The 124596-nt window shown below is 33.8% G+C and overlaps 1 protein-coding gene across 1 annotated transcript; it reads left to right on the top strand.

Moving 5' to 3' along the window:
• Positions 1 to 25733: 25733 nt before the first annotated feature.
• On the top strand, positions 25734 to 106577 carry LOC118183857 (putative ammonium transporter 3). The gene is made up of 8 exons (XM_035353463.2): positions 25734 to 26010; positions 31723 to 31841; positions 41452 to 42001; positions 42140 to 42211; positions 59805 to 59864; positions 66477 to 66550; positions 92610 to 92926; positions 102935 to 106577. Exons 2-8 carry the CDS (start codon positions 31736 to 31738, stop codon positions 103280 to 103282), a joined length of 1527 nt encoding a protein of 508 aa, XP_035209354.1. The 5' UTR covers positions 25734 to 26010; positions 31723 to 31735; the 3' UTR covers positions 103283 to 106577.
• The last annotated feature ends 18019 nt before the right edge of the window (positions 106578 to 124596 follow it).

The raw sequence follows: 124596 nt of genomic DNA, 5'->3' as shown, positions 1-124596 counted from the left end.
CGCTATTTGACAACAAATATTTCAAAAGTCGCCTAGTTCATCAGTTCACACAATGAGTAAATGAAGGAATAAAAAGTGAAAGACACATATATTGGCTATCAAATACACAGTAGCTTAAAAATAAAAGGTTAAACAGAACTCACGGAAATTGAATCTTTGAAAAATTAGGCCAGAATAAAAGGAATTCCGAATATCATCTTATTGTAGATAGAAGTTGCCTAATGTAGTCATTTTAAAGCAGTACAAATAGTATATTTAACGGCGCAGTTAAAAAAAATCAAAGAAGCAGTTTGCTTTACACTGTTTGCATTTTAGAGACATAAAAATAGTATACATTTTACGCGAGTGTAAATATGTTGACTGTGGATTTAATGTGCAGCAGAGATGTAAAAAAAGTGATAATTTGTTTTAACAAACTGCTGCTTTAATCACTTGTTGCATTTTTCGAATTGCAAGTTTTACAACTGCAAATTACTGCAGTTAATTTACGAAACAAATTCAAGATTTTCTAACTGATCTAGCTTAATATGAACATGTAGCTGTACCTCTACAGGTTTATGCAGCGAAGCGATGACTGATTCTAATAACTTGTAAATTAAAAGTTTTGTTCTGTTGAAATGGATCACATGAAAATTACACAATTATTACATTATCGGAAAATTTCTGAATTAATTTTTTCCAAATTTGAAATTTATATTAGTCGAGAGATGGATAGGTTTGGTTAGATTATTTGAATATTGGCAAAGTACACAATGGCTATCTGCCTAAGGGAAAGTGTGTGTGTGTGTGTGTGATTATGGCAAAGCCTCGAGGGCTATCTGCCTAAGAGAAGGGATGCCTTCGTGGAGGACTTTCTAAGGGAAACTGGCTCGTATACACGTTACACATGGGGAAAACCACGAAAACACCCATGCAGCCAGCCCGTTCGCGGGATTCGGACCGAACTACCAGTGTTCAGCGACTTTACCGCTCGGCCGCTGGTGGGCCACCTAAGGGAAAGAAAGGGATGTCTTCCGGGAAAACTTTCCAGGGCAAACTGGCTTGTATTCATGTTACACATACATAAAACCATGAAAACAAATTATGCTGAGAACCCGTACGACTTGAATTTGAGCCTAGGACTACTTGGTTTTTTTGATTACGGCAAAAGCACTCGAGGGTAGCTGCCTAAGAGGAGAGAGGTCGAGTTACTAGTTATCAGCGACTTAACCATTCAGCCACTGGGGGCTCGATCTTAGAACGAACTACTAGTGTTCAGTAGTTCTTAACTATTTGGTCACATGCGGGGCCATCAAGAATTAGAGGAAGCAGGAGAGTTTTAAGGAGGAATATTGAAACGCTGGAATTTTTTTTTTTTTTTTTTTTTCCAAGAGGTGTGACACTTTGAATAAAATTTGTATACGTGAAAAGAGACTAGGAGTCGACAAAAAGCAACATTGCTTTTATAGCGCTGTATCTTATAACACTGTTTCGCTCTTGCACGATAAGAAAATTGCAAAAACCCTCTTATAACACGACAACAGAATTTCATTCTAGTACGTTAATGAATAAGCATAAATCCTCTTATAACACTTTATTTCACTTCGATAACACGATTTTCATTCTAAACATTTACAAGTATATAGTTTAGTACACAGTAACAACCTACTTATTTATATATCCAAAAATAAAATAAATTCCGGGAATACCCGCTATCAAGGTCTTCATTTATCTTGGGCTTATTTTATACCAGCCATACTGCACCAAATGGGTTTTTCTTATTCGTTCCTTAGTAGCCATTCACAATGACTACGACACCTGCATTTTCTCACACAAATTCTTTTGAAATTGAAGTAGTGCCCATAATTTATGAAGTGTTTAGTTGGTAGAGTGCAAAAATTCTGTAATTGTGATTTTGGAAGAAACTTAAAAAGGTTGTGTTACTAATTAGCTTTGTCGTTTTTGCGAGTAATTATTGCGAAATTATATTTCAATCCCAAACTCAAAACAACTTTTAAAAGAAAATTATTTTTTTGGAAATGAAAATACAAATTCTGAATCGTTTGTTAAAAGAACGTTGCGTAAAATCTAAATTTAAGTGAGCTGATAGCAGAACCATTAGAAAATGAAAAAGAAATTGGAAATGGAGTTACCGCAGGACGTTCCATATTCGCTAAATATGCTGCTACACTGACTACCAATAAGTATTTGGACACCTGTGATAGAAAAGAAAAACTAACTTTATTCAAAATCAGTAGTTGGTAGAGCCTCCACGAGAGGTAATTACAGCGTGGACCCTCCGGGGCATACTTTCCACAAGTCTTTGTATGACAGCTATTGGTATTTTCTTCCACTCTTCTTGGAGAAGACATAGAAGTTCCTTCACCGATTTTGCACAGGTAGTGCACCCCTGAATTCGGGGATGCAACTCGTCCCAGAGGTTCTCGATAGGGTTCAGGTCTGGACTCTGGGTAGGCCAGTCCATTCGATGAACTCCATTGGCTAACGTCGAAACATGACAACTGGCATTGTCGTCCTGAAAGTAACAGGGGTCCAACCCGTAAAACTGCCACAACGTAGGAAGCACATTGTCATCCAAAATAGTGCAGTAGGTATCGGAGTTGAGCTTACCATGAATGGGGACCAAGGGTCCCAGCCCATACCAGGAGAAACACCCCAGACCATAATTCCACCTCCGCCGAACTTGACTGGCACAATGCATTTTGGCAGGAGACGTTCTCCAAGTAGACGCCAGACCCAGACCCTGCCATCCGAACGGTAAAGGGTGAACCTTGATTCGTCACTCCAAAGAACTCGTTTCCACTGATCTACGGTCCAATTTCGATATGCTTTGCACCACATTAACCGAGCAGCGCGGTTGGACTTTGTGATCAAAGGCTTATGGGCAGCAGCACGACTATGAAAACCAAGCAGATGTGTTTCCTTACGGATGGGTATTCATTGAAACAATACTCCCGGATGCCTGTTGAAACTCCTCGCGGATGAGGGCTATCGGTTGGGTGCAGTTCTTCCGAATTTCTCTGGACAGCACTCGTCGATCTCTATCTCCCAGTTTCGTTGGTCTGCCGATTCGGGGCACATTCCGCTCACCTTCCACTTCTTAATCACATAGGCCACTGCCAATTTTGGGTACTTCAGATCGCTAGATATGTCCCTTAAGGATCGGCCACATTTATGATACCCTATAATTATACCTTTCTCGAAATCAGAGAGCTCCGAACTGCGAGGCATCTTGCATGCGACTAAAGCCGATGCTGTTTCCTACACGATATATACCGGCGGAGTCCGTGAAATACCTTAGGACCGCAGATATCGTCATTTGCATAGGTGTCCAAATACTTATTAATAGTCAGTGTAGTTCTCGTACGCCATTTATTGAAAAAATGGAAGACACTCAGCATTTGAACACTTGTGCAAGGAGGATTCCACTGGACAGTAATTCATTAGAGAAAAGGCTCTCAAAATTCACAAACATTTGTGTGGGCCTCGAGAATCATCTTTTTAAATCCAGACGTTTGGAGAAGTTAAGGGTTAGTTCGAGAAATTAAAAAAAAAGTTATGCAATTCATAATATACGAATTCAAGGAAAATCCGCGTTAGCTGATCATTAAGCTGCCAGAACAAAGGGTGATTGAAAATCGAAGATATAAAACACATCAACAAACAATGCCGATTAGACTGGGTTTCAGTGGGAAAAAAATGCCCAAGAGGACCTTTGTATGAAAAATAAAAAGCATCCAGTTTTAAGGCATCTAAAAATCGCATAACGTTATTTTTGTGCAGCACTGTGTCGTGAGAATGAATGACAAAACCCATGCGCTTAAAAGCGGGAATAAAAATACCTTACCAGCACATTGGAAAGCAAACCCAAAGGTTTGAGTGACAGGAAATTTGTTTAAAGACTGTTTAGTCGTTTAATATATATACATGTATGTATAAGCTTCAAGGTGCTACTTCTAATAGATAACGTACCAGACGCTCTTTGAATTTGACACATCCTAAAGTCACCAGTAGAGTTTTTGCCAACGAACTTTACTTCGTTTATCCAATCTTTAGATCAAATCATAATTTTTACCTTTAAAATGTACTACACACAAGACGATCATTTCGATGGATTTAGACAGAATTGGTTCAAAATCAAGTGATGTTATGAAAGCTTGGAAAGAGTTTTGGATTAAAATTGTATCGAATTGATATCGCTTTCTGTAAAAGAAGTATTAAATAAATCAACTTTAAATGTGTATTGAAAGAAGATATAGCCAATGTCAGTAGAAACTTTGCTTGAATCCCCAGAAAACGGGATTCGGGGGATATTAGAATGTGTTTAATTGTTCGGATGCGAAGGTTTTGTGGCTGCGGCTATTGAGAATGTCGCTGCGGCTATTGAGAATGTCCAAGATTTATTAGTGGAAGAAGAAATCGGCGAGTAGGAATGGCGTCCGAAATTGTTAATCAAATCAATTCTGATGAAAGATTTGAAGTTACTAATTTTATTGTAAAAAGTTAAGGGAAGGGCTTACTTAAGCGAGAAACTTGAATCATTTTTCTTGACTGACGACCGTTGTGTCTAAGGAAGCCGAAAATTCAAAAGGGAGCTGGAAAATTGTCTTTCTGCATAAAACGAAATTTACTATGTACTTGAAATGACCAGCAAACAGACTAAAATAACAGTTTTTTTTTAAGAGAATGGACGATATAAAAATTCCTTACAAAAAATTGTGTTCAGAAATCGATGATATTGTTGGACCTGAAAAATGCTTTCGCCTCACTGTGATGAATTTAATAAAATGAGCTTGAATTAACTAAGAACAGAAATTTTTGTTTTACTTACATTTTTTGCTTCACATATGTTTTATATTTTTAGTAAAAATTATTCAATTAAAAAATATTTTGTTTTTAAAAGTTTTTCCTTTTATTTTATATTGGATTTTAACCTCGTATAACACGCTTACACAAACCACTGTTTTCTAGCAACCTGTCTACCGTGCTGTTGGAAAGAGTCCTGTATTTTTAAAATACATGTCTGATAGCCATGTTTTCAATTTTTCAGGATTTAGAAGTAACAATATAAACATTATCTGGAGAAAACGCTAAAAAATGTCCCTTTTCCCGAAGAAATAAAACAAACAAGAGAGCTAACAATTTGCTATTTTTGTTGACAGTAGGCATAATCATATACAAGTGTGTTACTGAAATAGCACATTTTCTAGTGCTTACAATTTGTTTTGTTCTTAATAAATAAATAAATAAATGTTCATCGTGAATGAGTTTTCACATTAAAGCTGGACCCATCTGTCTTAAATAACTGATCATCAGTTAGCTGTAAGTCGTTCATGAAAGCTAACAAAAGCAAGTGCAGTCTGCTGAATCTTGGTATCTTTAGTGATATAACGACGTGAAAATTCCTCTTTTTCCTGCTCGTAATGTGAAATTTATATTTAAGTTCCCTCAACCAGGTTCGGGATGCATGAAACAATATCCCATCTGTACAGATTTAAAGCATACTCAGCATTTCAAATCGGAATCATGTACATTGATTCGATATTTTCTGACATTGTTACCTTTTTTAAATAAAAGATAGAAATAGTGGCAAAAAAAGGAATCTTACTTTCCATTTAAGTGAATATGTAAGGTAGCTTAAAAAATTTGTTTATGATTAATTTCGAAGAACAGACTTACGGTTTGCTAGGAGAAAACCTTATGCGATTATTTTCTTGACCTACGGCTATAGAAAGGAAAAAAAAAAAAAAAATCTTAAAAAGCGGCGAATTCTAAGAGAATTCCGCCTTTGATAATTAACGTTTTTTTCTCCTCCCTCCTTTCTTTCGTTTCATTTACAAGAATTTAACTGTTAGTTTAAACTTAATATAGCTTTCATTTTGAGTGGGCATTCCTCCTCCCCCAGAACGAGTTTAAAGTTCAAGTGAGGCAGACTGAAGTTTTGTTGAAAAATTGAGGAAGCTCTTTTTTTATTTTATTTTTTTTTATTTTAATATTACGGTTGAAATTATTGGAAATAAAAGCAACACATAGAAAACTTCAAATTCTTTTGCTCATTTAAAAATGCATAATGTTGAAAATTATTAATTGCTTAATCAATATAAGTAGTATTTTCACATCGGCAGGTGTCGCGTTCCAGCATTTACCGCATATAATATGGAACTCTTTATAAGTAATGCATAATGTTCAACTTGTTTAATGTACGTTCAACTCTTTCTGATTTTTATGAAAGTACGGGATTCTAAGATTTTAAATGATGAAGTGCTTCTTATAGTATACAGCATAAAATACAATTTCGAAGGATAGTAGAAATAAAAATTATCAGTTTAATTAATACTAATGGATTAATAGCACACTAATAAATTTCTATCGTTAGTAGCATCACTATTCCTTCCTGTTTGGGTCCTTATTGTGGCAAATAGGAACATTAACTCTAGGACAGCTATGATAACATATTATTAGGGTGAATGCTTCGAGCAAGCGAGAAAGCAAATTTAAGTAGTATGGATACGGAAACAATGAAATGTAAAATGCTTTCTGACCAGTGCTGTTGGTGCTCCACCATTAGGCACATCACGGGAAGGGGGAATGCCCCGTGGAAGACTTTTTAAGGGAAACAAGCTCGTATCCACGTTACAGACAGGGAAATCCACGAAAACGCCCGTTCACCGATAATAGAGTCCCGGACGAAACTACCAGTGTTCAACGGCTTTTACCGCTCGGCCGATGGTGGGTCTTTCTGACCAGTGGCAACGCTGATGGAACGAGACGGCTTCCATCCTAATGCGGCCTAATAGTCGCCCACGCCCTTGATCAATCCACAATGTTGCGACCCCACAGAGCAAGGGCAGACAAGGCAGTACCAGTACGGTCCCTGCCGAGCCTTACTCAGTCTCGAGAGTCCTCAGGCCTTCTGTGAAGTCTGTTATTATACCCCCGTGGTTGAGACTGCCTAGGTACATATCCTAACCAGTACTTCCCAGGCGTTCGCCTGAGTCAACCCCCGTGGGGGGGATCTGACCAGTGGCAGTCAAAAATTCAGCACCATCATAATTATTACTATCAAAATGTAGCTAAAACTCAAGTTTAAGATGGTTATTTCTGTTTAATGCTGTTTTTCCAGGCATATTGGTTTCGGACCAAAGTTATTAAATGCAAGAAATGGAAATATTCATTGTGCATTTTCAAGTTACAGAAATCCGCTTGATGGTAGTAAATATGTTGGTAGCTAAACTAGGCTGCCAATGGTCAGAAAGGCCCGTACCACTGTTACTGCTGAACACTGGTAATTCGGTCTACTGTTCGAGTCCCGGCAAACTGTTGGCTGCATGGGCGTTTTTGAGAGTTTCCCGTGTGTAACGTGGATATGAGCTAATTTCTCTTAAAAAGTAATGGCCCACCAGCGGCCGAGCGGTAAAGTCGCTGAACAGTGGTAGTTCGGTCCGAGGTTCGAATCTCGCGGACGGGCTGGCTGCATGGGCGTTTTCGTGGTTTTCCCCATGTGTAACGTGTATACGAGCCAGTTTCCCTTAGAAAGTCCTCCACGGAGGCATCCCTCCCCTTAGGGCAGATAGCCCTCGAGGCTTTGCCATAATCCCAAACACACACTTAAAAAGTACTCCACGGGGCATCCCTCTCTTTCCGTGTTGTGCCTAATGGCGGAGCACGTAATAAATAACAACATTGGTCAGAAAGCATTTTTACTTTTCTTTGTCTCCGTAGCCATACTACTTCTTAAATTTGCTTTCTCGCAGCATTCACTCTATTCGCATTAGTAATGTGTTAAGCGAATCGAACGGAATATTTTGAAACAGAGTGTGTCTCAGCAAGAGCAAAAATTTCAAGTTTAGCTTACTGTTGCGTTTTCACAGGAAAATCATTATCAGGGCTGGCTCTAGAGCTTTTGTCGCCGTAGGCAACCTGAAAAGTGCCGGCCCCCAAGCTTCAAAAACTTTAAAAGAAAACATAGTTATGAAAAAACAGGATAACCAGGAAAATACGATGTAATCTAATTCAATTAAGACAATAACACTCATACAATATTTAGGATTTTTTTAAAATTAAAAAGACAGAAACTTTGGAGCTAAAACTAGTACAAACAATACTCTTAAAACAACAAAGATAAAAGAATCCTAAAACAATATATAAAGTTTAAACCTAAATTAAAATAATTTCTTCCAAGCCTTTTTTTTTTTTTTTTTTCTACAAAATCGCGAATAACTTCTTTCAAATTTAATTTATTACTCCATTCATGTTCAATAGCCAACATTGCTAACCCTTCAAGACGATTTTGTGAACACATGGTTCTTAAGTAATTTTTTATTATTTTTAGTTTACGAAAAGAGGGGCTGCAACAGTTATGGGTCTCTTAAAGAAATGCTTAAATTTGGTCCAATGTTAAGAGAGGTAATGAATTTTAGAACGTCAATTAGATCTTTCTTTTTTAAAAGGGAAGAAACAAGGTCTATTTCGTCAGTTAATTCTAAAGCGTTAAGATCAGAGGATTCACCATCTGTTAAGATATTCAGACCTTTACAATGTGAGATTAATTCATTTTTACAAGTTTTCAAATTTGTGGACATCGTACAGAAACTCAAAAGAGTCGTTATGACTATTCAATAGGCTGCATCTCAGCTCCAGTGCACTGATCACCTGATCTATAGTAAAGAAAAAAAAAAATACTATTTTATATTTCTTTTTGAATCATGTGTAGGTTCGTCTACACTTGTGAAAAATTTTCCTTTTTTTAGATAGAACACTATGACGTGATGTAGTCAATTCAAAATTTTTTCTACGTCAATTTTGTTAGCTAATTTTTCAGCTTCTAAGATAATGTTGTCGAAGGATTCATCCGATCTTAATTCTTTAAACAAAGTTAATGAGTTATTTGATAAATCAGTGGCTTGGAATGGGATAAATCAAAATCTTTCGATTGAAGTATCTTACTTATCGGATTAATATGATTCACAATTTTATATCGAATGACGAAAGAACATACAAATTTAAATTGTGTTATTGCGATCAACAAACCACTGGCCTCATCTCAAATCACATTATCTATATCTACATTTTCATAAATACTTAATAAAGTATCGTGAATGTTTTTTTATTTTAAAACGTGAAGGTTTAAAGGAATCTAGTTTACTGTAGGAACAACCGAAACTTAATGAATGCTTGGACATACATGGTCTTATATAATTTAATAATTACACATTTAAATAAACAAAATGCTGAGTAATATGTATTAATTATGCAAGCTCTCTTAATTATTCAACTAACTATTAATCATCATTCATAAACTTGCATCTTGGATTTTGTTTCAACAAAAATTTCTTTTATTTGTTGAAGCTATATCCAGAATGGGACCAGTGTTGGCATCTCGCTAAGCCAGCGAGCATAACTGACAGTATATCGCCATCAAATAGTCTTAGTTCTCTTTGAAAACTCTGAATATTTTATGATTAAGAACACAGAACATTATTAAATTGATTGCAGAAATAATCTCTTAAATTACATACTGTACAATCGTCCTAATAAACTGATAAAAAGTGTCAATCTGATTGTACTTCTATTGATTTATTTTTGCAGTTGCTACATTGTAAAAGCTTACGTATTGGAAGGTAACGACACGGCCTTCTTTATTAGCTTGAACATTTTTTAAATCTGAGAACCATAACCGTTGAAAAACTTCTATTCACCATAAGAAACTTTATAAAATTTTAACTAAAATAATATCACAATCTACATGTAGTGAAGAGTTTAGGATAAGCATCATTCCCCTTCTGAAGTAGTGATTGCGCAGTAAGTTTGAAACTTTATTTCATTTTCATAATGGCGTAATTTTTTTTTTTTTTTTTTTTTTTGTAATCCTTTCAGTTTTTATTTAAATTCCCAATTTTGAGTTAACCCCCTCTTTTTTATGCAAGAAATGCATCACTTCTAGCTGAATAGTTACATCAACAAACAGAAATGGAGCTTTGGATTTCACAGTCTGCATCTTAATATTATAGCGCCCCTGCCTGCGCTCATTGAATGTTACGCTTTGTATTAATGATTTTTAAATGAATAATTGGTTTAATTTTCATGAACTATCACTGGCCATGCTTTTCGACAGTGGCTGGAACCATAATTTGTTCACAAAGCTCATTATTACAATGAGATTTACTATTATTTCGTATAAGGCGTTACAGCCCAAGATCGCAAAGATGCCTGAAATTCACTTTAATTAAAACTAGCATTTGCTCATGTAATTAAAGATATAAATTGATATATTATCCCTATCTTGTGCTAAATATTATGTTTAACTACAAAACCTTGAAAACTTTCCACATAAAAATTAATTTTAATTACCTAAAATTTATTTCATCTACTCATAATTATTTTTAATATTCTTTACAAGTAGGGGGGCTAAAAACTTAGTTTGGTTTAGGTTTTGAATAAAGCTCTATCGGTTTCAAGAGCTGTTAGAATCAGATCTCTCTTCTTCAGGAGAGGGAGAAAAGCTAATATTGTTCTTTATAGAAATGTTGCTTACTTTCATATTTTTGGATCAATCCTGTGCAGGTATCAAGTCTTTGCTCACAGTTGTTTTTGATAAATGACGCAAAAGTATGCATTGACATCATTAGATAGCATTAGATTTGCTAATTCATTTGTATAAAGATTTTATTTCATCTGTTGCAGTTCGACAATTCTCCACCAAAAGATTGAATTTGAGTATGTCATTCAAAAATGCTATCCTTTCACTTAAAACAAAACATATTTTCGAGCTTTTGTTCCTTTCAATTGACTAAGTCTGATGTTCTTCAGCGATATATAATAATGAGGTGTTTTCTCTTACAAGTTTCTCTCTGTCTCTTTCGTCCAAGTTGTAAAATGGCAGGATTTTCATCTTTTAAGTTTCAATCTTAACTGCTAAACCGCCTTTTCTTACCGCAGCTGTCTGGTGTTATTTTCTGTACTGTCGATTTTTTATCAAGACATGCTTAAGCAGTCTGTAAAAACATTTTTCATTGGATAACTGTTTACTTTTCTTGGCTATTTCATAGGCTGCGAAATAACTGATCTGCGTAGCCGAGAACTTTGGTTGGCAGCATTACAAAAATATTGTGTCCAGTAATTCCGTCTTTAACGAGTTCATTAGATGATTTGTTCGGTCTTATGAAGTAGTTATATTTACTGTCATATTACTGTAGCATGATGTTCTTGACATTATATTATTTCCAAACAGGAATGCTGTCTTGGCATATGAAACACAATATCCCCTCATTATAATCAGTAACAAATTATTCTTTTATTCAGTCAATTCTAAAAGCTCAGTATTCAAAATCAGTTTTCTTTTTTTTTTTTTTTTTTTTTTTTCTGTGTGTCTAATAGAGCTGCCCTATTTGATGTGATGTACTTAAAATAATCCTTCGCTGGGAATTTAATATGAATCCATTGACGTTTAATCAACACAAATATGTAGAAGAAAAATTCATACTGAAAAATATGAATTTCTAATGTATATCTGAGGATAGAGCCTACTATATCTACAGTAGGTAGAACAGGTAAATACAGTTGATACATAAATGGCTATAGAAAATAACGCTACGTGATTGTCGGATTCTTAACTCATCTATCGATTATTTTAAGTTCACATTAAATTACATGTATCAATTAGATATAAATTTTTAAAATTAAATGCATTTTTAGAGATAAGGCAAGTAAAATTCTGAAAAAACGTCTGAGATCTCTCACTGTGTCATTCCTACTTTAGATCTTGTATTCTATTGTTTTTAACTTAGTTTAAACATCTCTTCATGGTCACAAACACTATAATGTGTATTCTGATCTAAAAGGTGACATTTATAAATACTATACTCTCTCTTTAGTTAAATATGTAACAGATACTGGTCAAATTGAGCATTAAAATTAAATCAAACGTTCAATCTTATATTTGCGTTTATTTTAGGGAAAAGCTGCATGCGTTTGAAAAGAAAAAAGTTTCCCTCTTCAAGCAGCAGTCTGCTGTTTGAAATTTAGTTGCTTGTTTATTATGTAATATTAATTATGTATGAATTTTTCTTTATGAGACTGTGGGGAAATGTGTTTATATGCATATCTGTGATATTCATGTTTAATCAAATTCTGCTTAGCCGCAAATGACTAAATGGTAACAACCGTAGAACACTGGTTATTCGCCTCGGGTTTAAATCCCGGTGAAGGAGCTTGCTACATAGGGTTTTTTTCTCTAAAGCAAATATGAGCCAGTTCCTTTTAAAATGTCCTCCGCGAAAATATTTTTTTTCATGCTTTGATGTATTCAATTAAACAAATTGACAACTTAACGTATCTTCGTCAGTGCCACAACCTTTAGGTACTCAAGTATGCTCGCCTTTTTTTTTTTTTTTTTTCCAATTTTGGAGGGTGAAAATATATATTATTTTTATTTGTATGGAATGTGTTTAATCAAATTTTTTCCTTTAGTGTTAGTTTCAGATTTTTAGAGGTATAATTTGACATGGTCACTCAAAGCTTTCTCTTGTATAAATTAATGGTACTTTTTTTTTTAAATTTAGCACCATTTTGGCTTATGAATCAACCCAGGAACATTATAATTTCGTAAAACAGGGGAAATTAGTATTGGCTTAATTGATTTGAGTACGGCAATGTACACGAGGACTATCTGTCTAAAGGAAGGGATGCCTTCAAGGAGGACTTTCTAAGAAAATCTGGCTCATATCCCTACTATACGTGGAAAAAACTACGAAAACGCCGGTGCAACCAGTCCGCTGGCCTGGAATAGACCCCAGGTCGAACTATCAGTATTCAGAGCCACTTTACCGCTCGGCCGCTGGTGGGTACGGGAAACTTGTATACTCATACATTACATTACAGAGAGTCAAAGAAGTATTTAGGCTTAAAAAACTTTCAAACATTTTTTGGTTTGTTTTATTTGTTATGTCAAAACACACGAGGGCTGTCTGCCTTTCGTGGAGGACTTTCTAATGGAAGTTGGATTATATGCACGTTACACTTGACAAACGTTTTTTGAAAGAATAATTAAACATTTAACTTAAGGTACTTTTCTTATAACCATATGTTAGGGTTAAACAAAATCGAAACATTTTAAAATTAATTAAAAATAATGTTAAACAACTAACAAATTGTACACATCTTGTGCACAAATGAGGAATTAATGATCCAAAAATATTGGGGCATACAAATATACTTTTTTTTTCAGTAAATACTAAAAATAATAATAATAATGTGTTGGAATTCCATTCCTTTTTTACGACTTCACTGAGTCTTCTAAGCATGGGTTTCGTAAGATTTTGATAAAAATTTGCTTTTTTGCCGGCTTTTCCCTCCACAGTTTTCAAATAAAAGAATTATGTTTGGGATCATTCTGCTGATGAAGTTTTAATGGGGTGGTTTTGAGCGTTCTGTTTCGTATTTTATTCATAAATATTCAAATACATCAATTTATTTATTTTTCCATCAATAACCGCAAAAGCACTCATGCTGCCTCAGGCCGTTTGACTCTCTTCCTTATGTTTTATTGAAAAAGTAAGGCCCTTCATTTGGAAGTTCGGTATTGGGTTTTCGTTGCAAAGTTTGCTTTCTATTACTTTCAAAAACGGCCCACCAGCGGCCGAGCGGTAAAGTCGCTGAACACTGGTAGTTCGGTCCGAGGTTCGAATCCCGCGAACGAGCTGACTGCATGGGCGTTTTCGTGGTTTTCCCCATGTGTAACGTGTATACGAGCCAGTTTCCCTTAGAAAGTCCTCCACGAAGGCATCCCTCCCGTTAGGCAGATAGCTCTCGAGGCTTTGCCATAATCACACACATACTCTCAGAAACACTGAATCTATTATTCATTTACAAATATAACCGAATTCTAAAAATCTTTGAAGCATTTTAATATGGTGCTTTAGCGAACAGTAATCGTGCTCTTCATTTCGCTTTGCTGGTTTTCTTTTAGTGGGCTATTGGAAACATTATTTTCTTAAAATATTTCTAACAATTTTTGCCTCAACAGACTTGCTAATAGCATTCGCCGGGCTTCAGTCTGACTGCATTGATTTTAGGATTACAAATAATATTAATCTGACTGACACCAGCGGCCGAGTAGCAAAGTTGTTGAACGCTGGTTGTTCGGTCCAAGGTTCGAATCCCGCGAATGGGCTGGCTGGATGGGCGCTTTTGTGGTTTTCCTCATGTGTAACGTGTATACGAGCCAGTCATCCCTCCCCTTAGACAGATAGCCCTCGAGGCTTTGCCGTAATTATGTAAACCAAACCGACTGCATTGATTTTAGGATTGTATACAATATTAAATTCAATCTGACTGCATTTATTTTCGTCATATAATATTTCTAACGCTCCACCTTTCTTCGGGTTTAGGGAAATATCTTAGGCGCCGTGTTCGAGGTTTGCTTTCAACTAGATTTGTTTTATGGCATTTCGAGATTTTATTATGAGCAATAGATTTACTTACATTCAAGAATTCACCAGTTTTTCTCACAAATCTTCCGCGATCCATTCAGTTCTATAAGGTTCCTAATGCCAAAAACTCGTAAGATCTACCATCCATGTCGACTGAATGCCAATTGCGCTGCAAGATATCGAACGGAAGTCCCTTTGTCTGTCATCTAGGCTCTTGTCCTGGAAATGGAGATAATCGCTTGTTTCAATAACTCCTCGCATTACAATCGCATTCATTACTACAAAAAGAGCGGGGAACCAGTATATTTGGGGTCTGTTGATCACTGGAGGAGACAAGAGAAGTATAGAGATTTTTATAACTAAGCAGCTACTACTGCGCATATTTTGTATTGCCAGGAGGCTTGTAGTCATTCAAAATTTTTATATTCAGCCTATTCGTATTAGCGATGAATTTGGGCTCTTTTAAGGGAAACAAGACTCATATTCGTTTATGTTCGCATATGAGGTAAAACCACGGGAACCCATTGCAGCTAACCTGTTCGGCGGAAACCAAACTTGAGTGAACTATCAATGTTCAGGGGTCTGATGGGCACCGACTATTGGAGAAAAAATTCGTCTTTAACTTACATGGAAGCGGAAGACAAAACACTCCATATAGCTCTTTTTTTTTTTTTTTTCCTTCCACTATGAGAAGCAAATTTAAGAGATTAGAATTAAATGTTCATTTTCATCCGCCTCTACCCAAACAAAGATATTCATGTAGTATCCGTGAGATAATTGCTTCAGCTTTTACATATAAGACAAGAAATCCGTTAAATGTGTCATCGGATGAGAAATAAACTATATTGTTTGTATTTTTAATAGAATATTAATTTTTGAAGTTATAAACCCAAACATAAAGTAAATTTACAGCGGGGAGAAGGCTGAATTATAAGGTATTTTCTCTCTTCTTTCTGCATGCCTTCGTGTTGTAACGGTAGCACACTCGACACGTATTCGACACGTATTCGAGGTCCAGGTTCGAGTCCCGGTGAGAGCATTGCTCATATTTCACGTCTTCAGCGTTAAAATAACCTAATGACTACAGAATAAAACTGCGAACCTTATATCTCTCACAGAACACGCAATCAGTGGTATATAAGAAGACCAGAGTAAATGAATGCAATCTAATATATTGCGTTCTCAGAACGTCATGTAATTTGCCAGAATGATTTCAATTTCTTTAAAGGAATTCATCATAAATCATCATTATAGAACTTTTGGCGATAATTTGCGCTAAGCGTGTCATGTAATACAAACACAGGCTTATGAAAGATTTAAACATACAGCCGCATGATCCAATATGTGCATCATATGCTTAAAATATATGGCTATCATGATTGATTAAAAATGGCTTTTTCGCTCAGGCTGTCGTTCATCAATATCCCCTAACAGAAGGGAGTTAGAATACGGCCGCAGTCCGGCCCGAATAGTGAATATGAATTCACTTCATAGTCAAAACTATAATCAAAACTGGGCAGCACCCGAGAGAGCAAGCAACAAGAGGAAAAAAGACTTTAGAAAACAAACACAAAAAACGAATATTAGGAAACAAAGCAAAGGAAAAGGAAAACGTATAATCGCAAAACTCGGACAAATTACACCCACATAATACACACACATCAAAAAAAAAAAAAAAAAAAAAAAAAAAAAAAGGTGATAGGAAGAGTCTCCTACTTTGGAATTCTGATCCTCTCCTTATTATTGTTTATAATTTATCCTGTGCAATTTTTATACTTTTCTTAGAATAATAATCACGTTCACTAGGCAATTTTAAAAATCTTCTCTGAGACCAGTTAGTTCACATAATTCGCTAGTTAGTTCACATGATTCCAGAAAATGTATATTATCACCTACTACAGTGGTTCTCAAACTTCGCGCAGCTTTCTACAATACAACCGAGTCGCGGCACCTTTCTACAATTAAAATTTTTCCATGGCGCCCTACTAAAGGTAAGTAAAAGTATGACTAATCGCATGTAAAAGATACAAAAAATAAAACTTATGTATCTTCATTATTTAATATATATATATATATATTTTACTTTATTAACATTAAATTGATAATCATTATAATATATGAGCCTGCAAATCACTGCACATTTTTTTTTTCAAATCGTGGAGCTAAACTGGATACGACCACCCTCATTTCCTTGTTAATTTTTGCTGTATACTTGCTTTCTACTACAGCAACTGCCGAAAACCAAGCTTCGCACAAATACGACGTTGAAAATGGAATTCAAAATCCTCTGAGAAGAAGGGGATATCCATCTTTTATTGAAATAAAAAATTCTGTCAATTCCATCCTGCCAAATTTTGCTCTCAAATTGTTGTCGCAAGTTAACTCGATCAGATTCGCTTCTTCCTCAGAAATAAATTCAGGTGGAGCACTAGTGTTAAATGGATCTTGAATCCATGCAAACCTATCGAAATTCTCATTTGAAAGTATTTCTCAAACCAGATAATTAGCTGTGATAAATGCCTTTCAAGAATGGTTTTTATATCTTGAGAAAGATCAAGTTCATTTGACATCAAAACTCGCTGCAGTATTAAAAAACAATCTTTGTCTGCATCTTTAATTCAATTTTCTTCTCCATATTTTGAGTTCTTTTATAAAAGCGGATATTTTTTCCCGTAGGCTTCAAAAGGTACATGTTTTTTTCCCTGCAGAGGGAGATTAAGGAAATTTAGCCTTTCAAAAATGTCACATAAATATGCCATTTTTATTAAAAAATCGACATCAGCAAAATCTCATGCATCTCGGTATCCTTCCCCTTTAAGGAAAATGAAAGTAACTCTCTAGCCGCAATTCAAAGGTACGTGATAAAACATTTCGACGAGAGAGTCATCGTGCACAATACAGCAAAGGCGAGTTTCGGCTCACATATCCTCACACAGTTTTTTTAGAAAAGCTTATTTTCCATTAGACGAGATATTACAAATTTTACTACTTTCACCATACATTTCAACATCTGATTCAATTCAAAACTAAGATGCTTTGAAGCAAGTGCTTTTCAAAGCTTTGAAAAACAAGCTCTTTGCTTTTGCCTTGAAAGGAAAATATGAGATAAGTAATCAAATTTAACTCGTAAATAATACTTCAATCTATATTCAGTAGGATAATATTTCCAGTATTTTATTTTATTTGGTTAATCTTTGATTGCTAATGTTGTTGGCGATATTCATAGTCTGCGAAAAGTTCGAAAGATAAAGATTTCAGCAAAGGAACTTTTTATTTGTGCAGATATGATTAGATGCAAATAGAGAAAATATTAATGTAACATCAATTGGCTATAGTAATTTATGAACAGCAAAAACACAGTCCAAAAATCGCTCACTATATTCCAACTTTAACAAACGACGGCAGTTTTGGGAAGTTCTGTATTTTCTCAAAAGCTACAGTATACTGTCGTAGGCATAAGCATAATTCGAAAAGATTTGCTTCAGTGTCAATTAAACATTCATAAGATAGCTCTGAATTTTGTTTTTCCTTTTGCATTTTAAAATGCATTATATAAGTTTAAATACGGTTTGAATGAAAGAGGATATTAATATTTCATCGGCAAAAATATTCATAGAGATCGGTTTTGGCTCAGTACTGCAATGCATGTACTGTTCGTAACAACGCGCGTCTGTCATTTACAGATGAATAGAAAGGCCGCAGTTGCGGTCTGCTCTGCGAAAAATGTTATTATGTAGTGTTAGATAGTTTCGAAAATAATTAAATAAGTTTTCAGGTCAAACATATTCATTTTTTACGTTTATTTTGGAAAGTAATACTACTCGAATGTTTTGATATCTCGATATTTTTTGTTCATCGAATTTTACCACGTTTGGCTACAGAACTCAAAACGTTTTTTACTTCGAAATGAAACTAGATTTTCTAAAAACTTACTTTTCGCCTAGGCTTCTCATATTATCTACCTTTGTAACGTAAGACAAATATTTTCTTTTTTGATAGTTAATTTAAACCAGTTCGCAGTTTTCGAATGCTAAAATAAGAGAAAATTACAGTCACTTAACTCTTCGTCACCAGATTTCGATTTGTTACTAGTATTAAAATTCCATGTCTTGGGTTTAGAATTAATTAAATATTTCTAAGGCTGACATTAACTGTAGTTTTTTAACTAAAATTTAGGAGTTCTGAAGATCAATATTATCGAAACTAAGCAACAGCTTTCTGCTTTGGCTGCATACATATGATAAGTAATTAGCTCAGATGGTAATTTCGTCAAAATCTATGAAATAACTTCGGAGAAGGAACTTATTTTCAAACAAAAGTGCTATATCTGAAACACATTAGTAGTAATACGATATATTTCAGATGATGATAGTACTTTGACTAGGAAATTCTTTTGTAAATACATTTTTCTATTGAAATTACAGAAGTCTTGCTGTTCAACTTTTCAAATAGTATATATTGATAAGTCATTCGTTAAAAATATAAACAATCCGGCCAATACATAAAAAAGTTAGTTAAGACCAGATTTTATTTATTATCTAAAAATCTATCATAGCATTCATTTCTAAGAAAATATCAATAACGTGTATTATTCTGCGCTTACCCGTTGATTTCTTTCCATGCGAATGTTTGGCTCTCCGTTTCCCAATGAAGCATGAAACAACAGTATGCTCAAAAGACTGTGATAAAAAAATATTTTAAATTAATGGATTTCCATTTATATAAGATCTGAATTTAAGTGTACGTGTTTTCAATAGTCTCAGGTATAAAATACTAAATAAACAGAATTAGGGAGATTAATTATTAAACATGACAAAGAAAACTGGAACCGAAGTACATTCCTTACCTTAGTTTGGCAACGAAGTAATAGTTGTACAAAAATTCGGATCATAAAACTGTATTAACTGAAAAGGCGTTTTCTCTGCGCATGCGCTTTTTGACTGTGTAATAAGACTGAGTACACAGGCGCAAAGCATTGCATTCATTTTTGGCATAAATTTTCCGTATATTCTCCATGCTATTAATTTGAAACTGATGCAATCTGAAATGCAAAGTAGACGGAAAATCTTTGTTAACCGACGAAAGAAATTAATTTTGTTCGAAGAGAATTTGCTCATGAACTCAGAACATAATTTGGTAATAGCATTAATAAAATAAATGGCAGTTTACTTTCAAACAAAGCTGTTTGATATTCATCAAATAAAGTGATCTACGAAAATTTGGGCAAATGGATTATGCAGTAGTGACGCAAGAACTTCAGTAATCTAAGGACAGGTGACACAGAAAAATTTTAAGCATAGATTGCTGTTATTTTCAAGAAAAAATAAAAATAATAATAAAAAAAAATCTGTAGTTCAATACTAAAATAGTTCAGAAATACTGCCATTCTTCAAAGTGCATAAATTTTTCTCATATATACTAGATTTTATGATGTTCTTCAAGAATAAAGCAAATAGAAGCTTAGGATAAAATGAAAGGGAATTTTTTAGCACCTCTAAGAATGTATTATTAATTTTCATGTGAATTACGTGTCCTGAATACAAATTATTGCTACTTCTTGCAAACCTCTAAGAAAGTCATCCAGTGAAAAAAGTGCGCAATAACATCTTGAATAATTAATCATTTTTTAATCAAATAAGTACTTAAGTCTCTACATGGTGTACATTCACGATGTAACCTCCCCTACCATTTAGCATTACTCTTTTGAGCAGTTTGTTTGAAACATTGTTCCATATCTTGAATTTCTAAGGATTAATTCTTAAGTTACTGAGCCTGTCATAAAATGGAATCTGATTAAGGTGTTCAGATTGCAGTTTTTAAAAATTTTATGATTTTTGTTACTTATTATTCTAATTCTACTTTACTTATTCTTTTGCTGTTTTTAAAATTTTAATAATAAACACTTTTCGACGCAAATTTTTCAGGCATCACTCTTTTCTTTTGTGTGTGTTGTAACTTAGAAATCTCTGGTTTAATGCAATACGGAACTAAAATTATGTTGACTTACTTACTATAATAATATTTACCCAAAGAAAATTCCACGTATCAATTCGAATATGAGAAAAAATTTTCCTCTTCAAAATGAACTTTTGAAAACTATACCGATCTTATATTTGTAACTCGTTATTTAGTAAGCATATTAAGATAATTTATTACTCATCCTTTAACAAACAAACAAACAAAAAAGACCCACCAGCAGCCGAGCGGTAAAAGCCACTGAACAGTGGTAGCTCGGTCCGGGGTTCGAGTCTCGGCGAGTGGGCTGTCTGGATGAGAGTTCACGTGGCTTTCCCTGTGTGTAATATGGATACGATCCAATTTTCCTTAAAAAGAATAAGAAAGCGGAACCTCGTGAACTGACTTTCCTCAATCGTAGGTTTCATTCTCTCATTTTCTACTCAGTCTAGGAATTCATTCAGTACTTCAACACATAGAGTGTAATCCTGTTATACGTACTGTAATTTTGTGATCAAATGTTCCGGATTCGTCACTCCTCCTCACGTGACTAGCAGACTGCTTTCTGGAGCTCTCCTTTCCTGGCACTCCAGTCAGGCATCTTCTCTAAAAGAAGTGCTTCACACTCTTTGCTCCATCTATTTCTGCCCCTTCCCTGGAGAAAGCTTTGCTGATGTTTTTCACCTTCGCCAGGCCCGTTTGGAACTCATTAAGGAACTGGTAAGAGCAGGATAAGAAATAAATGTTGGGACCAGTATGACACAATAGTACCAAAGTATCCTTAAAAAGTCCTCCTTTTCCATGTAATTGCCAGATGGCGAAGCACGTAATAAATAAATAAAATCCCTTAACAGAAAAACAGATTTCTCTAGGTTAAATGGGAAAAACCACGAAAATGCCCATGCAGCTAACCCGTTCGCCGGATTCGAACCCGAAGCCGGACTGCCAGTGTTTAGCGGCTTTACCGCTCTGCCGCTGGTTGGCACTGGTCAGTAACGGAGACAACTGTCTGATGTAGAATTGTTATGCAGAATCTTTGAAAGGCTGTTATTGGGTTCTGTAAACCAAATAAAGTCATAAGAGCAGCCGTTATGATCAAGAGACTGGCGTTTGCTCTAAAAGCAATATCACGCTGATCCGAGTATTCTAGAATCATGCCAGTTTCACTAGTTAGAGTAAATTTCTTATTTTTCGAAGGTATAGTTGTTACTGTATTTGGGAGAAGTGTAATGTTGAGCTGAATACAAAAACTTTATACCAGCAGAGATATTTCTATGCTTGTTTGGAGTGATATATCAGAACAGAACAGTGAAACTTGGGTTTATCAAACACATAATGAGATACGAGAAACACTTTGATATACTGTGAGAGCAGTGCTTGAAGAATGTACCTCGAAGTCAGATTTAGGGTCAGATTTTCTTTTCCGACAAGATAATGAGCTCAAACATATAGAAGCAATAATAAAACTGTTTTACCATTGTAAAAACAACTTGGGACCCCACCACAGTCTCTAGAAACTGATGCCATTGAAAATTAAAAGTACTAAAAAGGCGTTCCAGTACTAGAAAAGTACTTAAAAAAAACATCTTACTAATGAACAATGATGTTTCGAAGAAAATATTCAAATAAGAAGGGGTTAAATTATAAAAGAACATCACGAAAATCTTTTTGAATACATGCAAAAGGCTATTGAAAGCTGTTATTAATACCAAAGGACAAGATCAAAGTATTCAACCTGTAAGATAGTTTTTAAATGGAGAAAGTTATACAAGGTGTTTCAGTTTGGCGAGTCTACGTTTTCAGTCTTTTGAATCAAATTATCTTTGTAGATAGACTTGACTGATCTGGAACTTGAACTGTTGATCTTTTTATTTCTTTACTAAATGAAATTTGCATGCATAAATGAAGTTAAAGATACAAGAAAACTCTAATCCTCGATTTAAACTGGTGGACGTACTGCAGTTTTATTCATATTACAAAGAAATGAAAATTTGAAACTCAGTAATATTTAAAAATAATATTATGAAAATTACTTTCATTATACGTTACACATGCGGAAAACTAAGAAAACGCCTGTGAAACCAACCTGTTCACTGGGACTCGAACCTCGGACTACTCTTTGTTGGACTTTTTGTTTCATAGTCATGGTTTTGCAAGGAATAGATTTTGGAAAACTTGTACTTTCAAATACTCTCAAAGAAGGTAATCATACTCGAAATGTGGAGTTATCTTGCGCATGATGGAATATCCCATTCCCATTCTATGTTTAATATCATTAGGGAAGACATTCTAAAAGAACTTTGATGGTCGCTTTCGAAGTATGGCTCGTTTTAACCTTTTGCGAAATCTCCCGATTCGTCATAAAACCACGTGGAAACGCCGCATTAAATTATAGATGAAGCTGTTAAGACCTATTACAACTGTCACTGTTATTTTCTACCTTATATTTGTAAATCTTTTGCTGATTGCTTTAGTCATTAATAATATTATAACTTTTAAATGTAATTAATATATAAAAGATATATTTATGGTATCTAAAATATTTCATAAATATTCTGATATATCGTATCAATACCACTCCAAAAAATTTTCATTTGTAGCTAAGTTTAGAGTTCTTTTATTTATTTATTTATTTATTTAGCTTTAAGGTTTGATTTTTGTTTCATTTGGTTACGGCAAAGCACGTGAGGGCTATCTGCCTGAGAGGAGGAATACCTTCGTGGAACTAAGGAATTTCGTGATTCTAAAGGGCCATTTACACTGCTGTTTATCTGAGCTAACGGAGTCAGTTCCATGTGTCGACTTGCTCTGCTATACGTGAAGTTCAGATTCTTCAGCTCATTTCGGTATGAGGAAAAACTGGTTTCGGAGCTGCATTGGCTATGTCAGATGCCTCCGTTAGCTCAGATGAACCCCAGTGTGAACGACCCTTTACACATGGGAAAAGCCACCCAAAACCTATCCATGCAGCCAGCCCATTAAGTTTTCAGTGCTTCAAAGAGAATATATATGTATAGTTGTTTTTCAACATAAAAGTCCTAGTTAGTAGATTGCTTAATTATATTTTATTATCGTAAAACAAGCCAGTGTACTTATTTGAGGGAGTAAAACGATGGACTCGTAAATTTATTTTATTTTTTTTTTTTTTTGTGTCTTCTTTTACTTTTTGGCTCGTTTCTAAAGGAGAATTTATGGTTATTTAACTACATATCAGCCGTACTCTGAAAAACATTTTCTGCTCATTTCATGCGATTGCATTAAACATAATTCTCATTACTTTAATATATAAAGTATAACTCTGGGAAATCTTGAAGAAAATAGCAGTAATTCTTCATGGTGTTTGACTAATTCTCCAGGAAAACCCATTGTGCACTGATTTAACGGCCCTAAATAAAAAAAACGTTTATACAGCCACTTATACTAACGTAAGTAGCTGTAGAAGATAGTATTTGTTTAATCCATTAATGGTAAAGCACACCAGGACTATTTGCCTTTATGTAGGACTTTCTAACAGAGAATAGCTCGTATTTACGTTAGACGTAGAAAAATTTTTTTTTGACAGAATTCCATGTGCTGACTAAAGACAAATTCTTGTAGTTAGAAATTAATGTTGTGCAAGTTTTAGCTAATTCAGATTAAAAAGAAAGAAAGAAAGAAATAGTGGAGGCAGAATTTGTTCGTGTAATAGTTGTTTTCTTTCCTCGCAAGACAGAAAGTTAATGAAACAAATTTCAGAATACCTATTTCTAGTATTAATCTCGAAACTTACTTCTGATCTCCGTAGAAGATTCGAGATAATCTTTCTAAATATTTTAATTTCAAATACTTCTCTTCTCAGTGCAATCACGATTTAGAGAATTTTCGAAAAGAAGGTTCTGATATAATTTGTGAGTTTGATTATTCTTTTATCATTTCAAGTATACATTAATTATATAATTTTTCAAAATAAAAGATGCATTTAAGTAATTATCCACGCAATAAATTAATATATTAATATCGTTCATTCAAATGTTAGCAGATTTAAAATAACAAAGAAAAATATTTTACGCAAAAAGAAAGAACTTAGCAATGAATGCGAATATAAACAGAGAAGCCGTAAAAGCTCTTATTATATGAAAACATTTCACTGTAATTATTAGCTAAAATGGATTAAATAAAATACTTAATTATAGCTTCTTCATTTAATCAATTTTTCCATATTCATTTAATTAAAATAAAAAAATATTTTCTTACCTTTAACAAAAGCATATGAAATATATTGCATATACAAATATTTAACTCTCAAATCCGTCCTCTAAAAATACACTTCTATTACATTTTTGTTATAACTAAAAAATCGGATTCTGTGTAAATTCTATATAACTTCTTGATCGTTTTTGTCAGTTGTGGCTCCGTTTACCAGGTTTCAATTAAAAAATTCGTCAATTTAAACTTAATCGTTTTAACCATGTTATGCGTCATAAACAGTGTGAGAAATACATTTTTGTCTTTCCTCTTCGATGGTAGCTTTTGGATTTTATTACCAGTTAATTTCTATTTTGCATCACAGGAAATTTTACGCAAATGTGTAAAACATTCGAAGCACAAATATTAGTATTCTAGATGCAGAACAGTTATATTCATCTGTGATTTGGCCGAAACTTTAAAACTTTTTATTAAGTACTTTAAGATGGCATGTAGTAACATATTTATATCTTTAAACGATAAATTGTAAGGTGCTATAATATATGATGAACTCTCAAATTTCGTGCAGTCTTATATCTGAAATTTATACTGCCTACACACCTGTCTTCCAGTTCACATGATCTATTGATCTCGCTAAGTGATTTGCTGGTTTTGGAAAAAGGCCAGTTAGAAAATATACAAAATACATATTATTGTTATGCTATGAAACAGAAGAAGAATACGTACAAATCCGTTAACATATATCAGAACAGTTAAAGTAATTTTAAACAACACTTAAACAATGTCTTACGTGTTACTAACACAATGTCAATAATTTATTCCTATTTTCTGTCTAGGAAATTGATTATGTTTTTCATTTTCCATTGCACTCCTAATATTTAAATAGCTATCATATACTTAACTAGATAAATATTTAAATAGCTCGAACAACTGCCTCCGACACACTCTAGAAGAATATGAATATCTCCCAACTCCTTCCAAAAAAGGATCAGAATTACTCTTCGTTTTCCGGTGATTTTATTTCCCGACTACAGCAATATAAACAATTTCTCCCTGAAAGAAAGGATGTCGCGATGACGTTAGACATGATGTCACTAAGCTCCGAAGTCTCTCCCATCTTAGTGATCACAAAGCTTGCGCAGCCAACAGGTTTCCCGGATTTGCGCTACTACGCAGGGTTACAACCCCCTATCGCTTGAAACATATTGCTTATGAAAGGAAAGGTTAACTTGCCATTGTTCAGCAGTTAACGCATTCTTTGGCTCATTAAATTCATCATGTGTTTATTTCTAGCCGCGATTTTTATAAGTTCTGTTTTTAAAACCGCGTGTAAATGAGGCGACGTTGATTCGAAACCCTTCAATTGAAAGTATTCTGTTTATTTCAAATTTATCAGTAAAAAATATAACTCTTGGTGGATTTCATCATTCCTGTTAAACAGGTAAATCTGTTCGAAAGTTTTAATTAGCTTAGTAAGAATCCTACGTACTCTTTTGACCGTTTGATTTATTACTACGTTTTTCATAAAACCATTAATTCGCGCATTGTGTCAGTCACACATATCAGTGTTTCTTACGTAACTGAATAGTAAGAAAGTCATACTTTTAACACCTAGTTAAAAATACATTCCTTAAATTACTTTACTTATATTTTATGAATGGATGAACTTTATGTAATATTGTGTTTAATTTTTTTCAAGTAATTTTTTTCAGAAGATTGTTATAATTTGTTTATATCTGCATTTTTTTCTGTCCTTTTCCTATGATTTAAAATTCCGGCTGAAATGTTTCTTTTGATTTCATCATGAAGATTTTGCTATATAAATTTTTTGTCATAAAGCCGCATAAAAATCATAAAATAAATCTTTGCAAGTTATGTTTTGCTGAGTAAATACGTCTATGTAAAACGAATTGCGAAACATCTCTGATAAAACTGAGGGGGGGGGAACTTAGTGTGTTTACATTTAAGAACAGTTTCAGCTGTTTGTTAGAGATTTAATGTGTTATTAAAATTATTGAATTGGTACACTGAATTAGAATTGAATCTCCTGTTAAATATGTAGATGAGTTATTCCAGTGCAAATAGTTCTTGTCAAGAAAATCCGAAAGACTTTATGTATCGGGAAAGGAGGAAATCTGGGTTTAGATAGGCACATGGGATTTTACTGTTCTTGTTTTGTTTATGAATAAGTCTTATAATTGGATTCTATTCTGTACCACACTGCAAAATTTGGAATAAGATGACTGCGTTTAACTAGCCGTCTAAAAATGTATGCTGCGAATTTCCCCATCCCCAGAGAAGTTTGTGAAACTCTTAAACTGGGAATGAAGCACCGAGTGATTGAAGAAAGCTTTTCACATTAATGCGTGAGCTTTTGCTGATATAACCATATATAAATTAAAAATAGATAGCAATCATGTATTGATTTATTATTTGCTTTGATATTCATAATTTAGTGAGAGTTAAGATTTTCTGTCCTTTCCAGATTTTCGAACTCCTTCGCCCCACAGAAAATTGTAAGAAAAGACTTCAATTAGGGGAAAAAAAAAAAAAAAAAAAAAAAAAAAAAAACATAGATTTTTTGAAAAAAAAAAATATTTGGTACTTTTCTGTTATCGGGACCGGATTCAGAAATGTATGTATGTACGTATGTACGAGTACACATACACACATAGGTACATACATACACACGTGTATACAAACGTACTTCTCTCAATCCGGCCCTGATAATATAAGAGTACCTAAAATTCTATCGATTTCGAGGGTGATAAAACACAGGTCCCTCTTCTTTAAAAATAAAATATTTTTGAAGACTGTCTAGAATGTTTCCTGGACCTTTCCACTGTGTTTCAAAAGATCAGGAGGAGGAATAACTGAGCAGCAAGGGGAAAAAAATGTTTCCTTCTCACTTGTCCTCTTTTCCATTTGGGCAAGCTTGTGAAGAACGAGCTGATTACACTTGTTGTTAGTTAAGACTTATGGATAACTGCGGTGACCTTATTTTGCCTATAACCATGATATTTTTGATCGAGAGTATACTGGAGGATGATATCCAAGGTCTCATTCTGTGATTAGCCATTGAAAAAATTATGAACAGATAGATTTTATGTGCCCGAATTTCGAGTAGAAACGATTATGAGAAACATTCTAATCTTACCTAGGATTCGAATTTATTCTTATCAATGTGTAGCTATCTCTAATGACCATCACATCGAACGGATGAGAAACGACAAACTGTGCTTGCTTGTATAATTCACTTTGTACTGAAATGCACGATGAAAAATCTGATCCACTACTTCGAGATTATCTAAATTCGCCTTTCGCATTGTTCCGCTTTCGAACTAGAACTGTGAGGAATAATGAATCATAAATTATTGAAATTTAGGTAGTTAGCTGATGAGAAAGCCTGCAAAAGTTTTAGTCCCTTAAACCTACGATCTATATAAGGCGTGTGCTCGTACTTTTGATTGTCATGTACTTTTTTTATGTGCGTCAAAACGTTAGGAAAATAAGCCATGAAAATTTAAGATATACAAATTTTGCTTACTTCTGAAAATGTAAATTTTTGAGATGCTTTCTCTGAGATTCACGGCTGTTCTTTTATTTTGTAATCTTTGTTAGTTTAGTAACTTTTGTTTAATTATTGCAGGAAGACCAAACTTCCTAAGATATAGAAATAGTAGTTTAAGGATATTTTTTGTGAAGAAAGTTGTATTGGTTTAATCATTAAGTCTACAAAAATTATTAAACACCTCTCTTTACCAAAATGATCAAAACGTTTTTATACACTGTCATTTGAAGGAAAATAATACAGAATGTATAAGTATATAGATGAATTTAATTTTGCTTGTATCGCAAATGTATTTTATAACTCTTTTACCAAAAACTGATTCATCACTTGTTTATGTTAGGCATGTATAAAATACTATTTATCATGTATAAAATACTATTTATGTATGTCTAGAAATTTATGTTTAATTATTTCGAAAACACGTAGTAAGAATACTGAGATCATTACACAATAACTAAAAACCTGAACTTAGTTTCACAAAGTAAATTTTTTTCTAATTGAATAAAATATGGGAGAACAAAGTTCAGTCATATAAAAATCTATTCCATCAGAAATATCAAGATTTTTAATCTTCGTTCATGCTCAGCTTTGTATTACTTATCTACTTTGGGGATTCATGTCTAAAGACTTCATAATCGTGATCAAGAAAGTAATATTCATTAATTAAAAGTAATATTCATTAATTAAAAGTAATATTCATCATAATTAAAAATAATATTCATCATAATAAAAAGGTGTATACACAGTTTAAGAATAATTCATATTTAATAAGATTTACTTTTGATTGTAATAATACACTTTAAGAATCGAAATTTTTTTATAGCATTAAACAAAATGTAGTAACATAGCAAAAACAAATTACTTACTGTAACTTATGGGTTATATTTTAGAGAAAACTCTTGGGCACTCAACGTTTAAAGTTTTAAAGAATTCACGCGATTCTATTATCCTGTAATGAATATCATAAAAATTTGTTTCGTGAAAGCAAAAATGTCATGTATCTAATTCTGAATTATTTTGAATTTTTATCAACAGCAGTAGAGCGCAGTAACAATTGTTTGAATTTTCAGTGATATTAAGTGTGTTTATCTTCAAACATTGAGACTTATAGTAAGGCATAAATAAGAGATATAATATTTGGATGTTTAAAAAAAGGACAAACTAGTTTACACACGTCTGACTGGCGTATCTCTTATCAAGACACCAGTTTTTTTTTTCAACGTTAACTGTACTACAAATTTGTTTTTCTCGACCAAAATCAACCAGAGTGATGATGTCGGCGTTCTTAACTTGTAAGTCTGAGCAAATAGATAAGATACGTCACTGTCTCAAGCGTCGGAAAGAGAACGATTTATTCTTGAAAAAGCATGAGCTTGTCTGTCGACTGACCTTGGTCTCTTTACTGTATAGAGTGTCACATGTCATGTTGATATACCTAGAAAAGCGAACTTCAGTAGGAATAATTGTTGAAATAAGATAAAGGCATCTGAAAAGGATATTATAAAAATTGTAGCCTCCACCCCCTCAAAAAAAAAAAAAAAAAAAAAAAAAAAAAAAACTTAAATTATGGCTGAACTGAGCATTTTCCTAAATTAGTTTTTTTCTATGAAAACTGTCTCTCGGAAGCTTCATATAATTAATAATTGCAGTCGGACAGCTATAGCAAAGATTCTGATAACTAGCGTCTTAATAACATAAATGCTGCTTTCAGTATTGTCATGAGAGCAAAATTCAGAGAGTACACAATACGAAATATGCCTTATTCATCGAAGATACACCGCGGCAGAGCAGTAAAGTAGCCGTACACTGATAATTCGACATGGATACGAGCCAATTAGAAAATTATCCACGAAGGCATCCCTTCCTTTAGGCAGATAACCCTAGCATGTTTTGCCTTAATCGAATAAATCAAACCAATTGTTCATCAAAGAGTCTGACTTTACTATCTTTTCTCATTTCTTGGAGAGCTTCTCCTTCAGAGGTTGTATGATCGGAATTGTCTTGTGCCCACAGTGACGCATGGAGGTGAATTTGTGACGGTCTGGGCCACGGTATGTTGTCTGGGAACGTCGATTGTTCTTGATTGTTACATCATTGCCGAAGCCTCTTTTATTCTAGAAGACTAGTTTCAACCAGGGCTCACCAGCAGCCGAGCGTTAAAATCGCTGAACACTGGTACTTCCAATTTGCGTTTGGTCACAAAATCTAAACGCAGATTCCAGGCGAACGGGCTGGGTGCATTTTCGTTGTTTTCTTCATATGTAATATGTATAAGAGACATTTTCCCCCTAGAAAGCCCTGCACAAAGGCATCCCTTTCCTTAGGCAAATAGCCCTAGTGTGCTTACCGTAATCAACTAAACTAAACCGACCAATTTCATCCAGCCTTTAAACACTGTATCTGAAAAAAAAAAGAAAAAAAAAAAAAAAAAATGTCGTATATCAGGATAATAGTACACCAACCAATTCACACCTCAAGAAGTGGTAACAAAGGGGTTTGATGAATATGAAAGTAAATTACATCTTCCATGTTCTGTATATTATCCCGATCTCAGTAATGAAGTGAAATAGACATTGTTTTGAAAAAATGACGAAATTACCTTTGATGAATACAATATTTACATCAGCCATTTTTAAGAACAGTCACTGTAGAGTTATCTTTGGTAGAAGGCATACACCCTATGAATAAACTATTACACTCCAAATGCTGATGATTTCTCATTTGTTTTCTAACTTCTATAAATGAAACTTGCTGCAGAATGCCTTGAAGAAAGAAGCTATTTCATTACAGAAAGCTGTTATAGTATTTTATATGAAACTTGTTTAAAATGTTTTTATATGGAATTTTTTTTATAAAATGTGAGATGGAGAGATAGTATAAAACACTCAAACTTAAGCTACCTATGACTTTTCATCTTTATCTTTCACTGCTATTACTCACAAATTTATTTTTAAAATTCTATTTAAAATGAATGTAATTTCATTTTGAACATAACGACAAACGAGTGCGTCTAATTTACATATTCATTTTGTATAGTTTCTGTGGCATATACCTTATATTAAAAACAGGCTCATTATCAATAATTTTAAATTGAAATGTTTCTTTGAGTTATTTTATGTATAAATTATAAACTCGGATTGCATAATTGTTTATGTAAGAGATTTAAACTAAAATTATTGTTAATAAATTTGATTAAGTAATTTAATTTGATAAAAAGTACGTACTTATATGCGTTACGGTAATAAACTGATATCAAAGATAAATCATTTTGATGTTTAAAAAGAGTCTAACATGTACATTAAAGTTCTGATTTTAATTTAGTTAATTTTCCATACTGATAAAGTAGTTTAAACTTGAATTTATGGCTTTTGAACCATCTATCTATTATTAAAACATACATCTTAAAATAAGATGCAATGTTTTTGTTGACTGCTCAAAATCAACGACTTTTCATCAACTTATAAATCAGTCAAATCAACTTCAAAATTTTTGCATTAAATATACTTTTTTTGCAGTTATTACTTATAAATAAGTCAAATCAACTTCTAAATTTTTGCATTAAATATACTTTTTTTTTGGCAGCATTATTGTACAGATGAACAGCTCAGATACAAATATTGGGCTTGGTTTAGAAATAGTAACGCCAGATGACGCTACATGGATTTTGACATCATCGTTTGTTATATTTACTATGCAAACAGGTAAAGCTTTTTATTATCACATATTTATTTTTTTAAAAAAAATATGTACCTTGAAAAGGAAAACACTGGCATATGAAAATGAGCATTTCTGCACAATAATATTCTTACTACGTTTAATGGGTAGGTTCTGTGGGAAAATTTAATACCGCATTTTTTTCGCACTAAAATGCTAAAAATCATTGCAAAGTTTAGACACAAAATAAAAACGGAATTGCATATTTTTCGGTAGTTTCTGAAATAATGAAGGCTATAAACAGCTACAGACAGAATGCGACAGAATTTTGGAATAACTGGAACCCACCGAATTAATTTTCGAAAAAAAAAAAAAATATTAGATACCAAAGCTAATGAAAACAGGCTAATTAACTGTTTAAGACATTTGAAGTGAAAAAGGTACGAATAAACAAGTTTGGTTTGTTAGTTAGGTAACTACACATTTCATTAATAATAGTTTGTTTTAAAGACTATCAAAATATAAATTTACGAAAAGCTCCAAAGATGAAATTGGCCAACCAGCGGCCGAGCGGTAAAGTCGTTGAACATTGGTAGTTCAGTTCGTTGTTCGAATCCCGGCTAACGGCCCGGCTACGTCCTGGTTTTTTCCATGTTTAACGTTAATACGAGCCAGTTTCCCTTAGAAAGTCCTCCACGAAGGCATCCGTTCCGTTAGTTAGATAGCCTTCGAGTGATTTATCATAATTAAATAAGTAAAATAAAAGAAAATAAATAAATCAAAGATGAAATTCATTCAAAGATCTTTATCCAAACTATTTCGGAACTGTGCATGCGTGCGCAGAAAACAGAAATTGGAACAGAAGAAAACTTAATTCAGAATCCCACAAAAATATGCATGAATATGCAACGGTGGAAATAAAACAAAACAGTTTTTTAGTTTTTTTAAAATTCATTTCATTTTTTGAAGAAATTTCATATTTGATGAAACACACAAAATATCTATCGATGTAGCACACTTATCCATTATAAAGTGGCCAAGGCATGTATTTGAACACTTCCTTCGAAGTTTCTATAAATTGTAAGCTACAATGCAGATTTTCAAGTTTACTTCCCGTAACTTTTCTGTTCAAATGTTGACCACATTTGGCTACCTCACCCGCTAACAGCAAAATGTTTCTCAGGAGGTACCAGTAATACGTTTATTAATTAGTAGAAGAATCTCACATTAATCTTTTATTGAGTCTTAACATTGTCACATGCTAAGAATTGCTTTGATCAATTGAAAAACTTAAATGAAATAATTATTTTCGGTTACTAGTACTAGGAATATCAGTTACTAGAAACTTAACTTGCTCCTATTTTAAATTATTATTATTCCTAACGGGGGAAAATTAGACAACCACTAGTAGCACAGTTGTTAAAATCACGAATTGCTGAAAGTTTACGCTCAAGTTTTATTCCTGGCGGTTGAACGGACTGACTGCATGAGGTTTTCGTGATTCTATCGATTAAATCAGCGACTTTCTGGGAAACTTAAGTCTAACTGTTTATCATGTGATTTAAATAATTCAGTCGCTTTCTAGTGTCAATGCCGATTTTCCACATGGAATTTTCATATGAAAACGACCTTAGTAATAATGGCGTTTGCCAAAATAAAGAGAGCGGAAATATCTATCTTTTATTACCAAGGAAGTTTTAATTTTCGTATCGATCTTCAAAACTTAACGTATGTAAATATTACTAAATTTTGAAATTAAGGGGGAAATTATCGATATTATTTCGAAAATAATAGAAAAAAGTATGGCCATTGATCCATTCTGACAGCTCAGAAATTTAAAAAAGTGGTGGTGGTGGGGAATAAGGAGCATATATTCTTGTGAAAATACAATTTCCCGAAAATTAACGGAAAACTCAGCTGTCATACATTTCATTATATCCAGTTGGCAATTATATAAATCACTTTATCTTGAAAGCAAGATTTATGCGAATTTTCAAAATGGCATGTATCTTCTTTCTGCATGCGATAAAATCAAGATACGAAGGAATCCTCAATTTGCTGGATCATGATACAACGCTTAAATGGCTGAAGGTTCTCTTCCATTGACAGTGGGTAGTACTTATTATTCGAGCCTTTACATGCGTTTTGGAATTATCCATCCCAGAAATTGTAGCTATTTTATATGCTACTTCATCTGGAAAATGTTCAATTACATTTCAGTGCTTGGGGAAAATTAAGTGTTATCTAGACAAAATGCTTCTTTTCCAATCACGATAGCGTGCTTTTAGACATCTGATGCAGGTTTTTGAAGCTTAATTTACACCAGGACTTCTTGAACTTTTCTACTCGCGATACGTTTTCGTATTAGACAATTTTACACGATTCTGGATATGCACATACATAAGAACATAAAATAAGTATCCAACTAAAGCGTTCATTCATAAAATGTCAAAAATATTAATTCAGAACAATTCTTTGGTATAGTTTGTTAAGGCTAAAGCAAATTTGAATCCTAGTGAAAGGGATATTCCCGTTTTATTTTTGCAGAAATATTTTCATCTTGGTTGAATATTTGATATCGCAGGATGAAGAACATCTTCGACGTATTTCAGAGTTGATCCTTATTTTGAATTTATACTCCTCAATGATGAATACACCTTTTCGCATAAATCTATAGTAAAAAATGGAAGAAATACGTTAAGGGCATCTAGAGTAAAAAATGGAAGAAATACGTCAAAAAAATTAATTCAGAACAATTCTTTGGTATAGTTTGTTAAGACTAAAGCAAATTTGAATCCTAGTGAAAGGGATATTCCCGTTTTATTTTTGCAGAAATATTTTCATCTTGGTTGAATATTTGATATCGCAGGATGAAGAACATCTTCGACGTGTTTCAGAGTTGATCCTTATTTTGAATTTATACTCCTCAATAATGAATACACCTTTTCGCATAAATCTATAGTAAAAAATGGAAGAAATACGTTCGGAATTTTTTTGAAAAATCTGTTATAATACAGAGCCAGAAATCCCTTAAACGATTATTTAAGAAATTTTCGTTTTAAAACAGTATCTGTTGATAACTCGACGAATTCTCCTGAGGTTTTAATGGCAGATACTAATAAATGTCATTCCAATGGTGTATAATTTTTTAACTTCGATTTTAAAAATCAAAATTTAAAGCTAATTATTTTTGCACCTGCACTTCCAAGCAATTCAAATGATGAATTATATCTTTTATAATCAAATCCTTTGAAAGATTCTTTCACATTACAAAATGATTTCTGCCTCACCTACCAGCGACTGAGAGATAAAATTTTTGAACACTGGTAGTTCGACTCAGGATTAAATCCTGGACGAGCGGGCTTGCCACATGGAAGTTTTGGTGTTTTCTCCGTGTGTAACGTAAATACAAGTTTGTTTTCCTTAAAACGTCATCCACGAAGACATCGCTTTCCTTAGACAGACAGCGTTTGTGTGCTTTGCCATAACCTCTGTGACCAATAAAATCATTTCTAGCTTTACACATTCCTAAATAATCTTTTACCTGCATTTTTCTATAGGTTTAAACCGAATATATTACAATATTTTACTTATGACATATTTAAATCACTAAGTTTTTCCAAAAATTCTAATGAACCGTCGTGGGACGGGCTGCCTGCTTAAGTGTGTTCGTGATTTTCCCCGTGAGTAACACAAATACGGGCCAGTTTCCAAAAGAAATCCTCCATTAAGATATTCCTATCAGACAACCCTAGGGTGCTTTTCCACGATCGATTATAGCAGCAAATAAACTGGTTTTCTTCATGAAGCAAAGAACTTTTAGAAATTTTTTCGCCCTGAGAGAGAATTAAGAGCTATTATTTTCTACCTTTCTGCTATTAGTCAAGAATTTCAATAGAAATTCCTTAGGCAAACAGCCCTCGTGTGCCTTGTTGTAGTCAAACAAATACGTGATCCAGGCTCAAACACTAGCTAATGGGCTGGCTAGAATGTTTTCATTGTCTTTTTCGGTGGATAATGAAAATACAAGGAAGTTTCATTTAGAATGTCTTCTACAAAGATCTCCCTCACTAGTGCCGTAATATGTTTTGCATATTCAGTTAAGCAAATAAACTTGTGTTCTTTAACTACACTGATACTCAAGGATCACGAAGTGAATAGAAGTGATTTATCATTGCCGCGAACTTTAATTTTTACTACAAATCCATCAGTCTTGCCCATCATTGCTCAAATACAAATTCCATTGAAATGTTTTCATTACAAAGCTTAATTTTTGAAAAGTTCATTGATTTTACGATATATTTGTTCTTCCTTTGTGACCTGGAGGCAACAAAACAATAAATCTTCGGGTATATTTCCTTCATATAAATATTTTATATAAAGTAACAACTGTGCCTTATTAGAAACATTAGTTTTTTCATTTGCTGACTTTGCGATTTCCTTAAATCTGCTAACAAGCTGTTCGAATTTCAGAAATTCTTTTACAAACAACACTATTATACAGAAATTTTACTAACTTTATCTCCATTTTTTTCCTCATAAATACTTTAAATAACAGCAGGTAAATACTTGATCTTCTCTGTCGAGAAGAGAAGTCTAGTTTTTACTTAAAAGTAAGAAATTGCGCAAGATGCGAGTAAATACTTTTCATTGACAATAATAAATGCCTTTATCGTTTTTCTTTACTGTAATATTTTAAAAGTTTTCCGAAATTTTTCTTTCGTTTATCAGAATATATGGTATGCTTGGTATCAAGGTGTCATTTTTGTTTGGATAATTTTTTTATTCTACAAAAAATTTTCATTAAATTATAGTAGAAAAAGGATGTTCTTCTTTATTATCATGATTGATATAAAAAATTTAATATTCCAAAAATGATTCGACATATTTTATTTACTTTATAGATTTAGGTGTCATTTTTTGTGTTTAGCCATCTTGGTCATGATGGCTTTGAGACGAAGTCATTTCCATTTTTATCTCTTCTGCCTAAATTTAGCCATTTGTCCATGATTCAAAAACATTTTTTCCCTGAAATGTAAACAAATAAAATATTTTTCTTCAAAATTACTCAAATAAATTATAGTTTCATTTATGAAATTATATTTGTTCATACTTGGTTAAAAAAGTGCTGTTCACACTTAAAAAAGCGCAGATGATGATGGAAAAGTGTTACCAAAGTACTTCGTTCTTATTTGATGCAATTAAACACTTATGTTCCTGTATAAAAGAAGGATAAAACTGAAATTTTTAAAATCAAGCATTCTATCATAATAGTATGTTACAAAGATATACACATGTGAAATTTTATACTTGCATATTGAAGAATAACGGTAAGAAAATTTTATCAAAATTTTTGTTTTTACTAATTAAGCTAATTTGTTTCTGTAAGGACACAAAAAGTATTGTAAAACATCGCAGTTCTTGGAATCTGAACCGATGTTTTTTAGAAAAGATCGCTGGCATTCCGTTGCATGATGATCTGTGATATATGGGAATCACGATGATTAATTACAATAAGAAATTCAATTTCCACTGCAATCTTTATTATTACTTTATTTTTCTTTTATCATTCTGCCAAGAATAATAACTTGGGTAGAGGCTCGGACTAGGTAATTCACAGAAAAAAAAAAAGAAAAAAAAAAAGAAGAAGAAAGAAAAGGGAGGAAAAAAAGAAAAAGAAAAAGCATGGCTGTTTCATGTATGTGCTATGGAAACGTTATAGAATTAGGTTTTTTGATGCACTTCCCCGGGATTCGAACTCCGGATTTCTCGAATGCGTATCAAGTGAGCTTCCAATTACGCCACGAAGACATGCGGAAAGGAAGCAGAAAATACCTTTTATACTTCGCCTTCCAAAGGACGAATGGGGATGAGGAGACTCAATCGCCAAATCCTGGTGGTGACGAATTTTCGCCCACCATCTTTTAGTTCGGACGCCACTGTAGAGTCATTATGTTTGTTAATGCTGGAGATGTGAAAAATGTGCAGCGCCCTAGCCGGGATTCGAACTTCGGACCTTCCGAATGCGTGTCGAGTGTAATTCCAGTTACACCACGGAGGCATGCGGAAAGGAAGAAAAAATACCTTATAACCTGAATTTCATTTTAAATTAAATATCTGAAATTAAAATGGCTTTCGTAATTACTTTTGCTAAAGAATATTAAAGAAACTGAGAGAAAGAATTTCGAGTTGAAGTGAAACTTTCTACGAAAATTGCTAAAAAGTTTTCGTGAACACTAAATTCTACTATGGGGATTGCAATCCAAAGATGCATACTACAGAAATAACCCAAAAGGCTTTTGGGAAGAAGGAAAGAAAAGGAAAACAAATATTTGCTTTAAAATAAAATGTAATATTATGTTTATTGCACTCTGGCCTTAAATAAAAAGCTTAGATTTCATCAGTGAAATTGTATAGACAAATTCACTGATTGTATAGACAATTACACTCTTCAGACACCTCTCGGAGAAACATCGGAAGACCGCGTTATTTCCTATTCGACACAAATTCCCTTAAAATTAAACCGTCAATCACTACTATTGACTGGACTTTCTTTCATTTCCTTGCAACAGTTTCCCAAAAGAAATTACTTATCGATCATGCCTAACAGTGTAATTCAAAAATTGACTAGGACAGGAAAACAGCTTACAATGATAAACACTCTTCTTTTTAGGATATTTCTATTGAATACACATATCTTGCAGTATTAAAAAATTATAGTATTAAAATTATATTATAAGCTATAATTTTGATTTTTCACTATGCAATGAAATGTGCAAGAATGTTAATGGATTGGGTCATTAGAAGATTAAGTAAATTTTGGTTATCGTTAAATATGCATGCTTTTCTTTAAGGTTTTCCCATTGCGATAAATGTATTTTGGATCTTTTATTCAAAGCAGTTGGTGTCTCATTTGAGAATTTACCTACAATATCATTAATATTAGATCAGAATGTAATCGAGTCATAAATGAAGAAACTAATAATTGTAGAATACTTAAGTCGTGCATTAGAAAATAAATGAATGAGGGGGGGGGAAATGAAATCTGAAGACTTCAGGTTACTGTTTAACACCTCGAAGAATTAATTTACTATTATAGTTTTAAAGAGTTACAAAAATTTTTAAAAAGTAAAAGATATAAAAGTTATAAGATTAAAAAAACTGCAATCTGATCTTGGAATACAGATAGGCCCACCAGCGGCCGAGCGGTAAATTCGCTGAACACTGGTAGTTCGGTCCGAGGTTCGAATCCAGCGAACGGGCTGGCTGCATGGGCGTTTTCGTGGTTTTGCCCATGTGTAACGTCTATATGAGCCAGTTTTCCCTAGAAAGTCCTCCACGAAGGCATCCCTTCCCTTAGGCAGATAGCCCTAGTGTGCTTTGCCATAATTAAATAAACCAAACCAAACCAAACCTTGGAATACAGATTTCAGTATAATACCAGAAAAAAATTGAGGCTAAGCAGTTACGATAAGCCTATTAGTTTAACAATTAGTTTCCCAGAAATTAAAGATATAGAAACATGAAACAATTGTATTTAAATGAGCTATTGAAAATGAAAAACCAAGTTTTAAAAAAAATGTTATGATAGTATGTTATCGTAAATTAATGATATTGGAGATTTCTTCACTTAGTTAATAAAGAAATATTTATTTATTCAAGACATAGCTATGCATTTAAATTTCAATGCATCGTTTGCGCACGGGGCATGGCAGCAAGTGCTTCCCTCAATTCCAAATACTTTCTGTTTTTCCAGGAAGCCGAAATGAAAGCAATAAACGCGTTAAAGACTCTTCCTGAAAAATATTTAATAAATGCCTCCAAATTTTTCATGATCACTTATACATATTTGCACTGAAATATTGAATAGATTAATTGTTGAAAAAATTTATAATATTTTATTCAGCTTATGGAAATTCTAAACAATATTTTGTCTTGTACTGCTTCATATTTTTAAAGCCTTTTTTTACATAATTCAATAGCAAAAATGAAAGAAAAACTAATTAATTTTACTTCATACATATATTACACCAGGAAAAAATCTCTTATACAATGTATTCATATTCAGTACTATAGAAAAATAAAAGTCGTGAAATATTCATTATTGTGGGAAAAAAGGAAAGTGTAAATACCTTTTCCCTTCATTATACTTACAAAGAACTTCAAGTTATTGTCAATTAAGACATAATATACAGATAAGAAAAATGGAATGAGGGCAACACATACCTTGAAAGATGATCAGCAAACCACATGAAAATATGAGCTTTAAGTGGCTGCCCCTTTATTTAAAAGATTATTAAAAGATTTAGTATTATTTAAAAGATTTAAGGTGCATGTATAAATCCTAGCATTATAAGTCTGTGTGAAATTAAACAATTTCTTTTTATGAGAAACCCTGCAAACCTGATAATGTTTGATTTTCCCCCTTCCAAATTTTCCGCTTTGGACGATATGGTGGTTAGTGGAGGTTAGTGTCTGCTAGTTCGATTTGGTGTAGCTGTGTGTTCTTCCCTACTTCTCGAGGGTGTAATAGCTATCTATCCCCTATGCTGCTTCCTGGACAACGTTCTCGGTGATCAGATTGCTAAACGAACGATGGGTTCACCCAATCTCGACAAACCTCTTCCGAACAACTCTCCGGTCATTGGTTTAAAAAAAAATTGGAAACATTGGGTAAACAGAAAGATAACCAAGACATACACCGAAAGTTCAGCTAAAATGTAATAAATGCATTTGGCCGATGGGTCGACTGTCTTCGAGCAAGCCGAGTCAATAGGGAGGAAAATTCAGTTTCTTCGCAGCTGTTCCGACTCGCATGTTTTTATTTATCCTCCTCTCAGGGACATGAATATGAGTTAAAAATATAGAAAAATGTGCAGTTCTGTTTTATGTTTCACTCGGATGGACAGCTTGTTAGGCTTATGTAAAAAATCCTGCAACTTTTATGTAATTAAAATTACTCTTATTAAAGTCAGTTAATAATTATAATGAGGGTGAACTACTTGTTACTCTTGTATACCGTAGAGATATAATTTCCTGAATAGAAAGCAAGAGCAATAAAGATTGGTTACATATGCTTACAAATAATCAATAATGTAAAGGATTAATTTAGAAGAATATTTGTTATTAGGTGAAAATAATTTGTTATTCTTTCATTAGAGTAAAGACATGCATTCTGGAATATAAAGCAAGAGCAATAAAAATTGGTTATTTATCCTTGGAAAGAACTAAATCAATTAAGAATTTGAAATCCTTGTTAATTTGCTTAAAATGTCTTATTTTATTTAAAAATTGTTTTCCTACTTTTGAAATTGAATAAATATACTCTTGGAATATAAATATCTTTAAATATCTTTTGCGGACCTCCAAACTACCTGCGCTGCCAGAAAGAAAAGACACCCTTTCCAGCATTTGTTGTAATGCAATATGCTGACCATAACACAATGTGTATTGTACTTCCATAATTACGTTTGCTTGTTTTATTCGTTATTTTCGAATAAAACGATGATTTAAGGTCATCTACGAGTGAAACACGTCATATAAGGATTAATGAATTATTAATAACAGGAATTATATATTTTATGAAAATTAGCTTTTCAATTATTTTTTTGTCTGTGAATAGTTAGAATATAAGAACGAAATACTATTTTCTTCTAGGATTTGGACTTCTTGAGTCAGGGGCTGTTACAAAGAAAAATGAAGTAAATATCTTGATGAAGAATGCAGCTGACGTTGTATTAGGAGGCCTGTCTTATTGGATGTTTGGCTATGGCTTACAATATGGTACTGGACTAGGTACAACATTCTTCTGCGGCATTGGTTCCTTTTTATTAGATTCCGAACCCCAGAATATGGGAGTAGTATTTGCAACTTTTATATTTCAACTTTCATTCGCTACTACAGCCACAACTATTGTGTCTGGTGCAATGGCAGAAAGAACAGATTTTCATGCTTATTGCATATTTTCTTTTCTAAATACCCTAACTTATTGCATTCCGGCTGGGTGGCTCTGGGCAGAACGGGGATTTCTGAAACATCTTGGAGCTCTGGATTTTGCTGGATCATGTGCGGTTCATTTAACAGGAGGGGTATCAGCCTTGGTTGCCGCAATGATGCTGAAACCACGTTTAAGACGTTACGACAATGGACCAGATCCACTGCAAATGGGTAATCCTGGAAATGCTTTAGTTGGAACGTTTACGTTATGGTAATTATTGTTTCTTTTATTCTTACTTTTTATTGCAAGTATGATCATGCAGTGATAAGACATTATGATTTTGCTACATTATATTCTGACTAACAAATTTGAAAAGTAAATAAGTTTTATTATATTTATTATCGTTAGGTGGGGTTGGCTTGTATTTAACTGCGGAAGTTCATTTGGAATTTCGGGAGATAAATGGCATTATGCTGGAAGGTAAGTTTTATTATTATTAATTGTTATTATTGTTGCTCTTCTGGTGGTGGAGATAAGCTCTTTAATAAATGGTAGTCTCGAAAAATATTAGGGTAACCATGTTTAATATTTATTATAAATGTTTGTCATATTAAAAGTTCTTTAGTTATTTAACAGAAAAACTCTTTTCAGAAAACATACGAAATGATAAATATTTGGTATATTTCACCGTCCTCATTAAATATTAAGAGAGGTATAAAGAACTCTAAAATAAAATCAATTGCTACGCGTTCGCATTATTGTTTAGCAATTTATTTTTCTTCTCTAAATTATCTCTTCTTTTCTAAATTTTAAAAATATACACGAATGTCTGTTAATAGCGCAAATATGAAACATTCTTTTAACTATAGTTTCAACGTGACATCAGTCGGCCTTTCTAAATCTTCAGCTCATAAAATGTTAAGTAGAATACTAAAAAGTAATATTTATAAAAGTTAAATCTGCTAGAAGTTTATTTTAATTGCTCAAATCTATCCAAAACAGTCAATTCCTTCTGCGATTTTAATCTCTGTAGGACAGTGTCTGTGGATTCGTACTGCTTAAGAGGTACAACGTTATGTTTGGCACGATTTAGAATGCGAAAAACAACCAAGATTTATATTTAATAGCTAAAGATGAATGACCATCAATGGCTATGATGCAGTAAGTGTTAATTTCTCCGAATTATAGGGTAAGAGGATATAACGTAACCAGTAGTGGATCACTTAAAGGCATTCATTCAGTTACCATGAAATTTGCAGAGCATTCTAGCAAAAAGTATTTACCTTCACCATTGCTGAAAACCTTGCATTTTATACTTATCACATCAAAATGCTCAAAGTTATATAAAAAATTAAAATCTTTAATTTAATTTAAATCTTTTTTCCAGTAGTAGGCATATTAAATTTATAGCGTATCTATAGTAGGTTCAACTGATCGGGACCACCCGTATAAAATTTGTAAACGCAAACTTACAGTTTGTCCTATGTATTGTTATTAATATTATTTTAAAATGCATGAAAAACACAAATACTCTTTGAAACATTTTCAGACCCGAGTGAGTTACAATCTAACTTCATAGCAGTTTTACTTTTAAAGCCAATTTTATTATTAAAGTGTGCATTAGTGCCGATCTTTTATTCTGAGTTGAGGTTTCAGTACTACCCCTGAACACGTATTGCATCATTTTTTATTTCTTAAATCCACACGGCATATTTCTGTGAATTCTTTTTTCTGTCCTAAAAGTGATACAAGTATAAATTATCCTTTCTACACTTCAGTTTTTCATGATAGATTCCCTTGTTTCACGATTTTCATCCCTAAATGTATTCAATTGTCGCATTCTTGTAGAAGCTTCGAATGAGACGGGTGGAAGATCTGGGCGATATTTTTGTGGCTTTCTCTTTCTTCTCTTCTTTTCCTGTTTTTTATCTTTCTTTTTCAGTTTTTCGTTCCTTTCTGCTTGCACCTTTAATTTTTTTCAGTACATCGTTTTATTCACATCTATAAGAAAATTCTATTGTTTTCTTTTTTCTTTATATAGATATAAAATAAGAAAACATTTAATAATCGAAATTTAGTAAATTAAATCTTCAGAATTTTTAGCTTTCTTTACTATAAACCTCCACTGCCGGTGCAAGTTCGCCATCTATGCTGGCTAATAAAAGAAGAGTCAAATTAATATTTTCATCAATTCTTGCAGTGAGTAAGCTCTTTTTCAATCCTCTTTTAGCATGATCTTTCTCTTACTTTGTAATAAAAAAAATAAAAAAAGAAAAAGAAAAGCAGTCAGCACAGTTGAGAAATATACATGGATTGAGTAAAGCATCTTCAAATTTCTTGCATTCGAAAAAACGTGCGAACTTCTGGAAACCAATTGTTTATACGTTTCGTGATGTCTGTTACCTTGGTACATTAGAAATTGTTTCATAAATAAGAGAAAGTTTCAGATTGTAGTATTTTATATGAATCGCTTGCGTCAAAAGGCAATATGCCCTTTTATTCTGCAAATTTAGCTCTTTGAAGCACGTAATACAAATTTAGTTTCTAAATGTTACATGGCCTTGGATATATATTTTAGAAATACAATATCTTTGCATCTTTTCTGCTTTTCTGATTTCATATGCGTCTTTTTTCTTTCAAGGCTACCAGTTTAATACTTAACTTAAATAATTTAGTGTTGCTGCAATTTTTATACTTAAAATAATTGTGTGTAAATTTAAGTAAAACTTTAACTTAAATTGCCATTGGTTTTATGAAAAAGCTTTGTTGATGAAATTTTTGTATAAAGCCAACTCTTAATTTTATTAAGAACTTATTTTATATAACTGCTTAATTTTATTTTCAATTTTCGTATGTTTCTCTGCCATATAATTAACTTGTAGAGTCCATGTGGGTGAACTTCTATCTGAAACTGGAGTAGCAGAAAACTACACAAGAGAAGGGTTAAAATATCCTTTATTAAATTTTTTGAAAATTTACAATGCGTGAACTCGACTCTTACAAATTTCGCCTCTGCTTGGGCGGTAACTGAAAGTCACGTAATTAAACTAAAATTTGAAGATATTAATAAACGATGATAATTAATTAATAAACGATTAATAAACGATAATTAATAAACGATGATTAATAAACCTAGACTACAGGGCTCAGCGAGATACCGTAACTTAAACCCCCTTTCTAAGCTAGTGGCAGCAGTTAAATGCAATTAAGCCACTTGAACCAACAATAAGCAAACGTACCTACGGCAGAGACGGGCGGCTAGAGCCTAACTTTCCCTTTTCTCCTACCGAAACTCGTCTTTTAACTATTTCCTTCAAAGTAGAAAATTTGCATTCTTTCACGCGCGCTACAATATTTACCTATTCTGGCACTGACAGTTAGGGGAATGAGGGCTTATAGGAAAGATTAAAATAAAACTTTAAATTATTATTTAAAATAAATATAAATCCCTACAAACTGATGATTTGTTCTATAATTTTATGGTTTCTTTTCAAACTAATTATTTCTCCATTGTATTTTTCGCATTATGGAGTAATGTCTGATTAGAATGGGTCTTTTCTGCTTCCTGTAGTTGCCGAATAAAGAAATGATAATGAAGAACTGTCATGGAAAAAAAAATGAAAGACAGCTAAAATGCATACAGATTCATAAATTTGGAATCAAAACCAAAATCATACCGAAATTGAGTTTTCTACACAGTTTCATGAATGAAAGATATTTTAATATTATTTAATAATACCTTTCTATGCTAGATCAAAGTTTCTTAGCATTCGGCACTGATAGAAGCTGTGAAGGAGTTAAAAGGTCACTTTTAAAATATAAGATTTTTTTGTACATTCCCTTACGGCAACAAATCCGATACAAAATTAGAATGATGGATTAATAAAACATATATTTACACTAAAACATCGTACTATATCATTCCCAGTGGTTGAGCAATATTATTGCAATACTACTGTTTTAAAAGGAAATAAAAAAACTAGAGGATATTCGAAAAGAAATCCATTAGCTATCATTCCACGTGCTACTTTGTTGATCAACATAGATATCAATAAAGTATAGTAGATATATAGGTGATAGATATCATCAAGTTCCACGTGCTACTTTGTTGCCATTTGGGGAAGCGTAAGATATCTAATTTTTCTTTGAAATTTAATCTGCCTATTACTGACCAACGAACTAAGCGTTTAAAAGGAATAACTATAGTTCCTTATCTCTTTTATTAATTACCAGCTGGGCCCGTGAAATTGCACTAGCTGAATTTACCAAAAATGTTATATATATTTTATTTTTTAAAGTAACTATTAGGCAGCTAGACACTCCAGAGGATAATTATTTGAAAAGTGAAACAAGTGATTCAGCGCAAAAAAGAGGTTCGAGAATAATAGCCCTCCTGGGCTAAAATATGAATGGTAACACTTAACACTGCAATGGAAATTCTAAATATATGTTGTTTTTAAAAATTTTGTGATTTTTGCTGTTGAATTTTATGCGGCGTAAGTGCAGAAAAAATGTTTAATAATAAAGTTCAAAAGGCAAAAAAAAAAAAAAAAAAAAAAAAGTTGTCAGCGGGAGTGAGTCCAATAGCTGATACATAAATGCGTGCTCGGTGAGAGCATAAAAAAACTTAATGAACCCTCTGGTGCGACACGAAAATCTGAATTGAGCTTTTTTTTTTTTAATTTTATTTATTTACTTATTTTTCAATTATTCTGCAAAATTTGATACAATTTTATGAGATTTTTATCTTCTCGTGTATATGCTTTGAAAATAATTGTCAAAAGGCATTTAATAAAAATTAAAAACTTTAGAACTACAACATTTTCTCTCTTATTGTTATCCACTGTTATTTTGCATAGAAACTAATACACTGCTCGACATTGAAAATGCAACACCAAGAAAGAGTGGTCAGAAAGTGATGAAATTTGGAAAAACACAGAGACAGCAAGCAGCAATAAGTGGTGTTTATTTCAAAATGATTTAGTCAGAATACAGAGCGAGAACGGCGTCGGCTCAGTAGGATAGTTGATAGTTGACGGGGGACGTGTGCACCATTCCTTTACCGTAATGGTTAATTGGCATATGCAGCACGTCCACCTCTATCTTGAGCCAGATGGGCCACACAGGCGCCTCGCACCATACACCGAAACCCAGCGACCAGGCCATCCAGGTAGCAGTCCAAAAGACCAAAGAAGCCCCCAGAAGCATGTTCACACCAACCGCCCGGGCCTAGTATTTATTGAGTCAAAGTTCAACAAATACATGGCCAGACAAGGGCTCAAAAAATAGATAAATAAAGGGTACATTCGTACTGAATGAGGCAGGGGCAGAGTCTGCAAACGGCGTCCAATCACATCCCACACATGTTCGATTGGTGACAGGTCAGGAGAGTACGGTGACCAGGGAAGCATCTGTATACCTTGCAGAGCATGTTGGCAGATGCGAGCACTGTGTAGTCGGGCGTTATCCTGCTGAAAAATTGCATTAGGCAGCCCGTGAAGGTAGGAGATTGCCACCGGCCGCAGTACATTATCCAAGTATCCTTGGGCCGTCATAGTGCCCTGAATACGAACTAGAGGTGACCTGGAATCGTAGGCAACAGCGCCCCAAACCATTATGCCAAGTTGTCACGCGGTGTGGCCTTCCACAGTTACTGCTGGATTAGATCTGTCTCCACGTCGACGCCACACACGTATGCGGCGACTGCCACTGGATAAACAGAAGCGTGACTCATCTGAGAACACGACGTTTCGCCATTCCGTCATCCACATCGCTCCAGTCCGGCACCATTCTAAACGTGTCTATGCTGTGGGATCAATGGCAGTCTTTTTAACGGACGCCGTGAGTGCAGGCCACATTCAACCAATCGACCGGAAATGGTTCTGGTCGACACGGGAACATCCAGGGTATCTTGCACATGCTGCAGAATCGCGGTACAAGTGACTTGCGGGACCGCCACAGCTTGTCGGCGGATGCGTCGATCCACGCGTGCTGACGTCACTCTGGCTGCACCTGCACCCCTCCTTCTTCCCACATTTCCTTGTTCTGACCATATTCGCCATAGCCGATGTGCCGTGCTCGCATCCATGTGGGTATCAGCTGCGATTTGACGTAAGAACCAACCCGCCCTTCTCAGTCCGATCACCATACCCCTCGTAAAATCGTCTGTCTGCTGGAAGTGCCTTCGTTGACGGCGGCCTGGCTTTCTCTCCTATTACACGTATCCTCCGGGACAAAAACCAACTTTCTTCAATAATTCGTCTGGCAGAAATAACGACACGAATATTGCCCATTCTGCGCGTTCCTTCCCTTATATCTTACTTCACGTGCGTCGGAGAGCTTAGCATTTCATATCATTCGCATAACTCAGTGACGTGCGTCTACTCTAAAATTTGAATAAATTTCTGACCACTCCTTCTTGGTGTTGCATTTTCAATGTCGAGCAGTGTATGTTTTTTACAACTGGTGCAGATATTTAACGATCCAGATGTATCACTTTTTTATAAGTCCTTCATTTAAGCACAATGCACTTATCTGAAGCCTTTATCATAATAAGCAACTCGTAGTTCTTATTTATAAGGACTTTCCGAAAATATGGTAAATTTATAAACGTCTCTATGGTAATGGAATTTAGTCTGTAAAAAGTGGCTCACTTTTGTCACTTAACTCATCTTTACTATTTTGGCTACTATCAGTCATTTTCTCCGCAAATGGTTGAGACAATTCAAATTACAGAAACTTATACCTCGTGAGTTCAGCGAGTGGAACAACGCCATTTAATTTTATTGGTGAATGCGAGTCGAGAGGTTTCCTTAGAAAAGTTCTCAACGAAGACTTGGAAAGGCAGTCTTCGCGTACTTTGTCGTAAGTGATTAAACAATCAGTGTTCCCTTTTAGAAAATCACAAGCAATATGGGATTTTTTGTTCTTGCATCTTCATAAGTAACTGTAAAAGGAATTATCTCACACCTCCGGGCATACTGCGGTGAGAGTGATTAGCACTTCCATCGAGCAAACTGAAAGAACGGTATTTCGAATTCTGGAGAAGGCACAGTTGATTTTTCACACTTCTCCACTTCTAAAAAATGAAAATATACAACGGCTTCAGAACTAAAATGTGGTAGATGATAATCCGTCACCATCTGGATTTAGTCGGCTGGTTTCGCCTCTCTTCAGTTGCTCTTTAAATGGGAAAGAAATTATCTCATTCACCATACGTACTCTTGTATGTGCTTATCATGTCTAGCTAGCAGACAAGAAGACGTGCGCTTTGAATTCCCATGAGGAAACAGTTGATATTTCATATTTTTCACTGCGAGACTCTACATAAGTATAGGATATTTTAGCAATGCAATTTTAATCAGTTTGGTGCAAGCTTCTGTAGATATATATTACACCAGAGAGAGTTAACATGATAGAACTGGGCCACTGTCCCAAAATCTTACACGATTTTATCACAAGTCAGTTTTTATAACAAAATGTGTATGTTTTCACTTCTTTCTTTAGCTATGATATACTCTTAAAAAAACTACAAGAAAAATTAAAATATACTAAAAAATATTAAGTTTCTGAAATAAAAGATAAAAATCAAATGTTATTCAAAACACTAAAAAAAAGATCAAAATGATTTTAAAACATTTTTTCACACTCCCCTAGCCCCCCCCCCCCGCCAAAATAAAATAACATAGATTTTGTCAAAGATGCAGGGGGTAAGCATTTACATCTTGAAAAATTTTATGTCTTTCAGGCGGTAAATATTTACTCCCTGAAATGAAGGATAAAAATGAAAGTATATATTTTGTAAAAGATTCAGGCGTAAACATTTGTCCCCTGAATCATTAACAAAATATATAATGTTTTCCTTTTTTTGTGTATGTTTGTTTTGGAGAGGGTGAAGAAATGTTTAAAAATCACTGTTTTATAATTATTTAATTTTTTTCAGTCTTTTGAATCTCATTTGATTTTTATTTTTTATTTCAAAAACTTAAGATTTTTGAGTGCATTTTCATATTTCCTGTAAGAGTATATAATATCTAAAAAATATGTGAAAACGTACATGTTTTGTTATAAAAACTTGGCATGTGTAAGTTTTGGGGATAGTGCCTCAGTTCGATGATATTAACTCTATCTTATACTTGTAGGAAGTTAAGGTGATGGCCTTATTGTCTTTTTTAAAGCAATATCACGAATGCTTATGCCTATAGCCAATGGGAGATTTTCTTCTCTGGAAGCATGCACAGCATTCTTGCGTTACCGACTAATCCTAAGATTGGGATCAGACATTTTTCGGCTCAGAAGTACAACATTTCACAAACTTTTCCTCTGTGCCAGAGATTTTCAGTCGGTGGTAATGGCTTTATGAATGACTGATGTGCCGCAAGATTTGTTTAATAACGTTTGAATCAGTTCAAAATATAAGCAGAAGTAAAAAATTAAAATGTAAGTAATAATAAATTCGAAATGCAAATAATTTTTTATTTATACTTTTAATTTTTTTAATGTGCAAGAAGTGCAAGACTACATTCCTTGTTGATTTGTTATACTGAACATATTTTGTTAAAGTATTCAAAAAGTCAATAACATATACTTACCTTTACCGACATAATTAATTCTTTAAATAAAAAATATGAAATAATAATAAGAATACTTTGCGAACAAAAATCCAGTAGAAATGTCTGAACTAACGAAAAATAAATTCAAATTTTACAGAATAGTTTTGAATGTAATCTTACGAAGTTTACTCAGATCTTTCTTACGAACCTTACTCAAAGCAAATAGTGAACAATATTATCTCTCACTCGTCGTGTTGCCATGGATGGATAAAGATCCATTTGTTTTAACTTCGAATGAATTACGAAAATGTATCTACAGAGATTAAAGGGATAGGCGTTAAAACTTAAACATTTAACAAGAAATAATCTTTCAGTTCTGTTGTGGCGTCCAAATGAATTTCAGAATGTCACAAAAGAAAAGCAACTGAAATACTTCATTTCACCGCTTCATATTTTTGAGAAATCAACTTTTATACAATGAATAATATAGAAAACAAGATTGAGTCGCAGGCTGAAACCTTCGAAAAAAATTCAAGAATCTTTTTACTTTCATAAAAGACGCTTTGAAGCAATGTTAATCGCAGATATTTCATAATACATTTAAATTAGTGAAAGATGAATACTTTTTTTCCCTTCACAATTTTAACTGATATTTGTACCATAAGTAATGCTTAAAGAAATGAAAGATTTTTCGGAAAGGGTTTTGAATTATAATTTCTCTTCACGTATCAGTGAATGTTATTTAATGAGCAGTGAGAATTCGTAGTAGTTATTTTACAGCCAATCTGGGCGGAAATGCAAATTTTTTAATCGGTCAATTTTTTTAATCTTTTTTTTTTTATCACCGCGTGAAAATTTTAGCTCATTCATACATGCACTTTTTTTATATACGCTTCTGCTTTTTTTTTTTTTTTTTTTTTTTTTTTTTTTTTTTTTTAAATGTTTGAAAATGAGTTCCGAAAAATATCTGAATTCTCTCAAAATTGAGCTTGCAAAGAACTGTAACAGAATTATTATGCTATAAGACACATTTAATATTTTGAAACTTAATGTACATGTTTCAGGACAAATTGAATTTTTTTAAGTATATAGTATGTAAGTAGTATTATCACTTTTCTAGTTATGAATTTTCCAAAATTAGAAAATTGAATTAGCGATTGCTTCCTAATACAATAAGAATTAAATAGGAGCCTTTTAAAGTAGGTTCCTGTTCTGCCATGATTAACATAGCTGTGCCCTGTATTAAATCAAAAATGTCAGTGAATTCTAAATTTTCGTGGTCTGATACATTGCATCCTTTGTTCGATACTATGTAAACATTGTTATTTTTAAGCATCTTGCGAGAACTATTTACGTGGAATTAGAAAACCTGGCTTCTTAAAACCTTCATTCATTGAGAATGAAATTAATTTTCATGCCATCATGGTTCATTCACATACACTGGTGTGCAAAAATTAAGGACGAAGTCGAAAAATATATATCAGCTGAACATAGCATATCAGCTGAACGAAGAGGCAGAGCGGACAGGAGACCAATCAGGAGATTAAGTAAGGTGATGTACGGTAGCACATGCGCAGATATGCAGGTAGACGTAATGGGGGAGTGTCTGAGTAGTATAAAGCATGTTGTCGGTGTAAGATCAGTATTTCTGGCAAAGAGATTGCACGTCGTATAGCAGTTAAAATATCACACCGAGTAGCTGCCTCAGCGAGAAATGGCGAATAATCAATCTGTTAGACGACATCTGGATGCTTTTACCCGAGGTCGAATCATTGGGAAGTTGGAGGAAGGCCGCAGTGCGACAAGTGTGGCTGCAGAGTTCGGAATTGCTCACAGCATCGTTTCACGACTTTGGAGACTACAGGAACAGCTATCCGGGGGTTTAGTAGTGGTCGTCCACGAGGAACCACGCCCGCAGATGACAGGTATATTGCCTTACAGGCCAGAAGAAACAGGCGGCAGACAGCGGGAGAAATCGCTAAACACACGACACAGGCGACTGGACGACCGATATCGCGTTTTACCGTGGCCAGAAGACTGCACGGTGGTGGTCTGTTTGCACGACGCCCTGTACGGTGTGTACCTCTAACGCCTGCCCATCGGAGAAGGCGTTCTCTGTGGTGCCGTGAACACCGGAATTGGAGAGACAATGAATGGGGACGAGTACAGATGAGAGCAGATTCAGTCTGAGTAGCGATTCTCATCGCATACTCATCTGGAGAGAGCGGGGAAGCCGCAATCATCCCTCGAACATCATTGAAAGGGGCAGGTATCGAGGTGGCGGTGTTCTCGTTTGGGAAAGCATCATGCTTGGTAGTCGTACAGACCTTCACATCTTCGACGCAGGTTCAGTCAATAGGATCCGTTATTGTAACGAGATTCTTCTTCCATATGTGCGTCTTTTTAGATGCGCTATGGGTCCGCAGTTCCTTTTCATGGACGACAATGCACCATGTCATCGCACAGTAGCTGCCGAACAGCTCTTAGAGAGTGAGGATATTGAACGTATGGATTGGCCGGCACGATCTCCGGATCTCAATCCCATCGAGCTTGTATGGGATTTTCTAGGCAGACGCTTGGCAACTCGTACCTTACCACCAGTAACGATTCCGGAGCGTCGATTGGCGCTGCAAGACGAATGGGCAGCAATGCCTCAACAACTCATTGACACCCTCATTCTGACATGGGCAGACGCTGTGAAACCTGCCTAGCAGTCAGGGGATGTCATATCCCTATTAAAGACCAGTCATATCCCCTATTAAAGACCATATGTTTCTTGCTGGACACCCATCACAGGGATGTTTCGGCCTTCAGTCGCATTGCGCTCCATGCTACTTTTTCAATAAAGCTTCTTTTTATCCCTCTGATTTCTCTTTTAGTAAGTGTTGCTTACATTACTCATGTCCTTACGTATTGGGGATCTTACGGTATTAAATGTGTTGATTTGGAAAGCCTTTGTACAAAGTTATATTGAAAAAACCGTCTCGTCCTTAATTTTTGCACACCAGTGTATCTTTTTCAAACCCGGTTGTTGTATTTCATGTCTGGGCTTCGAGATGTATTTATTTTCAACCATCTTTCTTGAGTAAAATCTTTGTTTAAAAAAATATCAAGAAGGTCTATTAACCGGACATTAAAATGGTTGCAAGATTGAAGTTAAGCCACCAGAAATCGCAATCATATCCGTCTGTCCTTCTTGAACAACCTTCTTTAAGTCTCTAGTTAGATAGCTTTTTATATACTTTGCCTTTTATCTATGCAAAACATACTGGAGTATTTTCTTCCTCTTAAAACTGCCTCACGAAAATAAGGCTGCGAAAAATACGTGGTGGCGAAAATTATACGCAGAAATACGGTAGTATATCTTTTGGTCTGGCATAAAATTTTAGTGAATTACTTTAAGCGTGCGACGAGCTTATTAAAGGCTGAAATTGGTGAACTATACAAATGAAACTGACGATTCCCTTATTATTAGAGTAATACGCAAGGTTTCGTACTGAAACTCTTGAGCTGATATATAATTTCTGTGATGACAAATAATTTAAAACTTACACTTAATATCTAACAGCTATCCGCAGAACTTAATGTCTAGTAAGTTATCGTCCTTGGTATATACGAGTATGTTACGGTGAAACACCGAAATCTGGAGAATGTCGACATTCACCGGTAAATGTCAACATTCACATACTCTCTTGGTGTATGTCCGAAATATTTTCCAAATACTCTTATTTCTGACTGACACCGGTAAATGTAGACATTCACCATGTACTAATAGTGAATGTTGAACATATAAGAATATTATATTTTCTTCTCCGTAATTCAGTCGCGAAGAAACGCACTTGAGACTTAAAATAAGAACTTAAAACACACAGTACATTCAAAATGAGAAAGGAAAATAATAGAAATAATTACTTAATTATACAGTACGTTCTAAATGAGAAAATAAAATAATAGTAATAAAAAATTTACTAAATTATGTGATTCAAATCTTATTTATTGCAACAACTTAAACTATTATGGCACTTTGAATTGCACAAGAGGCCCTTGCTTTTACAACTGCATTTATTTGTGGAACACTTCTTTTTACAATGACAACGTGTATAGCCTTGCCCACCGCTTCTCGAATTAGCTGCAGCTGCTTCTCTCAGCGACATTTCTTGAAAATAAATCTTATCTATGGAAAGTAACTTTCCTTTACAAGTTACGAACTGATTACGTGTGTAAAGCTGTTTGAGGGTACCATTTCCGTCTGCAAGTTTATAGAAGTCGGAATCTTCTATTCCAACAACAACTGCTAACACATTTCGGTTTATCTGTACGACCACGGTCGACATCAGGGACTTGTATTCATACAGTATCACCAATTTGAGTCACTCTTTTTGACCTACACCATAGCATATCTGTGATTGTCGACATACACCAGTGAGGGTCCGAATGTACAAGAATGTAATGCAATATTCGATCTTTCACCGACGTATTTGGTGAATGTTGACATTCTCCAATTTCGGGCTTTCACAGTAACATATACTTAACTATTAACACAGAACGTTACTCGATTGCAAAAGCTTAAACAGAATTTTATTTGCTACGCCTCGTGGATGTTACTAAACCAAAATGCTGAAAATGTAAAACTGTTTCTTGTACGAACCTAACAGCAACAGACTGCTTGCTTTTGTACTAAAAATTCCATTGTGAATACAGCGATATCTTAAACTCGAATCAACAAACAACTAGAGTCAGAAACTATACTCAAACGTTCTTAGACAACTTAATAGTGAGCACTCTCGGTAGCTCCTTCATAATTACTGTTGACTGCTTCCGTAGGCGAGGGGCAGAATCACGGTGGCTAGGCTCGCGGTTAAGATTAACCTTTTACATTTTAAATATCCCGCTTGCAATTCAGTTTTCATTAGCTTTTGGTTTGAGCGAGTATAGTGACGATCCAAAGAAAACAAGAGCGAAATGAACTGACAACTTACTAATAGTTAAACTAAAGCCACAATTGTTACAATGTTAGGGTAGGGACAACTTTGTTCACTAAAACCATATCTTCATATAAACCTTCTACGTGTACCCTAATTTGGAAAGGTTAATGACTCTTAAACTTATATTGCCAGCTGCAAATCTTGTTTCTTATGTTATTTGGCATCTCTTCTGAACAACTGGACTAGTCGATTCGTTCTTGGGCCATTTTTTTCAGACGTTCTACCGTTTTACACACTTTTTTGTCCAATTATATCATTGTTGCCTTTTTGCCTTTAATATTACGGTATTCTCCATTCCGAAGGAAACTTTTATGTTATATTTTTTAAATATTGCACTGCGTGAACTTCCCCCTCTACCCCCAAAAAGAGTCTGACAATACATATTTCGCATTTTTATTTTCACTGTTTTAGGCGCTTGTTTAGAGGACAATTTAATTCTCGGAAATGGCGTTATTAGTTTTTTTCCTTTGGCCTTGAGGAACTGATTTCTATACCCTAGCCAAGTCGTCTCGATTACTAAGAGCTAAATGCACGATCTGAAAATAGCTGACGGGCCGGAATTTTTTTTTTTTTAATAAAAATTTTGTAAACCAAGTTTTAAAATTCACTTACTAGATATTTACCAAGACCTATATAAGCAGTAATAATAACATACCAAATGAAAAAAAGTTATATTTATTTTCTATCTGAAATCTAAAAGTTGGTTCCTGCAAGAAATTTCTGTCGCTTACACTTTGCAATTCAAATGTATTGGACGGTTAATTATTTAATTTTCAGACTGACATTTATTTCATGTAATTCTAATAACCATTATACAATTTTATCTTAAACTAAAAATAAACTAACTATGAAAACTTTGCAAACTTTCTAGATAAGACAAAACTTGAGAATAAATAATAGCAACTTAGTCTCTTTCATTAATTTATAATATTTTTCTTCGACGCATACAAAAACGTTATATATATATTTGTATGTATATAATTATAAACTTCTTTATTTCTTATTACAACTTGACACTTGATGGCGTTTCGATTTTGGCTATAATGTGTGTAGCCTTGGATAAAAATGACTAGAAAGTACTTTCATCATGAATTGCAGATGCTCAACATTGAATTGGATCCTTCTCTTATTAATTTTCAATTGTAAAAATAGAAAAAGTAAAAAAAAAGTCTGTTTACATATAAATGTACTCCCAAACAAAATGATTTTTCTTATTACGAAATTTCATAAATGGGCGTATTTAACTTTCGATGAATACTAATAAAAGTTAATCAAATTTCTGTTTTCAAATCTTTGAATAAGATTATATTTCACCGTAAATTAATCAGCTCCATTTATAAATTTTTTATACGTTATTCACGCTCACTTCAAGGGAATGACAATAATGTAAATTCGGAATTCAAATAATCTAAATTATTAAACCTTTCTTCAAATGATTATTGTAATAATGCTATTTTTCTTGCACATTCTTAAGATTTTACATTTGAAATAATAAAGTAGGATTTAAGATGCAGAGAACGTATGAATTCTTTTTATTGCAGTTGGGTTTCCTATAATTGCAATTTGACTTTACAACATACATGTCACTGATAAGTTTATTCTTCCCTTTCAGTTCTTTGTTAAGAATATTTAAATGATCGGTTAAGTTAACAAAAAATGCTAAATCACAGTCATCCAGTCTGCATGTAAGTACACAGCGGCAAAGCTCCAGCTTACTCATTCCATCTCTTTCTCCTTCAACAGTAGTAGGCATATAAGCTCACTCCATATTTCTATGTCTCTGAAACTATAAAAAAAAAGCACCGTATTTACAACAAAAATACAACTGAAATCTATTTGCGGACTGTCTGAAATTGCTTTGGGGCCGGATGCTGGCTGCCAGTTTGAGATCGCTGCCCTAATCTAAGCAGTCCCGGTTTGGTTCTTCAAAGCAAGGCAGCTTGTGTTAATGAATCATCCCGTTAATTTCTGTTTAACGCCCACCAGCGGCCGAGGAGTAAAGACACTGAACATTGATAGTTCGGTCCAAGGTTCGAATCCCGCGAACGGGCTGGCTGCACTAGCATTTTCGTGGTTTTCCCCATGTGTAACGTGCATACGAGCCAGTTTCCCTTAAAATATACTCCACGAGGCACCTCTCTCTTCCCATGTTGTGCCTAATGGCGGAGCACGTAATAAATAACAACACTGGTCAGAAAGCATTTTACTTTTGTTTCCGTAACCATACTACTTCTTAATATGCTTTTCAACTGCTTTCTCACAGCATTCATTCGCATTAGTAATGTGTTAAGCGATTCGAACGGAATGTTTTGAAATAAAGTGTGTCCCAACAAGAGCGAAACTTTTAAGTGTGGCTTACTGTTGTGCTTTGACAGGAAAATTATTTTGAGGGCTGGCTATAGCCTTTTTGCCGCCGCAGGCAAACCTCAAAAGTGCCGGTTTTCCTTAAAACGTCATCTACGAAGGTGTCCCTTCCCTTAGGCAGATAGCCCTCGAGGCTTTGCCATAATCACATAAACAAAATCAAACCAAACCTTTCTGTTTAACAGAGTTCAAATTATTTCTCTTGCCCATTTTAAATGAATCGTTTTATCTGAAGTCTAAAATTAGTGTGACGAGTTTTGTGTTTGCATTTCATTGTGTAAATGCTTTACGCATTGGTAAAAGTAAAGGCTTTGCGAAAAGAGATAGAAACAGAACAGTGTACGACAGAGATCAAATTAGGTGTATATAAAAGATATTACGTGACATATATGCTATTGCAATAATGACGTTTTTACATGGACTTTAATTTTACACTCAAGCGATTCTTTACATGAACTCAGTTATACAGCAAAATGATATCAAACTATGTGAATGCAAACGATTGGCTAATGACGAAGGTATAAATAAAACTGCAATGGAATTTAGCTGCTGGATGGAAAAAAGCATTTTTTGAGGCTGATAAAAGTAGACATCAGAAAGCGAAGGGGAACTGGATGAAGAATCTTGCAAAAAAAATTTTAAAGCAAGAAAAAAAGGTGCTGAATATGAAAAACTGGAAAAGACCTTAAGGTAAGAGTGTAAGGAACACCTGTACAAAACTACAATCTGCAAGAAAAAAGTCTTTAAAATTTCAAGAAGAGGGCTGAATTGACCACAAACGCAAAGCTAGCTCAACAAATAGGAACAGCGGTACGAAATCATGCAGCTCAATTTTCGTGAAAGAAAATTTTCGCTAGCATAGAAAGTTTAAATTCAAGAATAACTTTTACAGTTAATTGAAGAAAGATGGTTAATCTAGAGATTTATTTTGTAATTACGATTAAACTAGCTAAATTTCCTAATGTTACCTTTAAGTAAACTTGCATCTGTGAATAAAAAGTCTAATCCGGCCTAAAGCCCGAAAAAGGAGTGAAGAAAAGTGAAGTTCCCTTGGCACACAGCAAAGTAAATGCGAGAGCAAACAAACTGATGCTTATAAGAAAAATTGCATTTAGAATATAAAAAGGGAGCACAGCTAAAAATGATATCGAGGAAAAAATTGAGTGGGATATCAAGGAAGAAGATATTTTTTTTAGTCTAAGCTCTGGAATCATTCATCTGTTAAAGTTATCTTGTTATCTGTTAAAATTCGAGATTGAACCAGTTGTTTCTCGTTGTAACGGCATTTTACCAGTTTGTTTCATTTTAACTGAATGCATCTCTTTGAAAGATTTTTCATCTGACCTGTTTTAGAAATCGCAATTTAAGTTTAACTGTTGTAATAGGGAAGAATCTTTATTCTAAAGATTTTGATTGCTTCAAGATTTGAATCTTGAATGTATAAATGATTGAATTTTAACATTACGAATTTTATTAACTTTGTTTTTCAGCCTTTTATGTGACATACTCATAAGTTCATTCAGATTCGCATCTTCCATCATTTTATCACTGAACTTCATGTCCACATTTTGTGCGTAACATGTATGCGAGCCAGTTTCTCTTAGAAAGACCTCCACGAAGGCATCCCTACTCTTAGGCAGATAGCCCTCGAGGCTTTGCCATAATCACACACCACACACACACACACACACACACACACACGTCTATATTTCTGCTTTTGATTTTTATTATACATTAAATGCTCTCATATATTCTGTAATTTTAAGAGTGCTCATTTTCTATTCTTCTGTAGGTATTAATACCACTTGATGGAGTTACGTTTGTACAGGTTATATTTCTCGGAATATAACTTTCATGCACTAAGCATCTAAAATCTTTTCGGGTTTAATACCAAAACGCTTCTACGCTTTCGAAGGCTAGCTAGTGATGTTATTAAACATCGTGCACACAGCGTTTCTCGTAGATCATGCAGAGTCGTAAGAATATAATGATCGTCACATCATCCAGTTCGTTACAACGACTATTTGAACTATTCTAGATTATGCACTTTTTTGCCATTTTAATAACTCAATTCTTGATTTTGTTATTTTGATTTTGATTTGCAGTATGTCTGTAGAAGATTTTGGACATGATCTTTTTAATGTATGAACTTAATTTCTCATTTTCTTTCAGATCAGCAGTAAATACTATAAACGCCTCATTAGGAGGCGGCTTAGCAGGGCTGGTTTATACGTAAGTTGAATATTTTTATTCTCATCATAGATTTAGAAAATTTAGGTTCCTAAACAAAATAACAGCTCAGAAGTTTAAAATTGCTTCTACGCTTACACTGCTTATGCTTCTCGCAGAATAATATAATGTTTCTATAATTTTCCATAAAATAGTGGATATTGCTCCTGCTAGATTAATCTAACTCTGGATCTCATACTACTTCAATTTTCATATCTATCTGTATTTTGAACTGTTCAATGAAGAACGCTGCGGGGGAGACAATTTTAAATCCTTTGCCGAAACAACTGATCAGCCATTTCGCTCAACATACTATACAGCTCTAAGTCGGACAGCATAAATATTGATTAACCGCGCTTGTCTGGAAATTTGATTAACCTCGACAATGGGACCCTAGAAAGAATTTAATTCACTTTCTGTGGAATATTAACCGGGAAATATGACCCGTTCCATATGATGTTTATTGTTTATTTATTTATTTATTTTTTTTCAGTTCAAAACTATGGCGACCACTTTCAACTAAAGATATATTCAAAAAAATAATAATAATATGTAGTTCCTTTAATAAAATTTGGTTAAATATGAGAGTAGAAAAATAGTTTGTTTTAGTAGAAGTTACTAATGTTATCGAAAAAATAAACCTAGGAAATAATGGTGCGAAAAGTAAGCAAGTCCGATTTATGCGGCTGTTAAACTGCATTTAGAATAAATAAATTTTGTGCTTGGAAGCTCCTTTTTATTATCATAGACCCTGTGTGTGCAGAATTTAGCATATTAAAAATTCTCAAATAATCATAACATATGCGTTTTGCTATAATCTAATAATCTACTACGATCCATTAAGTTATAACTACGAAAATAAAAGAATTCAGGACCCCCTCCGATTCTTTCAGCTTTCAAAAAAATAACATTCTTGTTTATCCTTCAACCTAAAGCATAATTTTTTTCGAGACAATAATAAGTGTAGACTATATGATAAAGTTTACTTGATTTTATTGTCAACCTTATCGGCATAACTGGCGAGAAGGTGCATAGGTATTACGCATTTATTACATGTTGTGCAACTGTATGATTCAAAGATGGTACATACATTTGGAAATTGTATTTATAGTTTCATTTTCGAGCATAACTCCAACGAAGCTTCGTGGGACGTGAATAAGCATAATTGGGTTTTAAACTGTGATGTAGGCGAGCATTAGTGGGATGAGCAGGAGTATAGTTAAAAAAAAAAATAACACTGAAATAAAGTATTATATTAAAAGTAAGAAAGTAAGATACACTGCTGGCCATTAAAATTGGAACACCATGAAAAGCAAATACAAAAAAGATATTAATTGCACGTAAACAGTATGGCATGAAGACTAAATGATTAAATTTGTAAGTATTTTGAAGGTTTACAGGGGTGCGAAATTAGCAGAAACAGCTGCCACCCCTAGCAGCTAAAATGGCCCTTACTCCGTTAGACATTGAGTCAAACTGAGCTTGGATGACAGAAACGGGCAACTCATTCCATGCTGCTTCAAATCTATGCCACACTTCATCAACCGTATTAGCTGGAGAGGGGTGGCGGGCCAGTCTCTCAGCAACCCATGACCAGATGTTTTCAACGGGTGACATACCTGGAGACCGTGCAGGTCAGGGCTGTAATCGAATACCCTGTGTATCTAGAAAGGTCAGAAAACGTCGTGCAACAAATTACTGTCGATCCGAAATAGAGATGTGCGTGTCGTGTACCGAATGGTTGCCCAAACCATCATCCAGGTGCAGAGCTTCTATGTCGATATCGAAAGCAAGCAGGCGATGTGCAGTCTCCTCGGATACTCCAGATACGTATACGGCCATCAGAATACTGCACGTAGAACCAGGACTCGTTTGAAAAGGCGACATTGTGCCACTCCTGAACCCAGCTTTGTCGTAAGTTGCCGTCTCTCTCTATGCTGCGTTGTCAAGGGAAGCCGAAGTAACCCTGCTGATAGTCCAAGCTGCTGCAAACATCGACGCACCTTACGATCTGATTCGCCCATTTCCGGACTACTGGTCTGTGATGTGGTCGTATGGTTTTGCTGGGCTGACCTCACAATATGTCTGCCCTCTCCGACGTTAGTCATGGGAGGGCGTTGAGATCCTGCATGCCGTTCAGTATGACCCTCAGTAATCCATTCATTCCATATTCACATGACAGTGGCTGGATGTCGACCAGTGCGACCGACGATATCACGGAACGATAATCTACACTTTTGATAGGCAACAATCCTACCTCTATTGAATTTCGAAATTTGCTGGTAAGTATTTCCTCTTCTTATTCGAGGCACAACACGACATTCTGAGCAAACTCCAATCTTATAAAGCACTTTCCGAATGAGAAATCCACTACACAACTTTTGTTTTATGCATTGCTTCAGATGTCGTTTTCGCCTCCTGCGTCGTCTAAATGCGCTGAAATACTAATCATTTGCATATCCCAACTTCCTCTTTTCATGTGTTTTTGACATTTGTCAGATCATTCCTTCCTGATGTTGCAATTTTAATGGTTAACAGTGTAAATTTAAACAAATTTTTAATTAAACTTTATGAGAAGAAATTAGTAGTAAAACATGATGTATAGGACAAATAAAATATACATACGGTATATACATAAAAAAAAAAAAAAAAAAAAAAAAAAAAAAAAAAAAAAAAAAATCCCAAACGGAAAAGTTTAAATATGCATTTTCACATATATATTTTTTACAAAAGCTCTGAATTTTGCTGTGCTAACGTTATATTTTGAATATCATGCACAACAGATAATTATCCTATTATCAAATACATTCTTGGAGTCAATATCAAAGAACGCCATTGTATGTTGAAGCAGTGCCTGAGAAATTCGTCGCATGCATTCTCGAATTCGGCATTTTAATCCAGTAATGGTAGGAAGATGCATTTTTTACACTTTGTGTTCGAGCTACCCTCAAAGGAAATAGCCAAACCGACTAAATCATGCGGCCGGACTGGTCAGTTGCCGTCGTCCTGGGAACAAACTCCGAAAGATAGTGCTAGAGATCCTTGTCGCGTGGGCTGTGTTTTTTTTTTTTTTTTTTTTTTTTTTTTTATCTTGCTGAAACCCGTTCTTTGCGGTGACGAGGACCTATAGCCTCATGAAGAAACGTTTCGAATGATACCGTCTACTATTCAGTGTTCATAACTGCTTCGCCTGCTTTATTTTCAGATAAGTATGGCTGGCTCAAACATGTCATTTTCAGAAATTGCAGACTATACTGTCATCTTGGCACTGCTGACGGAGGAAGAGGACGCCATCTATTTACCACAGACTAATCGGTTTTGATCCACGTTCGCCACTATCCAGTGGGAGAACGCCCTACCAAAAGCAAAGTGTGTACAGTAGTCAAGCGATGCCCGACTTCTGTTACCTCATTAGGAACTCGGCAATTCACCGCGAGCTTGAAATTCCTGAAATCCATCTTTATATTGCAACACTTTGAGGAAAAAAAAAAAAAAAAATGTATGAAAATTCCTGATGTGCGAAATAGCACAATCCCTGTTCTAAGCTATAATTATAATGACAATGTTAATCGTATAAGACCGCTTGAGGTTCTTCGCCACCTTAACCAATAATAATCTATTATGTCTCATTGTATAACTTTTGTAAATATTTCTGTCCTTGCTTCTATTGACTTTTTGCTGTGTACCTGTATTATGTTTGTTATGTTCTGTGTACTGTAATGTCATCCACCCACACACACACTCTGTCAGATACGGTTTTAGCAATACTGCCATTTATTTTAATATGTAATATGTCTAACTGTTATCTGTTCATTGCGCACTTCCTTCATGTTCAACGGCTGTCAGTCGCAGGTGTTGCTTCTTTGGACTCATTCAACTGTTTGTAGACTATACTATCCTTGCTGTGTATCTACCTATGAACTGTGCTTTTGTGGTTCACCATTTATAAATATATTAGGAACTTATAAACGTTCGAAAATCGGCATTGTTCTTATTTCGGATTAACGATTAAACGCAGGCACCCACTAGCGAACTAAGTTTGCCTGAGCCAACTTCTGCTACATTGGCACTATAAAGAGGGCGTTGATGTAGTTGCTGTGGACTCTCTGGGATTCAGTAATAGTAATTTTGTTTCTTGACAGTAATAAACAATTCTGCTACAGAAATGAAGTGTTGCATAGTCCAAGACTTCATTGCCACAAAACTCCCGACTTTACTGACCGCGGTGATTCACATTATAGTAGCATGGTACTTATTCACATTTGAAAAAGTCAGTTGTTTGTAATGCAGTCTTTATTTCTTAAACGTATTTAACATTATAGAACAAAACATGAGCGGTAAAATAGCTTACTAGAACAGCAGGGCTGTTTAGAAATTTCACTTTCTTTTACTTGTATCAGAAATCCCTCCACGAAAATAGATAACTTTCAAACAGCAAATAAATTTCAATCGCTTTGCCGTAAAAAATAACCTAATGTGATCTATCAGTTATTATACCTTAGGACAGTATCACTAACACGGCAGGTTTTCTAAATTTAAATTTTCTTGGTGATGTTTAACACATACACTTATATTTAATGTAGAGAATATATATATATATATATATAAAACATTTATAGCGAATTCCTTTCCATGATAATTTTTACGACTGCGTGAATACCACTCTTTAGAATTTTAAATATTACATGTTCACATGATTTTAAATGATGTTTGTAGTTTACTAGAAACACAAAGGCTACCACAGCTCGTCTGAAAATTTGACGAAGCCTACATATCACATCTGGTTGGCATTACGACTTCTAAAAAAAAAAAAAAGTATAAAAACAGCCTTCAGTAAAGGCCCGTTCAAATTGAATTTGGGGTGTTCCGACGTTTTTATTTTTCTAGTTCATCACATCTTGATCATGAATCAGTACTTGCTCTTGCTGCTTTCATTATTGTATGGAATATTTGCGAATGAGACAAAAGAGTTAGTGCTTCTAAATTTTCTTTTAAAAACCATATTTACGAAAAGTACTCCAAAAAGTTTTACAGATGAGCTTTGAAAAAATTAAATTTGCTTTAATACAGTTAAGAAAAGGTTTACTTTGCTAATATTTTTGTTTCTCGAGTAAAAATCAACTTGTTACCTTGATGTTAAATTTCAAAGCAGATGTTGTTAAGGACACGATACTGTTATAGAAAATTTCCAGCATCGTATTTTATTCCTTTTTACAGCTGATGAATTTGCTTTCAGACCTCTATGTGATAGTTCATCACTTGCTTATATTACGTATTTTAACGTAATTAATTTTTGTGATATCCATATTATGGTTTGAAAAAAAAACACTATTAGGACATCATTTTTTTCCAACGTAATATGCTGTAATGAATTAAATCATGATTTCATTTCATTAATTGATCTGATGTAAACAAACTTTCACAACTCTTCAACAGCTGTGAGAATAATGACGAAATAGAATAAACGTGCAAGAAAAGTAAGAAAAATGGTTATCACCTTCAAGAATAACTAATTATTATTTTTCTGAAATTTGATAAATGTCCAATCTTTGCCTTTAAAATTCTCACCCTATAGGATTTTCTGCATGTTACACTTAGACAGTAAAGTCATAGACATAAATGTTGTTTGAGTAAGTTAAAATTAGACATTTTCGTAACCTGCCGCCCTCGTCAGTTAAAAAAAAAAAAATACTAAGAGAAACCCGCTATAAAATTCGTTTCCGCATGTTTTCTTATCAAAATATTTCAAGATAAATTAATCTGTTTCATAGTTAATAATAAAAAATTTCCTTTGGACCCTAAATTGCAAAATTGTTACCCAGATGAAATGTTGCTTTTCCCAGTCGTTTAAAAATCGCACTATCTTTTCGACTTTCATAGACTTCTACTTCATGTTTTAACGCCAGATTATGCATACAGTATTGAAAGGTACCTAAAGCATAGTAACGGGGCATTATTATCATCGTGCTCTAGGTTTAAAAACATATGCTTTAGAGCTTAATGCATAGATTTCTTCAATATAAAAAGATATGAAATTAAGTTAAAAGAATAACGCAAATAACACATTTTAAGACAATTTTAGCTTTATTTTGTGACGAAATTTAAAAAAAAAAAAAAACGTTCCTCATATTTTCATTTTTAACCATTTAGACCAGTTCCTGAATTTTAATGTTCTAAAATCATACCGTTAAAATTATTAATCATAATCTTACAAATAAAATTTATATTAAGTAAAGTACTATTTTAGTTTTCCAGTAATTTTCGTTACTGCAAACTTTTCGATTCAAATTTATATTAGCAGTATTTTAAAGGTTCCAGTTAACTACAGTTAGCAAACACAAAAAGTAGCGTTTAGTAACATTTAATGTTGCCCTATACCAAACTCTTCTATGCTTCTAAAAGTTTATGGTTTAGTTCTGCAACTTACTAATGAAGTGTAATATGGACTATATTATAAAAATTTAATTAAACTTAATAAGTTTAATTGATTAAATTAAATTAAAATTAACTATATGATAAAAAAATCTAATTATATTCAAGTTTTTGACATATTATTTGTTAAAAGCATGGCTGTAGCTTGAACTACACTTGTGAAACTGTTTTTCCCCTTTTCAGGTATGTGAAGAATAAGCACTTTTTAGTTGGTGACTTAATAAATTCTATCCTGGGAGCACTGGTTGCCGTAACAGGTAGTAAAATCTAGCAAACTGTCAGTATATTTTTAATTTTACGTGATAACTAGTATAAAAATTTAAAACATTTTAATATTAACTCATGCGTTTTTGCGTAAGCATAGTTGTGTATAATTTAGAGAGGACTAAAGGAATTTACTCAAATATTCAAAAAAAATTTTAATTATTGATTTTAGCCGGCCTTCTAAAGTTAAAATATGTTTTTGGCTTTTCGCTAATTCTGACTTTTAGTTTAAAATAAATAGTCTACGCAGTTTCTCTAAAACTTCTCTTAGAATTATGTGTAATCTTCATCCAGTGGTTTCCTAATAAATTTTGATTTAGGATCTAATTTCTAGGATACTGATAACTAAGATATTATTTATACATACTGATAATCTTATTATATATGTTGTATTATAACTCATGGTTTAGCATTTGATTGCTACTTGATGTGAATAACGGTATTATTTACTTTGAGGTATAATGGAGTGGAAGAAAATTAATATAATATGGGCAAAAAATTCTGTAAAAATTTTAAAAAATCACGAAAAATCTAAAAACGATCGAAATAAAAAAAAGGTGCGCGAGATAAGCATTGATTACCAGTGGTTCCCCTTAAATTTAAAAAAAAAAAAAAAAAAAAAAAAAAAAAACTAATTACTTCCTAGTAGGTGGCGAATGTAACTTTGCCTACATAGGGAATATGCAAATCAGGACTATATACTGTAAGAATTTTCCTCCATAACCATTCTTCATTCAGTTCGTCATTGTGAATAGTGTATGCCTGAATGAATGTTAAGTGTGGAATGTTAAGTGTGGAATGTTAAGTGAATGAATGTTAAGTGAATGAATGTTAAGTGAATGAATGTTAAGTGAATGAATGTTAAGTGTGGAATGTTAAGTGAATGAATGTAAAGTGTGGAATGTTAAGCTTTGTTGAAAATGTTTTTATGTTAACAACGAATCGGCAGCCTTTTCTCTGCGAAACGTTATTACGAGCACAGAAGAATCTGAGGACTAGAAAAAGTCCTTTAACACCTGAAAGACTAATAATCATTGCAACCATTGTGAGGAAACTGATTTACTGAAGAAGCATGCAAGAACCGGAAGACCGTGTTTAACCGAGTCATGTATAGGTCGTGCTGCATCCAAAATGAAAGCGTCAGCATCCGAAGGAGAGACAGGAACGAACAGCACTCGTAAAGCTGCAAGACGATTGGCTTTGACGGTATGCAATATTCTTCATGGAACTCAGTATGTGTATTCATGCAGATTTCAGACGTGTCACGAATTTTTAGGTAATTCAAGAAGCGAAACCTTTGTCACGTCGGCTTTGCTTAAAATCGCACATGAACCGAACTGGGTGTTAAACGCCTTGTGAATATATGAAGCTCATTTTTTGCTAAATGAAAACGTTAACACTCATAACTGTCGAATCTGGGTGACGTCTCGTTGCCATGAATATTCGCAGAAACCTGTTCTTTTCCCAGAGCTGAGAGCGTAATGTGGCTATACTAGTTCTTTCCCTCTAGGACCCTTTTTCTTTAAACGCGATGCCCAGTAAATGGCTAGACAACTTGCACAATGAATACAGAGTATTATTTAGATTTTGTAATGCCGCGAGCATGTAATGCCGTACTTGCGGGAAGGAGATGTACTGTCTACTAAGGTAATAGATATGCTCGATGGGCCAAACAGTCATATTGCAAATCTAGTTAAAGCATTGTTGATCAAGATAGCATCATTAGCAGGCACTGCAATTTCCCATGGTCTCCTCGGTCTCTAGATATGATTCTGGCTGACTTCTGGCTGTGAAGATGTTTGAAACCCTATGTGTGTCGATCAGGACCTTCCATTTTGTCGGAACTGAAAGATGCGATTCGCTGAAAGGGGTCATATGCACATCTGAATATATTGCGCTCTACCATCGCTGGTATTGTGTCTCGTCTACAGCCTGTTACACTTTGTCATGGAGGTTATGTCAGATACTTATAATAAACAGTTTTTAAGCAGCCTACGTTAATGTTTTTTAAGTGTCTGTTCGTTGTTTTTTGTATGCCCGCATCATTTGTCAACAGTTTTTTAAATTAATCTGCCCCGTCAATAGATGGGCAATTAAAGCTTACATACTCGTATTCTTTTTCTTAAATTCGATATTTTTTTATTGATTTTAAATATTTTTTTATTTATTTAAAAAAAAAATGTTATGTATTTTTTTGCCCATCTTGTTCGTAAGTACGAATGAATTTAACGCAGGATTTAAAAAAAAAAATTATGTATTTTTGGCCCATTTGGTTCGTAAGTACAAATGTATCTAACACACGAAAGTATTTGTAGTTTTGTCCAAATGTAGCTTTAAACGTAATGTATAAAAAGGAAATATATTATTACAGTGAAGGCTACTAGGATCATGAACGCCTCTGAGTACGAACAAATTTTCTGAACATAACTTGTTTTGGAGGATGAACATAATGAATAATGTCTCGAAATACGAACAATTAAACCGGCAACAAAGGATATTCCAAAATGCAAAGGAAGATCTCCTGACGTATGAGATTCGCGTAAAGCAGTGGTCTTAGGTTCAAACTGCATGTGGACCAAATGCACAACCTGAAAGGAGGTGACGGGACGAATTTCTTATTTAACCAAAATGAAAAGTTGCTTTAAAAAATGTTTTAATTCAATTTTATTTATTAAATGCTAATCAAAACACACACAAACAATAATAATAAAAACGTAAAGGAAAACATTCCAATTTATATATATTTTCTCTCTGAAATCTAAAGATTGGTATCTGCAAGAAATTTCTGTTTGTTACACTTTGTAATTCAAACGTATTGAATATTAAATATTCAGACCCGTACGTATTGAATGAATAATATATAACGTATAACGAAAAAGTAACGAACATTAAATATTCAAACAGACATATATTACAAATAATTCGAATATGTTGAATTAACTACTAAATAAAATACTTAAATTAATAATAACTAAATTATAAAAACTTTTTAAGTGGGACAAAACTCGAGAATAAACTAGAGCAGCTATTTTCTTTCTCTTATTTGTTAAATTTTTCTTTGACGTTTACAGAAAAAATAAATATATTTGTGAGTAAATAATTATAAACATATTTACTTCTCACTACAACTTTCAATAGAACAACCGATGGTGTTTCGATTTTGATAAGGTTTGTAACCTTGGAAAAAATAACTAGAAATTGTCTGAATCACGCACTGTAGATGCTAATCCATTAGCGTGATCTTTTTTAAAACTTACTAATTTTCAAATTTGGAAAAAAAAAATACTATTTACACATAAATGTATTCTTATGGCAAAAATTAACCTTAAGTTATGATGCTATTTTTGTTCTTGCAGCAGTTCCACCTATTGATTTCGAAACTGAATACAAGAATAATATTTGGGAAGTACTGGCAGCTGATACTTCCCAAATATTATTCTTGTATATTCTTGTACTGATCTTCAGTACAAATATTATTCTTGTACTGAAGACCGCAAAAATGGAAATGATATTCCTCCACTATATTCCTCATCCAGCTACTTTTGGATGAAGAATACTACTTTTGGGGCCAGCTACCTATTACAGGAGTTGAACAAAAATATGGAAACACCTTTAAAAAAACATGTTTCTTTGCTTAATATGGTGTAGGAAACCCGTTGGCATCCAAAACAGCTTGCAGTCTTCTCGGAATGAATAAATACAGTTCCTGTATGTTTGCCAAGGGAATATTATACCATTCTTCCTGCAAAACGGTGGCAAGTTCAGATAACGATGTTGGCGGTGGATAATGAGAACGCACTTTCCGTTCCAATGTAGACCACAAAAGTTCGATAATATTCAGGTCTGGTGACTGTGGTGGCCAGGGGAGATGGGACAACTCATCCTCGTGCTCAGAAAACCAGTCCTGGACAATGTGAGCTATGTGAACAGGGGCTTTGTCGTCTTGGAAGACACCATCACCATCGGGGAACAAAGTTTGTACCATGGGATGAACTTGATCGGCCAAAATGTTCACATAAGTCTTGGCAGTCATGTGCCCTGACACAGTTATCATGGGGCTAGCAGAGAACCACGATATGGCTGCCCAAACCATAACAGAACCCCCGCCATGTTTCACTCTTGGCAACAAGCAGTCTGTATTATAGGCTTGAGATGGCGTTCTCCAAACGTAAACTCGGCCAGAAGTGGGAAACAATGTGAAAGAAGACTCGTCAGACCATATTACTCGCTTCCACTGCTCTATAGTCCAGGCTTTATGACTTAAACACCACCTTTTCCAGTTACGAGCATTAGCATCACTGATGAGTGGCTTCTCAATTGCAGCACGGCCAGCAATTCCCTGTTTATGAAGCTCCCTTCTAATTGTTTTGGTACTCACAGGGTTCGGTAACACAACATTCATTTCAGCAGTAACTTTTGCAGCTGTGGTCTTCTTATTTTTCGTCACAATTGCCCTTAATGATCGTCTGTCACGATCACTCAGGACACACTTTCGTCCGCGCTGTGATTTAGCAGATGATGTTTTTCCGCTTTTCAAATATGCGGAATAAATCTTCGATACAGTACCTCTTGAAACACTAAACACCTCGGCTACCTTGCTTACGGAAGCACCTATCATACGTGCTCCAACAATTTGCCCACGTTCGAAGTCTGTTAACTCTGACATAATGCAATGACAACCTCACATAACAGTACTCCGCCAACAACTGAACTGTTTAGCACATTTACGAAGTTGTATAGATGGCGTCAGTAGTCAAAAACGCCACCACCTACATATTTCATTAAAATCAATCTTTCTTTTCAAACATGCATTTCACAAGGTGTTTCCATATTTTTGTCCATTCACTACTACTATTCCTCATCCAGTTACCACATCCGACTACCAAATTTGTGAGATTATAAAGAGATTGTTGAAAAGTGTTTTCAAATGGTTTGCTTTACACATGGCTGTGAAATGAACAATAAGGTTGGTCTAATATTATTATTATTATTATTATTATTTTTAAGACCTAGTCTGAGGTTTGCTATTTTAAGCACCGTATTCGAAATGAATGCACAGTTTATCAAGCAAAACTTTTCTGTACCTCAAGGTACCTTATATCTTCTGATTCTCTTTCTTCTCTTCACCTTCTGAACAGTATAATGAGCAGCGGCAAATTAGTAATGGAAACTTTATTACCTGTCAATTGGCTTAGAAATGGGGAAATTGATGTCCGTTTGGCTATGTGCGTGGTTATCATGGATTATATGGAAATGAAAGAGCTGATTTCTTAGTTAAAGATGCTTTAAATTTGCCCATTGATATCAGTATCAGCATTCTAAAGAGTTATTGAAAGTCCTTTTATTATAAGAAGCTTTTATCTAAGCGAAATGAGGAATATATTTCATTTTGGTAATGTTGAGGGCACCAAAAAGGTCTTTCATTATGTTCATTATAGACAGCCTTCCGAGTCTTTCCTCTTCATTAATATTAAAATATCTCGGTTTTTATCTGATGATGGTAAATTTGAAAGTTCCCTGGTTCGTTTCAATCTAAGATCAAATAATTTATGTGAGTGTTCAAAAAGTACCTCAAGATGTGAAACATTAAATTTTTTCCTGTCGTACGAAGGCCCTAAATTATACTTGCAGAACGATTTGAAAAAGCTTGGCATAATTTGACCACTGAACTTATCTGCCTTTTTTTTTAAGTCTAGACTGTTGTTCCCTGTTTTTGTTAGGTTTTTTTATGCATGTAATATTTAATGTTTTAGTTAACTTACTTTTGTAAGCCTCGTGTTCTACATTTGTGGTGCACGGGGAGATTGTATGTATTAAAAAAAGTCGATAAATTAAGCTTTTCTTATTTGTCAGACTTTTCAGAATATAATAATTTCCCCTTAAGCAGGAAAAAATAGCCTACCAGATTTAATTAATGCTAACAGATCAGGTAAAAAATACAGCGTCCTATAGCCTCCAATAATATACACTTGTATTAGTGAAAAAAATCCTATTGTTTATAAAGAAATACATCGCAAATTACGATACGAAATAAATGTTGCTATATAAATTAAGTTTATTAAAATAGGAACACAAATTTCGCAGCATGTGTTATTTAGTAAGCAATACACTGATTCAATAGCCGCCATTCTTTTCGGACACAGGGTTTCCATACTCAATTTCACTTACTGTCGCAAAAAAAAGTCTCCTGCTACACTGTATCCCGTCTTACTCATTCAGCACAACGCCTGTCACAGGCGCCGCAGTCATGCATTTGGCGCAGCGGAGATATGTTTGCCTGTGTAGACGGACTGTTGTGGGCGCTGCAGACGTCGACAAATTCTTGCTCGGAGATATGTCTCCTCGTATGCTCAGGCCTTTAGAGAAAATTTTGACCGGATGTCTTGAGTGCTCTGACACTAAGGAATTTTTTTAATCTACGATACTGTGTCTTTAGGCAAAAACATGGGCTTGAAACAATGAAGATATGGAGGAATTACTATACTGGCGAAGCTGAGGACATTAGATATAATAGAAAGCGTGCGGTCCACAAAGAATACTGTATGATCATTTCTAGCAGCTGTAGTTAAGAAATGAAATATGAATATTGTTAAGAGGAAAAAGACAGTAGGGAAAACATACTTCACCCCTAAGCTTCTATTTAAAAGTTAAATAGTATACATGTTAATCATTTGATGACCAACAGGAATAGACTCTGGCATGGCACCGAAACTGAAAATTACAGAGTAACTCGAATCTTACTTCCGATCTCTATTAAGAAAACAAATGAATATTCAATTATCTCTGATCTGAAGAATCAAAATCAGTTGTCACGGGATATTCTGCTCAACAGGGAATCACCGACAGCCAAATTTTCATGTCCCTGCATACAGGCCCGCGGCAACCCTAATCGGCGCCGTCGTGCAAATGCCTAACGAGCGCCTTTATGTAGTGACGATATCAAAGGGACATTACTCATGGTTAACGCTTAAAATGAAGCATTATCAACATAATAATATGCAAAATAATAATAATAATAATAATAATAAAAAACATTTTATCTTTCGGCTAAATATACAAACATTTTGTGCTTTGTTAAAAACCCAGACTCAAACATATTTATTAAAGAATTATACCTACATTTATGTTATAAAAAGCCGCCCAACAGATATAGCGGTTAGCGTTTCTGACTGCTGTGCCGAAGGGCCCGGGTTCGAATCACGGGAAGGCATGGATGTTTGGAAGTGCATAATGCCCGTGGGGCATGGGAGCATTCAAAATATGCGAGGCGAAAGTCCTCTCGAAAGGTCTGTGGTAAGAGAAGAGGGGACGCTCGGACCCGCCACCTCCAAGGTGCTCTCCATCAAAATTACGGGCGAAACTGAGTTAAATCGCACTGTCACCTGTAAGGCGCTCAAGGCTGTTGCCAACGACAGGTGTCTCTTGCGCTCCTTGCTACGAGGAATTTCTTGGGCTTGGGCTGACTATAGGTCAGACAAGGGAGCATTAGTCAACAGCAACATGTTATAAAAAAGTAACACTGCAAGCGAAGCGAAATTAATATTGTTGCGTTATTTTCTTCCTTCACGTTCGTACGGGGTTTGTGAGGATTTGGAGTGAATAATGACAATACTACTTGATGAAGTATCGAAACACACTTTATTTGCCAGCATTATCAGGACAGCTACAAAACACGTTTTACAGTCGTCGATGAACTACTATAAACACGCTGACACGATCAGCGACACAGCCTTCAGGTTATCAGGCTATCACGGTGGAGACAGCTTCCTGCAAAGCACCCGACTCTGCTTTCCGGAGTACAGCTATCGACTCTGCTTGGTCGTTCTAGGAACTCCACTTACTCTCGAGACTCTCCACGCTACAACTCGCAATGCACTCGATTACACACGAGCACAGCTCCCGACTCTTCGGTTCAGTCGTTCCTGGAGTTCAACACGCTCTCTCGACGATGCACTAACCGCGATAAACTACGAGACTCCTTCGGTGAACTCGACGACCCACTCGGCACTCGCTGCCCGGCTGTCAGTCAACTCGATCGACGCCGCAGGGATTGACCAACGCCACCTAGACTACAAAGCCAGAAAGCTCCACTTATGAGTCATCCCAGTTACGCTATCGAAATTACGGTAGCACAACGACCATATAGTTTCGGAAAGAACTTACAATCTATTTTTTTACTGTTGACGTGTTATTTTAATATATTTATAATTACTTTCCTCCTTTAAAGCACTTGCAATCTTGATTTTTAAATTTAAATCGAATTTTCTTTAAAATAAATACTAATCAGTTAAAGTTACATTTTCAGCACAGCAAATGTTAAACTATTTTTTTCTGAAAGGTGTTATAATTATTATCAAAATTATATTATATATTTTTCTCATACATTAACTATACCTTCACCTTATTTAAAATATTTTAAATAATGTCAGACTTAGAAGTTTTATTTTGATAACACAATCTAATTTAAAAGCATTTTTAAAGAAAAAATCCATTTCACTGAAACAGCAACTAATTTTTTTTATTATTATTATTCACAAAAACAGAAATACAAACTACTACTCAGAATCACAAAACTAATGGAAGGATGAATACAGTTTGAAAAAAATAATGCATCATACAATTAGTTTTAAGCAAAGGATCTCATTTAATAAGCAAGATTAAAAATGTGGAATTAATTTAAAATTATTCGATTTGTGGGATTTTACACACATTTTCTACAGTGATCTCATAGGAAGTACAAAAACTGAAAAACATTAAATTGCAATTCAAAACATAAATTATAATGATAAAAATAGCTCGTTTTGAAATTTAAAAAAAATACAAGAAATAAAGTTTTTGGATTCATTTACAAGAGCTGGAGTAAAATATATCTATAAAGAGCTAATTATAATTTAAAAAATTATAATACAACATATATTGTCATGACGAGTAGAATGAATAGCATACATAGCATTTAGAGATTTGAACTGCTTCTGTGGTTATAAAAATTATTCATTTAATCAGAATTAAGTCGTAGCAATGTCTCTGTTCATAAAACTAATGGTTGAAAGTGAATTATATAAGTTATGACTTAAAAAATTTAGAATGGAAAAAAAAAATCTGTTTTGAAGCTATTAGAAAATTGCAGACATGTCTTTAAAGCTCAGGAAGTTACTATTAAACTTTTATATATTTGTGTTGCATTTTTAGACATTATTATTAAAACAAGTTAGATACTTTTTAAGACTAACTGTAAATTACTTTTTTATTTACTTTATCAAAGTTGATAATTTTCTTTTTTTACAAGCAGGTTTTTTTTTAAATCATTTTTTTGTTTACAATAGTTGTTTAACATCGTGTTTGTAGAGGATTTGATTATATTTTCAGCTATGGGATCAAAGGAATGGCCTTTTACACATGGTTCAATATCCAAATCCTCATTTGACATCAAAGCATTCAGAGTTAAATTTACAGCTAAATTTCTTTGAGCAGGGTGTTTTAAAAACTTACTTTCAAACTCTTGAGATACAAGTTTTTGTACTACAATAAAATTATATAAAACAATATTTAAAATATGAGGCATAGGATACAAAAGGCCACCCCTATCTAATTTTCTGATTAAATTTAAATTCGGAAGGGATATTGAGTTCCCTATCAATAACACAAGTCATTTTACAAAATTCACATGGATATTTTTTAAAGGTAGAATAAAGGCAATAACCAGCTATATAAGTTAATATGGGAACATATGGCTGAGCTTCTATCATGTCGTTTTCAGATATTACAAGAGAAAAAGTTTCCACAAGGGATAAATCAATGTTTTCCTCCTCACAATCATTCCTTTCATTTATTTCAATAGCAATATTTCCAAAAGTACTTGAATTAAGCTTTAAAGGTAATAAGCTTTGCATTCGTAATTTTGACTCAGATTCATAAACCTGTCTAATCGAAAAACAGTATTGCAAACCAGAAAGTTGGCGATACTTGCCAAAACGATCTTCTAACAAATCTGTTTGTATTTTACCAGGTAAAAAATACACTCACGTTTGTGAAAATTGCAACACCATGAAGGACTTACGCGAGTGAGCTGAAATTTTCAGGAAATGCAAAGTAGCGCATGATATGCAAATGATTAGAATTGCAAATCCGTAGCGCATGCGTATGCTGAGCAGCGCCCTCTGAACGGCTGATGGATCCGAATAAATAGACGGCTGTAGCGAGGCGTGTATGGTTATCGGTGGTTATCTGCTAGTGGTAAACGTTAACTCAATCTGTACTTATGCCTCGTCGACAAAAGAGAGCGAGATTTGAACAACTTACAGAGTTTGAACGAGGGAGAATCATCGGCCTTCGTGAAGCTGGATTGTCGTATCGTGCAGTAGCCTCACGTGTGCAGCGTAACAGCAGCACAGTGATGAGCGTTTGGAAGCAGTGGACGGACGAGTGTCGGACAACTCGGAAATCCGGGAGTGGACCCCGAAATGTGACGTCAGCTCGCGATGATAGACACCTGGTCCGCATGGCGCGGACGGACCGTACAGCTTCCTCTAGACAATTGGCAGCACTGTGGTCAATAGCTACAGGTGTTTCATTGTGTGCTTCATCAATTCGTAGACGTCTGCTGCAGTGTGGACTGCGCGCACGGACTCCTTTATACAGGATCCCCATAACGCACGACCATCGCCGCCTGCGGCTACAATGGGCCAATCAGCATAGAGACTGGCGTGCTGATTGGCAGCATGTCGTGTTTTCTGACGAATCCCGCTTTAATTTGTGGTACCATGATGGCCGCATTCGTGTCAGACGCTATGCCGGTGAACGCCACCTTCCGGAGTGCATTATCGAACGCCACAGTGGACGAACACCCGGAGTTATGGTCTGGGGCGCCATAGCATATCATAGACGATCTCAATTGCTACGAATTGTGGGCAATCTGAACAGCAACCGGTATATCCGTGAAGTTCTACAGCCCGAAGCTGTTCCCTTCCTTCAAAGCTTGCCAGGCGCTGTATTTCAACAGGACAATGCCCGCCCTCATACTGCTCGGATTGTTAAATCCTTCTTTGCAGCGCAGCAGGTACAGCTTCTTCCTTGCCTTGGCCTGCGTGTTCCCCGGATATGTCGCCAATTGAACATGTGTGGGATGTCATTGGTCGGCGTCTTGCTCGTGATCCTCGTCCTATTGCGTCTGCAGACGAACTTTGGGTACGCGTACAAACGATATGGAATGCTCTTCCTCAGTCAGACATTCAAACTTTGTTTGACTCCATGCCACGTCGTGTAGCAGCACTTATTGCGGCGCGTGGTGGCCACACAAAATACTGATTCTGATCTCTTGTTCTTGTTTGTTTGCTTTGAACATTTAATCATTTATTTGTACCACTACCACTCAACTGTGTATTAAATTGCATGCAATTATGACGATTCCTTCTTGGTGTTGCAATTTTCACAAACGTGAGTGTAATTCATGCCTAGCTCTTTAATGCAATACTTGCCCAATTCAATAAGTGCATATGTTGTGTTTCTCAGAGCATCATGAGTTTCTTTTGACAAGCAACCAGTAGTGCATTTTGCATCTTTCCATTTGTCCAACCAGTTTTCAAAGTTATTTAAATACTCAACATTTGAGTCTACATTTGAAAATATCAGTGGTTCTTGAAAAGAACATTTCAGTCGTTTGCCTTTAAGAGGTGTTTTGGTATTTACTATACACCACCATTTATAAATTATATCTGTAGAATTAGCTGTTGATTCATAACTATCCAAATTGTGTTTATTACCTAGTTCTGTTAAGGCTGTGATTACCCAGTTATTAAACACTTGTAAAACTAATTTAACATTTTGCCTTTCAAGATTTGAAGTCCATAAAGCTTTAAGAGTTAAACCATACCCATATTTAATTAAACTATCAAATTCAAGATCATGTAGTTTTCTTATAGTATTAAATGAGGCTGCATTAAATTATTCACTGCCAACAGCGTTAAATTTAGGAAAATACATAAACAAGCCATCATTTTTTTGGCCAATCCAATTGTTACGAATACATTTTAACAAATGAACAGGATCAATGACAAAAAAAAAGGGGTCTGTGTAGTTCATATGGATTTTAGTACATAATTTTAATTTCATGCTTCTCACTAATGAAGGACATGGCTTTCCTGTTAATGCTATTATTATCACTAACCACACAAACTACCTTAAGACCTATCTTTTCAAGACCTACAATTACATCTCTTAAAATTTCAAACAATTTTTCTGCACTAAATGATTTTATTGGCAGGATGTGAGCAACATCTTTGTAAGATGATAATAAGCTTCTAATCATAAATGTATATGCTGAAGAAGCAGCAAATGCACTGTCATATGCAGAACCAACAATATTGCCAGCTTTAAAATCATAAAAAAGTTTTAGATGAATTTCATCCATCATTAATATTACATTGTGCTCACATTCTTTTACAGTTTTAAATTTTTGTTGAATATACCTTAAGAAATTAGAGTGCTGCTGCTCTTCAGAGACATTTAGATTAGAACATATGTTTCGTAGAGTAACAGTGTGAGGCATGATCAGATTTCCAGAATTTCGCATAAATTTATAGGCGTGGGGTGAAATCGAATTTAAAATACAGGCAAAAATTAAGAAATGGGGGAATATCTTAAACGTTGTTTGGAAGGCACAGCAAATTCAGTTGCTCTTTTTAAAATGTTAAAATACATTTATTATCATCTGAAACAATGGCATCCAGTTTATCTATAAATATATTAATAAAATTAATTATATTTACAATACTTTTTGGAGCTCCTGCTTCTAGAAGTTCAAGTGCATTTAAAATATTATCAGTTTCATGAATACTTTTAACATGCATGGGTAACTTACTATCATTTAACACTTTTAGTTCTGCAGATTGGTGAAACGCTGATAACTGCATACTATTATTGATAGAAATACAGTATTTAAATACTGGAGAAGGACTTATTTCAAAAATTCCAATAACAATTGTATTTGATTTCATGACAACAGTAAATTTTTGAGTAAAATTGTTGTAATTCACTGAATGTTGTAAACACTGATTTTGAATCCTCAGATTTTTTTGACATAATGCTTTTGGAGATAGCCATTTGTAGTTGTCGGTTTTCACGGATTGTTTGTCGTTCTTTAACACTTTCTCTTATTGATACATCAGTGGATAAATATGATGGGGCACCAGGAAGTTTTGTTGGAACTGCATCTTTCCTTAGTCTCGGAATTTTTAATGGAGCTGATAATGTTTCACCAGTTTCTTCAAGATGCATATACGTCTCCTTTTCAATATCACAAAGGCTAAAATGAAGTTCACACACCTGTAAAAAAGTAATTTTCACTTAAGAATCTGTTATACATATACATACAATTTACAAGATTGAAATCGGTTTAAAACCAATTCATAACTGTATTTTAAAACTTATAAAACTGAACTTACAGAATAATTTTCTTTTAATTTAGATGTTAATACTAATTCAATATCTGAATGTAACCTGTTATGCACAAAACAAGCAGATACAATTACAGTTTTAAACCCAGAGAATCAGTTTTTTGCCCAAAGACAAATATTTTAGCAAAGAATTAAGGTGATAAAATATTTATGAATTCAAGAAATGAGTTTATAATGCATCACAATTTCTCCTTTCGGAAGAAAAAAGAACCTCACCAAAATGAGAATCGAAGTACATCATAACACAATTTGCAATGTTTGCATAAACAAAAATAAAATACGTAATTTCCCTGATAAGTTAAAAATTTTGTTATTTTACATCGTGCTTTGGCTACATATTATGATTTATACATCATGTAATGCAACCAATAGTACGATACCCCTTTAGAAATATCTTAACGTTTTTAAAAATATGCAAGAAAATCGTGTACTATAAGAAATTTAAGCAAATAATGTGACAAAAGTAGTTATTACAGCAGCATATAATATTACAAAAGAATAGCGTTATCTTTAGATAACTAAGTACTATTAAAAATATTAACATTAGTAATAATAAATATAAATTAACTTACCTTAGAATTTTTAGTTGGCTCGAAATTGTCTCGTTTTATTGAATAAATCCATTTCTTCTTCAATTCAGGATCTCTTGGGAAGGAAAATACGTGGACACGAGGTCCACCATTATAGTTTCCTTTACATAGGGGTACACAGCATTTAAACACCATAGTGAAATAATATAAGTGCCTTAAAACATAATACTATTATAAGAATAATTGACGACGATTTTAAAACACGTGCAAGCGCAACGGTTATGCCACACACATCGACGACTTCACACCTGCAGCTTCGTTCAGTGTTCGTTAGTGCTAAGCCTAAGTGTGATGACTCATAGCTTCATTCTCACACCAGTATTCCGGCTTTCTAGTCTAGGTGGCGTTGCCTTAACACAGTTAGACGCCTCAACCCCTAGAGGCGATCCAAGAGGCTGCTAACCCAACGCCACCTAGACTACAAAGCCGGAATACTGGTGTGAGAATGAAGCTATGAGTCATCACACTTAGGCTTAGCACTGAACGAAGCTGCAGGTGTGAAGTCGTCGATGTGTGTGGCATAACCGTTGCGCTTGCACGTGTTTTAAAATCCTCGTCAATTATTCTTATAGTAGTATTATGTTTTAAGGCACTTATTTTATTTCACTATGGTGTTTAAATGTTGTGTACCCCTATGTAAAGGAAACTATAATGGTGGACCTCGTGTCCACGTATTTTCCTTCCCAAGAGATCCTGAATTGAAGAAGAAATGGATTTATTCAATAAAACGAGACAATTTCGAGCCAACTAAAAATTCTAAGGTAAGTTAATTTATATTTATTATTACTAATGTTAATATTTTTAATAGTACTTAGTTATCTAAAGATAACGCTATTCTTTTGTAAAATTATATGCTGCTGTAATAACTACTTTTGTCACATTATTTGCTTAAATTTCTTATAGTACACGATTTTCTTGCATATTTTTAAAAACGTTAAGATATTTCTAAAGGGGTATCGTACTATTGGTTGCATTACATGATGTATAAATCATAATATGTAGCCAAAGCACGATGTAAAATAACAAAATTTTTAACTTATCAGGGAAATTACGTATTTTATTTTTGTTTATGCAAACATTGCAAATTGTGTTATGATGTACTTCGATTCTCATTTTGGTGAGGTTCTTTTTTCTTCCGAAAGGAGAAATTGTGATGCATTATAAACTCATTTCTTGAATTCATAAATATTTTATCACCTTAATTCTTTGCTAAAATATTTGTCTTTGGGCAAAAAACTGATTCTCTGGGTTTAAAACTGTAATTGTATCTGCTTGTTTTGTGCATAACAGGTTACATTCAGATATTGAATTAGTATTAACATCTAAATTAAAAGAAAATTATTCTGTAAGTTCAGTTTTATAAGTTTTAAAATACAGTTATGAATTGGTTTTAAACCGATTTCAATCTTGTAAATTGTATGTATATGTATAACAGATTCTTAAGTGAAAATTACTTTTTTACAGGTGTGTGAACTTCATTTTAGCCTTTGTGATATTGAAAAGGAGACGTATATGCATCTTGAAGAAACTGGTGAAACATTATCAGCTCCATTAAAAATTCCGAGACTAAGGAAAGATGCAGTTCCAACAAAACTTCCTGGTGCCCCATCATATTTATCCACTGATGTATCCATAAGAGAAAGTGTTAAAGAACGACAAACAATCCGTGAAAACCGACAACTACAAATGGCTATCTCCAAAAGCATTATGTCAAAAAAATCTGAGGATTCAAAATCAGTGTTTACAACATTCAGTGAATTACAACAATTTTACTCAAAAATTTACTGTTGTCATGAAATCAAATACAATTGTTATTGGAATTTTTGAAATAAGTCCTTCTCCAGTATTTAAATACTGTATTTCTATCAATAATAGTATGCAGTTATCAGCGTTTCACCAATCTGCAGAACTAAAAGTGTTAAATGATAGTAAGTTACCCATGCATGTTAAAATTATTCATGAAATTGATAATATTTTAAATGCACTTGAACTTCTAGAAGCAGGAGCTCCAAAAAGTATTGTAAATATAATTAATTTTATTAATATATTTATAGATAAACTGGATGCCATTGTTTCAGATGATAAAAAAATGTATTTTTAAAAGAGCAAATGAATTTGCTGTGCCTTCCAAAACAACGTTTAAGATATTCCCCCATTTCTAAATTTTTGCCTGTATTTTAAATTCGATTTCACCCCACGCCTATAAATTTATGCGAAATTCTGGAAATCTGATCATGCCTCACACTGTTACTCTACGAAACATATGTTCTAATCTAAATGTCTCTGAAGAGCAGCAGCACTCTAATTTCTTAAGGTATATTCAACAAAAATTTAAAACTGTAAAAGAATGTGAGCACAATGTAATATTAATGATGGATGAAATTCATCTAAAACTTTTTTATGATTTTAAAGCTGGCAATATTGTTGGTTCTGCATATGACAGTGCATTTGCTGCTTCTTCAGCATATACATTTATGATTAGAAGCTGATTATCATCTTACAAAGATGTTGCTCACATCCTGCCAATAAAATCATTTAGTGCAGAAAAATTGTTTGAAATTTTAAGAGATGTAATTGTAGGTATTGAAAAGATAGGTCTTAAGGTAGTTTGTGTGGTTAGTGATAATAATAGCATTAACAGGAAAGCCATATCCTTCATTAGTGAGAAGCATGAAATTAAAATTATGTACTAAAATCCATATGAACTACACAGACTCCTTTTCTTTGTCATTGATCCTGTTCATTTGTTAAAATGTATTCGTAACAATTGGATTGGCCAAAAAAATGATGGCTTGTTTATGTATTTTCCTAAATTTAACGCTGTTGGCAGTGAATAATTTAATGCAGCCTCATTTAATACTATAAGAAAACTACATGATCTTGAATTTGATAGTTTAATTAAATATGGGTATGGTTTAACTCTTAAAGCTTTATGGCCTTCAAATCTTGAAAGGCAAAATGTTAAATTAGTTTTACAAGTGTTTAATAACTGGGTAATCACAGCCTTTACAGAACTAGGTAATAAACACAATTTGGATAGTTATGAATCAACAGCTAATTCTATAGATATAATTTATAAATGGTGGTGTATAGTAAATACCAAAACACCTCTTAAAGGCAAACGACTGAAATGTTCTTTTCAAGAACCACTGATATTTTCAAATGTAGACTCAAATGTTGAGTATTTAAATAACTTTGAAAACTGGTTGGACAAATGGAAAGATGCAAAATGCACTACTGGTTGCTTGTCAAAAGAAACTCATGATGCTCTGAGAAACACAACATATGCACTTATTGAATTGGGCAAGTATTGCATTAAAGAGCTAGGCATGAATTATTTTTTACCTGGTAAAATACAAACAGATTTGTTAGAAGATCGTTTTGGCAAGTATCGCCAACTTTCTGGTTTGCAATACTGTTTTTCGATTAGACAGGTTTATGAATCTGAGTCAAAATTACGAATGCAAAGCTTATTACCTTTAAAGCTTAATTCAAGTACTTTTGGAAATATTGCTATTGAAATAAATGAAAGGAATGATTGTGAGGAGGAAAACATTGATTTATCCCTTGTGGAAACTTTTTCTCTTGTAGTATCTGAAAACGACATGATAGAAGCTCAGCCATATGTTCCCATATTAACTTATATAGCTGGTTATTGCCTTTATTCTACCTTTAAAAAATATCCATGTGAATTTTGTAAAATGACTAGTGTTATTGATAGGGAACTCAATATCCCTTCCGAATTTAATTTAATCAGAAAATTAGATAGGGGTGGCCTTTTGTATCCTATGCCTCATGTTTTAAATATTGTTTTATATAATTTTATAGTAGTACAAAAACTTGTATCTCAAGAGTTTGAAAGTAAGTTTTTAAAACACCCTGCTCAAAGAAATTTAGCTGTAAATTTAACTCTGAATGCTTTGATGTCAAATGAGGATTTGGATATTGAACCATGTGTAAAAGGCCATTCCTTTGATCCCATAGCTGAAAATATAATCAAATCCTCTACAAACACGATGTTAAACAACTATTGTAAACAAAAAAATGATTTAAAAAAACCTGCTTGTAAAAAAAGAAAATTATCAACTTTGATAAAGTAAATAAAAAAGTAATTTACAGTTAGTCTTAAAAAGTATCTAACTTGTTTTAATAATAATGTCTAAAAATGCAACACAAATATATAAAAGTTTAATAGTAACTTCCTGAGCTTTAAAGACATGTCTGCAATTTTCTAATAGCTTCAAAACAGATTTTTTTTTTCCATTCTAAATTTTTTAAGTCATAACTTATATAATTCACTTTCAACCATTAGTTTTATGAACAGAGACATTGCTACGACTTAATTCTGATTAAATGAATAATTTTTATAACCACAGAAGCAGTTCAAATCTCTAAATGCTATGTATGCTATTCATTCTACTCGTCATGACAATATATGTTGTATTATAATTTTTTAAATTATAATTAGCTCTTTATAGATATATTTTACTCCAGCTCTTGTAAATGAATCCAAAAACTTTATTTCTTGTATTTTTTTTAAATTTCAAAACGAGCTATTTTTATCATTATAATTTATGTTTTGAATTGCAATTTAATGTTTTTCAGTTTTTGTACTTCCTATGAGATCACTGTAGAAAATGTGTGTAAAATCCCACAAATCGAATAATTTTGAATTAATTCCACATTTTTAATCTCGCTTATTAAATCAGATCCTTTGCTTAAAACTAATTGTATGATGCATTATTTTTTTTCAAACTGTATTTATCCTTCTATTAGTTTTGTGATTCTGAGTAGTAGTTTGTATTTCTGTTTTTGTGAATAATAATAATAAAAAAAATTAGTTGCTGTTTCAGTGAAATGGATTTTTTTTTTAAAAATGCTTTTAAATTAGATTGTGTTATCAAAATAAAAGTTCTAAGTCTGACATTATTTAAAATATTTTAAATAAGGTGAAGGTATATTTAATATATGAGAAAAATATATAATATAATTTTGATAATATTTATAACACCTTTCAGAAAAAAATAGTTTAACATTTGCTGTGCTGAAAATGTAACTTTAACTGATTAGTATTTATTTTAAAGAAAATTCGATTTAAATTTAAAAATCAAGATTGCAAGTGCTTTAAAGGAGGAAAGTAATTATAAATATATTAAAATAACATGTCAACAGTAAAAAAATAGATTGTAAGTTCTTTCCGAAACTATATGGTCGTTGCGCTACCGTAATTTCGATAGCCTAACTGGGATGACTCATAAGTGGAGCTTTCTGGCTTTGTAGTCTAGGTGGCGTTGGCTAACCTATCGTTCGAGCGGAGGAGCTAAGACTAAGCTGAGTCAACAGGAATACTCAGCAACTTACATTCAACGTCCCCGTTCTGGAGGAATGGTAAAAACATCTACTATGAACAGGGGCCCCAACCCCGGACAGCAGAACAAAGTCACTTAAACACCGTCAGACAGACCGAGCCACCAATCCGGCCTGCTAACACTACGTCATGGTATACAGATGTCGGCTTTAGGCGCCCCAGGGAGGCGTAATGGCAGACCGCACATTGAGTTGAACAGTGTTAAACGAATGTCGCATGCTGCGCATGCCCAGAAAACAATTTGGCGTAATTACTGTGTTGGCGCGATTTGAAAAGAAGATAAATACGGTATATGGTAGATGTACTGCCATCTGATTGTAAACAAATCTGGCGTTTAAATCTTCGTAGAGTATAATGTAAATGTAAATTAATTACCGTGTTAAAATACTATTTTTTGCTGTACTGCTCAAACAACTAGAAAGCTGAAATTATTGCGAAGTAATGTGAAGCAGTGTTTGCATTCAAAATGTAAAATATAATACCTATGAAATTCTGCACATTCCTTTGGAACTGTACAAATTTTCGTTCAGAAAAAGACTGAAATTTAGGATATATTAGTTGAAAATTTATTCATTATACTTTTAAGCAATAAAACAAATTCAGGATTTACCATACGTTCCATTCAAACACTGAGGAATATAACAAGTGCTTGCAAATAACACTGAAGAAATTTTACAATTCCTTAATGCTAGTTATTAAATTCTTTGAAATGAGAAAAGAAAAGCGCGAATATACGCTAACAAACTAAGCGAGATACTCCAGTTTACAATTACTGAATTATAACATGTAAACAAATTACATTTAAATAACGAATTATTACGAACATATATTAACAAATATTAAATGCACTGTTATTGACAAATTACAATGAAATATATATTAGAAAAATAAGCAAGTGCAATCGGTATGGACGTTAAAATAACTAATAAGCAAAGTTCCACAACATTACAGTTGTAAACATCATTCGAACACACTCGACAGCCATGGTGATCACGAATAAGCTAGCGTAGGGTTGCTTAGTCGCCAATATTTCTCCCCGCGCCAAAGGTACACCATCAAGCATGCGCAGTAAGCGAAATTTGCTTAACATTATTCAACTCAATGTGCGGTCTGCCATTACGCCCCAGGGAGAAGCTAAGGAAAGATATAAATATGCAGTTTCGAGGCTCCAGGCGCCCACTGGAAACCCAAAGCAGTTTAAAGGCTCGCTGAATTCGCCAACTCCATCGATGGGGGTGTTTCACCCCAGACAACCATGGATATCTGACTATATAGCTTCACCACAACCAACGGACAAAACAGTACCATACGGTCCCTGCCGACCCTAAAACAGCCTTTGCCAGCGATGACTTCAGTCCCGTGAAGACTGAATTTAAACACTCGTGACCGAGACTGCATAAGTACAGATCCTAATAGTTTCCCAGGTTTTACTGGAGTCGACTCCCGCAGGGGCGTTCAAATAAGACAAGAATTTTCTCGTTCAGACGGGCAGCGAGACGATTTGCTTGTTTTAATGATTGCCCGACGCCTTTTTGGCTCAGCGGCGTCACGCGCCGCACGACCTTGCACCTATTGTCGGCGCCGGCCTGCCTGCATACTGGCAAGAAGTTTCTGTCTGCCTTAAGTTCAGCATGTGTGTTTAAAAACACCATTATGAATATTCTTTGTAAATTTCTTATGCATTAAATCTTATATTGAAGAAGGAGCCGTATTTATTGATGCCTCGGGTTCTCCAAATAATGAAAATAATAAATTAACATGTAATATCTAACCACGAAATTAAAAAAAAAACTTTATATTTTAGAAATGCATTTGTAATATATTTTTATTTTTATATTATTGCTTCTCTCTGAATTTGAGTCTTCGCAGAGATTAATTACCAAATGTTTTCTTTGCTATGATGTATAAATCTTCCTATACAGAATGGGCCCGCAGTTATTTTCAGAACAACCCATATATTTCACTTCAAATTACAAAGTTAACCTTTATCGTTCGTTCTTTATCTTTTCCGACGATTTTATGTCTTTAATTACGCATTTATAATGATTAATAGTGCAGCCTAGATTTAAAGAGAAAACTTCCAATAAGAGATTGATTTAAATAACCAAAATTTAGAGATTTGTTGTCGCTGATAATTATTACATTTTGAAGTAATAATTAACAATCATTACATATATTAACTAAATCATTTTTATAAAACTTCAGTAAAATTTTTTAAATTTTTTAAATAGTTAATCTAATTAGTCTGTACGAACCACTTGCTTATCTTCTAAGTGACAACTGTAGATGTAATATGTGCGTGTAGGAACTACATAGGAGAAGGGTTAAAAGTACCCTTTATTAAACTCTAAAAATCACAATGCGTCGATGTGACGCTAACACACTACGCCTCACTATGGCGGTAATGAAATAACAAGAACTAAACTGAAAAGTCGAAGATATTAATAAATAGTAGAAATTCTCTACAGGGGCTCAGAAAACTCCTGTTACTTCAAACCGCGTCGAAAACTAGTGGCAGCAAAGTAAAAGCTGTTATGCCACATAAACCACCAATAACTGCAGAAATAGAAGCTCATTCTACAGAGGTGACGGCGAATGCCCAAACTCTCTAACTTTTCATCTAGAATTCGGTATTTAAACTTTTTCTCCTCAAGGTAGAATTGGCATTACTTCACGCGCGCTACCAAATGTAAATATTCAGGCATTCACAATTAGGGGAATGAGAGCTTATAGGAGAGAACGTAAAATTAAATTAAATTGGTTATTTAAAATAAATATAAATCCCTACAAGTCTCTTAACATTGAAATTCGAAAACCTGATAGGATTTTTTTATTTGATATGTCAGAATCTAACTAATTTTAATTGATATGTAAATTTTAGCATTTTTTTAATTTTAATTATAAAGTTTTCAAAGCTATAATTGTTAATAAATAAATCAAAATCGATTACTAAAAATTGTTTGCTAGATATGCTTTAGAAATTTATCACAAGTGTTTTATTTGCTTCGAATCACAGGTATTTTTCTGCTTGTTTCAATGAAATTCTAGAATTGAAAACGTTCTATTGCAATAAAACACTTAGAGCTGAAGAAATCGGTATTTTCCTGTTTAGCAAGTGAATATGATATGAATAGCATTGAATCCAAACTGCAAAGAATGTTGTTGTTCTGATTTAATTTTAAGTATCAGCTCAGCTTTTGATATTATGACTTGATCAATAATAATGAATCGAATTTCAAGAATATTAAGTGATTCGCTGTGCAGCCTACGGAATACAAAAAGATCCAGACTTAACCTGTCCCAGAATTAAATATCAGCTTCAACTCGAAGTTACATCGTAATTCAGTAGAAAAGGTTACAGCAGATTAAACATGCGAAGTTCGGTAAACGATCGATAAATGAATACGCACAATGAACAAATTAAACATTCGCAAGTGGCCACTGTGTATAGAGAACTTGAAGAACTGGATCAAAAGCTGTGATTCGGCCGTTGTAAGCAAAGAATCTCTAAGGAGAATCTCCTTAGAGATTTTTTGGTTGTAAGCATGGAGGTAGGAAGTAAGAAAGGAAGTCCTTTTCTTACCTCCATGGTTGTACGTGCTGTCAAGATTAGCTTGACCCAAAGTATGGAAAATCACAAAAATGAACTCAGCACAAAAGAACTGGAACCACTTTAGAATCAGCAGCAAAAGGCGACAGTTGAAGGCAATGTCTTCTCAGGAAGAAGGAAAGCAGGATGTTCCTAGTTATTTGATCCGCGAAATTTTTGCAAAATAGGGTAAGGTGCAATGTTTCAAAGAATGTTATTGCCGTAATTGCAAGCCGAAGTAGTTGCAAGCCGTCGCATAAATGTTTTCATTGAACAAATTTTTAGGGGACAAAGACCTATTGATTCTCAAGTAGACGCTAGCAATGTTAAGAGAAAAGGAAACGAAGAAACTTAAAAAGATTAGTAGGTAATTTAATATTTTTTTGACAAAAGATTCATTCACCTTTCAAACATAAACATTTCTCCTGCTTTACCCTTTTTCACCGTTTTCTGATACTGTGTACAGATACGGTAAAATTTAATTAAGTTCTCTTATTTTTTTATGTATTCAGTATGATGTTTATATTGTGTATGTTTTAATATTGTATACATGTTAAGACACAATAACACGCCGAATAAATGCTAATTCAGAAGACAAACAACAAAAATCAGCGTTTAACGCTGATTTTTGTTGTTTGTCTTCTGAATTGTATACATGTGTTAGATTAGATGAATTCCGTTGATTTTGTATTACGAAGCCGTGCACAAAGTATTCTATCGTAAACAATCATTTAGGATCCGGGAACAGATTAATCCATTTACATTAATTCCTATCAGGAAAATTATTTTTCTTTACAAATATTTCATCAGGTGACGAACTATCTTCAGGAATGAATTAAGTTCACGAACCGCCGTTTCACTGTGACAAAGAACAATCGCTAGATTTTTAAGCTTAGTTCTTATTGAAACTACCCCTGTATTAAATTAACTATGAATAAAATTTGTTTGAAAAAATAGCTTGAAAGAAATCTAAGAAAAGTAACAACACAAAAGATGCAGAACATTTTATTAATATTTAACAAATTACAATACATTTTGTATTTTATAAACCTTTTTAGACTACTTGAAAAGCTTAAAAAAAGAATGCATACATAATGATTGCTACTTCTGAGAGAAAACTGCTGTAGTAAAATGGTTCTATTGCAGTGACGAGAAAGTATATTTTTTTTTTTTTTTCTCATTTTATGAATTAAGCATCGCTTTTGCGATAGCTACCGCTCATACAGCATATACCACTCATAAGCATAGCTACCGCTCAATATCAACTACGAAAAATGTGAAGAGATTTATCAAGTACGATATTTCCTCGCTGTTCTCCAGAACCTCATTTGTTAAGTGTTTAGAGATTTCTTTCGATAGAAACAAGTTAAAAATTATTTATGGTAAAACTTTTCCATTACATTTGCGTGATATTTTTGAATCTGTTTTTTAAGTCTGCTGTTTAAAATTTCTTATAACATAAAACAAAAGATCAATGATTTTTAATATTTAAATATATTCGAGAAACTCGTTATTATATAAAGAGCAGTTTAAATTTAAATGCATCTAACGATTTCTATACACGCAAACACTTCGATGCATTCATGTATACAACGTAACTACGAAAGTCCTAACTCTATTTTCTCAATCATTGCTTTTAAACATATACTTCCAGTTACAAAAATGTTTGAAACGACGCAAATATGCACGTTTTGACATTTAAAAATATTTTTTTAAAATTAGTTTTACAAAAATTACTAAATTTAACTGTTTTATACGGTCCTTATACTTAGGAGTTTATATTCATCATTAAAAAAAAATAAGAAACAAAAAATTTGACTCTCGTTCAGGAAAAATTGACTGGCATATTTAATTTCAAAATTTAGGGTATTTAACGTCATTTCCACTTGCCTTGAACTTCTCAAGGCAAAGTTAATAAACAAATTAGAAGAATTCGAAGTTGATTTTACCCTTTAAATGACTATCAGTGGTTTTTATGATTTACTAGTGTGTAACTTCTTTTAGTTTATAATTTTGTTACATCTGGTATGGCAAAATAACTTTCACGCAAGTAATTTATAAGTTTTCAAAATTAAAACAAATTATTAATATTCTCATGAAGTTTTTTATTCTTTTAAAATCATAGTCTAATATCACAAAAGATTAGTTAAATTAGAAATATTTTTACTTTAAAATATTTCTGCAGACGTTAGAGTTGGCCAAATGCCTTCCAATATTTTCTAGAACACGAATTCTATAAAATACTGCAAATAAGATCCTTTTGGAAAAATTTTATATTCATCAATACTTTAATGATAAAATTTGCATAGAAATGCTTATCACTCATTCTATTTATGATAGCTGCCTTTCAGTATCAACTATGAAATGTAAAGAGATTTATCATGTACGATATTTCCTCGCTGTTCTCCAGAACCTCATTTGTTAAGTGTTTAGAGATTTCTTTCGACAAAAAAAAAAAAAAAAAAAAAAAAAAGTTAAAATTGTTTATGGTAAAACTCTTTTATTACATTATTAACGTCAGAAACTGTTACCTAAAATGTTATTTTATTTCCAATTAAGTAGAGAAGCAAACATTTTGCTATTCAGTTTGCGTACAGTCTCAATATGTGATATGCAACTTCAAAACGAAATATGTCAGCCAATTCCTATCGTACGGAAGTCACACATTTTGTATTTTCTTCGTATTTTTAACATGTACTTATGTTTACAAAATTTTCATAAACATAAATATAGGGCCTGCGTAAAGTATAAAATTTTAGACTTTTTCAGTTTTTTCAAAATTGATTGTTTAAAATACTAAAACATGAATATTTGTGTAATTTAAAGAATTTTTGTGATTGGAAGTAAACATCTATAACCAATGGTTGCAAAAATAAAGACTGTTTACGACTTTTATGGGCGCGATGTACAGATAGATAAGAAAGTGTGTAAACGAAGAGGGATTTATAAACGGATGATGTTCTACTGCATCATTTGAGGAAGAAGCTGAGGTATAAATTGAAATACTTAATTTTCAACCATTTTGTTATTTTAATTAGTATTCCATTATTCCAGCTGGTTCTGGCTTCCTCCGAGCTTGGGAATCTCTTCTGGTTGGAGCCATCGGAGCCATACTAGTGAGTATGGTTCCTCCTTTTATGGACAGATGTCACATTGATGACCCAGTTGGAGCCGTGGCTGTACATGCTATGGGAGGTTTATGGGGCATGCTTGCAGTTGGACTCTTCATTGACAACGATAGTTTGCTCAATTTAAGTCAAGGAAGGAGTGGTTTATTCAAAGGTGGTGGTTTTTATCTTCTTGGAGTTCAACTACTTTCTTGTGTGGTAGTCAGCGCCTGGAGCATGCTTACAACATTTGCCATCCTAAAGGTATGACACATGCGATTTTATACATTTGAAAAACTTAAAGATAAATTTGGAATTGTGAAAGCAATTACTATTTTCTTTCGAGAAGGAGCTGAATTTTGTCTTTATAACTAAGATTTTTCAGAAAATGCTAGACTTATAATTGTAAAGAGGATCAAAAGTAATTATAAGAACTGGAGTTATGTAAGTAAAACTTTCAGAGCTAGTTTCAAAGGTCTGGTCGTATCTTTTTTCCAGCTGCGAGAGTGACACTAGATGATATTACAGTGCTCAATATTGAAATTGCAACTGCAAGAAGAAATTAGAAATTCACATTGACAGACATATTTATCATACGCCAATGATTAGACTGGAGATAAAATATTCATATCTTCTCGATTTATTCAATATGGAATATTAACGTCATGTACGGAAATACACCCACTTACACATCTTGGCATGCTATCAGTGATGTCATCAATCGTTCTGTGAGGAATGTTTTGTCACGCTAATAAGCACTTAAGCATAAAAAACATTAAGATTGGCAGCTGGCTTTTCCTTTTACAGTAACCAACCAATGACTTCCCACGTATGCTCGACGGACAAGTCTGAAAGTGCAGCAAGCCACAGAAGCACATTAAGTTCACATAGGGTAGTACAACATCCCGAGCAACATGCGGCCTTATTTGAATGGCCATTGTTTCCATAATTAAATTGATATAAGCTGTCAGTTTACTAAGATGGAAGACTAAATGGGACCTCTCAGCGTATATTATATCGTCTCACACCATCATTACAAGATTAGGGCTGATATAATATTGTGTCTCAGACTTTGGTCACGTATTCTCCAGACCAATCTCCGATCATTATTGCCTCCGAGACAAAAGCAAGATTAATCTCAAAAGAGGATAGTCCTTCATTCTAAAGCATCCATTGCTGCCTAGATGTACACCAGGATATCTTTTGCGAGCGGTGGCCTTGAAATCAATGAAACATCCTTTTCTAGTCGGCTGGCTTTGGCTGGCTAGTTGGATTTATCTTTTGGCGAGCATACAACTTATGGTAAACCCATTGCTAGACACGTTATTTAGGGTAACCGATACTTTGTTGTCATTTTATTTAAAAAATAATGCGTTTTATGATGCATAAATTCTGTGTTTTAAATATTATTTAGGACTTCTAAATAATAAAAATGAATTTAATTTTGCATTTTTATTTGAAATAAAAATTTTATTGTTTATGATATTTTATGGAATTTTATGTTGTGAATGATGTAATGAATGACGTCACATTATTTTAAAAGTAATTGGTTTTTAATATCTATAAATTTAATCTAATGTTTTAAACATTATTTATGGCTGTTAAATATTAAAACACAATTTAATTTTGCATTTTTTAAATATGATTTTATTATGAATGATTATTTAAATAATTTTAATTCTAGCTGTGATGTAATCAGCTCCCTGATTGGTTACTGAATATTTGTGCATTACTGCGCCATTTTAAAATTTTATTATTCATCTCTTCGAATTCCTCAGATTTCAAAGCGAATGGATGTCTCCGTTTCGAAGATGAATGTTGTTATTGGTAATTATCAAGAATTATTGGTATCGGCATAAAAAAAAAATTGCCGTTTGAGACCTTATTTTGGCCAACCTGGATTTCCTAATCAAAGATTTATTAATTGTGACAAGGGTCAGAGGAAATTTATTAAAAATTTTTGAAGGAAACCTCGCTAATTGCTTCAATGAAGTGCGAGAAATGTGGATAACAGATCAAGATTTTTTTTTCTGGTACTTATCAATATGCGTATAGTAAAATGCTTAAAAAAATGTAAGTACATATTTTTCTTTTACTTTATTATTGTATACTTCAATTTTTATTAAAAATTTAATACACTTTTTTAAAAAAATTCCTGAGATATTTATTGCCATATCCCACATGTTTTAATGTTAAATAATTATATCCTATAAACCTTATTTTAAAGGATTTGAATTTAAGTAATTGAAAAATTTTAATTCTTTTAAACGTTGGTATGATGTTTTTAATTCAATATTCAATTTAAGTAATATTTTATTCCAATTAAATGTTGGCGCAATGTTTTTATTCTATTATATGAAAGTAATAATTTAACCTTACTTTAGCATTTTATACTCTTAGTAAATGTATTTATTTACATTTGCCAGCCATCTTAATAAAAACAACGTTTTCAGCAAAAAATTAATCCATTATTTTTAACGATATTTATTTTTTTAAAGTTTCGAATATTTTACTATGCGTGAAATACGTAAAAACAGCATTTTTCAAGATGGCTGACGACTGTAAAAACCGCGCCAACAATTGCGCCAATGTAAATCGCCAAAAATCCGTGTAACCGTCTACCAAAGTAGCACCGAAAGTCCTCCACGAATACATCTCTTCCCTTTCCTTAGACAGATAGCTCTCGAGTTCTTTGTCATAATCAAGTAAACGAATCACTTGCATTTGATTAAAGATCACTTGGCGACATTTTTCTAATCCAGATATCAGTCCGAGCTGGAGTTCACCTCTTTCCACAACTTGCTGTCATCCGAGTTCGTCGTTATTCTTGCAATCACTGGGATAGACAATATTGAACATTGCTGGCATTCCGGATTAAACACGTAGCTGTCTGCTGCAGCGATAAACCAACATCTCTGAGTTGAACGATTCTGTCCCCTTGCAACAGATGATAAGAAGTGGAGAAACATGCGGTATCGTGCTATCAAATCACAGCACTTAATTAGATGGCAGGAAAAAAATTCATTGGCCTAGGCTTTCGTATTAGAGAATCCCCTCCCACATGATGTAGATCGAGAAGAGGCATTTAAAAACGTTGTTATTACAAATCTTAACTACACTTAGAATCTCCTCGACACACATTTGCGTAACGTTATGCTTTTCTTTCTTGGTGTCGCAATTACTATGTTGAGGTAATTCTTTCGTGGTCATTCTAACGGAAATTTTTTCGAATTAATTTAATTTATTTTTTCCATTTTTAACATGCTGCAGGCACACATTAAAAATTGTTCCCGTTCTAAAATATTAAGACTCAAATAAGCTGTTAAATAGTTAAAAATATAAAAAAGCTTATATGAAAATAAATCCGAATTTTGATCTTTAGAATGATAATATACCAACTTTTATTCTCAAAATAGTAATTTAACAAATCTGGTTCAGTTATCTGATTTGATAGAATTCATCTGGTTGATGCAGCTAAGATAATGACAAAATTTGTGCCGAGCATTTGGAAAGTCTCTATATACACCTTCTCATAAACTGTTAATTGGATAGCTGTCCAAGGAAACCTATGAGCATTTGCATACAGGGATCGTATACATGAGATATGCTTCATTTTACGTTATTTGCTAATTCGTTACTATCATGTAGCTCATCAATAATTGCTTTGACCAGCAATTACTGATTGTTTCGTCGTATATTAAGATTTCCAGAGCTGGCTGCTTGAGTATTTTCATGGGTTTCCCGGTGGGTAGCGTTAATACTGTCTAGTTTCCCTTAATAAGTACTCTAGTTAGCATCTTTTCAGAGGCAGATAACATTTATACACTTTTCTATTGTAAATTTCCTGTGATTTCAGTTTAAAGCAGCGATAAAACTTTCTCGCGTAGCAAAGACATTCCATTAAAAGACGACGCTAAAGTAAATAAATAGATAAATATTCGTGAAAAAGGTGTATTATTTCGTCAAGTATGGTGCTATCTGGACAAGTTCTATCTTTTTCTCTTCTTTTCCAGTAGGTATTAAGCTTTAGATAAGTGGCTAAGCATGTGATTGAAGAAACGCCTTGTCATACATGTTGAGAACTGAAAAGGCTGGTTAACGCAGTTAAACAGACAAAGTTTTATTTTATTTTCATATTATCAACTTAACTTCAGATACCTAAATGAAGGCTAAACGTGCATATCGCTTCTATGTATTGACTTCTAACGTATGGAAGGAGATAATTTGGGTGTTCTATTCGCACTGAATGCTATTTAGATTACTTAATTTGAGGATTTGGATTGAATTGGATTGGATTGGATTATTCAATTACGGCAAAGCACACAAGGGCTATCTGCCTAAGGAAAGGGATGCCTTCGTGGAGAACTTTCTAAGGGAACTGGCTCCTATACAAGTTACACATGGGGAAAACCACGAAAACGCCCATGCAGCCAGCCCGTTCGCGGGATTCGAACTACCAGTGTAACCGAACACTGGTAGTTCGACCGCTCGGCCGCTGGTGGGCCAATTTAATTTGAGGACAGTATGGATGAATAACCAATATATGAATGGTAAATCAAACAGTAAATTACCGTTGCTGAAATATTATTGCAGTCACAATAATGATTTAAAAGTGTATTTCGCTTTTTTTAATACGATACTATCAGAATATCATCTGAATGAAAAATTTTCATTGATACATTTTCTAACTTCCAACAGAGATTTGTACATATATCCGAGTCGCCCAGACAGTATAGCGATTAGGGAGCCTATTACAATAACGAAGGGCCTGTGTTCGAATCCCGAAGAAGGCATGCATGTTTGTAAATGAATAATGTCTGTGCTTCATGGGGGCACTCTTAGTATGCTGCGAGCCGAAAGTCCTCTCGAGAGATTGGTGGTAGGGAAAGAAGGGTGAGAGACTCTGAGACCCGTCTCCCCCCCGGGGGTACTCTCCTTCAAAGTTGGAGGCGGAAATGAGCGGAGTCGTACTGTCACCAGTATTGCTCAAGGCTCTGTCAGCGACAGGCCTTGCCATGAGTTTCGTGAACTTGTTCTGTTGGTACTTTAAGGTAAGTGAGAGAAGTCAGAACACCAACACATATATCCGAGAAATAGAAAATTTTTAGAAATGAATTGCCTAATTTAAAGTAAGCGTGCGCTTCTCTTCTATTTTATGCTTATAGACAAATGTATATGTAATGTAAAGGTTAAATGAGAGCTGAGTGTAAATAGTTACTACCTCCCAGTAGAAAAATACTATTCATTTGGCTTGAGACATGAAGTGTGCATCAAAGAAGATTATTCATTTTCCACTATCCTTTTAGCTGACATAATTCTTCTATATAAACTGTTACTGGAAACTTCGTTTTCAGCTTATACAAGTTCTTTATATTTGAGCTGTAATTTTAATCTCTGAATATACACTTAAATTTTTAGGTTATGTTAATTGAATATGGCAAAGCTCACGATGGCTATCTGTTTAAGAGGGGATGTTTCCCTAGAGGACTTTCTAAGGGAAACTTGTTTGTATTTACGCTACACATTGCGAAAAACACGAAAACTAACCGTGCAGACAATCCGTTTTCGTGCGATCGAACCCAGGTCAAATTCCCAGTATTCATCAGTCTTAAGCACTCGGCCATTTATGAGCCGTACATTTTTAGGTAAATTCATTTTATTAAACTTCTAGTTGCGTGTATACAGCTTTAATGCCTTTACTTACTAATCATAGCAACTAGAATGTGTATCACGCACATAATTTTTCTAATTATAATCTAAGATTGAACTGGCAAAATGTGCAAGGGGTTTTATATATATATATAACAACTGCGGTTATATATTCCTTTTTAAAAACAGTGTAAAAGGTAAGGTATAAAGTAAGGTAAGTTATAAGGGCATACTTGCGCCGGTGGGAAGATAACAGAAAACGTTGACTTAAAATATTGAGCAAAAGCGTTTTCATACTCAAAAGACTTTCATTCTCAAGGAGCTTATGGATTATTAAAAATTATCAGCCATAATATTTTTACGTAGAAAATAATGTTCCTAAAATTATTCATTTTATTACAAATATATATTTTTACGCCATTTCTGTGTTCTTGTGATCTTAAACTCATGTGTTTTTTCATCTGAATTGCAAAAGCTTAAAGTATTCTTAGAGTAATCGCACAGAGATTTAATCGACAGAAATGAATGTCTAACCAGTTTTCAGGGAAGTGTGATTCAGAGGAACAGTTTGTGTAAAAAATTGACTATATTTGAAATAGAATTCGATTTATATTTTCGACTATTGCTTGAAAACAGTACTAGTTAATAAAGAATGAAGTAATGGCTAGTTTATTGGTTAAGTTATGACAAAAAGCTCTTGAGAATTGTCTGGTTACGGAATAAAAATCTTTTCAAATGAAACTAGATTTAATTTACGCCACACATGGAAGCAAGTCATGAGAGCCATGCAAATTAGTCTCCAAGATTTATAGTGATTACAGAAATTGGAGGATACACCAAATGTTTTCCACATAAATGCAGCTTTTAAAGCAATTAATAAAATGCAACTAAATGCAACCAGTTTTTTATTTCACAGATTTGTTATACTAATATTTCATTTCTAACAGTTATAAGAAAAGTTGAAAATAGGAATCTGAAACAGAAAAAAATTTAACGTTTTATATAAACAGTTGCAGATTTTGGATTTAAAAAGTTGAGGATATAGGAATTCTTTCTTCTCTGTTATTTCGAACCTCTGAAAGAAAGTGTTAACATTTAGTTGCATGAATTTTAAAGCTTTTTGCAAGTATCGTGACAACAACTCCATCTATTTTAGAGTTGCGTTTGAAATTTTTTTGTCTCAATTCTTTTCCATGACATGTTTCAAATGATCTTTGCTGGCTATTTTATATTCTGTACACTTGTTTCAAAGCTAGACGAGAAATGTTCGATGATATTGATGTATGCAGACTGGATAAAGGTGCGCAGCTGTTGCTTATAACCGCATTTTTGCATTATATTTCTTACATATCAAAGCCTTTATCTCAGTGGAATATGAAATTTCCATCACATTCGAACTTAACAGCAGTTTCTTAGAAGTTTTACCAGGATATCTTAATAAATCATACGGATAATGATACTATAAAGTATTTTCTCCCCCCTCTTCGCATGTCTTTGGTGTAACTGGAAGCACACTCGATGCCTATTCGAGAGGTCCAGGGTTCGAGTCCCGGTGAGTGCACTGCACATTTTTCACATCTCCTGCTTCTAAATAACCTAATGACTCAATATAATCAGTCTCTTCAATTTTTCTCACTCCACGTTCCCCACAAAATTATAGACCATTCAGGTAGAATTAGATATTTTAGACCAAGAAAGCTGCATGTAATTTTCTGCTGCAAAGAACGGCGACATTAATATCAGTTTTTTAAAAAATTTGAAGGATATAAAATATTTTATAAATTTTTATATAAAAAATTTATACCTTTTTTATAAATTTATACCTTTAAAAAGGTACTGACGGATATAAGAAAAAAATTACTTGATTCAAGAAATTTTGGCTTTTGAATGAAAAAGGTCGTAATAATATTTAAAAGCTTGTTCCTACGCAAGCTAATGAAGAGTTCTTGATGAAACAATGAAGACGTTTATGCCGAAAAATTATAACTTGTGATTTTAGAGCTTCTGCAACAAGACTTAACACGTATACTTTTTAATCTAACTTAATTTTTTCATTATATCTCCGTTTCACAAATTTCACTTAGAATTACCAATCTTTTCTCTTCATTTTTTCACGCATTCCTTTCTTCGCTTTCTAATTATTTCTTGGGTATAAACTACTTTTTTCTAGATATTAGCAAGTTGGTGAAGGAACTGATAATCTTATAAAGAATTTTCACATTGTTCTGTTTCGAAGATCGCATTCAGACGTATTTACTTTCCTCCTTACCAACAGCAATAGCTTACAGGTATAGTATTCTTTTCCAAGACATGGTAAGAATTACCTTTCTAACAGAAGTTTAATAGCCTTAAACGATTATTTTTCTTATGTGTATTCTTAATTTTTTGGCGTTGAGATTAAATCAAATACTTTAGAAAACTCATAAGTAATCCTATTTAAATTATTATCCTCACTTATCTTTTTATTAAATAATCAAACGCGTGGACATTTATGCATAAGCATCAAAATTTATTTATTGCTTCCAGTTTACGAAGTATAACATGAGAGTTTCTAAGCAAAGAAGTGCATCCCCAGTTTTTAAATCACTCTATATTTGACTCTTTTCCATTCATTGATAAAGGATAATTGCAATAAGAAAGCGTTCACTTTAAAATTTTCTCCATTCCTTTAAAATATAGTAAAAAAAAAAAAAAAAAAAAACTTTCTAATTTCAAATAGGAAAACAAGGTGCGGTTTGGATCTTTAACCAAGAGTTTGTCTAGTTAATTATAAAGCACGCAAAGCTAAATGCTGCCTAAGAAGACATACCTCACTAGCGAATTTTTTAAAAAGAAAACTGATTAGCGTTAACATTTCGCATGGGGGCGACACGGAAGCACTCACGTAACTAGATATTTCCGTCATCGGGAAATAAGCTAGGGAGATTCACCTAAGAGGTACAGTAGCTTTAAACATTCGGCCACCGGTGGATTTTAAGAAGCAAAGAGCAATATATTCCAAAGTCTCTTTTAGACAATTCAGAAAAATCATTATTTAAACTAGGAATGCCAGTAAGAATATTTAATTCCTCTATGGCTCGTAAAATTTTTGCCATTTCATTAATTAACATTTCATTAAGACGAGCAATTTTAATTTAATTTACAAGTTCTCAGATGTAAAATGTTTCATGTGATATTGTGTGAAAGATTTGGTTCGATTATGACAGGCTATATGCCTATGGGTAGGTATGCCTTCGTGGAAAACTTTTAAAGGAAATTGGCTCGCATCCACATTATAGATGGAAAAAACTCCGAAAAAGACCGTGCAGCCAGCCCGTTCGCTTGACATCGAGCCCAAGTCAACCTACCACTGTTCAGCAGTTTTACCGCTTTGCCGCTGGTAGGTCATCATTATGAGAAAATGAATATTATTAAAAATTGCACAGATTCACGATATACTGCCAAATTAAAACAAATAATAAAAGTTATGTTCTTCGCATTTATCATGTTCTTCGCATTTAAACCATAAAATTCAGTTCAACAGCAATATCGCAAAATAATTTTAAAATGAGCATATCTTTAGAATTACCGATACACAGTCTCAGAAAGTGGAGATAAAAAAAAAAATGCTTTTTTTTTTGTTTTTGTTTTTGTTTTGTTGTGTGTACAGTGTTGCCATTCCTCGCTTTGAAATCGTTGAGTTTCTTAATAAAAAATTCTTTAATGTCTGACAAAATATGAAATAGATACTAAAACGAATTTCAGATTGTAAGTTAGGGCTTCCAGATGCCCATATTCGCTGGAGGATTATGTTGTTCAAAATTTGATGGCTCTAGGTACCGTTGTTTTATCACAATGTGAGAAACATACATACATTTATGTAGATTCTTCATTATTTAATTTCTTTAAATATAACACGGGGCTCTAATAGTTGGTGCAACAGTTTGAAAAGTTAATCAACGCAGAAAGTGAATCGACGCAAAATGCCAAAACGAAATAGTTCTTCTGGGGTAACGACCTTTGAGCTAAAAATACTAACTAATCCTTCCTTTTAATTTCCTTTATATGTGAGTATTATACAATGTTTTGTGTAGACGCAGCTGAAAAGTAGTGCATAAAATTTGAAAGTAAAACAAACAAAAAGTCTAAACTTACTTTAATTCTTTTTAAATAAGTGATAATAAGCTTATTTTATTTTAAGTGATCAAATTTCTGTAATATTTGATATACTAGATAAAATTCTAAAAGAATCCACTCCACCAATGGCCTAAGACCGCTGAATACTGGAAGTTCGACACGGGATGGTTCTCTAACGAAAAGGCTGGTTGCATGACTGGTTTTTGTGTTTTTGCTTAAGGTTTATATGAAAAGGAGCCAATTTCCGTTAGAATGTCCACCAGGAAGGCATATCTTCCTTTAAGCAGACAGCTTATCATAAGTCTCGTGTGCTTTGCCATATTCAAATAACTTACCCTAATCTAAGGGAATCCACTGAATGATCAATCAAAATTGCATCTTTAAATGAAAATTGACAAAAGCTAACATATGCTATATTAATTAGTATAACTGATTTAACAGGTATTCATGTAAAAGATTATTTCAAGTTTATTAAACTAAAATTATTATTTATATTTTTGTATTTAGGTAATTAATTACTTCATACCCATTCGACTCGCTCCTCCTGAAGAAATTCTTGGAGCTGATTTTGTCGAACACGATATCCGGCACGAAGGATACGATTATGAAGTCATGATGCTAGAACTGGAACGCTTAGGATTGAAACTGCGTCACCCGCGGATCCACAGCCCTCCCCGAAGCCAGTGGGACGAACATCTTATACTTCAGTACATTGAAAAAGTCCTGGTAAAATGCGACAGTTCTGACTCTTCATCCGATCCCTTGACTACAACAGAAACAACAGAGTCTAACAGAGTTCATGATAATTTCTTCAACCGTGATGAACGAAGGGCAGATGGTTGTACAGTGTCTTAAATTACTGCCTAAGCGTACTTCCTTGTGCTGCTGAAAACAAACTTCTACCAAACAGCAGCCAAGATCACATTACGACATACATTTTTACGGAATCAGAGTATTCTGAAATTTCTCTCACTCAGTTACTAATAGACTGTTAAATCTGAATTTTACTTTTATAGAACTATTTTATCTGTAACATGGTAAATGAATAACTAAGACATATTTAGTCACAAAATACTCGCTTATTTTAAAGTACATCATCGACATCAAATGAAACGCTTCTTGAAGTCGTTCTTCTAACAGAAATTGCTGTACAATATGAAACACGAGTGAAGTATGCAGACAATATAAACTTGGATGAAGGTTAATGAAAGATAACTGAATTTTCAGAAAGATATACTAAGCCTACTTTCAGAGAATCAACTTCGGGGCTAAGAGAGTTTGTTTCTCCTGATCAGTGATTAATCTTAATTAAATTATAGTGCATTTGAAAAAAAATTAATGTACATAAAAATAGGAGCTTAGTAGGTATATAGTAGAATTTAATAATACTTAAATTAGATAAAGTAGTTAAGTCTAGGAATTATTATTAAGAAAAAATATATGAATCTTTATAAAAGTCAACCGTGAATTTAGTGTAAATTTCGCCTTTTAGATAGAAGAAAGTTAGACAAGAGTAAATATACACCGCCTTTATTCTCGCACCCGTTGGTCGCAGCCATATATTTGCAATTATAAAATTGTTATAAATAACGCTAATATTCATTTTTTGGCGATTTCAAACTTTAAAAAAATCAATTTTAGACAAATTACGAAATTTAACTTTTTATGTGATCCTCCAGCCCCCTATACTTATATTTAGGAAAATTTTATACTCATTTTGAAAAGCACAATACAAAAAGTTTGTCTCCCGGAGAACAAAAATTGAGCGAGTTCAGAGGCGGGACAAGGGTGAATAACTAGTAGAGGCGCCAAATTAACTGTGGAAATTTAGAAAGCTATTTTAAAGACAGAAATTATGAATATTAACTTTCAAATCGGGAACACATCAAGAAGTATAAAAAATTATGTTATAAATAAGCCATTTGAATTATGAGAAAATTAATAAGATTAATCTGCGCTCAAAAATGCTGAAGTTTCAAAGCGCTACATATATTTATTTTCTAATGTTAAATGCATGAACTAATGTATTAAAGTTTATACACGCTTATTTACATTAAGGTGCTGAGCTGTATGGTCTAAACTTACCTACAAAGTATCGTTCTGTTGACGTTAGAAATTCTGTACGATCTCCCTTAATCTGAACTGTAGGCATTGTTCATTTTACTTTACCATAACAAGCTTTCTGAAGTCCGCTAATTGAGTGTGGGCGGCTACCCAGCTGCCTACAGTTTGTTGCAACAGACTTATCACATAAAAGCTAATTGGAATAGCATCAGCAGACTAAATAAGATTGTTCAAAAATTAAATATACCTTGTTGTAAGCACTATTTTGCTTCATTTTTTATGTAAAATTTATGTCGCCGTTGAATGGCACACATGCTTTGGGATTTTGTCTTCTTGTATCCATTTTTAATTGCCCAGTTAAATATAAACACAAGACAGAAACTGTATAGTTGGTTTTATTTCCGGTTACTTCTGGGGGATTCTTTAAAAAGACTAGAATATAAACATATAAAGTTACGACATTTTTGAGCTATTCTATTGTTTATAATGAAATAATAAAATTAATTGTTAGTATGGGTATCATAGAAATTAAAAAAATAGGTTTACAATTTTGAATGTTTTGTGGAAGATTTGACACAAACCGTTAGGGCTACTTCTAGCATAACATTAGCATAAAATAACACGTTTGACAAGGCTTAGTTTCGTTCTGTTGCTTCTATAGTAGCCGATAAAATGAAGATATATTTACAAAACATGTTTATCTTTCTAATGAAGTGGTGAGAAACCCAGTTTTTCAGAAAAACTGAGACGCGAAGAAAGAGAAAAAAATAAACGCAACAATGCTGTTGATTTGAAGATTTGGAGAAGGGACTGAAATGTATGTGTGTATTTAATTATGGCAAAGCACACGAGGGCTATCTGCCTAAGGGGAGGGATGCCTTTCGTGGAGGACTTTCTAAGGGAAACTGGCTCGTATACACGTTACACATGGGGAAAACCACGAAAACGCCCATGCAGCCAGCCCGTTCGCGAGATTCGAACCTCGGACCGAACTACCAGTGTTCAGCGACTTTACCGCTCGGCCGCTGGTGGGCGGACTGAAATGAAAACATCAAATTAAATTAGGTAAGGAGTTACAAACTTGTTTTTTGTGTGGGTAGAAATAAATCGTAAACAGGTATAATATTCGCGAAATTTAAAACTTTAAAGACTGCGGAATTAACTGATTAAGCGGGGTAACAGTTAAGAGAAAGCATGAAGTCACATTAAATCCTTATAATTTTAAAATTATGCTTATATTGTAAGGATATGATAAAAATAATAATCTGTAAAAATATTATCTATCAGTCGTTTTATTGGTAATATCTAAAATAGAGTTAGCTGGCATATGATGTACTGCTCAAGTTCAAATAAGTCTTTCTTACAATAAAAATTCATTCGACTGATAAAAGATATTGCGAATGTTAAAGACTGTTTCTTTGGTTTGTCGATTATCATAAATCATGTGAAGTCATCTTCTTTAGGAGAGATGCTTTCATGGAGAATATTCGAATGGAACTCACAACTAGTAATCAAAGTACACATGAGAAAAATTCGAAAATTGTACGCAGCCACGTTCGATATGAATCTAACCAGAACTAGCTATCAGTGTTATAATGGAAGGGGTAAAAAAACAAAAAAGATTAATTCCCAAACTGGATGAAGATTTCAAGATTACATCCTAAAACATGATTACTACTCGTATATTGGAATCTCAATATTCGTAAATTTTTGAATGAAAAGTCTCCAAATCATTACGGATCCGACAACAAAATTTTCCCTCATCTGTCAACCTTGCCAATGTTTTGGAAGTACTTTCGCGGAGAACCTGTTAATGTATGCGATTTAAGACCCAAAGGCTTCCTTCGGGTGTATTTCAAAAAGAATTTGGAAAAATTTTAAAGAGTTTTATTTTTTAATGAGTTTTTATTTTTCAATATGATCTCCTTTTACCTCGATACATTTTTCACATCGTTTTACGAGCAAATCTTTACTTCTGAAAAAGTAATCTAAAATTCATCCTCAAAATATTTTGTAACTGTTCTTTTCACGTCATTATGAGGCCCAACAGCGGCCGAGCGGTAAAGTCGCTGAACACTGGTAGTTCGGTCCGAGGTTCGAATTCCGCGAACGGGCTGGCTGCATGGGCGTTTTCGTGGTTTTCCCCATGTGTAACGTGTATACGAGCCAGTCTCCCTTAGAAAGTCCTCCACGTAGGCATCCCTCCTCTTAGGCAGATAGCCCTCGAGGCTTTGCCATAAATCACACACACACACACATGTCATTATGATAATCATCAAATTTCTTTCTATGAAAATCATATTTCACTTTGGAGAATAAAAAATAATCACTTGAAGCTCAAATCTAGGTTGTAAGCGGAGGGGTCAACATTTTGCTGTTTTTGAATTGCATTGGCACGCAGCTGATTTTGAATTGCTGAAAGAAGTCAGGGTACTCATCTTGCAGAGACATTTCTCATCCAGAACGTGCAAAAAAGTTGTATAAGACAGATCCAGGCTTGCAGTTGTCTTCTTGACTTTTAGTCTCCTATCGATCAATAGCTTCTGATGTCAATGGCTTCAATGGTTGACATTCACAAGAATCATCATCGACCCATGAACAATTAATTGTTTTACCCATTCTGTCAGTGTAAAATAGGGGAATCATTATACTATATGTGATTAAAGCTAGTTTTATTTCTTTAGGACCAAGTCCTTCTTTAAGCAAAAAATTTAATCACAGAACGCTATTTCAATTTTAAACGTTTCAAAATATGCTAGCACATCATTTTTTCCCCAAACTGAACAGTTGCATTACATTACATAGTATGTAAGGGTACTCATTTACCTCTTCGCCTCGGGTGAAAAAAATGTAGGTACGGCTCTGAACGAGACATTTAACTTCAAAATTTGCAAATTTTGACGTCATTTAACCCCTGCCTTGAGTAGTCTGTTAAATAAATAAATTAGAATAATTCGAGGTTAAATTTTTTTTTTCTTAAATGCCATTCAGTGATAATTTTTTTACTATTTACTAGCGTGTAACATTTTCTAATTTATAAATTTGTTATGAATGTTATGCTGAAAGAATTTTCACACCAATAATTTTAAATTTTGAAACTTTAGAAATACATTATTAACATTTCCATGTTGTTTTATTACTTTAGAATCATAATCTGAAATTCATTAAACTATACATATTTTTAATTTATGCAAATAATATTGCAAGTTGGCAATATGACGATACTGAAGCCTGCTAGTGTTTTCTGGAACAAGATATTTGTGAGATTCTGTGAATAAGACCATCTTTTTAAGCATATTAATCAATACTTTTCATGATAATACGCATAGAAATAAACGATCGCCACTTAGCCCAGAGTTCTCAAACTGGCGGTTCCCGAAGCAATTTTTTTGTGTCCCGCAAAGACATTTCAATTAAGTATTTGCTGCAATTACCGTGTCGGAAAATTTCAAGGTTTTAATTATTTGAAGTTCGAGTTTATATTATTTTCAATTCCATGAAAAACAAACATGAATAATGCACATGAAAATTTATGAATGAAGCTAATTAATTTCCAATGTGACACAAATCTTAGTCAAAGATTTGAAGATAAAGATTTTACATAGTGTTATTCCTATTTATGAAAAAATAAATAAGCTCAGTTACGAATTTTGCACTAAGAATAATCACGCTGTTTGGAAATACATTTATATGTGAACCTTTTTTTCTACGTTTGAAAATAGATAAGAAAAACATCCTTTTCTCAATATAAGTGTAGGGACCGACGGAACGTATAAAATGTTAGAGTTCGTTATTTTCAGTTTAAGAATACCAAAACATGAATATTTATGTGATTTGAAACACTTTTGTTACTGGAAGCATATGTTTGCGACCAACGGTTTCAAAAATAAAAGCCGGGTAATGACTTTTGTGGACATGATGCATATTCACGTTTTTAGTGTAAGGATTTATTATTCAGTTTTTAAAAGGTATATATTTTTTACTATGCAATGCATCTGTTTTATCGAGGTACTACACTGTTGCAAAAGCCGAATATCTTTTGAAATGTGAGAATACTGATAGAGCAAATTTGCGATCCACCCATCAACCAGAAAAGTAAAAATTCAGGCTTTTACAGCAAAAGGGAGGGCTCTAGCCATTTTAAAAAGCATTGCATGTAAAAGTATTCGCTTTGGTAGACAACATATTAAGTACTAGTTTTTCTTTAAGTAAAGTCCATTTCTAAGGCAATAATTAACACTTTCATATTATAATATATAATGTTATATATCGTATCGAAACCTAAGTCCCCGCGAACGGGCTGGCTGCATGGGTGTTTTCGTGGTTTTCCCCATGTGTAACGTGTATACGAGCCAGTTTCCCTTAGAAAGTCCTCCACGAAGGCATCCCTCCCCTTAGGCAGATAGCCCTAGTGTGCTTTGCCATAATTAAATACACACACACGAAACCTAAGTCATATACGTTCAACAACAGTGTTTACCAAAAAATAAGTCTACAGAAACTCAGGTAAATTAAATGACAACAATTATTTTATTTTTAAAATATGATTTTCTTTATACATTTCTAACACAAGCAGTACAAATCTGTGCAAAGCTTCAACCATCGTGCGACAGATAAATAACTGAACTAAAATGAAAAATACTGGATTGTAATGAAGACTTTTTCTAGCTCATTTTTCCAAAACATGACTTAGTTTAGCAAAATTTCCATGCAAGGAATCGGCATATCTTATCCTCTTTAAAACTATTTTTCAGCCACTCAGTTAGCAAAATTTAGCCGGTATACTTCCAAGTTTGACAACATAAATGGAAATAAAGTGGTTGTTTTTTAATCTTGGTATAAATTTGAGTTTCTATACATTTCACAATGTAGTAAGAACTTTACGAAGCTTGTAACTTGCTTTGAGGCATAAAGACATATAATGTAGATTTACAAGCTAGCATATAATTCAATAAATGTGATTTCAGTGCAAACTATGTGAGAACTAAGACTGGAAAATAATTGTGGCAATAAATCGTTTACAAATAAGTATTTATAAAATCTTCGTCTAGTAATAAAATCACTGGAAACCGCATGAGAAGATGAAATCGACAGTCATTCTTCTAAAATGCACATTTCGCGAGATGAAAGAAAAAGAAAGTTGAATATTTAGTATTTATTAAATGTTTTCAGAGATTAGCCTTATATATTACAAACAACGTTTGAATAAAAGAATATGAATATTATCAAAAATTACAAATGAATAAAATTTGATAATTTTATGTGATTGAGAAGATGCATATCTATATAAATGTTGTGAGAGAATATTCGCAGAAGTATATTCGTAAGTGTCTGTGATTTATAAATTGTTGTAACAGTGAAAAATAATTGTCTTTGTCGAATATAGTATTTTGTACTCAATCGTTAATTTACTAAACACTCGAGCTTACACATGTTCAAGTTATAGAATATACAGCAGAACCTTGATTATTCAAGGTAACTGAGACAGTAAACACCTAGGATAATTGAAACTCGTTTAACAGAAATTAAATTAGAAATTGTAATAATATTTTTTTCGAAAAGATTTTCTGAAATTCTACAAATAAATGTACGCGTATTACTATTGACATTTTAACATACTCTTCTAGTAGTAGAAAAAAAAATATTTCCTTCAACTAAGCAAGATGACAAAAATTTTCACTAAGAAACCGGAATGAACAAAGTGAAGAAAAATTTATGTAAATTGAAAAATTTTCTCAAATTTTTTGCATGCTCTTTTATGAGACATTGTTATTATTAATCTTCTAACTTTTTGGTGATAGCTGCCACACGATCACGCCAGCTTTTAATTAATAAAAAATCCATAGGAGAAGCATCAGGTCGTTGCTCTAAATATTGAAAAGCTTTGCTTAAGTCTTCAGCCTCCACACAATGCTTAATTTTCTCACTGTCCGTTTCCGTTTCATTGTCATCCTCAGCATAAATCTCATCACTGCAATTTTTGTTGTTATCCGGAATGATTTCTTCGTCAATAATAAATGATTTCATTGTTCGAATGATTTTTTTTCGTCATTTAAAACTTAAATAACTATTAATATGGCTTTTCAAAGCAAATTAAATATCTTTCAGTATTTTCATTATGTGATCATAGTCATTTTTATTAATGCGAATGTCAGTGAACAATTATTCAAATTGACATTTTAAAGTCTACAATCATAAGCTGACCTCATTTCTTCTTATTGAAGTAATAATTACTTTGAAATTATTTTTTATCGAATGGCGAGCACTTGTTTATTCAGCATTCGCCACTCCTAAGGCCAGAACCAGTGGTTATTTTATCGTGGAGGCACCTAATAGGCGGCCATCGTTACCTCCTATGAAGCGACGGACAGTTACAACCATGCTACCTCCGAGATTCGAACTCGGGTCCTTCGGTACCTAACCACTATACCGTTTGGGCGGTACTTTGAAATTATGACATATTCACATAGTTTAGTTCTGTAGGACATGCTTATCTTCTTTGAATCCATGCACTGGTAATCAGTTGCAAAAATAAGAACGAACTTTTGTATTCTATGACCTTAATTGATGATCTACGTACTTTTCGTATGAAAATACTAGAATTTTAAATGCTTCAAAATAAAATTTAAGAAATATTAATAACAGAAGTTTCATTTTAATAAATGAAAAGCTCAACAGATTCTTAACAATGTCAAGTATTATTTGTTATACGTTGAAACTGCATATGAAATAAAACAAAACTGGTTAAAATCGTTGTTTTATTGTTATTGATTTAATAACTGTGCTGCTCATAAACTACTTTATATGTAACTTTAAAAGTAAAGGTGTTACACAGTAAAGACACAGTAAATTAAAAATACTTTTTTAATCTATAATCAGCATTCGAAATATAATACAAAGATAAAAACGTAAAACTTAGTCCCAATTCTAGTAATTCAAATTATTAAATCCCATCCTTAAAAACTAATACAATGCCAATACCCAGTTGGCCACATTTTCACGTCCAAGGCAGAGAGTGTCTTTGGTGCTCTTTAATACATTTCTAGCACGAAGAAGACAGCTTATTCAAATTACCGATACAGTTGGCTCCAGATTAAACCTAGCACTTTGGGCGGCTGCCGTTTAAAAATCATGTGTAGGTTCTAAAACAATCGCATAATGTCATGCATAAATATCCTTAGATTCCTTTTCACTTTATTTGGAACTTTTGAAAGACAGTACAGCGGAAAAGAGAAACACTATCAAAATTAATCTCCACAGCCATTGTTTTTAGATGCACAGTTTTCATCACACTAATGTATGTAAAATGGAAAGGACTAACTGAAATATGAAAATATTAATTTTCATTCCCCCTTTGCTTAAAACAGTGGGTAACACACGCACGCGCACACATATTAAAATAATACAGTTTTAAATACTTTCTTTTTGTTTTTTAGCAGTGAAAAATAGTTCACCCGCTAAGTATTCATTAACTGCTGTTCAAAGACACTGTCAGTAAAATTTATAATAAAATTTTTCTTTACCGTACAGATATTCCTCAAGAATAAACTTCTCAAGTTCACTAAACATCAGCTCAAATCAGATCAAGTTACATGATTCGTTTAAAACACAGACGAAGCGAAATATTTCGAGGGGTATTTATTTTTATTTATTTATTTTTATTTTTTTTTAACTCTGCATTTGCTTGTTTGTGATATTCTTACATGGTAGCTCAAGTCAGTGACAAATTTTGGCAAAAGAATCTCAGCTGTATGAAAGCTTTCGTGTTTCATTAATGTGCAACGTGAATACCAGCCAGGGTCCCTTAAAGGTCGTATCACACATTCAAAACATTTCGGAAGAATCTCCATAGAACAATTTTTGTGCTTTGTCACATGATATGAAACAGCCAATTAAGGCGGATCGTTTTGGGGTTACCCATGTAAGGAGGAAATTAGTTCTCTATTACAAATAACGGGGAATTCGATGCTGATTTCCTGAATGATTGTTGAAAACGAACAACTTAACAATTTTTTGCGAGGTATACCAAATGCCGCATTGCTGTCAGCACACAAAAATCTGCCGCAGTTATCTTGCGAAAAAGAAATTCCAATAGAACTATAGACCCCCTCTTCCTCTTTGGCGGACGAATGTAGGAAGGACTAGCAACACTACTGTGCAGGCAAGCCTTCACATTTATTCAACATCAAGTCTGTTCACTGCGACCGCTCAATGACAAAGCGAGATTAACCACTACAACCGGTTTTCTCTCTCTTCTGCTAGACTCCAAAGGTGTAACAAAGAAAGTTTATGTACATTTCTTTGGGTGTAACACAGTCTTCTGTCCGTCCTCACCGCCGATGATGCGTGTCTGCAATTTGTTCTTTTTCGTGCCTTTCTGACGACCATCTCCATATAGTTTCAAGAAAATGCATTTTGTCAAAAAAATAATAGTAAGTGATATGAAGATTCAACTAAAATTGATCTAGATGCTGACTTCTGCGGTAAATGAATGATGTTTTACGACTTGAGACATTCTCGAAAGGAATTTCCGTGCACGTGTTGCGTCTTGATGCTAGAAGTGGCCTTGTGTTTCCACAAAAATATACTGGAATAATAATTCAAGTCAAAGTCCTTCGCCATAAAAACTGAATTTTGTTATCATGTAACTTTGGGTAACGAAGATGAACTGAGATTTTTTAGATTGGAACTTTACGCATTTTGTGCACGAAAGGTTAGGACTAAAAATGGTAGTACTGATTCTTACTGCTGCAGTAGTTTGCCGTTTATTGTCTTCTGTCTGGATATGTTTTCTTGATTTATAATAGTATTAATTTAAAATTTCACGATGTCAGGATATAATAAATTTCTCGTAATTCACACTATTTGAAGTGTCATCCTTTGGGGGTAAGTTACTCTTAATTCCATATTTTTTTTTTCAGATCACACATTTCATCCTGCACGTATCCAGTAATTTCTGGCTTATTGCGCTATTTTATATTACAACTACCTACCCTGAAATAAATCTCGACAGCAAGCTCACCTTCAAAAATCATTTCAAGAAAGGTCCATGAAAAATTTAATTATACTATTTGCAATATATTTCCCCTCCTTAGACGTCACAGCAAGCTCTCCATCAAAACCAAGGTTATATTTTACAAGTCTGTCCTTTGTCCTACTCTCCTCTACCCATCCTTTATTTGGGGTCAAGCTGCTAAATCCAAAATTCAACAGCTTCAGATTCTTCAAAACAAGACTCTCCAAGTGATCATTAACGCTCCTTCGTATATCAGGAACTCTGTCATCCACCATGACCTTAACATTCAATATATCAATAGCTACATTAGAAACAACGCCACTAAGTTCTACCTTTCAGTCAAACATCATCAAATTCTAATTATTTGCAATCAAAAACAAGCCCCTTTCCACCGGAAAAAATACGCTTATCCTGCTAACACTCTGATCATTTACTTATCTTTTCCACCTCTTCTCTTTTGCAGACTTCGGGGTCCACATTTCTAATGCGTTTCGAGTTTTTATCTCTAACATTGCCTCTGCTTGAATATCGCAATTTTAAATCAGACCTCCTTAGGGAATTTTCTCACCTCCTTTGCTGTTTCCCTTAAATGCATTCTTGCTATTCAACTGATGAATTTTTAAAACATACTGTGTAACACATACAGAGCAAAGGGAGCTTCGCTTCCGTTACACCATTCAACTAATGGTCAAGTCAATTTTTTTGCGAAAGAAAGGAGTCGTATGTCTTTCTTTCAGTGGCAAAGCAGGTAGAAAAATTGCTTGAAACAGTTATTCAGCTGAAATAAATGGATGTATGATACCAGCCTAAGACGTACCCCACGAACGCGTCCCTTCTCTTAGGTAAATAACTCTCGAATGCATGGCCATAATACAAAAAGTATGATATTCACATACAATTTAAAAGGCTTACATTTTATTAAAAGGCTTAAGTACAAAATTAATCCGTGTTGGATTCAGTCATAAGAAATAAAGGTGGTATAAAATTGTAACAGTTGTTAACTACATTTCAACTATTCCTTTGCCTACCAGCTGCCAAACGGATACGACTGTTATATATTCAGAGTTCAACCCAACTTTCAAATTCCAACTAAGAGCTGGCTTCATTGGCGTTTTTGTTGTTTTCCCGTGTGAAACGTGAATAAGAGCCAGTTTCCCTTAGAAAGTTCTCCACGAAAGCAGTTCTCTTTTTAAGCAGATAGCCCTTGTGCACTTTGACCTAATCGATTAAACAAGCCAAATATTAATCTAAACGAGCTAGTTAACGTATAGAAATTTATCGCATCTAGTTCGCCGAAAAACAAAAATCATGAATTTATTCTCCAAAGTTTTGTGAAATAAATTCTAGAATAGTTGCTTTACAATTAAATAATGAGGTATTTTACTAATATAAGCATTCGTATCGAGAATCACCATTTAGGCTTCTAAAGAATCTCGAAAGGAAATTTAGCAGTTCTCATTTGCATAAAACTAAATTTAAGATATCACAAATAAGGATCTAAATCTGTAGTCATGAGGACAAAAGGCTAATATTAATAATGGAGGCTTCCATAATAAGAAAATCTGCAAGTTACTTTAAGTCACGCAAATATAGTTTAGTAGTCTTCCCATCCTCTTCGAAAAGTGCTTTCATTTTCTACAGTAAGTATGGTAGAACTCAAATAAGCTCTTGTTATTTAAGCCACGAAATCACTTTCTTTAATAAATAACAACCATCGACAAAGCGATGGAAGGGAAACATTCGCAGATAACAAAGGTCTTCAGTTGCTAAGGTAAACTCCTCCTTTTCGATATCGAGCTAATGATTATTCTAGTCTCATCACTGATGATCTGTGATTCCTACAATCACAGAAAACGACATGTTGTGTCCTATTTTAATATATATTTATGAGTTTTTTTAGAGTCTTCTTTCAGAAAAATAATTGAAGGGTTTGTTTTCTTTGCAACGAAAATATATAGTTATTGCAAATATTATTCGTCTCCTGCAGGAGCATTTTTCAAGAATTTTTTTTTTTTTAAATAGGAATTATTTTCTATTTATGCCATGTGAAGAAATTTACAGTGAAATTAATGAGCTATATATTTTCTGACAAGTCATTAATTATCCTCTAATTGGAAAAATTCATTTCATTGATTTACTTTTTAAATATTAATTTTTATGCGCAGCATAATGTAATATATTAACTAATCTAAATCTAGTATATCAAACGGTGAAGAATATATCAGTGGTCTTCAAACTGTGTTCCAAGGAAACATGGGGATGTAGAAATCAAAATCAAAAATCGAAACAGTTTTTGATGCAGAAAAACTAAAAATATAAATCAGGCCTCAGCAACTTATGACCAAATGATGATCTATTTTATAATTTCAAATGACCACTAGAGTTCCGAAAATACGGCATAGTATGTAAAATAAATTATGAAACATAAATATAAAACGAGCACTCGAAGAATACGTAAAAAAAATTAAACGGAAACTAAATAATAATAATGACTTTTTACTTGATTACAATGTTGTAATAACGAACATGTATTTTTATTTCTAAAAAATAAAAATTGTAACATAATTTCAAGAAGAAATCGATAAGTTTGGAAACGCCGATCTAAATCCATAATTCCAAAAAATTGGCTTTATCATTTTGTCCGCATTCGGTTCAACTTATAAATGGAGCAAATATTTTCACATAATGAAGAAATTAATTTTAAGTAAGAAGAGGAACAGCTAAGTACCGAAAATTCAGATGCTTGTATTCGTCTTAAGACGACTACAAGGCCAAACTTAACTGATGTCACAAATTCAGCAGCAGGGAAGCCATTGATATCGAAAAAAAAAATAAAGTTCATTCAGTTATGTTAGTTTTTATAACAACTAGAATTATAGTTTTAATTTTTATGTTTAAAGCGTATTGTAATAATTTTCTCAATAAAATTTATCTTATTACTCACCAAGAAAGACTGTTCTAGATTTTGACCAGCAAGCAAAAGGTTTGCCGACGCCTGATCTAATTAATTGAGCATTGTTACTATGCCTAAAATAATATGAATATTGTACAACTAATTCTATGCTTAAAATTTTAATGAAATATTGATTTTTCATATAAAATAAACACTATCTTGATATATTTTCAACTTTTTTCAGCATTTACTTTTCTGATGATGATAAGGGTTCCAAAAAATTATAGTTCTATGGGTTCCTTGAGATTTAAAATTACTAGAATACACAATATTTGTGTAATGAGTTCAAATGACTGAATAAAACCATTATAAATAAACTATTATTAATAAACTATAAATTAAGATAAAATAACACGCCGAACAAGTATTAATTTAGAAGTCAGACAACAAAAATTAGCGTTGTATTTGCAAATTTTCACAAGACTAGTTTCGATGGTTTTAACCGGACCGTCATCCTCAGCTGCCAAAGCACAAATGTATTGAAAATTTGTAAATATACTGATTTTTGTTGTTTGACTTCTAAATTAAAACTGTAAATGTTGCACAATAAGCCGACAAAATGTCCTGATTCTTTTCAGAAAGGCAGTATGGATGACAAGGCTCATCTACATAGGGCTAATATGGTTGGGGATTTTCCCTGGAAAGTGAGGATATTAACCGGTTGGATTGGCTTACCAGATCTACATCGTATAGAACATGATGCGCAACGTATGGCCGATAATATATATTTAGTAAAAAATATACATTTATATAACATATTTACATAGTAAAAATACATATTTACGATATTACTATAGAATATATAACATTATATATTAAATGTTACTATGCATTATATAATACATATTGTGTAGAGCTTGTGCCCAAACAGAAAGGGATGCCACTTGATCGTCGTGGAAAACGAGTTTATGTAGAAGAGGAACTATTAAAAAGTATAGTGTTACACACAGGCAGTTTCGAGATTTTCTTCAGTCCATGCAATGCGAATATTCTTATGTGCCGGTCGTTCATGAAAGTAAGAAGGCTTAGTGCAGGGCATGTTTTTCGAGCGAATTTAGCAGTTGAAAGATGACACTGTGTCATTCTTCCATAAGAAACAGTTTTCTGTGGAGTGTGAAATGTTGAAAATTAAAATCTATTTATCGACGATATCTGGACTGAACTCAAAAGGTTTTAAACTAAAACTTGATCTGTTGGGAGGGCAGCTAGCTAGGAGAGACTTGTCTGTTTCCCGAGGTTAAAATTCAATACCCTCAGTAAATGAAAACAAGCTTAACAGTTATGAACATGGCCTGAGAAAAACTACATTTTGAGTTTGAACGCAGATTTCAAGATTTTATTGTCATTCAAACAGAAGTGGATACTTTCTCTATGTCTTTCAACATAAACTGTGAAGTACTGAGGCTGGATTTGCTACTTGAATCAATTGAGTTACAATCTAACAATCCTCACACGCAGTTATTTCTCGATGTTCCGAAATTAGAGTTTCACAAATCGTTACCGATAGCAAGTTTCCCAAATTTAATAACTAACACTAAGAAAATTAGTGCTATGTTTGCTTGATCTTCTTGCATGCGAACCAGTGTTTTCTACCATGATTCTATTAGAAACAGACTGTCAGATTAGCACTTAGCATCACTTCTCAGAATTGGTATATCACAATTGGAATCTGAATTTAAAGAATTTTTAAAAAGCAGTTGCAATTTCATTCATCACATTAATATTTGTATACCCTTTTTGAAGTTTTAGAATAGATTATATTGGCCCGCTAATTTTTTTTTTCTTATCCTTTTTGGCCGCTCTCAAAGAAATTTGTCCGTCACTAATATAGAACATGACTGAGATGCTCATGAGAGGGTTGTAGAGACATTAGGTAATTTTGAGGCCGGAGAGATGAAAAATTAGCAACGCCTTCGCCGGGAATCGAACCACGGACCTCTGGAATACGCGCCCAGCGTGCAGACCACCACACCACAAAGGCACACTAAGAGGGTGGGAGAAATACCTTACAGGGTCACTGCATCTCACCCACTTCCTCCCAGAAACCCCAGAACCTAAAAACAACGTTGCTAACAGGAGTGGGATCGACTGCCACAGAGACTCATAAATTGCCTCATTTCCATTATGAAGTTGCTTTATGAGAGCTGTATGTCTGTCAAAGAGAACAATACAATTCTAAGACAATCTTTTCTTCAATTTCGAACATTTGTTTCAGACTTTCCTGCGCTGATGAACCTTAAGTATTAAATCTTAAGTAAATTATAAAGCCTTAGGTAAAATTATCTTAATTATAAGCACCTGTGCACCTAAAAAGAATAAAATTAAATAACAGAGGGATTTTTTTGGTGAGCGAATTAAGTTTCTACTTGCAAAGGTATTTGAATTTAAAATCTGAGCATTAGATTTCTTCCAAAAATCAGGTACAGATTTCTTCCCTATTCAGTTTTTAGACAAACTCTATTTGAATATTTTAATCATTTTTGAATTATGCCGCCCAGATGAGAAAGTGGTTAGTGACTCTGACTGCTGCGCCGAAGGGCTCGGTTTCGAATCCCGTAAAAGGCATGGATGTAGATTGTCTGTCCTTTCACAGTAGGCAACTGTGGCTCACTCTTTAGAGTGTCTCTATAAGAAATTGACCACCACTTCCTGCCTAAGTAGTGGCCAACGCCTATAACGGCTAGTGCGCGCCATTGGAAAAAAAAAATATGTAAATATATTGAATTATTTGGAATAATTATTTATTTCACTACAATTTTGAAAACATTTTGCCAACAGCAGTTATTTTTCATTAATATAATGTTTTGCATGTACTGCTTAAAAATATCTTTTGCTTCAAATGGGACAAAGTCCATTTATACGTGTGGCCAAGTTTAGCAGTACAGTTTCGATTACAAATGCTACAAACTAAATACTGCCTATTCTCCTCCTGTTCAAATAGACGGAAGTTCCTTACATGCTGATAGGTTTTCTTTTCGGGGAAGGGCTGTAAAGGCAACTTATCAGTTTCAGTATTTATTATCAGATGCACAGTTGTGTAATAATTGCATATGAGTTTCTACATCATTGATATTACTATTACCAAAGGTCTCTGAGCAAACACGGCATGCCTTTTGGCTCATGAGTTCATCAAGAACTAAGGATTGGTTATTTGATTATGGCAAAGCTCACGACGGCTATCTACCTAAGGAGATGGATACCATCATGGAGGATGTTTTAAGGAAAAGTGGCTCGTATCTACGTTACGCACGGAGAAAGCCTCGAAAACGCCCATGCATCCATCCCATTCGCCTAGTATCGAGCCCAGATCAAACAACCGGTGATCAGCGATTTCGATTTTATTGCTCGGCCATTGGCGGGCACCAAGGAGTAAAAGAAGGATGAAACTTTCTTACATGACTGTTGAGAGTTTTCCGGGCACTAAAAAGTATACTAGCATTCAGGGTATGAGATCAAATTTATAAACATATTATACCTTATTCTTAGTCAAAAAGGTTGAAAAATTTCGAAAAGAACTTTTCCCCCCTCGTAAACGAACAGAATAATGAAAATATTATAGAAATCATAATGAAAAAGTTATTATTATTGTTATTAAACACATAAACAGTAGTTATGCTAATTTAAATTCTGGCGCGCGAAAGTACAGCAGTTCATTTGTTGGTAATAAAAGCAAACGGCGCTTGTGCAAGTCACTCAAAAATTTAGTCATAGGGAGCCGTTCACAGCCGTTCCTGTTTCGAGACACTAGTCAAATGGTCTCGCCCCTCTTTGGTCTGTAACTGAATAACGCCAAGTCGGCGCTCAACTTTTTGTGTAAACTCGTCTGTGTGTTCTATGTGATTTCGTCTTAATAAAACTGTGGTTGTCAATAAAAATTTGACTATGTATTCACCGAGCCACAAGACTTAAAAAAAGACACTAGGAACCTTGGATCACTAACAATTTTTTCACATGAAAAATATCTCGAATGGCGAACGATGTGTCGACATACAAACAAATAAGATGGCAACAAATGATATTCAAAATGTAGTAAAGAAAATGTCTTCAGAAGAAATAATCGGAAAGGAGAATGTTCTTAGTTATCTGATATGCGAAATATGTGCAAAATGGGTCAAAGTTTCAAAGGTTCATAGAGCATTATCATCCTGATAAAGCAATAGTAAGCCGTAGCATCATAACTATTTTTAATAATTTGGCAACGTGATTTCTTGCTTTAGGAACATTTTAAATCGAGAGGAACAAATCACAGTAGACAAATTTTTAATACGACAAGGCTCAGCTATTGTCAAGTAGAAGCGAGGGATATTAAGAGAAAGAGAAAAGAAAAAGACCTCAGAAAAACAGCAACTACCTGATATTTTTAAGGAATAGGATTTCCCTTTCAAACAATATATTTTGCATCTTTGGCTTCTTCACCGTTTTTTATACTTACACCGCCCACTTTCCTTCATGGCAATAAAGCAAAATTTAATTCGAGAGTTCAGCGCAAGTAAACACGGTATATAAGGTGGTTTCCTGAAAGGGGAAAAAAAAAGAGAGAGAGAGAGAGAGAAGATACGTGGACTCATCGTTGGTAAGTCATGTTTTTATTCTATCGGGATGCAGTCAGCACCTTAGTGTAGAATAAGAGCTTGTTAAAATTATGGAGGAAGAGGAATTGAGAAAGTGTTAAGGAGATTTAGGCGGAAAGAATTTATCGCCGACAGAAATTAGCCAACTGTACGATCTTGTTAAAGAACGGGAACAGCTAATAACTTCAGGGGTAAAAGCTCCGCAGGTTACTGAGAGAATTCATTAGATAACTATCAAACTTAATGATTTTTAGCTTAAAGCCAAAAATCAGGAAAGTTACTAGCACAATGAAAGATCCGAATCAGGAAAATGTTAAAATTAAACGAGTTAATTCTAAGACTAAAAAGAAAAAAGTAATTGATGATGAGGGCTTTATTTCCCCAAGAAACACGCTAAAAAGAACGCGTTCGGAAAGTGAAATAGCCGAACCACCGCAGAAAAATAAATTCGCAAAATTACTTGACGATGATAAAATGAATAGCACAGAAGGGGGAGAATTCTTAACCCCCAAAAAGACAGCCACGCATATCTCCCTCCCCATCGTACTCTGTGAATTTGCAGGAGACTGGGGAAAATTAAAAGCAAGAATTGAGGATACCATAAATATCAAAAATTATAAAGGCGGAATGACAGCAGACACACTAACGATTCGTGCAAAAACTTCAGACGGTTACCGTGCAATAACAGACATGTTTCAGAAAGACGGTGTGCCCTTTTATACCTTTCAAGTTAACTCTAAAAAGCCGATAAAAGTTGTAATCAAAAGATTACCCGCACTACAAAACCAGAAGAAATCGAACAAGAAATAAAAGAACTCGAAATCCCTGTTCGCAAAGTCAGGCATATTACTAGTTACAAAGACGGTCAAGTCGTTAAATTGCCCCTATTCCTATTTGAAACTAAGAAAAAGAAGCAAGAAAGAAAGTATGGATGCTAGAAAAATTGAGAGGATTGGATATTCTTGTAAGACCCTATAAGAAAAACCTGGCCCTGTGCAATGTGTTTCACGGAAGATATGAACAATCTGCCCTGCAATCCCCCACATAAGAGACTGTGGTGAACTCGAAAGCGAAATCTACTCCCTCACCTTAAAAATTCAAAATGCTACCAAAAGTTCGTCTTATGAATGTAAGAATTCCTACACTAGAAAAATCCCAGATGATATCCTAAATACTATCAAAGAAAGGAATATATTAAGGAAAAGGCATAATATCACTCAAGACCCTACTTTAAAAAAGCAAATTAATTATTTAAGCAGAAAAATTTCTAATGATATTAATGATTTTAAATTAAGCAGTTGGGAAGATTTATTGGATAACATAGGCGCAGATACACAGTTTGGAAAATTACTAATGCTATGAGGAAAGAAAAGACGAATCATATCGCCCCGTTAAATCATATGGGCTTGACCGTCACCACCGGAAAAACTGGTGGTGACGGCTTGACCCCCCATTTCGAATGTCTTCGCTGATACGCTGGAAGAGACTTTTCGGCCAAACCCTACGACCGACCCACAACACGAAGAGGAGATCAAAAATGAAATTAATAGCATCAAAGGCAGAGATAACCAAGATTTTATCAAATTTGTTTCACCAGGTGAAATTCAGTACATCATTAAAAGACTTAACATCAGGAAAGCCCGAGGTTTTGATGGGATAAACAATCGAGCCTTGAAAGCCCTCCCCCACAGACGTTTCGTACTACTTCCTAACATTTTAATGCGTGCATTAGAAACTGCTACTTCCCCTCTCAGTGGAAACACTCTATAATTATTACGATCTTAAAACTGGGGGAAAACCCATCGGAAGCTACCAGTTATCGTCCCATCAGCCTTTTACCGGCGATTGGAAAAGTATTCGAGAGAGCTCTTAACACCAGAATCTCAAGTCACCTAAAACGCCCTGATCTGATCGACCCAGACCAGTTCGCCTTCAGAAAGCACCACAGCACGACCCACCAAGTACTTAATGTTGTAGAATTTATTTCCAGCGCTTTTTCCACAAGACAGGAGTTACGGCGTGTTTCCTAGACCTGGAGAAAGCGTTCGACAGAGTCTGGCACGACTGCCTGACCTATAAATTCAATAATTTTATGTTCCCCAACAGTTTCGTGAAGCTCATCATTTCTTATCTGAAGAGAACGTTTTCAAGTTCGGGTTGGAGATACTCTGTCACAGAAGAAAGTAATACAAAGTGGGGTCCCGAAAGCTCAGTTATAGCACCAAAGCTTTTTAATATTTTTATAAATGACCTACCCAATCCATTGGTGTCTAAAACACTAAAATATGCAGATGACACAGTGATTTTGACGCAATCAAGAAGCCCGCAGTTAGTTCTAAACAACCTTCAATTCGACGTGAACGTTGTCGCCGCCTGGTGTCAGCTCTGGAAGGTAAAAATTAATACCTCAAAATGCAATATTGTTCTTTCGTCGTTACAGAAAAAATGAGAGAACAAATAGTGACATAAAAATTGGAAATGATATCATCCCAGTCTCTTCGTCCGCTAAATATCTCGGGGTGATTCTTGATGAACGACTTAGCTTTAAAGACCATGTAATTAACCAAGTTAACAAAGCAAATAGAGCTTACATGTCCCTCTATAATCTCATAGGACAGAAATCTAAACTTAGCTTAAAAATTAAACGTACTCTGTATTTAGCACTTATTGACCAATTTTGCTTTATGCAGCCCCAGCCTGGGCCACGGCGTTAAAGGCTGAACGAAGGAAAATTAACCTCCTACAAAATAAAATACTAAGAGCGATGGTTAATGCGCCTTGGTATGTTAGAAATACGATCATTTATGAAGACTTAAAAATTAAACCAATACCGGAGCAGATACTAATGGATGCTCACAACTTTTTTGAGAAAATGGAGAATTCGCCAGTCAATACTTTGAGAGAACTTACGAACTATGATCCCACTGTGGAAAGCGTCGTGAAACGACCTAGGTCAATTCACCACAATGTAACGTGGTAGCTGTAAATATGTATATAGTTTATACAGCTTATTTCATTTTATTCAAATATTTAATCAAGCACTTAATCCTAGTATTTAATCAAGATTTATTTCGTGTTTGTGAATTTGTGTTTACTACTAAGAATATGGACTTAGTGCCTGGACAGGCAAAGAATTTTAGTGTTATTTGTACAAAGTGTAAATAATCGAACTCACCACGCCTACCAATGTGGATCCAACCGTATTGTCTAGTACCGGTCACGTAATGCTCATACCCTGAATTCTCAAGAATTAGATATTATTCTCTCGAATCTCTCATTAAACAAAGTAGCGTTAAAACAGACACATCCCGGCAATAAAGATAATGAATGAATGAATCTCTCACTAAGCAGTTTTATGTTCTTCAGTCAGGACTCGGATGATTTTCATGACTTAAAAATTGAAATTTTTGCTATTATATTAGCGTACGCCACCTTAAAGCTCTAATTGCCTGATTTCTCAGACTCTTATTTTCGCCTTCGGTGAGTGGCGTGATAGCGCCCTAAATTTTTCTACAAATGTGAATGGTCGTATGGCAAGTTAAAAATGATCAGGTTTAAACTCTGA

Source organism: Stegodyphus dumicola, chromosome X1 (genome assembly GCF_044657685.1).
Source record: "Stegodyphus dumicola isolate Sdum_Otavi_A_Nest chromosome X1, ASM4465768v1".
NCBI classification, from domain to species: domain Eukaryota; kingdom Metazoa; phylum Arthropoda; class Arachnida; order Araneae; family Eresidae; genus Stegodyphus; species Stegodyphus dumicola.
Note: the sequence above shows the minus strand (reverse complement) of the source record. Positions and strands in the feature narration are given on the sequence as shown.

What these genes read in the sequence shown, in the direction of transcription:
- LOC118183857 (XM_035353463.2), top strand. Translation starts at nt 31,736, where the DNA reads ATGAACAGCTCAGATACAAATATTGGGCTTGGTTTAGAAATAGTAACG. An exon ending in TATATTTACTATGCAAACAG is followed by an intron (nt 31,842 to 41,451) that starts GTAAAGCTTTTT and finishes ATTTTCTTCTAG; the next exon opens with GATTTGGACTTCTTGAGTCA. An exon ending in CAACATTTGCCATCCTAAAG is followed by an intron (nt 92,927 to 102,934) that starts GTATGACACATG and finishes TTTTGTATTTAG; the next exon opens with GTAATTAATTACTTCATACC.